Consider the following 143,847-nt stretch of genomic DNA (forward strand, 5'->3'; position numbering starts at 1 on the left):
TTCTTCTTCTTCTTCTCCTCCTCCTCCTCCTCCTCCTCCCAGAACCTCTTAATCCTTTCACTTTTAACCTTCCTTTCTTTCTCAGATATGAGCAATTTGGGTCTACATTTTGGTGGTTTTTCCTGGAATGTTTTGACGCTGTACATTCAGCTTCTAAATTATTTTCTGTTGTGAATCATATCCATTGTAAGTCCACTTTCTATTGCATCTTTTTTTACCTTTTTTACCCAGTTTGTCGAAGCTTTTAGTCCAGTGATGTACTTGAATATTTTCTTAGTTGGCCGTTCCTCATCCATTCTTCCTAGATGCCAATAGAATTTTAGCCTTCGCTTTCGCATGGTGACAGCGATTTTTTCGGTGTATTTGTAGAGATCATCGTTTTTCTATTCCTCCACTCCCCATCAGCATTTTTCTGTGGTCCTACAATTTTCCTTAAGATTCTCATCTCCTTTATTTTTCGAGATCTTGAAGCTCAACTTTTTTATTCATTGTCAGGCTCTCCGAAGTGTAGAGACCCTCTGGCTTTACCACTGTGCTGGTTTCGATTTCATTCTTCTATATAAGTAAAAATACTGCTAAGGCCAGCTTGGTGGGTCCTTGGCAAGCATAAAGGACGGATATCTCCTCTACGCTACTCCGGTATCGTTTCACGTCTTTTTTAGTATATTTTTCACTCGGTGAACTCGACACGATACTGCCAAATTATAACCGAAAATTCTAAAGGACATATTTCCATGTAAATTACTAATTCCCTTGTTCCTATTTTAAAGTTTTGTACCTCTAGAAACATCATCTCGAATAGTCTTTTTTTAAGAAACAATTGCATGATATATATTAAGCATTATTGCCAATTAGCCCAACTGTAGAAATTTAAGATATAGGGGCAATGTAACTGCTGTCAATTTTATTATTTTTCAGATCAAATGTGAGAAAAATACCACATAGATCAACTTAGAAATACTGTGATGCATCTGATACGAGTACAGAAATATGTATAAACGCAGCCTTTCTACCAGTCCATTTTGGGCAGCGACCAACAACCATTTTCTTCAGACCTATGCACTGCATAAACCAGAGCATCTCCAAATTTCAACAAGCTGCCGGGAGCTATCACCAAGTTGGAGAAGAGTGGCATGCCCCTGGTAGTCATTTAGGATTGTGGAAGAAGTCAGGGGAAGTTTTGCCTGAACCTCTGGGAAGGCAGCCGCTGTCACCGAAATAAAACCAGATGAAGTGACTTCACTGAAGTTTTGTCCAATCACGTCTTGTGATATTGAGAAATCTTTCTCTCAGTACAAAAACATTATGCATGAGAGAACACGATTGTTACCGGAAAACATTGAAACGTTGCTTGTAAATTCCTTTTATAGTAATTGAGTGTGTTATTAAATTATAAGTAATTTTTTCATGCCTATTTTGTTGCCTATTTTACACGTTAGTGCCTATGTAAATGCCTATTTTGGATAATTTAAGAGCCTATATGCCTGCCTATTTTAACTGTTTTTAGTGCCTATAATTCTCGTCTCTAGCTATAAGTCATAAGATAGGTGAAGTCTGCGGACACATTTGGTAAGGGCACTCTCTTCCATCTATTACAGTATTGAGAAGTTCCCAACTTAACTACTTCTTCTAGGTTTACTCGTACGGGCGATATTGTGGTGTCAATCATCTATAATGGACTCGGTCATTTTAAACTAAGTATGGGATTAGTTTATTTGTGCCTTTCCGTTGGATTTTCTGATGCTTTTCATAGTTTGCTACAGTCAGGCATCGTGTATTTATGTCTTACCATATCCATTACTGCGCTGTTGATGTGTATGGGGCTTAAAGAAGGGTGTTGTCCTTTCGATATGTATATTCCTGGGCCCTGGGAGTCTCAGGTATGAGATATGAGTTATGTTGTTACCGATAATCATTTGTATCCTTTTCTTGTTCTATACCCGTATCTCTTGTTTATAGGTTAAGTTTGGCGTATACCTTTAGTTCATGTGAGTTGGGTTACTTAACTCAAGGTAAGTTCATTTGTGAATTCTGAATGGTTCCTAGCACTCTAATCTGCATGAGTCAGAGTGAGGTAATGTTCTATTCTATTGAACACCTGTTGCGGCTGACGTCTTGTTAGGTTGTTTGGTCATTACATTTCGTTGCTCTGTATTAATGTAGACTGAATGAACACTTCTCCTATTTCAGCTCGTTATTGTGGTGTCGACTAAAAACCCTGAACATTTCAAGCTCTATGTTTTCTTATTTCCGTTGTGGGTGTGATGATGATGCTTGCTGTTTAAAGGGGCCTAACATCGAGGTCATCGGCCCCTAATGGTACGAAATGAAATGACAACAAAAAGTACAAAAAAATCCACTGACCAAAATAAATAAAAATGTCATGAAAAATGAATGGATGAACATGAACCCCCCCAAAAAAACCAAACAAAAGTGGATCCGTCTCAAAAACGGTAATACATAATAGTATTACTGTGGTGTTGCTCACATGGGTACGACCACTTATAAAGCACAGTCCTGAACCGATTATGCTTGATGTCTAAAGGAGTCCAAAAACCAGGTCTAAGGCCCCTCAGTATGGTACATGTCGCGAGTAATGTAGAACCTTGATATTGCTCAAGCTGCGGTAATAATCAAAGGCAGCGTAAACTCACGGTGTTCCAAACATTAAGGTACTATTCACAAGTATTGTACGTCGTGAAGGTAACGCAGACCTATGGTGTTTCTCACACAATGGCGCCACTCATAGCCAACGCAAACCGATGAGGTTCCTCACCTAGGTGTACTAATCACGGGCGCCGGCATTCCCGTGGTGTTCCTCACATAGTGGGTACTAATCACTGGCAACGCAGACCCACGGTGCTGCTCATATAGTGGTACAACTCACACGCAACGCCCAGACCCGTGGTGTTGCTCACATAGTAGGTACTATCACTGGCAACGCAGACCCACGGTGTCGCTCATATAGTGGTACAACTCACACGCAACGCCCAGACCCGTGGTGTTGCTCACATGGGTACGACTCACGGGTAATGGAAACCCACACTGAACCCCGCTTGAGTGCTACGAATCACAAAACTATTCAGTATCTAACAGAGTGGTACTACTCGCAAGTAAAAGCGACCCATGGTGTTCCGCGCGTGATGGTACTAATCAAAAGTAGTTTCATAGTTCTAATACAATCAGCCCTTGGTCGCCCCTTTTAGTGGACTCTCACGACAGGCAGGAGATACCGTGGGTGTATTATTCGTCTGCCTCCCCCACCCACAAGGGGTGTGTGTTTGGTCGGCGAGAGGTATTTTATTTCCCTCAAGTTCGCCGGCAAGCCGGTTAGGACCCACCTATCCGCCACCTGGGATGCGCCACGTGGGAGTATCACCTCTCCCCCCTGCTACGCCAGCGTAGTAGGTTCGTGGCGTTGTGGGTGTACAGCACAGTTTAGTAGTTGTATTACATCTTAGTTGGAAATGATGGACTGTTCTGATTTCATTTGGTCTAACTAAAACTTTCTTTTCAGGCATTATGTTGGTGCATGTTGATAGCTATAACATTTATTTCAGTTCGCTCGTTAGATGCCCAATGATCATGATGTAACTGCTTACCTGATTACTGTAGAGGGATCACATTTTATTGTGTTATAGCATTATTTGTATTGCAGTACTGTGACGGATAAGCACTCAAGAAAAAAAAAAGGAAATCACAACATAAAATCAACCACAGAGAAACAAGTATGAGCAACAAAAAATAGACTTGCCTTGGTCACAGCAACTGGAATAAAATGGAGGACGTGGAACAGGCCCGTTAAATAAAGGTAACAGTAGTGTCCACACTACACCTAACAAGTCATAGTTAGTCAGTAAAGCATTAAGTAAACAAGACCAATGGCTGATTAATGGAAAATATTTAATGAAATAAAAAGAAAAGTATACAACAATCTCCAAGATAGTAACCATAAGGAGGGAATGCAGATCATAATTATATCAGTAGTTTATTTAGAACCATCAAATTGTTTTTCAGTCGACTCATGAATTGATTAATAAATGGTTTGGGGGGTACCCGTGGAGCAGAAAGAGGTGAAAGCTGTGGGCTTGAATGGGTCTAACTACGATATCAGAAACTGAATTAAAACTTTAAATAACGTTATATTTCTTTCAGAATTTCAAACTTAACAAATTTTTCACTCAGTGAAATAATGAGGTTACATGTACAATGACAATTTCAAAAATTGGAAAATTCAAGATTCAGAACTTTAAAAATTCTGGGCTTCAAGCCCCTCGTTTATCAATTTACAATTTCACAGCGGTATTATTTAGGCAAAGGCAGAAATCACCCAATTCAAGAGCACTTTGCTCCAATAAATTTACAGTCTTCCTGAGGCACTCGTCAATATTACAGTAAACTAAAAAAGAGCTTATGTGCTCTCCAACATTCATCCAATTTTAACCGCCCGCTTAAGGCAACAATACACAAAACTTTATGATCACTGGCCTCTCAAGGCACAATTTACAAAATTTGTTTTACGCAGGGGTATCAATTACCCAACCTACTAGGCCTTTGTGGAAAAAGAACAGGTTAAATAAACGGCCCGAACACAAACTGAATGGAGTCGTACACTTTCGCTCCTAGATAATGAAGTATTAAAACCCTAACAGGGCTCTCGGCCCGATGATACCCCTGCATCATCCCAAGCTACTGAGGTGACTCGAATGAAAGTCAATTTAATACTTTACAGGACAGAAAAACAGTTACAAAATCATAGTCACCTCAAACCAAGTTGAAGGGGAACTCGAGACGGTAACGCACTCTATCTCTGATTTACAGTTTTAAGAACTTATGAAATTTTACATGAAAAGGAAGAAGTTTTACATAGAACGGTTACATAGTTAGAAACTCGGACCTTCCCCTCGGATACGTCGGCTGAGGTAGCTACAGAGAGATAAAACTGATGGCCATTACCTGGGCTGATGAACTGCCTGGCGAAGAATGCCTTAACACACACTCTTAGAAATTCGGCGATCAAATGACAAGATAGCCAGAAAATCCGCAGCTTATATACCCGAAGGGAAGGTTCGAGAGGATTCTGGACTAGTCCGGACACACTCTCTCAATAGTATTGGTCAATTCAAAAAGTTACACTTAAAACCAAAAAGAAGCCTGTGATAGGCTGAAAAATAATTACAGAATTTTCTCATTAGCCAGATTTAAAACTGGCGGAAATGCGAAAGAAGTGTTGCAAACTTTGAAATATATAAGTAAAACAAATGAAAGTTGATTTACGAGAGAAAACCCATGAATACAAAATTTATTTCAATAACAACTTCTTTTACCTTGCATTAGAGTGCATGACCATAGTTTTTGGTAGTGACATATATGGAAAACTGTCCAAACTTCTTGAAGTAAACAGTCAAAGAGCAAATAAATTCTGTCAGTTTAGGCAACTTCACAATAACACAATTACTTAATACTTCAGTAGTGACATCTTCTGATTAAAGTCCCAACTTTATGTAGTAGCAGTTTCACGTTTTGTTGGATAGATAGCGTTCATTAACGCGCTTCTTTCAAATGTGCGGAGTTGAGGTGTACCTTCCGGTACAATTATTATTAAACAAATCTGTAATAAATTGAAAACAATCATGATCTTGGTCAAATGTAACTTCAACTATTCTTAACCGCTGAAGTAAATAAGGCTTATTTGCTTAAGTAGGAAGGTTGAATATAATTCTCAACTCCTTGTCCCAAATTTGATGAAATTAATACTTAAGAGTGCAAAGAGTTAAGTGTACACCATCACACAAAATACAGATGAGAAGATCCAAATAGTCGATTAAATCATGAATAAAATGTAACCAAAATGAGCAGGAGATGCTACACATTCAAAAGCCACCTCAACAACCCACAGAAGAAACAAAAAGTAAGATAATGGGTTTGATAAACCAAACAAAAACCAAGAAACAATCAGACAAAGTACCTGAAATAGAAGGAGAACAAATGAGTAAGGATGTAACATTCAAACCTATTTTATGGCCTCAAATAATTATAAAATGGTCGAAAATACATAAAAATAATGTCCGATGATGTCAGAATACATCAGAAAGTTGACATCATTTAAATAGGCTAGGAATTCTATAAACCATAGGGTATATATGGAGTGTCTCTCTCAAAAGAGGCTCACAGAAATTCATTAGGTGAGCTAAAATACAGACAATAAGGTGGCATAGTCCAAAGAAAGGAAATAAGAAAATTCAAACAAAAGAAGAAGGCAGAGAGAAAGAAGTAAAGGAAAGAAAACAAAAATAAGAAGAATGAAACAACATCAACAGCAGGTAGGATAGAAAGGAAACAAGAACATACAGAGGAAGATAAGAACAACAGAAGAAAGAAAGAAAGAAAGAAAGAAAGAAAGAAAGAAAAGAAAGAAAGAAAGAAAGAAAGAAAGAAAGAAAGAAAGAAGAACAACCTAACAATCAAAGAACTAACCCAGCAGAACCCAGAAATAAAACAGAAACAAAGGCAATAATATGTATACATGAAAATAAAAGTTACACTGGAACAGGAAACAGGACACCATCCCAAGATCACAAAAACAGTTCATGAAATAACAATCACATGCAAGAAATAATATATTCACATCACCATCATAAATCCTCTCAAAGCTTGTTTCAAGAGACATCTCACTTCAGTAAGAATATGTTTTTTTCATTTCTCTACTTAGTTAAAATACAAAGAACATAGAGGAGATTAATTGAAAGAAAATAAGACAAATTAAATGAAGAATGGAATAAACTTACATGGATAATATGTTAATAAAATAAGAAATGGGCCAAATAAGATTAATAAATGACAAGCACAAACAACTGAAGTATTTCAAAATGGAACTGAACATATTATTTTGAAAACAGATACACAATTCAGGGTGAATTGGTTTGTGAATCAACTTAAGATTATAAATTACTCAACATAGCATTTCACAACGTTTACCATTAAAACTTATACAATGTCCCATTGCGAAGTACAATAATTAATATCTTTACAAGTTTAACTTTGTTAATGTGAGTATTTCTTCAGGTGTTAATACTATAGTAATCTGGAGTGTGAATTATCTTCCAGTAGAAATTGTACCGATGCACAATAGGTTCTGAGATGTAATTTTAATTGTATAAGTTATGCATAAGCCATCACACCAATGTAGCTTGTAAACAAACTCCATTACCGCCATTAAGTAATTTATGTATGATGAACTTGAAAATTAATTTGAAGGTACAAGAACTTCACAAGCCAGCAGAATTAGTCCAGGTGACACTGAAAATGAATACGGACTAGTGATACCCACTGTTCGTACGCCAAACTTCAATGAGATTGATTTGCGCTCACACATAGATCAGAAGTATACGCATATGGCCCAGTTCCATATTTACTTTGTTATCCATGTAGAAGATAAATATTTAAGCTAATCTCATATAGGACACATGACTAGGGTTACCAGACGTTACCAGGACATGTCCTTATTTTAAGCATCCGTCCTGGCGTCTGTATTTATTTTTTAATTATTTGCTGCTTGTCCGTATTTTCGTCTAATAATGTTAACATGAACTTTTTTCAACTGGAAACCCATTTTCGTAAACTTAGACTCACTTATTCCATAACATTTGACTTCAGCTGCAGCTTGAACTTTTTAAATTCCTGTAATCTTTGACTAGTATATTATCGCTGGTCGAAGTCGATAGTCGAATTTGGCGATAGCATACGGAAATGGAAGCCAAAGACAAATATTTTTCGTCCATATTGCTGCTTAGTTGTGCTACAGTCCTTGTGATCTACTCTACAATATCTGTTGTGATCTGTTGGTACGTTAAATGTATTATGGGGGAAAGAAAGTGTAAGTTCACTGTTAAATTGGAGAAAAGATATAAATCCTTCAAAAAGGGCCGCACCGACGAAGAAGCCATGTGTCTAGTATGTAAACCAGGAACATGCGTTTCTGTGGCTCATCGTGGAGCTATGGATTTAGAAAGTCGCATTACAACAGGCAAACAAAGCTAATGTTCCAAGTGCATCAACTTCAAGCAATGTGTTGACATTTTTCAAAAAGAACACATCACTGAACGAAAATGCGATTGCTGAAGAGGGAGTTCTTGTGTACCACAATGCTGTTCATCATGGGAGATACAAAACTATGGATTGTATGTCCAAGTTTCCATCTAAATTATTTGCTGATTCTGAAATAGGGAAAATATTCACTGTGCTCGTACAAAGTCCGAGGCCATTGTCAATAATGTACTTGGACCTCACTGTGTAGGAAGTGCCATTAAACAAGTCAAAGACATATCATACATTGGTGTTTGTACAGATGGCAGCAATCATTGGAATACAAAAATGCTTCCTGTGCTCATGCAGTATTTTGACTACAGGAATGGAGGGCTGCAAGCAAAGTGAAATGGTTGGTGTCAGTGAAATTTAACATGAAAGACTTCACTTGGCAGTTTTATGATGATTTAAAAGACAATAAGGAGTTGCTCAATAAAATAAGCAGCTCTGATAAGTACAATCAACATAAATAAGGCGTCAGTTAAATTCCTGCTTTTGAGACATCACTTGTGGCCAAGCAATATGAATAAGGTATGCTAAATAAATGGTTTTAACAAAAAACGTTAAGCAATTTTAATCCTGTCCTGATTTTGTCCTGCTTTTTGAACTCAAAAGTCCTGCTTTCGAGCCATTGTCATCTGGTAACCCTACACATGACCAGGCAGTTATTCTGGATTGATGTTGCATACACATACTCGCATGATGTTCTTTCCAACACTCATTTAATATAATAAGCAGCGACTTTCCATGGTGACTGAGACTCCAAGTGAACTAACCTAGCTACATACAATGCGAGGCAGCAGCTAGCGATACGGGCAAGTGCTGTACAACAAAACACCCGAATATAACCAATGAGTCCCGAAGTGAATAATAATTGGTATTTCACACTGCAGTGTTAAATATTGTGAACGGAATATTTTCTGCAGTGAATAATAATAAAAGTTACAGAAGCAGATGAATGCTAACAGAAATCTTGATGTACAAATGGAGTACAGTTCTAAAGTCAATTTTAACTACTTTATCTTTACTTCCGAGGGTTTATTTGTACTGGCGATACTGTGATGTCAATCATCTAAATTGAACTTGGACATTTTAAGCTAAGTATGGGATCAGTTTACTTGTGCCTTTCCTGGTGGATATTCTCATGCTTTATATGTTAGATTATGGGGTCTACCTGTTGGAGTAGATGGCTTACCCTAGCTTGCTATGGTCAGTCTTTGTGCATTTATGTCTTACTGTCTCTACTACTGTGCTGCTGATGTATATAGGGCTTAACATATGGTGTTGTCCTTCTAATGTGTACATTCCTGGGCCCTTAACATTTCATTGCATGAGGGATGAGTTAAGTTGTTACTGAGGATTATGTGTATCCTTTTCTCTGGCTACATCTCTTGGTTATACGTTAAGTTCAGTGAGGTAGGTTATGTAATTCATGGTAGGGTTTTTACTGAATTCTGAGTGGTTCCTAATACTCTAATTTGTAGGAGTCACAGTGAGGTTATGACCTGTTGTATTGAACACCTGGTGTGGCTGACGTCTTGTTGGGTTGTTTTGTCATTAAATGTCATTGCGCTGTATTAATGTAAACAGTATGCATACTGGAATAATTACCAGGTAATATTTCCGCTAGTTAAGGTCGTTATTGCCTTGTTTTGTATTTGTACTGTAATAGATCAGTTGTGTGCTCATGCATGAAAGACTCACTTAATTCTTCTGCTTTCCAGAATGGCCTCAAAGTGTAAGCCTCACATGATCTTGTGTCCGGTTATTTGTTGCGGACTGGAAAACCTAAAAATTCCAAGCTCCAATGTTGCTTGCTTGTTCTCATTTTGGATGTATGAAACAGATCAGAGATAGCTGAATTAAATGTTATTTGGAAATTTTGAATTGTTTTGGTTTTGTTTGTTTAATCGAAAACATTTTCATGCACTGTGAGTATACGTGTTGTTAATTGAAAATTTATTTTTGTTTACCCTACCGCCTGCTGGATGTCAATGAACATGTGACTATCTACCTGTTTTTCCCCGATTAGTGCAGAGTGATCGCATTATCTTGTGTTATGGCATTAATTTCTACTGTGATAGATCTGCTCGGTGTTTAGGCATGAACAACTCATTTAATTTTTCTGTTTTCCAGACTTACCTTTTAGAGCCTGCCTCACAGCATCTTGTGCCTCGTTCCTGTGTATGGCCCCACGAATTACTTATATGCTGTAATGTTATGATCAAAGACTATCATGTGACATCTTTACTGTTTCTGGAAAGGAATACAGTTAGTTATGCAAGGAGGATTTTCTCTTACTACCTATGCTTCTCTACTGGAACTGGTAGTGCTCTTCTCATGACGGGCTTCTGTATAGTGACTTCAGTATTTTCCCCAACATCCAGTCTGATGAAGTGTAAGAATGTAAGTGCTGTTGGCATTCATCATGAGTTATAGGCATATACACTCAAATTTTGAATATTGTAATTAGATTTAAACTTATTTTGATGTTATGCTTGTTGCAAACATCATCATAATCCTGATGAAGTTCGTGAAGTGTGCGACCGAGCTGGGGCTAAATAAGTTCTTTCTAATGAAATAAGTTTTCTGCCACATTGGAGGCTGGATATTGCGGTCCCTATACTACTTTGGAATTTCTGACACTTGTGTCATTATTAATTAATAATTATTACTTGGGTCGTAAAATAACTAACGATGGCAGAAGGAGGACATAAAACGAAGACTAGCACAAGCAAGGAAGAGCTTTCTTAAGAAAAGGAATTAGCTCACTTCAAACATTGATATAGGAATTAAAAAGATGTTTTTGAAGACTTTCGTGTGGAGTGTGGCATTGTATGGAAGTGAAACACGGACGATAACTAGCTCAGAAAGAAAGAGAATAGAAGCTTTTGAAAAGTGGTGTTACAGAAGAATGCTGAAGGTGAGATGGATAGCGAATCACGAATGAAGATGTACTGAATCGAATTTGTGAGGGGAGATCGATTTGGCTAAATTTGATGATAAGAAGAGATAGAATGATAGGAGACATCATAAGACACCCAGGAATTGTTCAACTGGTTTTTGAACAAAGTGTAGGTGGTAAGAATGGTAGGAGTAGGCCGAGGAATGAATAATCTGCAGATTAGAGCAGATGTAGGATGCAATATTTACATAGAAATGAAATGGTCAGCACAGGATAGAGTGGCATAGCATGCTGCATCAAACCAGTCTATTGACTGATGACTCAAACAACAACAACAACAACAACACCACCAATTGAATAATTAGCAATAGACGTGTAAATTTGAGGCAAATCAAACCTACACTATCACTGTAAAATTAATTGTGAACCTGGAAAATTTTATTCATTTTCAACCAATAAGTAGATCACTGTAAATTCCATCGAACTGTTTTATTCATTTATCTTAACTATGAGATCTTACATGTTTTTTGACACTACCCTCACTGGAAAACGTACGGCTGAACAGTGTACAATTTCGCGGCCAATCCCCACTGTGAATTTTCTTATGTTGCCTTAGATAATCCATACATCCAAACGACTTACGACAAATTTCACAGGAGTATGGCCTTTCTGCGGAGTGAGAGGACATGTGACTTCTTAGATGACCTTTATGAGTAAACGTCTTCTTGCATGTATCACATTCTAACTGAATACCAGAGTGCTTCAAAATATGGGCCGAAAGATCTTTTCTACTAGCGAACTTCATCTCACATAAGTTACAAGAAAGCAGTCGTTCCTCCGAGTGAACTAACAGATGCTGGATCAGTGAAAATCTTCGAGTATATGAATTATTGCATATCGCACATACAAAAGGCTTATCCGTACTGTGAGTAAGGCTATGTTTTACAAGATAAGATTCACGAGCGAATGAACGATTGCAGATATTACACTTATACGGCTTGTCAGAGGAGTGAATTAGTATGTGGGAGTTAAGGTCACCTCTCTGGTGAAACGCCTTACTGCAGACATCACATACGTACGGCTTTAGTCCGGAGTGAAGCAGCATGTGCGTATCTAATGTACATTTCCTGGGAAACATTTTACTGCATCTATGACAGGAAAACGGTTTCTCTTTAGAGTGAGAGATCATGTGTCTTCTGAGTTCACCTCGACTGCTGAATGAACTACTGCACTTACTACAGTGGTGTGGTTTTATACCAGAGTGATTAAACACATGTCTACTGAGATTACCGCTGGAGTTAAAGCCTTTATTGCAAATTTTACAGACGTAGGGTCTTTCACCTGAGTGAATTAACAAGTGGTCTCGATGATTATTTCCATGAGCGAATGTACGATTGCACACGGTACAACGGTGTGGCTTTTGCGGATCTTTAACCATCATTGCCAACTTTCCCAGACTGAAATATAAACAAAACTTGTTACAATTTCCGAGTAGGAAAACAAATTCAAATGGGGGAAGATATTCAATATCATTACCAATTCCTTATACAAACAGTAGCTAAACCACTTATAAGATAGTTGACTAGTGCTATTTCAGTTTAAAAGTTAGAAATGTAAACATTTTTCCCATTCGCAGCAGATTAATTCCCTAGGTGATTGAAGCACTGACCCGAGATCTTTGTTTTGAGTGTCGATGCTTATTAGCTGGAGTGAAGTTAAAATTTTTCACAGTGAAGGTAAATTCCGAATTAAATGTTGTCTAACATTCAGGATTTTTGTCTCTTATTCCTTTTCACCTCACATTGCCTTGTACTTATTTCAAAATCATAAATATTACATGAGTATTATATTCCCTGAATGTAGTAAGACGCCAATGTCTAATTCCCCATCTTCTTATAAAATATAATTACACTGTAAGTAATAATAAATCAGGCATTTCAGAGTAAGAGAATCTTCATGCAGCATTTGCAAATAGCCACTGAGATGAGTGCACAAAGGAGTGCAGTTAGTTAATACATTAAACATTATCTCATATTTAGGATTGCAATGTTTCCACTATCTGAGTGAAGACACATATGAATGTAATTTACAAGCTTTCCAGTCAGTCGAATACACATACAGGTATGTTACAGTGTAATATTTATGTTCAATTTGCATGTTTGACAGACTGGAAACAATTTCAGTTACATTTAACTGAGTCAACACCAGAAAGTGTGACTTCCTTCTTAAAAAAATGAAAACCCCCACAGGTATGGTCATAAATATCCAAACAGAAAATTTCTGCGCATTATGGTAGGTACTGTATGTTTATGAACAATTTCATAAATCCATATTGAATATGATAGTAGTTAGAAGGGCACAGATGGCCTGTGCAGTAACAATTATTCAGACATTTCCTCACTTCGATTCAACATGGTACTTTATTCACAACGAAGCCTCTGTGGCTCAGGCCTCTCACTATTGTGTCCCATGGTTCAAATCTCGGTTACTTCATGTAAGACTTCTATTGGACCAAGCAAGGCTAGGAAAGGTTTTTGTATGGATACTCTGGCTTTCCCCACCATTTTTCACTCCACTTCACTTCAATCCAATATAATTTCAACTTTCAAACAATGATCATTGCCCCAGAGGAGTGTGTCAGTCCTCGTTGGAGTACACAGTTCCTATCCTCGCCACTAGATGGGGCATCATCCATTTCATTACTGGTCCAGTTGAATCACTATAAACAAGCTGTGGATTTTCATTTACACTTTACTCGCAAAATGTACAGTGAATTGTTTATAAATTTTTTGGATGCATGAACATCCTAAGCCTGGCTTGGTAATGTGTCATCTTACTACTTTCTTTGATATCACGGACTTTTTGGTATGCACCTGATAAAATGTAAGACAGCTATAATAGCCCAATAACGTCTGTGTTTTATGAAAAAATAAACAGAATGCCCAAGTCTACAAGCAGTCAGTCTAAGAAGAATCATGTCATAAATTCCTCCATATGAAAGGGAAATTCTCTAAATGATGTGCAGGGAACTCATGGACATTCCAGATGCTGTAATTATATTAGTATGTAAAAGAAATTCCTTCCAGTCAGATTAGACATTTATAATTCAGTTGTTTACTAATATTTACAAAGAATAAAGATCGGAGAGTAATTTTTAAAAATATTTAAAATTTCCTTGTGATGCATGGGACTCTTGGATTCACTTTTAATGTGACTTTTAAAATGCTATGGAAATTATTCTCACAGCATGATTTTGTGCATTAAATTTAATTTTGATTACAGTGAATATCTCTGTTAATCTCAAGTAATTAGGCCATTAATGTTCTTTACTCCTCCTGTGGTACATGGGTCATTTGTAAAGTGAAACACAGGACACATTCATTCTTCCTTCACATATAATCTGGATGCATATTACTGAATTATTTGAAGCATTTAGTTGCAAATTTAAGAAGACATTTATGTGGAAGTACCTGGAGACTTCACTAGGGAGGGGTGTAGCTGATGGAAAAAGCATATAAGCTAAAATCCTTGTCTGGTCTCAGGTTATAAGTAAATCAATATCGGAACCAACCGTCCATGAGTCTGGACAACACCCCAATGTTATTAAGATGGCAGTGCATAAAAGCAACGTTCAGCTAGGAAATGAAGCAGACATCCCTAGAGAAATTATGAATAAGGAATATTCCTAGACCATGGAGTTTAAAGAAAAACCTATTATTTTCCTTCAACATACAGAAACTGGATGTTAAGTATTTAAGTTTATGATGGACAACAGGTTTTAAATCAGGTATTTCACAGTGCCTAAAGTACCTTAAAAGCTTTATTTTTATTCCTTAATTAATCATGTGCTTTTTACAGGTATGTCGTTTGTATATTTAACTTGTGTGCTCAACAGACTAGAAAGCTTTTAAGTTACATTTTACTTAGTCGAAACTTGAAAGTATGGCTTCCTTCGTAACAGAATATTAGAGACTAATTACATTTCCCTTAACAGTCCCTACTGCTTATATTCCAGATCACCACCACCATCTCAATCACTCCTAAAATTCCAGCTTTTGCCAAAAGAGCAATGGCATATCTCCTCTACAAAAAGACAGTTTATCACTTGAGTTACAAGTATTCAGGATCAGTTGTGCGCATGTCTTGAAGTGTGTAATATTGAAACTTTAATGACGAGAAGCTTTGTCAATTTTTAAGTAGCTAAATTAATTACCATATTACTTAGCAAGTATAACATACACTTTCTTTCAAATCTGATATATTAAAATTTCTCCAGTATCTTGCTCTTGACAAAAATTAATGTCATCTTTCTAAAAGAATAAAACTGCACAAAAATGGTATCGTTATTTAAAACATGTATTCTTTTCAGAAGTCTAGTGAAGAAAAGCAGCAAATAACACACAAGTGAGAAGCAAATATAGACAGGAATAATACAGTGAAGCACATGCAGATAGCACAGACTTCCGAAGTGAGTATGAAACTGATTTATATCTCACCATTACAGCAGCAAATTCTGCACAAAAACCATTTCAGAAATTTTCTGAAAAGGTCTTGTCACCAGTTGGTCTCACCACAGCATCACTTCGTCACTTACTTGGACACAGCCTACAAAGAAGTTATCTGCAGAAGTAAAGAACATTTTTATCAATGGATCTCTATTGATGAAACAACAGGCAGCCTTTGGCGTTTTGTAGCAACATGCTTATTGGCAATCTTAATTCCGACTTTGCATGCAGAACTTAATTATTCTACAGCAAGCTGTTCATTAAACTAACCAGGACACACTGGCTGACTGTGTGAATAGTGTGCTAAAGCTGAATGACACTAATGAAGAAAAAGCCCTGAAAGCTTGGAGGGATGCTGCATCATACATCGCCAATGGCTCGTACAGAGTAACATGACCACACAGTAGTCGGTAGAGAAGCAAGCATATTTCTGTTCGAAGACATCATTATTGCCGAGACTTTTGTCTGCTTATTGAGGTATCGTCATATGTCTCTTATGATAATATCATGGATCGTCAGCGAGTGTGATTCAGTAGAGGTTGAAGAAGTCTTTGAATTGGGGATTCCTTGGTTCATATGACTGTCTTATTCGGCATTAGTAAGACGCAGGAACTTCATCAGTAGAATGCTTTTATTATGGGAATGACAGAGCATTTGACTTTGGAACTATAAATATAAATAAGGGAGAGAGAACTATGACTTTGTTTTGAGTCAGGGCACAGTTAATTAGGGTTGGGCACTATGTCCCTGTTTCGGGACACTGTGCCGGTGCACCGTTATGTTCCGCTGTTCCGGAACACGGAGTGTCAATTGCTCCGAAACATTCTCAAGCGAGACCGAGATATTGACTTGCTATCCCGTCAGAAGCGCCCTTCCCCTTCGCCTACTAGCTGACTGTCGATACCGGCCGTGTGCACTTTGTTCTAGCGCCTGACACTCAGGAACCGTCATCGGCTAAGTTAGCGTGCTGGCCTTTGGTCACAGGGGTCCCGGGTTCGATTCCCGGCAGGGTCGGGAATTTTAACCATCATTGGTTAATTTCTCTGGCACGGGGGCTGGATGTATGTGTTGTCTTCATCATCATTTCATCCTCATCACGACGCGCAGGTCGCCTACGGGAGTCAAATCAAAAGACCTGCACCTGGCGAGCCGAACCCGTCCTGGGATCTCCCGGCACTAAAAGCCATACGCCATTTCATTTTTATCGGCTAAGTTTGTGCATGATCGCGTAGCAGGATATTTAGCCACCACACTCTCCCTCTGCTTGAGCTTTTCAGAACTTATGATTTTCACTTTCCTCGAGTTCAGAGTGTATTGTGAACAGAATTACAGGCTCAGTGATATAATTGAACGCTCACAATGCTATCGCTTGCCCAATTTGTAATCGGTTCTAATGCTACTAGGTACACATTCATTATTTCTAACACCTTAAAGAGAAACTAAGTCGCTAATATTATTCTGAAACACTTACATCTACATGACTTGTAAATATCACTTCTTCACCTGAATGTTTCGTCTTAAAATGACAATTCAAGTTTTCCTATAATTAAAGGATGTAGAACATTCTGACATACTGAGCCCACCAAGTTATTCACAACTATTAGAGAATTAAATAATACACTTCACTAGCTTAAGTGATGATTTCACTGAACATTCTGAAAGAAAGAAACTCAAGTCCAAGTTTTAACAAACTTCACCTCATTACCGCAAGCTGCAGTTAACTGATTGGAAGCATCTTTTCACGCGGGATCTTCGAGAATGCTTACACTATAAGAAAGAAAAGAAGTCTTGTGTATAATAAAATGAAGTACGGGTACAACATACTGGGCACACGAAGTTATACTTGGCTATTTTACAATTAAAGAATACACTAGTTTAATTGGTTTCACTTCGAGATTCGCAGTAATCAAAGGTAAGCGGGACCTGTGACGACACGATGCGTTCGGCACCATGAGTCAAGTAACAGCGGATATAGCCGATGACGGCTCATGAGTGTCAGGCGCTAGACGGAAGTGCAGTGTGCCCGTGCCGCCGCCAGTCCCGCCATGTGCTGCTCCTGTTGGAGTGTTCCGTGTTCTGTCATATCCTCTTTGTTCTGTGAGTTCCGTTGCAGCCTGCCACTGGCCTTCGGTAGTAAATCGGTACATGCGAATAACTTAATGTGTTCTGTTTTGTGTTCAACTGTTCTATAAATGTGTTTTCATTGAAGCCTAGGAATATACACCGTACAAAGGACGGTAAACTTTCCATGACGTCGCACCGGAGTCCTGTTTGGGACTTTTTTACTAGAATAAAACCCGACAGAGTGAAATACAATATATGTTTTTCTATTTTGTGTGCAAAGGGATCTTCAACCGGCACAATGTCCGACTCGTTGGCTGAATGGTCAGCGTACTGGCCTTCGGTTTAGAGGGTCCCGGGTTCGATTCCCGGCCGGGTCAGAGATTTTAACCTTCATTGGTTAATTCCAATGGCCCGGGGGCTGGGTGTTTGTGCTGTCCCCAACATCCTTGCAACTCACACACCACACATAACACTATCCTCCACCACAATAACACGCAGTTACCTACACATAGCCGCCCACTCGGCTAGAAATAGCCACACGAAATTAAATTAACCGGCACAATGACGAGACATTTCAGACTTAAACATCCCACAACAGTCATTTATCAAAGTAGTTTCTTATCGGTGCATCATGACTCAGAAGACGAAAAGGCAACAACTGAAGCTTCAAGTCCTGTGCCTGCCACATCTGTTCAAGTAACAACTGGACAAACCTATCTTCCTGTGTCGCTAATGCAAGCTGTTTCATCATCATCTACCACCAACACTACTACTGCTACTACTACAACAGGTACGTCCGATCATACACTCGAGTTAAGCACATTAAGCAGAGGGAAGGTACAAAGATTGAAACAAAATAGAATACAAGCCTATTCATCCAGGCCTATGTCAACAACTAAGAAAGAGAAACTTGAACAGTTGTTGAAATGGATTGCAAAAGATTTTTTACCTTTCAATATAGTTGAGGCTGAGGAGTTTCAGAAGTTTTTATCGATGTTGAATCCTAATCATAGTATCCCAAGCCGTAAAACACTTTCGAATAGTCTCTTGAATAAACTCTATGACACAACATTGCAAGATGTCAAGGCTAACATGTCAGAAAATGCTTCATATGTACCCTTACAACAAATGGGTGGATTTCATTGAAAAATGAAAACTATATAGCAGTTACCGCTCATTTCATATGTAAAAGTGATGGCACACTCTCTTAAAAGCTTCTGTCCTGCTCAAAGTTTGTAGGAAGACACACAGCAGACAACATTGCCGAAGAACTCAAGAAAGTGGTAATAGAATGGGATCTTCAGGACAAAATCGTGGCCTGCACAACAGATAATGCTTCAAATATGGTTAGTGCGGTTCAGAAGTGCAACTGGTGGCACGTTCCGTATTTAGCGCATAGTTTGAATCTAGTAGCACAATCAAGCCTGGAAGAAATAAGGCCAACGAGAGAGAAGGTAAAACGTATTGTCGAATTCTTTAAAAGGAGCCCACAATCCTTGGAGAAACTTCACAGCACTCAAAAACAGATGGGTTATCCTGTTCTGACTCTAAAGCAGGACTGTCCAACACGGCGGAACTCGACATACAAGATGATGAATAGAGTGATTCAGACCAAAGAACCACTACAAAGTACTCTTGCAATAATGAATAATAATTCTGTGGAAGTTTTAAACAATGAAGACTGGTACATAATTGAGAAATCAGTTGAAATTCTTTGGTGCTTCGATGAAATGACGAGGGAAGTCAGCAGTGAAAAGCACGTTATCCTTTCAAAAATTGGATTGATGAGTAGGAACCTTCGAACTCATTACCAACAGCTGCGAGAGGTGGAATATGACAGTTCGGCCATTTCTCGACTCCTTGGCAAGATATGTGAAGAACTGACAAGTAAAATTTGCAATAAGTACCACAATATAAATATAATGTGGGAAGCAACACTTTTAGATCCACGTATGGTTTTATGAAGGATGAAAGCAAACTTAAAGAAATAAAGGAAAAACTTATTAATGATGCCGCTACCGTTATTGGCACTGCACACCAACAGACAGCTGTTAACACATCAGGTGGAACACAAGAGCCCTCATAAAATGAGAGTCAGGCATATGGGTCTACAGTATCATTTCGTGCATACTATGGAAAAACTTTGATGCAGGCGTTGAAGAGCTCGTTCAAGCGCCAACTGTTAATCCAAAAACAGTAAGTATCATACAGATTGATAAGTATTTAAATATGCCTCTTCTGCATAGGTTAGAGAATCCTCTTCAATGGTGGAATGACAACAAAGATACCTTGCCAGCCCTCTACGACTTAATGAAGAAGAGACTTTGCATTATGGCGACATCAGTTCCCTGTGAACGAGTGTTCTCAAAGCAGGGACAGACCATCACAGAAAACCGTACACGTCTGAAAAGTGACAAAGTTTCTAAAATCATGTTCCTGAATGAAAATATGCCGTGAACATTTTCAGCACCATTTAAAGTGTTGTAGCCTATTGGAAGATTAACATTTGTCGGTAGTTTCACTTAATTTTTATTTTCGTGCTCTCCTTGTACAGCATATAGTGTTTTATTTTTATTTTCATATTCTCCTTGTATAGTATATACTGTTTAATTTGTATTTTAGTGTTCTGCTTTAATATCGTGTACGTAAATAGAGTACCGGTACTGACGAATATATATTTTGCTAGCGGCTTTACGTCGCACCGACATAGATAGGTCTTATGGCGACGATGGGACAGGGAAGGGCTAAGAGTGGGAAGGAAGCGGCCGTGGCCTTAATTAAGGTACAGCCTGGTATGAAAATGGGAAACCACGGAAAACCATTTTCAGGGCTGCCGACAGTGGGGTTCGAACCTACTATCTCCCGAATACTGGATACTGGCCGCACTTAAGCGACTGCAGCTATCGAGCTCGGTAAATATCTCTTTAATTGTGCGAGTATATGTTTAATTAGTGAAAATAACATTGTGACATTTGTAAACACATCTACTGCCAGTGTAATTATGACAGGTGTATTTCAGAATGAATGAAGACATTCTTATCCTAAAAACATTTTAGACATGATATTTCTGGGTGCATATTTCAGATTTTCGACTGGTTTTTCACGTGCCGTGAAGTTTTATCCTGGCCCTAATTACAATACCTGCCGATACATTCAACTGGTGGAAATATCCTTAGATTAGTTACTTTTAAACACTTGTACTGCCATTGTAACTGTGTTATCTGTATTTCGTATTGACCGAAAAAATCTTGACCTAAACGCAGCCTTTAAACGAGATTATTGTGCGCGAATTTCAGTGTTCCAACTATTCGTTCGCGTTTCGTGCAGCTTTATGCTGGCCATGTCCATTAGAAACTGCACACAGCACGTTCGATACACTGATACAGGCATAGTCCCGCTGGCCCGGAGCATGTAATGTTGCCTCTCAAAGTTCTCTCTACTGCGCAGTGCGTAGTTACAGCCCCGCGTCCGAAGTGCCCACTGCACACAGCCAAGGCCAACTAGTTTATCTAGTGCCGCCTTCGACACAGCACGTTCGTTACAGGCACATTCCAGCTGACGCGGAGCATGTCATGTTGTCTCTCTCTCTACTATGCAGTTGTTACAGTCCCGCGTCCCATGTTGCGGCACTCTGTACCGAAACGCTCCGCCTCCAAGCTCCTAATGTTGCGGAACAACTGAATGTTCCGGTCTGCCCAACCCTACAGTTAATGCATACAGTAGTAAGAGACCGATAATTAGCGAAGGGTAACCACTCAGGACTTGACTTAGCAGGTTTTAAGAGTGCAGAGATATGTAAGATTCGATAACTTTCACGAGAAGGCTGGGACATTACGAATATTGAGGTTATGTGGTGCATTCATTTAGAGTTGCTATGCAAATTTTCTAATTATTTGAAAGAGTGGAATGCAGAATGAGAAACTTGTTTGGGGAGATAAGAAGAAACTTGGTCAGTAGGTCAAGAGATCATGGAGCAGTAAACACTGAACGAAGTTGCTATGACAAACTGGTTATAACACTGCTGCGACGTTGAGGCAGTTCCACGAAATAACTGTGTAGCTAGGAATGACCACGAGGCCAAAGAAAGAAACCATCAGAACGAGAGTCGCAGATATGAAGCAGTGGCGCAGATCATCCTTCTTGTTTTGATACTATTGTAGTGACGTGCGGCACTCTATTTCATATTGTTTAACAATGTACGCACATTTAACATTAAGAAATTCATTCTTCGGGTTCCATATTGAATTAAGATTCAAAAGAAACAAAGAAAATGATAAGATCCACCTTTTCAATACTAAATATTAGGTGAAAATTTCTACATTTCTGTTAAATCATCACGTTTATGAACTTCAGTACTGGTTTTGACAAAACTATGTCATCAGCCTAGGACTAATTATACAAACACAATAAAATGCATTGATCGTGACTCTTATAGTAATATCTTAGTAGTAATTTAGGAAATATACATGTTAAAACTAAAATAATATTTACATATATATGCTGATAGTCATTAATATAATAGTGATTGTTTTACTAAAATTCTTCATCTGTAAAGTCCAAGATGAAGCCCTATTAGAATATTCTTTACATTCTGTTGTGTGTATATACTCGTGTGGAACAACTTATGACTAAGTGTTTGTTTACTTCTTTTAGCATGTCAAACATGGCTATAACGCCTCCTTAAAAATGAACCAGTCTATTAAACAGATAAAAATGCGAAGGATCAAAAGCTGATAATTATATTTTACTACAAATATTTAACATTAAGAAATTCATTCTTCGGGTTCCATATTGAATTAAGATTCAAAAGAAACAAAGAAAATGATAAGATCCACCTTTTCAATACTAAATTCTTTTTAAATATAATTACTAAGGTGTACACCTTATAAAAGATGACCACTATTATATTAATGACTATCATTTTATATATGTAAATATTAATTAGTTTTAACATGTATATTTCCTAAATTACTATTATGATATTACTTTACGAGTCACGATCAATGTATTTTATTGTCTTTGTATAATTTGTCCTAGGCTAAAGATGACAGAGTTTTGTCAAAACCGGTACCAAATTTCATAAACATGATGATCTAACAGAAATTTAGAAATTTACATGCAATATATAGTACTGAAAAGGTGGATCATATCATTTTCTTTGATTATTTTGAATGTACGCTTATGAAATCGCCCAGGGGACAGGATAATTTCCTAAAATTTTGTCTTCTTTAGATGCAAAATATTTTCTGATTAACTGCAAATACTGTAAAGTAAGCAATGGCCAGTGTGTGAGGTCATAAGGTGTATACGTTTTTTAAAAGCCAAGCAGGTTCATTTGATTATATTTAGTTACTCAAATTTGCTCTTTCCTATTTTTACTTTGTTTTCTTTTGGACATGCTTAGTTGTCTCGAGACTTAAAGTAAATATTATGGAAATAAATTCAAGTAATGTGAAAATATTAAAGTCAGTAAAATAAAGATGAAAAATCAGAGCGGCAGAACATGTTGTCAGATCTGGACAGATCTTGTTTTTTATGCCAGAACAGGGTCATTGAAATTTATGTAAATAGTTATGTTTGGAAGTGCATGTTTATTTTGTGCAGAACGTAGGCTCTGCAGACTAATAGTGTCTATGCCCAATTTCTGTGTAAATATGTGTTTTTGTAGAGTTGAGTTGTCAGTGATTTCATAATTTTGAATGAAGAATTATTTTGTAAATCAGATGGATCTCTATTTCAAACCCTCAAATAATGAATGTGTTAACTTGACTTCAAGTCATCATTTAAATATAATTATCTGGAAATGCTCAGTAATGTGAGAGTCGAGCCTCAGTAACATTCTCAATTTATTACATCACACTGAATTAATAGAGGGTAATTTTCAATCTTCAAGATTGAATTAAATCAAAGCAAATTTAACTGACCCCATTATGCAATTCTTGTACACGTAAGTATGATCTTCATGATACATTCAAAGATATTGCTGGGCAAGTAGGGGTTATCAATGATCATATAAAAACGAATTTTGGGGATGTGTGGATTATTTGATTCGATGATTATGGAGAATGATGATAATGGAGTCTTCAATTAGAAATGATGATGGTAATGACTTTACATCCCACTAACTAATCTTACTCTTTTGGAGACGCTGAGGTGACAAAATTTAGTCCTGCAGGAGACCTTTAAACAGCAGTAAATTAACCAACATGAGGCTTACATATTAGAGGACCTTCAAATACCACCGGACTGAGTCAGGATGAAACCTACCAAGTTGGGGTCAGAAGGCCAGCACCTCAACCGTCTGAGCCAGCATAATGAGCGCGTATATTTTGTGCCTTGGGTAGTAAATTAATTTGAGCCTGGACCTGGGCAGGCCAGTGTGTGTGGGGACTGGAATCCCAGGATTATTTAACTGCATAAGGAGCAATAATCGGTGTTGTTCAATCTGGCGAGGTGATACCAAGGAGAGTACAATGGTAGTTGATATTTCACCCACATTCCCAGATGCTGTTTAATACAATGATTCATTAGTGTGTTCTTTATGATTTTTATTCCTTCCAATTAAGTTATAATTGAGGTATAAGATGCCGTTACCAGCTTCATGACAGTTATTTCGGGAAACAACATTGAAATTGTGATTGAATTCAAGTCAACAGTACGTTTATTTTATTTAGAGAGTCATGTTCCTTATTTCAGGAAACAACCTTGACAGTATTTGAATATTAGTCAATTTCCTTTCATAGGAAGTTGAGATCTTTGTTGGTGTGTAAGTTGCATGTTTATGTGTCTGAAAAATTAGACAAGTGTGCATATTTTTCATGCTTATGTTTCACTGATGTGTATTTGATGTTTGTGGTTTCAGTCCACCAGTGATTTATATTTGTTTTATTATTATTAATTATTGCTTTTATTTACTATATTATATTATATTATTTATAGATAGTATTATATTTTGTTATATATATATATATATATATGACAACATAAAGCTCCAATCATACTGCCCTGTGAGACACCATCTTAATCATTACAAAATCAGTTAACATTTCCCCTAATGCAGTTCTTTCAGCTCTATTTCCTACGACCTTAGCCATCAGTTCAACCACATTTTTGTCTAACCAGTAGCCCCGATTTTTGTGAGTAATCTTCTATGATCCACAATGTCAATTATGTTTGTCATCATATTAAGCAGTTACTTTTTGCTCAATTCAATTTTTTAGTAAGTTGCTGCAATCTCTCCTTACTTCTGCAATCATTCCTCACACTATTTCTTTCTAATTTGCTCCTCCTTCTTAGTCTCGTTATTTCCCTGTTATAATATAATGGGTCTTTAATTTTCCTTGCCCTTTTTGAAGGTACTAACCTTTATCCATACTTGTCAACAATTGCTTGGAACACATCGCATAGGCTGCTTACACTTTCATTCTTAATTTCCATTGATCATAATTGCATTTTGAAACTTTCCCCATTCCTCTGTTATTAATCGTATCATATTGCCAAACAGTCCTACTTTTACAACCTCCCTTTCAATCATGTTTATTTTAAACTATGACAAAAACAGCTTCATGAAAACTTATACCATCTACCACTTCAGTTTCTCTAAAAGAGCTCATCTGGTTTCAGCAGCATTACATCTAGAATACCTTTCCCACTAGTTGGTTCCATTACTTTCTGAATAAACTGTAATTCCCATATTACCTTATTCACCATCTGTTGTTTATGTTTTCTGTCATTCACATTCCCTTCCCAGTTAATATTTTGTAAACTGAGATCACCATCATGATCTTCAAGAACCATACTTGCCAACATCAAATAAATGTTTGACATGCCTCACTCGATTGCCTACACATAACATCATACGATCACATTATGAACTGTATCAAAATCCATTATTGCTGTTAAGGTACTCTTTGTCTTTGGGCAATCTGCAGCTGTTGCAGGAAGACTGTATAATAATAATTACAGAACTATTTAAAATAATTTTACTTGAGACTGCCATGTCACCTTATAATGATAGAAAACTACTTACTTACTTTACCATACATGTTTTGGGAAAATCATTCAATCCCTTCATCAGTGATATCAGCTCAAAGAATAAAACAATATAACATTATCTCTTGCTTTCTTACAATTTAAAGAAGTACTGTGTTCTAATTCACCACACCAATGATGCATAGTTTGGATATCAAAGATATGTACTCCAACATTCCTATCGTGGACACTATGAAAATAGTAAGAAAGAATTTAATGCAACACAGCAAATTAAGTAAGGTGGAAATTGAAGAATTTTTAACATTACTAGAATTTACTTTGGAAAATAATTATTTTGTTTTTACATACGTACATTATCATTATAGACTGTTATGCTTTTCAGTGTTCAGTCTGCAAGCCTCTGAGAATTTACTAAATGTCGCCACAATCCTCGATTTGTAACTAGTGTTGTGGCCTCACTTAGTTCTATGCCTTTTTATCTTTAAATAGTTAGAAACCAAGTCTAACCATCGTCGTCTTGGTCTCCCTCTACTTCTCTTACCCTCCATAGCAGAGTCCATTATTCTCCTAGGTAACCTATCCTCCTCCATTCGCCTCTCATGACCCCACCACCGAAGCCGGTTTATGCGTACAGCTTCATCCATCGAGTTCATTCCTAAATTAGCCTTTATCTCCTCATTCCAAATTGCCTCCTGCCATTGTTCCCACCTGTTTGAACCAGCAATCATTCTTGCTACTTTCATGTCTGTTACTTCTAACTTATGAATAAGATATCCTGAGTCCACCCAGCTTTTGCTCCCGTAAAGCAGTTGGTCTGAAAACAGGCCGATGTAAAGAAAGTTTCGTCTGGGAGCTGACTTCCTTCTTACAGAATACTGATGAATGCGACTGCGAGCTCACTGCATTAGCTTTACTACACCTTGATTCAATCTCACTATATTACCATCCCGGGAGAACACACAACCTAAATACTTGAAATTATCGACCTGTTCTAGCTTTGTATCACCAATCTGACATTCAATTCTGTTGAATTTCTTACCTACTGACATCAATTTAGTTTTCGAGAGGCTAATTTTCATAGCATACTCATTGCACCTATTTTCAAGTTCCACGATATTAGACTGCAGGCTTTCAGCACAGTCTGCCATTAAGACCAAGTCATCAGCATAGGCAAAACTGCTTATTAAATTTCCACCTAACTGAATCACTCCCTGCCATTTTATACCTTTCAGCAGATGATCCATGTAAACTATGAACAGCAAAGGTGAAAGATTACAGCCTTGTCTAACCCCTGTAAGTACCCTGAACCAAGAACTCATTCTACCATCAATTCTCACTGAAGCCCAATTGACAACATAAATGCCTTTGATTGATTTTAATAATCTACCTTTAATTCCATAGTCCCACAGTATGGCGAACATCTTTTCCCTTGGTACCTTGTCGTATGCTTTCTCCAGATCAACGAAACACACACACAACTGCCTATTCCTCCCATAGCATTTTTCAATTACCTGGCGCATACTGAAAATCTGATCCTGACAGCCTCTCTGTGGTCTGAAACCACACTGGTTTTCATCCAACTTCCTCTCAACGACTGATCGCACCCTCCCTTCCAAGATGCCAGTGAATACTTTGCCTGGTATACTAATCAATTAGATACCTCGATAGTTGTTGCAATCTTTCCTGTTCACTTGCTTATAGATAGGTGCAATTACTGCTTTTGTCCAATCTGAAGGTACTTTACCAACACTCCACGCTAATTTTACTACTCTATGAAGCCATTTCATCCTTGCCTTCCCACTATACTTCATCATTTCAGGTCTAATTTCATCTATTCCTGCTGCCTTATGACAATGGAGTTTATTTACCATCCTTTCTACTTCTTCAAGCATAATTTCACCAACATGATTTTCCTCCTCCCCATGAGCTTCGCTGTTCGCAACACCACCAGGATGATTTCCTTTAACATTGAGAAGATGTTCAAAATATTCCCTCCAACTCTCCAGTGATTCTCTAGGATCTATTATGAGTTCACCTGAATTACTTTTTTTCCTCCCTTCCTGAGATTTTTTATTACTGTCCAGAAAGATTTCCCTGCTGTTTGACCTAGCCTTTCCAGGTTGTTACCAAAATCTTCCCATCACTTCTTTTTGGATTCAACAACTATTTGTTTCGCTCTGTTTCTTTCATCTATGTACAAATCCCTCTCTGCCTCTGCCCTTGTTTGGAGCCATTTCTGATAAGCCTTCTTTTTACGTTTACAAGCTGCTCTCACTTCATCATTCCACCATGATGTTCGCCTTTTCCCATCTTTACACACAGTTGTTCCTAGGCATTCCCTTGCTGTTTCTGCTACAGCATCCCTGTATGCCACCCATTCACTTTCTATATCCTAAACCTGCTTAATGTCTACTGATTGAAACTTCTCACTAATCATATCCATGTACTTCTGTCTAATTTCCTCGTCCTGGAGATTTTCTACCCTTATTCGTTTGCAGACAGATTTCACTTTCTCTACCCTAGGCCTAGAGATACTTAGTTCACTAAAGATCAGATAGTGGTCTGTATCATCAAAAAATCCCCAGAAAACTCGTACATTCCTAACAGATTTCTTGAATTCAAAGTCTGTTAAGATACAGTCTATTATGGATCTGGTACCCTAGCCTCCCATGTGTAGCAGTGAATAGCCTTATGCTTGAAGAATGTATTCGTAACAGCTAAACCCATACTAGCACAGAAGTCCAGCAAACGCTTCCCAATCCCATTAGCTTCCATATCTTTCCCATATTTACCAATCACCCTTTCGTATCCTTCAGTTCTATTCCCAACTCTTGCATTGAAATCGCACATTAGCACTATTCTATCCTTGCTCTTGAGCCTGACCACGATGTCACTCAATGCTTCATAAAACTTGTCAACTTCATCCTGATCTGCACCCTCACATGGTGAATACACGGACACAATTCTTGTCCTAATTTCTCCAACTGACAAATCTACCCACATCATTCGCTCGTTTACATGCCTAACAGAAACTATGTTGCGTGCAATGGTATTCCTAATATAGAGCCATACACCAGACTCTGCCCTTCCTTTTCTAACACCCGTCAAGTACACTTTATAATCTCCTATATCTTCCTTTTTATCTCCCCTTACCCGAATATCACTTACTCCTAGCACATCTAGATACATCCTCTTTGCTGACTCAGCCAGTTCTACCTTCTTCCTTCCATAAGCCCCATTAATATTGATAGCTCCCCATCGAATTCCATTTCATTCGCCAAGTTGTTTCCAAGGATTCCCTCGCCTGTCAAATAGGAGTGGGACTCCATTACTCCCATAGGTCCGAGGCTTGCTGAAAATGTTCTGAGCTCGGTGTATTCATGAAGAAGGAAGCTATCCTACTTGCACATAGTCCAAGTGAGGATCTCTCCTCTAACAGGTTATGGACCACCGGTGAATTGTATAGTCCTAGCCACCTGAGCACAAGGAGGGCCATGACTCAGAATATGTCCAAGATACCCACTCCCATTCCACAGCAACTGGTATCTCGACTCTCAGGACCACTTACTAGGCCACTCAGCCGTTGCCCATGGTTCACAAACTAGGACGTGAGTACAGTAACCCACAAACATGAACCATTTTGTTTTTTACAACAAAATTTACAAACAATCCAAAGGCCTTGCAATGGGTTCACCGGCTTCAGGTGTTTTAGCAATCATATTCACGGTTTACATGGAATATAATAAAATAATGGATAAAATAGATGGATTGTTTAAATGGTTAAGATACATCGATGATATATTTGTTATTATCGATGAACAAAAGAACCTGATGGTATATTAGAGTACCGGTATTTAAATACTTTGGATAAACATGTCCATTTTATGATGGAATCTGAAAATGATAGAACATTAAAATATTTAGATTTAACAATTACTAGAAATTCCAGTCACTTCAATTTTCAAATGTTCAGAAAAGCTACTCAAACAGCTACTGTTATCAGAAACGACTCCAATCATCCAGGTCAACATAAAAAGGCTACATTTTACAGTTTAATTAATAGAGCTATGAACATGTCTAGAAAGAATTAAAATATTGAGATAAACATAATCCACCAAATTGCTCGTAGCAATAGTATTCCAGAAAATTTATTAATAAAATGATAAATAAAATGTAAAATGAACCAAAAACAGGCACTCTCGTCATTTGTGGTTTGCCAGCTATGCCACGCCTTCTTCCTCATATCAACTAGTCAATCACACTCTACGTTCCACCATTTGTGCTTCTTTGTCCTGGTAACAGGCGCAAGCCCTTCTGCCTTGGTTATAAGACTCTTCTCCATTTGCTTCCAGATCTGACCTCCTAGGTCACTGGTTAACTTGCCCCAGTCCTCCTTGTTCTCCTTTATTTTTTCTGGATCATATCTCCTTTGTGCAAAGTTTTCCCTTTGAAAGTTACTCTTGGGAATGATCTTCAGTTTCACTTTAGACAAGCAGTGGTCCGAGTCGAGGTTGGCCCCTCTGAGAACCCTAACATTTTGGATTTCCTTATGAAATTTCCACTTTATCGCAACAGGATCTAACTGGAATTCTCCCAGGAGAGGGTTAGTTGATACCCACATCTTCTAAAGTCAGATTCATGGGCGAACTATCAGAACTTTTTGAGGTCAGAACAGGGGTCTGGCAAGGGGATGGTCTCTCCCCTCTGTTGTTCAACTGTACAATTGAAAAAGCTGTGAGGGAATGGAATGCAAGAACAAGAGGGGGAATAAGACTTGGAACAAAAAACAAAGGAATCATGATTAAGGGTTTGGCATTTGCTGACAACTTGGCGCTGCTCGCAGAAACATGGGAGGAAGCAAAAGAAGAAATCGCTGAATTACAAGAGCAGGCGGGGAAGATAGGACTTAAGATTTCTTTTGAAAAGATGAAGATCATGACGAATACTTGACATTCCCAAGTGGAGAAACCATAGGGCCCCTTCTAGTTGCCTCTTACGACAGGCAGGAGATACCGCAGGTGTATTCTACATGTGCGTCCCCCACCCACAGGGGGTAGTGTGTTTGGTCCACGAGAGGTTGCCAGCGTAGTAGGTTCATGGCACGAAAAAGAAAAGATTTTGAATCAAGTTTAAATGAGAGAAGTAGAGAAGATAACCCGTTATATTAACTAACATCTGATCATTTAAGGAACAAAAAGAAAAACTTGAAGATCTTAAATTTATATAGGTATTCTCATTCAGTTCAACAAAATTTTATGCAATGATCAGTTTCATAACATTTCATTATGTTCTTTATCCACTGTTGTGGTGAATTAGGACACAATACTTCTTTAAATTGTAACACACAAAAGATAGTATTCTATTGCTTTATTCTTTGAGCTGACATCACTGATGAAGGGAAAGGATGATTCTCCCTAAACATGGATGGTAAAATAAATAGTTTTCTAACATTATAATGTGTAGGGGCCTTATTTTTTGGTGAAATAAAAACGTTGATTTCGGTGTTAAAACTGACACTATTTCGGTAGGTATTTCATGAAATAAATTGTTATACTGATCGATGTTTCCTGCGAAATCTTCCTTGTAGTAGCGTATGGGGTAAATGTAACTAACTTTGTGATATGGGGTTTTAAAGTAAGCTCTTGTAATATATCATTGTTATTAAATCTTAGAAAAACCAAATATGCAAATTGTTATAGAAATAAATATATAAATCACTAAAAAACCAAACCCCATGGCACTAGAGCCCTTGAAGGGCCTTGGCCTACCAAGCGACCGCTGCCGAGCCCTAAGGCCTGCAGATTATGAGGTGTCGTGTGGTCAGCACGACGAATCCTCCTGGCCGTTATTCTTGGCTTTCTAGACCGGGGCCGCTATCTCACCGTCAGATAGCTCCTCAATTCTTTTTTTTTTCTAGTTGTTTTACGTCGCACTGACACAGATAGGTCTTATGGCGACGATGGGACAGGAAAGGGCTAGGAGTGGGAAGGAAGCGACAATGGCCTTAATTAAGGTACAGCCCCAGCATTTGCCTGGTGTGAAAATGGGAAACCACGGAAAACCATCTTCAGGGCTGCCAACAGTGGGGTTCGAACCTACTATCTCCCGAATACTGGATACTGGCCGCACTTAAGCGACTGCAGCTATCGAGCTCGGTGCTCCTCAATTCTAATCACTGTCCTGGCCGGGAATCGAACCCGGGACCTCCGGGTAAGAGGTAGGCACGCTACCCCTACACCAGGGGGCCGGCATATAAATCACTGATACTTCGAAATGAAGTTAGGTGATCTGCCCCGTGATATACATTTATACATAGCCTACATTTTTAGACGTTGAATTACTTGTCTCCAAAGTACAAACTAAGCATGGTTTCAACATCATCAGGATGCAGAGTTGTGTGACAGTCAGATTGTGTCTTTGTGTAAGCAGAGAAGCTCCTCTCGCTGACCACATTATACGTCGGAAACCATAAAGCTTGTGAACAATTGGATGTAAATTCACTGTGGTCTTTTATAAATCCTAAAACTTTGCTAACACTGTCTTCTTTCACTTCCTCAACCAGATGTGTTTTCATTGCATTTTTCAAAGTAATGTAGCTCTGGAAGATGTTCATGGATATGCTCTTTTTCCCCGGTCAGGGCTGAGTAGCTCAGATGGTTAAAGCGCTGGCTTTCTGACCCCAATTTGGCAGGTTCGATCCTGGCTCAGTCCGGTGGTATTTGAAGGAGTTCAAATACGTCAGCCTCGTGCCACTAGTTTACTGGCACGTAAAAGAACTCCTGCGGGACAACATTCCGGTATCTCGGCGTCTGCAGAAAACGTAAAAGTGGTTATTGGGACATAAAGACAATACCATTATTACTACTCAAACAGGCGATTTATTTACAATAGGCCTACCAATGCCATCATATTTTACAGCAAAGACAGTATTATTTATCTTTCCTTTAATATTCATTCTCTTCCTCATGCCAGGATTATCCTATTTTTCTAGAGGCATGTTGGCTTGCATGAATGCTTTTCTTGTATCCTATTACAAATTGCTCTCTATAATTTTTCAACACCTTTACGATATGTAAAGTACCGCCGATTGTTATTTGCCGCTTGGTATTATGTTCATTTGCTTCATTCTGATTCTCTGCACTGTATATCGTACGTTTCAACTTTACGAATATTACAGGTACACTATTGATACATTAGAATCTTTCTTGCAACGTCAAATACATAGAACCCCTCACTGTTGTATTCTTCGGCCCTCGAAAAACCTGTTGTGACTTCAGTTTTCGGCATTTTTTATACTTAAATGTTGGACAATTGCCGACAAAGGTTCGTAAGTAACAAACTCTCATTGCGCACTGCTGTATCTACGACCGGTCTTGTATTTTGTTATGACCACAACGCTATTTGCTGTAATCGATAACAGATATTGATTTTTATAGACTGTCTTAGAGATCGTGGAACTGAATCAAATACAGACTGAATACACATACTTTTGATACACATTGCATACCGCTTTGTGTGCATTTGTGTGGGGAATATACAGCGCTATCAAGCAAATAAGAAGGAAAGTACAATAGTCAAGTTCTCAGAAGCATTTAAACGTTTATTGGAGAGCTCTTCTGGTGCCATTTTGCATTTTTCGCTCCAAATGGTGTATATTTCGTGATTATTTGTGCAATTCGCGCAATAAATCAAATTTTGCGATATTTCGCGAGTTCATTTTGCTAAAATACGGTATTTTTAGTACCTGGGAAGTCATATATAGACAAGAAAGAAGATATCAAGAAAACTCGTGCATATCGTTATTACCAAAAAATACGGCCCCTAATAATGTGTATTGAGAAGGCAGACGCAAGTAAAACTATTTTAAATAGTTCTGACAAGTCAATACAGGACCAAACAACCATATTAACCTATTATGGTGTACCGGGAACACCGCTACGAGAGAAGTCCGAAGTATGTTTGTTGAACTTTGCGCGAGATGGAAGGTAGGCAGCCCGCCGAACACAGTGACGTACTCAGCGAGTGACGTGGCCGCCGTAAGCCAGCTATCCGCTACCATATATGGTAATGTTCCAGCTCATCCTCAAAAGTACATTTTGAGCTACTTTATCGCTATTTTGACACTGCCATCTTAAAAGCCTTTACAATGGACATCATCTGTTAAGATTTCAAGAAAATCCACTGAGTATTATAGAAGTTATAAGGGTCGATAGTACCCGAGTTCTAGACACTTCCATGCGAACGTGTATAAAAGGAGGACCACCCGACCTACGAATTCAGTGTCTGTCACTCCGCTGTCTCTGTGACACGGGTGGCAAGAGAAGTATTGTGTGTGTCGAACTTCTAGTTGACAGTCTGCGAAATCCAAGTATTTTGGTATTTTCTCTAAGTGTTGTATCGGGACTTTATCATATTCTTGAAGTGCCTGAATGGGACTTTATTTTCTGCGAGCATCGTATTGGAACTTTGTCATATTGACACATTGGGACTTTGTTTTTTTTCGTGTGTCGTGATTGGACTTTGATATTTTCTTAAAGTGCCATATAAGAACTCTGTTATTTTTCTGAAGCGTCTCATTGGAACTTAGTTATTTTCGCCAAGTGTCGCGATAAGACTTTATTATTTTCTTAAGGTGACATACTGGAACATTGTCATCGGAACTTTATTTTCTTCGAGTGTCGTGTTGGGACTTTAATATTTTGACAGCACGGAAGACTTTAATATTTCGACACGTTGGAACTTTATTTTCTTCGAGTGTCGTGTTGGGACTTTAATATTTTGGCACATTGGAACTTTGTTATTTATACACATTGGAACTTTGTTTTTTTGAAGTGCCACATAGGGACTTACTTATTCGACAAGGATTGAAAGGACTTTGAATTTTCACGAGTGTTATGTACCGCATTGAACTTACATTTCGAACTTATTCGAACTTGTATTTTTGAATCAATTTCTGGAACATTGAAACTTTCCGAGCGTGTAGGATGAACTTGTACCCTACCAACATAAACCTTCATGTGAACAATGTGACTTGTTTTCTCAAGTGCCTCATTGAATTTACGCCTTGTAAAGACTATGAAACTTAGGGGACATTCAACATTACGTTTAATTGTGAAATATAGCAATACTTTCCAAGTGCTGCACAGGGACTTATGTTTTGATTCTTAAAGACTGTGACAATTCAGGATACGCATATCGCATTCCGAGAAAGCCTAGAACTTGCCAGTATTTTGAGTGATCCATAATTTATGAAGTCAGACTTTTTCTTTCAAATATTATTTTCTTTAATCGCTATTCACTTCGCCTATTAATGGAACAGGACAGTTTCCGAGTGCTACTTATTCAGTTCATAGCCAACATGTTTTAAATCTTCAGAACTATGCATTTAGGACTGCAGTGACAGTAATCCTCTAGAACATTCTGACTTACAGTGAGCTTGCATTATGAACTTGTATTTCTACCAGTACTTGTTCTTCGAGTGATTATTCCAGAACGTTTTGATTTAATATCTAGAGTGCAGTAACCATAATTAAAAGGTCATATCTGTTCAGACAGTGCCTGATTGTGTGGAGTGCCGTGCAGGAAATTCAAGTGTGAATTACGTCTTGAATCGAACCCAGGAATGTGTGCCAATCTTCGAGACATTCCAGAATGTCGGGACATTCCAGAACGTCGAGACACTTCCAGAACCTCCAGACATTCCAGAACTCCTCATCCGAGCAGGTGTGGTCCCTGCCCAGTCGATGTCCAGCACCATCCCAGGACTTGGAGGTACCAACCAGCCACGACACTTCCACGCTGCTGTATGAAGGTGATATGAACTTGCTTTTGATGATCAATAAACTCAATTTAACAAAAGAATCTCTCAAATTAATAACTATACCTCTCTCTGTACCAGCTCCAATGATCAAGCTACTCCCTAGGTTAAGAATCATGATCGTTAATTTAATATCAAGCGCCTTAAAGATATGAACACATTTTTACGGGTACAATGGTTAAGTTAATCAACAGTTCCTTTCTGTGTCGTACCCCACACATCTGATTATCTTATCAAATAATTGTGCATCAGTGTCAGAGGCAGCCTTATCAGGCCTGTGTGCCTCATAAATATCAAGCTGTCTATTAAATTTAGAGATAAGTCTTGCACATAGAATTTTATGTTTCCCATCCTTAAATTTTTAATGTTACTACTAATGTTATTTGCTTTACGTCCCACTAACTACTTTTACTGTTTTCGGAAATGCGGAGGTGCCGGAATTTAGTCCTGCAGGAGTACTTTTACGTGACAGTATATCTACCGACACGTGGCTGACGGATTCGAGCACCTTAAAATACAACCAGACTGAGCCAGGATTGAACCTGCCAAGTTGGGGTCAGAAAGCCAGTGCCTCAACCGTCTGAGCCACCCAGCCCGGCCTTAAATTTTTTTTGTAGCTTACAAAGTCCTCTTTCTTTATGATCTTTATGGTCTTTATGATAATGACTCTAGTTTCATGAGAAAATGTCTGCACCCATAATATCACTTCTCAGCCAATATTCAATACCAATTAGAATATCTGGTAAATATACACATCAATTAAATTAGTTAATTCTATTATTTTCTAGTCCAAATTTACATGGCTTTACTAACATGACCCCCAACTCTATATACCTTCATAGCCACTCCCTAGTCCATACACTTTCCCTGAATGTCTCTCCTAAACAAACCCCCTAAATTATATGTACCTCTGTGATTCAAGTGAAACCCATCTGACCACTGATCCCTGTCTTCTACCAACCAATCACACTCCCAGTTTCCCATTCCATAGTAATATTTAAATTCCTCAATCCCTATTCAGTCAGTATCCTCCTACACAGTATCCCATTAATACAAATCCCTGCTTCCTTAAACTCCTTCCATGCTGCCATATCAGATCCCATACATGTATGTAATCCTGCTTGCCTTAATGATCACTAAATACATGTGCTACCATCTTATATTAGTTGTCCTTTACCAAATTATTATTCCTAACTTATATGTTATATAGGGCCGATTCTACCACCTACTAGTAAAGTAGCGCGTAACTTGCCCTCCATATAAAAGGATGTTTCCATTCGACCACTCCCAGGTAGCGCTATCGGCAGCATAAATCATAGTTACCCGGCGTGCAATTTATCGGGAACTTCGAGGGCTCGATAAGACTTTACCTATGTCTCAAGTATTATTACAATATTATAAGTCCACCTGTTCAATACAATACAATATGATCCACTATTTCATATGGTCAAATATTTTTTAATACATAATACATAAAAGTCAAAGGTACATGTTTCACCCTCCTTACGGGCATCATCAGCCTATATCAATCTTAAAAAATAATACATATACTTATAATTATAGGTTAAAATGTATATGTATGTATAAGTATATGTATTATTTTTAAGATTGATATAGGCTGATGACGCCCGTAAGGAGGGTGAAACATGTACCTTTGACTTTTATGTATTATGTATAAAAAAATATTTGACCATATGAAATAGTGGATCATATTGTATTGTATTGAACAGGTGGACTTATAATATTGTAATAATACTTGAGACATACGTCAACTTCAATACGGAACCAAAATGAGAATAGTTACTTGTAAGACTTTACCTGCCGGGCAAGTTTTGCGAGATGAACATTATTAGCTGTATTTCCGGTGGCATAGTATACTGAAAAAAACATTTTACTGTAACAGTGATTGATATTGTATTGCAGTATTTTGAACATTAATGTTTCTTTTGAGTTGCAACGGTCACACCAGCCTCTCACATGGGTAGCGTAGGGAACACACTTTATAAGTCAAGCTTTCACAAAGAAACTCTAAAAGGATATAAAATCAAAACCTATTTGGAAATAATTTCAAATGGGATTTTATTTTCTACTTTTTCAGTTTTCAGACATTATGTATAATTTAGTGTATGTATCCCAATTACCCCAAGTTTCCTCACAGCATAATGGCTAACGCACTCAATTCATAATATGAGGTTTGCGTGTTCGAGTCTTCATTGTTACAAATCTTTATTTTCATTATTAGCGTTGTATTAATCTGTATGCCTCTTTTCATAAGTTCTTTTGTTAATCATATATTTCACTGAAATTTTTAATCACAATATTATGTCTACTAGGAAAATGCTTTATATGTGTGCTACTTATAGAAAGTGATGTTATGATTAATATAGCACATAGGACTGTTGCTCAGGTAGCAGATTCCCTATCAGTTGTTTACACAGTCTTCTTGTAAATGATTTCGAAGAAACTGGAAACTATTCCATTTCTGAATTCCTCTTCCTATGAATGGATATTTACCCCTATTAGTTCTTTAGCAGTAACTTCCAACTTTATCTTCATAAAGTTAAACATTAGAATGAAATGCATTATCAATAAATGGAAGCATGAGGAACTAAACAAGGTCACAGAGCTAGTTGCAAATAGAGCATCATGGAAATACTTAATCAATTCACAGAAGCCTGTAGACAGAATGCTCAAATGCAATAAGTCCGTTCGGAAGATGTGGGTTTATATACGTATACGGAAGCGTGTAAAAAAGAGTTAAGAACAACGGCAGGGAACAAAAATAAATTTTAAAATGTAAATTAGAACGACGCTGAAAATCTGCGTACCTTCTATTACGGAGCGAGCGACTTGAACAATCTACTACGAGAATACTTTCCAAGAACGCTGCCTATACATGACAGGTTATAACTGGCATAAGAAAATGTAACCTCGAGATTTTAATCCCAATTAGGTATTGATTTTGAAGCTCATAGATTAAAATCACGAAAGCTTGACATAAATTGTTGTCCATAACTCCTAAGACTCCCCTTATTAGGCTTTTTGGTGATAATTGACAGATGCAAGCACAGGAAAATAAGACAATCGGAATGAGCTTCATACATCTGACGATAGATAGCACCACACTTGAAAGCGAGAAGTCGCCGAAAATCAGTCTAGCCAACTCCACATATCGGTGTCTAGCTCCGGGTAGCTACCTAGCGCTTGCGCGGAGGTGGTTGCATGCAAGGCAAAATACCAGCTGGTTTACACTCCCAGATAGTTTACCTCCCGGGCAGCTGCCAGCCACTTTACCAGCAGATGATAGAACCGGTCCATAGCTGTATAAGAAACTACTTAGACCTTAAGTTCAGCTGTTTAAATATCAGAAATTCCAAGAAACCTAATCATACAATGAAAGCCATCCCAACTAAATGATCCCATTTTCAGGAGAACAAGTATCAAACAGCCTTGTCACTGACTCATAGCATTGCATGACAGAAAGAAGTATCAACCAAAAGTTGGTGGGGAGAATCCACGTTAAGGTACAAATAAGGGGAACATTACTTTGAGTCTGGCATGAGAAAATATACAAGGTACTGCATTTGGCTAACTAAATTCACACAAAAATAATATTTGTCGTTCAGTTTGGGGACAATTCAATACAAATCCTTTTATACATGTTTTAAATGAAGTAAAAGTAACCCTTCATTAATTCATTCTGAAATAAATTTTTTTGTGTCTTGCATAGGTGGATAAAAGCGCAAAGAAATTTTTATTTTTAAAATTGTTTAAAGAATTATTTTTCCACTGAAAGTAAAAGAAGCATGTTTGTTACAACGGTTTTAAATATCATCTCTTGGTTTCACTTTCCAGAGAATTGCCCAGAAGCTAAGCCTACACAATTTTGTTTTGTGTAGTAGTCCATGATAAAACTACTCATCTAACTTGTCTCTCCTCCTAGGTCAGAATTATTTTGGGTCATATAACATTTCACTCAGTCAGATATTACCTACAACAATAACTGGGTAATACAAAATGTTGATACCCTAACATGATGATGATACAATTGTGCTGCCTGTATAACAGCAGTAACTATCATTTCATTGTACAGTCAGCCAAGTCCATCATCATATTTGGTTTAAATCACTTGAACATTGCTATTTTTACAAAATCCTTAGTTACGAGGGCGAGTCAATAAATAAGTCGCAAAACTGAATTGAGGCAAAAATAATCAAAGTAACTTTCTGACATTTATTTCACTTTTCCATCTCTTTACAAGTCCTTGAAAGCCAGCAGCAAAGAAGTCCTTTGGTTGCTGTCACAGCCAATGTGTAACCTCATAGATTATGGCATTATCTGTATCAAAATGACGGCCACCCAAATTATTTTTAGGGGCCCAAACAGATGAAAATCACTGGGGTCATTACGGATGAGTTGATCCATACCCTGCAATGTGGTTGCAGTTGACACCTCCGCAGGACGACCAGGACGCTCCCCACCTCTGATGCTTTTCCTTCTGGATCCAACTGAACACAGCTTTCTGTGAGAAACAGTTTTCACCATAGACAGGATGCACTTTGTGATGCACTTCTTCTGTGGACAGTCATGCAACACATAGCTGCCTCTGTGGATCAGCGGTAGAGTGTCGGCCTCCGGATCCCAAGATAGCGGGTTCAAACCCGGCAGAGGTAGTCGGATTTTTGAAGGGTGGAAAAAAGTCCATTCGACACTCCATGTCGTGCAATGTCGGCATGTAAAAGATCTCTGGTGACACATTTGGTGTTTACCCGACAAAATTCATTAAATCTCAGCCATAGACGCCCAAGAGAGTTTCAGTTTACTCGATCTGCCATCTAGTGGGGGCCTAGAGTAAAACGGAACGTCAAAATTGACGAGCAGACAGCCAGATGGCGTCAAATTGAAATGTCTGCACACGGTAGCTGAGGCCATACGATTATTATTATTATTATTATGCAACACATGTACCATCGTGCACTAACAGCCTCTGACTGACTGAGTGCCTGCAAGATGTCGTACGACAAGCACACATATGCTGCAATCTGCTGGCAAAACTTGTGTGCGTAATTTCAAGTGGTATAAGGCACACACATGTTTGCGACTTATTTATTGACTCACCCTCGTATAAGAAAAATTCCTTAATTCAAAAAGGTACAAAATTCAATTCATGAAGAACAAACCTATAATTGTAACAAAATTACCTCTGCTACCAATTTAACATTCACAATGAAAAGAAAACCCATCGCTACAGGTATTGTGAGGGAAGGAAACCACATACAACAAAATGTACTACTGCTATGAGTCTTGCCAACATAGAAATATTCACAGATAGAGCAGGGCACCACAGTCATCATGAAAGCACAAGTTCATTGAGTATGCAATGCTGTCAAACAACCTGTCAAGGAATATATCAATGGAAATCTAAGCAATGTACTCCTTCAAACAGTATCGCAGGTATTATGAAATTGAAGAAAAGACCCTTAAAACAACAGGTAAACTAATTACAACATCAGGGGAGACCAGTAAATGCTTGCAATAAGCAGAAATCTGGCATACAGGACAATATATATTTACACGTAATGGTGATATTTTCGTGTTGTGAGGATCATATTACCGCCACAGTACAAACTTTGCAGATCTATTGCAACAGCATATCTAAAGTGGAACCCCGTCACTTTCTGCAGTCATTCACGCATCACAGTTGTTTCTGAGAGAACATTATTTAGGTTTGTGTAAGCTGAAACAGTACAAAAGAAGGCAGACACACACAAAAAACACTACACTGTAACATGTACCCTTAGAGGCAACTGAAATATGAAACACTCATGCCAGGAAGAAGGGCTGAGGTGCTCTAACTATTGGATAATTTCGTTTGGTTGGAAGTATATACAGACCTGGATGACCCCATCAATGTATGAACATTCCTAGTAGCACAATGACACAATTTGTCTGGGCCCATATTGTAATGTTGCAAGAGTCTGTTCAGACCATAGTCAAGTGATCAGGTGAACTTTACAGATCAGATCAAAAATTAGATGTATGGCTTTTCAGGCATTTGCTCTATTAACCAGCATTTCATCTTAGGTCTGACACTACACTCATCAGAGTGGGATGTGTCAGACCCTACCCACTGATGCTGGGGTGTATGCACGTGAACTTATCAGAAGCCCATTACAAGAGGCACAGTCTGATAACTGCATACGGGAGATAAAACTCCACAATGGAATTATTGCCTCCCTAGCAATTTAGAATGGATCCGTGAGGATTTGGAATCAAGTCCAAGAAACCAGTAGAATGGAGAAATTGCCTAGCATCAGACAGTCATGAACAATAACAGACATTCAGAGGACATAACTTTTATTTCAGGACTTCAGAAACCCTGGAGATAAAGCAATAGAGCTGTTCACTGACACTTTGAAGGCTGTTACACCACAAACCATCCACACCATAATGTAAATCTGCATGCCAAATACATGTGGTGGTGGTGGTGGTGGTGGTGATTATTGTTTAAAGAGAAAGTACAACTAGGCAACCATCCTCTATAGAACACAAATCACAGAGAAAGAAATGGAAGGGATCTGACACTTCTAAACATGAAGGTCTCGGCCAAAGGAACACAAGGGCCACGAAGAGCGTGAAAATGAAAGACTCCCTACGCCTCCATAAATAATACCGTCGGGGTCGGAAAAGAACGAGAGTGGACAAAGGGAGGTCAAATACAACAGATGAAAGTGAGGAGCCTGGCACAAGTAAGTGGAAGCAATGCCCAGACTCACCTATGGGCCCCGTGGTCGCCAACCCATGCTCCAAAGTTCAGAGCCCCTGGGGCCTCAGGCCCCTTTTAGTCACCTCTTACGACACGCAGGGGATACTGTGGGTGCTATTCTACTGCCCCACCCACAGGAGGAAAATAAAAAGAGGATCATCCGTAACTACACCACCGGTACAAATAGGAGGGGATCATTTTCACAAATGAGTGTAGGATCCACTCACCCCTGTCAACCTGCATGCTAGGTGTATGTGTTGGTCATCCATAACTATACCACTGGTACATGTAGGAGAGGATCCTCTTAACAGATGAGTGTAGGATCACACTCAACCCTTTCAATTTGCTTGCTAAGGTGTATGTGGCAATCGTCCTTCACCGGTACATATAGGAGAGGATCCTCTTAATAGATGAGTGTAGGAACACGCTCACCCCTGTCAAACTGCACGCTAGGTGTATGTGGCAATTGTCCTACACCAGCACATATAAGGGAGGATCCTGTTAACAGACGAGTTAAGGATCTGCATGCTAGGTGTATGGGGCAATCGTCCTACACTGGTACTTGTAAGAGAGGATCTTCTTGACAGATGAGTGTAAGATCATGCTCAACCCCATCATGTATGGAAACAGCATCACCTTGTTCTGTGGGTCGAAAAGAGGGGAGGGTCCATTGTAATTGGGGCCATAATCACGTATGGCCACCAGAAGCCACTCATTAACGTTGAAGGTAGCAATAATAATAATAATAATCATAATAATAATAATAATAATAATAATTGTACAGCCTCAGCTACAGTATGCAAGCATTTTAATTTGACACCTCCTGGCTGCTTGCACATCAGTTTTGACGTTCCATTCTTCTCTAGGCTTACAAGATTACAGAGAAAACTGAATTTCCCTGCGCCAATGACAGCCTGCAAAAACTTGTGGAACATTTAGAGCAGTTTCACATTTCAGGCATACCAGGCCCACAAATGTTTCCTCCAGAAACACAGAATAGTTCCTTCCAATGCATGTACCACTGGCGAGCAGAGGATTAACAGTTCTTCTAAGGCTGGCACGATAAGTTTCATAAAGCAGTTTCTGCATGCCACTCTTCAATCTGGAAAATTGCAGATAAGCTCAACAGCAAACTACATTGCAATTTCTTTCCATTTATCCGTAAAGGTGAGGATATTGCGGGTTCCTATTCTGAGCTGTTTCTTCCTGTGTAATGTCAGTCTCTTCCTGCATCTCTGATGAGGTTTGGGTTGTTGGCTGTCATAAGTTCATGGGCTGCATGTTCAGCTGCCTTGCTAGACCTAATACTGTAGACAATTTTCTATTGGTGTAATCTCCCTTAGCTTTTGGCAGCCCATGCCATTCCTGGAAGGGAGCAGCATTTTGTATCATTTCCTACATAAAATCTACACCAAGCCTCCTAAGGGATAACTCCTCTGCCCTTAGTCGATGGTTCTTCCTTAGTTTGTCAGGTTTGGTACTGGCTGCCCAACCCTCAGCCAGGAGGTCGCAGGTAATACCATTTAGTGTCACATACAGTAGCAGAGAGATCCTGAACTGACCTTGATACCTTGTCAATACTATAGTACTATAGTACATTGCAGTGGCGTATCCTGAGGGCTACCAAGGCTATCGATGAAGCCCAAACCTCAAAATTTGTGAATGATAGAAAGATAAGCACATTATTATGTAAACATCTGATGCATTGTTCCATTTATAAAACTTGAAGGCAAAGGGAAAAATCATTGCTCATATTTCTGAGTGTAAGCCATCAGAGACTGACATTGCAGCCCAGGCACTACGTCCCTCTCCCCTCAAACCTCCTCATGCGGCTTGCTGGTGAATGTCCAATGTGTGCGGGGAACGGGGTGATAAGTGTGCTAGGCTTCGGCCCTTCAGTTCGCCACTGCTAATCAGGGAGAGAGAGCAATCATGCGTTCCTTATCATATATACTGTACTTTCTCAGCTCATATTTCTGTCTCAATTATATACATAATAGAGTGCTGGTATTTCACTCCCATGTGCTTCTAAATCCTTGTAGAAGGATATTGCAGGCTACTGTTATATGAGTAATATAGTTTTCTTTTTATAGGTTGTTCTGCTGAAATGAAATGCAATCTTTCACATTTAGTGTTCTCTTTGGTTGGTTGGAATCGAACCTGTGATCATGGATCAGACACCACCACAGACCTCTCAGTGAACGATGAGCACGGCTGCTGGTAATGCTGTAAAATTGAAATTTAATAATAATAATAATAATAATAATAATAATAATAATAATAATGTATGACTTGGTGGTGACCTAATGAGGATGAAATGAATGGCGAAGATGTGATAAACGCCAGACCCATGGTGTAGCGGTAGCAGGCCTGTCTCTTACTTGGAGCCCCCGGGTTCGATTCCCAGCCAGGTCAGGGATTTTTACCTGGTCCTGTAGGCTGGTTCGAGGTCCACTCAGCCAATGTGATTAGAATTGAGGAGCTATCTGACAGTGAGATAGCGGCCCCTGTCTAGAAAGCCAAGACTAATGGCTGAGAGGATTCGTCGTGCTGACCGCTTGACACCTCGTAACCTGCAGGCCTTCGGACTGAGCAGCGGTCGCTCGATAGGCCAACGCCCTTCAAGGGCTGTAGTGCCATTGGGGGGGGGGATAAACACCCACTTCCCACGCTAGGGGAAGTAAGAGTATGAGGGGGTTGAGAACTGAAACGGGCTCATCGGACCAAAGGCAAGCTTTCTATCCATATAGCCACAAAGCTGGATTTTAATTTGCCAAACCTTAGGCTACCATCTCCGCTGATCAGATGTTGAGTTTCGTCAGTAGCAGAGGCTAGGGCAGCAGCTTGTGAAACAGCCTTGACGACACAGCAGTCTTCTTCGTCTGCTAATGGCCGCAGATCAAAATGCTTACGGCTTGCCATTCACTAAACAAACTATCGAGAGGCGGTAACCTAAGTCCAGTGGTAGCCCACATCATGTGTCAAGGTTTACTGCATGTATTCACAATTTGATATGTATACAAACAGCCAGATCGTGTAACACATGGGTAAATCACAGCAGACTAGATCAGCCGTTCGGAGGAAGTTTGAAACAGAAGGAACTGAAATGAAAGTTCAAATTGTTCGTTTTTTTTTAGTGCCATTATTAGAATTTTAAGAAGAAAGTCATGTAACTTTTTGGTTTTTATGTAATTATAAATATTTTATGTAGATGAGAAGACTTATATTTTAATTATAACTCATAAAGTGTGTTGTAGGGAGGTTAGGTGTCAAGACCGCAAACTGTCTGGTGGAAAGTTTGGTTGCTGATGAAGAGAGTATGTGAGGTTATCAAAATATGTAGAGCATATTATTAATAAAGATCAAATAACTTTTTAGAGTACTGACAATGCGGACATAGTTCAGTGGTGTAGGCCTATTAGATATAAGTCAATATGGATCAAACCAAACCATAATGTTGTCAAATGGATGCTCTGATTTGTAGTAACGAAGTTGGATTAGGGTTGGAGCAATTCCCGGTGTCCGCAATTGCTGGTTGTTCAAGGTATGATTCTACAGTTGGGTCTCTGATAGTATCTATCCTCGTATAAAGGTTAATGACTATCATGTTGACACGCTTTACGCTGCCTGTTTTTGAGATACCATGGACTTCTTCGTGAACAAGGAATCCGTTAATCTCTTATAATGACAGCAATGGCAGGTCTTACTTTATGGTGCCTCAATTAGAGTACGGAATATTTCACCATACGAGCAAGAACCCAAAACATGTAGAACAGTTTCATACGCCGAGTGGGACGTGCAAGATACAGTTCTAACAGCACTCATCTTAATGGCTTAAGAGAACACCGGGAATGAAATGCTCATCCAAAATTATGGATTAAGAGGATTCTAATGAACTCAATTATACACTAAATAAGAAAACTATACACGTTAATGGATGATGCAGAACACCGGTTCAAATCGTTCCTTATATTTTCCGTTAATGATGTACAAACACGGGGAAACTTGCTGTACTGATCAACGCTATCTCTGCTGTTAGTTATGACAGTTTGAAGTAATTAAATCATTTTCAATATATTCTAAAATTGAACAAAATGGAACCAGTAGATCAAGTGAAAATGGCTTCCTCTGTGCGCTACTAGTGGTACATAACACTCAAAACTGATAATACATTGGAGGAAATAGTTGGGACATTTCAGATGATGCTAAATGATGCAGTGACAGTGAAAGAATGAAGACATTTTTGTATTTGCTAACAGGTACAGTGATACAAACCCCGTTTTGAAATCTCAGACATATTTGGACACATATCTTATAAAATTATATCCAGAAACAGATTTGACCTGTTCTTAAAGAACTGAACATTTCACTTAGTCTTAAATTTAAATTAAAAGTAATAAACTGACAAAAATAGCTATTTACAGAGATCAAGCTGCACCCTGAGGATGTTGAGGATCATGATGATGATGATCATCATCAAATATGGTATCAGACACCACGCAGATGCTATCTGGCTGCCTGCTTCTCAATTAAAATGTTATACGATGGCCCGTACTTGTAGACATGCTATCGGATAATGCCATGTTAAGAAAATAAGGTGAAACTCTCTACATTTTGGAGATAGAAAGGAAAGTGTTACCAGTAGGACTATTAGGCTGATAAAGCAAGCATGAGGGAGTTTTTAAAAGTAATTCTTATTGGTGGAAAAGGGTAAATAAAAATGTAAACAGACTCTGGGATGGAATGTGAAAATAGGTTTGTACCTTTAAATGTGGTAAGGAATGGTAAAGACCCACTATATTTTAACAAAGAAATAAGGACAGTAAGAAGAACATGCAGATTGGAAAGAAATAAAGTTAGAAATGGCTTTGGAAGTAAAGAGAAAATGAAGGAACTTACTACAAAATTCAACCTAGAAAAGAAGTCAGCTAAGGATAACATGGTGGCAAGCATAATTGGCTGTCATACAAATTTAAGTGAAAAATGGAAGGGTATGTATAGGAACTTTATGGCAGAAACAGATTCCAAGAAGGACATTCCAGGAATAATTAATAAACAATGGAAATGTGTGTGTGAGGAGCTTTAAGAGGTAGAAGTATTCAGTCAGCAGTATCCAAAGATTGTTGGTTACAAGGATAAAGTTTATATAGAGGAGGTGACTAATAGTACGGAAGTATTAACATTTACTTACAATAACAACAAAATTCACAATAAGATAAAAAAGTTGATAACTAGAAAAACAGCTGGAATTAAAAAGATTTCTGGGGATATACTAAAGACAATGGGTTGGGATACAGTACAATATCTGAAGTACTTATTTGATTATTGTTTGCATGAAGGAGTTATACCAAATGAATAGAGAGCTCCTATAGTAGCCAATGTATATAAAGGAAACGGTGATAGACATAAAGCTGAATATTACAGGCCAGTCAGGTTTGACATGCATTGCATGTAAGCTTTGGGAAACCATTCTTTCTCAAATTGGACATGTTTGCAAAATTAATAATTAGTTCGACAGAAGGCAGTTTGCGTTTAGGAGAGGTTATTCCACTGAAGCTCAACTTGTAGGATTCCACCAAGATATAAAATATATCTTGGATGCAGGAAGTCGAATGGACTGTATCACGACTGACCTGTCTAAAGCATTTGCTAGGGTGGATCATGGGAGACTACTGACAAAAATACGTGCAATTGGACTAGACAAAAGAGTGACTGAACGGGTGGCTATATTTCTAGAAAAGAGATCTCAGGGAATTAGAGTAGGAGAAGCTTTATCTGGCCCTATAATAACTAAGATGGGAATTTCTCAAAGCAGTATTATTGGACTGTTATATTTTCTGACATATATAAATGATACGATTAAGAAGTGGAATCAGGGATAAGGTTTTTGCAGATGATGTTAGTTACAAGATTGCGAGCAACTGCAAAATGACCTCAATAATGTTGTGAGATGGACAGCAGGGAATGGTTCGATGATGGACGGTTGTGAGGTTGTGAGTTTCACAAATAGGAAAAGTCCTCTCAGTTTTAATTACTGCATTGATGGGATGAATGTTCCTTATGGGGATCACTGTAAGTACCTAGGTGTTAATATAAGGAAAGATTTTCATTGGGGTAATCACATAAATGGGATTGTATATAAAGGGTACAGATCTCTGGACATGGTTATGAGGGTGTTTAGGGGTTGTAGTAAGGATGTAAAGGAGGGGCATATAAGTGTCTGGTAAGACCACAAATAGAGTACGGTTCCAGTGTACCTAGGTGTTAATATCAGGAAAGATCTTCATTGGGGTAATCACATAAATGGGATTGTAAATAAAGGGTACAGATCTTTTGCACATGGTTTATTTGATTACCAGGATTACTTGATTTAAGAACAGGAAAAAATCCAAAGAAAAGCAGTTTGATTTGTTCTGGGTGATTTCTGTCAAAAGAATAGCTTTACAGAAATATTGCAAAGTTTGAGCTGGGAGGACTTGGGAGAAAGGAAACGAGCTGCTTGACTAAGTGGTATGTTGCAAGCTGTCAGTAGAAAGATGATGTAGAATGACATTAGTAGATGAATAGATTTGGGTGGTGTCCTTAAAAGTAGGAAAGATCACAATATGAACATAAAGTTGGAATTCAAGAGGACAAATTGAGGAAAATTTTATTTTATAGAGACGGGAGTTAGGGATTGGAATAACTTACCAAGGTAGATGTTCAATTAATTTCCAGTTTCTTTGAAATCATGTAAAAAAGGCTAGGAAAGCAACAGATAAGGAATCTGCCACCTGGGTGACTGGCCTAAATGCAGATGAATAGTGATTGATTGGTTGACTGATTGAGACTTCTACACAAAGTTGTCTGCACGACATAAGGTCTTTCAGCTTGTTTCCTTGGCACGTCATAAAGCCGAAAGCCCACATCATGTCTACATGTTCCCTTTTGCTCTTCACTTACTACATGCTAAAGTGACTTGAATCCATCTTCTGCTGGGTTTTAACAAGCGGTGACTCACATGGTGAGCGCAGTGCTCACCTTTGTAGTATATTGCTTGTTGGTGGAATATTAAAACACCTGTACTTTAAAAGTCCTATACCTCTCAAACAGACTATTAGGACAAAGATATATAATTTATTTCTGTACCGGAGGTACACCCGCTCCATGCATTTAAAATAAGTCACGTTTAAAAGGCCATCTAAAATATGATCAGTGAAACTCATTTCAGAAGAGTGTGGATGTTAATCTCCAGAGGTCTCCACAGTCAAACTAGGGCCTCCATCTGGTGAGAAGATGGACTGTCAATTTTCAAGAGAAAATTTGTAATCATTAGTTGGTAAAACTGAATTGTTCGTAGATTGTGTTTGGTGTTCTAAAGTTATCAGCACTTCTATCTCCTCCTGCTGGCTTCAAATTGAAGCCAATAGGGAATTTTGTACATTTATTTAATCAACCAATCAGGAAATTTTGATGTGTATTTGATTATCCAATGGTAATTGTGGGTGGGTTCAGGGTTTTGGCCCAGAGAATTCCAGAATATTCGTCTCCGCTATAAAAGCTGGAACATTTTGGGCCATGTTCTCTTTCGATCGCTCCAGTCCAGCAGTAGAATGTGTTCATGCCTCGCCCATCTCCGGAAGGCCCTTCAGCTCGAGGTAATGGCAGACATGTTGTAATCTAACTTGAGGGGAAGGTTTCAGAATCCTTCCTTAATGTAACTCTGTCTAGGTTCAGGGTACTTACAGGGGTTAGGCAAGGCTGCAATCTTTCACCTTTGCTGTTCGCAGATTTCATGGATCATCTGCTGAAAGGTATAAAATGGCAGGGAGTAAGCAGTTTGGCCTATGCTGACGACTTGGTCTTAATGGCAGATTGTGCCGAAAGCCTGCAGTCTGATATCTTGGAACTTGAAAACAGGTGCAATGAGTATGGTATGAAAATTAGCCTCTCTAAGACAAAATTGATGTCAGTAGGTAAGAAATTCAACAGAATTGAATGTCAGATTGGTGATACAAAGCTAGAACAGGTCGATAATTCCAAGTATTTAGGTTGTTTGTTCTCCCAGGATGGTAATATAGCAAGTGAGATTGAATCAAGGTGTAGTAAAGCTAATGCGTTCAACAGTATTCTGTAAGAAGGAAGTCAGCTCCCAGACGAAACTATCGTTACATCGGTCTGTTTTCAGACCAACTTTGCTTTACGAGAGCGAAAGCTGGTGGACTCAGGATATCTTATTTATAGGTTAGAAGTAACAGACATGAAAGTAGCAAGAATGATTGCTGGTTCAAACAGGTGGGAACAATGGCAGGAGGGTACTCGGAATGAGGAGATAAAGGCTAATTTAGGAATGAACTCGATGGATGAAGCTGTACGCATAAACCGGCTTCAGTGGTGGGGTCATGTGAGGCGAATGAAGGAGAATAGGTTACCTAGGAGAATAATGGACTCTGCTGTAGAGGGTAAGAGAAGTAGAGGGAGACCAAGATGACGATGGTTAGATTTAAAGATAAGAGGTATAGAACTAAATGAGGCCACAACACTAGTTGCAAATCAAGGATTGTGGCGAAGTTTAGTGCAGGCTGAATGCTGAAAGGCATAACAGTCTATAATGATAATGTATGTATATATAGTCAAACTTAGGGAATAAAGAGTGTGTACCCTCATTGACTATGACTATCTTTTCTCTCCATCCAGTCACTTCCGTAAGGTCAGGCCATGAGCCCACAGAGGGTTTTAATGATGTTCTGGTGCAAGTGTTCGCCTCCAAACATTTTGTTAATCTTTTCTTTTTTCACTGAGGCCATGTAGAATGGGTACTTATTACCCCTGTTAAAGTTAACTAATATTATTCAATTTCCTATGTAAAATTGACTGTTGAGCAAATAACACATTGAATACTGTTTGTGATTTGTAAAAGTGTAGATCGTGCCTTTAACACATCGGTGACGGGTCCCGAGAAATCTTGGTTTTATTCACCACATTGTTTTCGGTCTTCCTGTGACATCTCTTGACCATATATTGAACTATTTCGGACTTTCACATTGAGTAGAAAAAATCGTAGATGTATATCTGCCATTTTCCTTTTATTCATGGCCTCTTTTATTCTTTGATTTAGTTTCGAAACGTCGACTTTCTTTCTGCCGGTTCAGTCAATGACCCACGGAATACGGTGTTAGCCGACGACGATATTTTAGAAGAATTATACGCTGATGATTGTTCAAATGGATATAGTGATAATGAATTAGTGGAAACTGAATATAAAAGTGATAGTGGAAGTGATATTTAAGCCTCTACACGCCGTAATTTACCTAGTGTGCTTATTTATTCAAGTGACTCTGACGTCGACAGCGATGTAAACATTAATGATGTGTTAGGAATTGACGCTGAAGATGGTTTTGTAAAGGCAGATCCACTACTACTAGGGGCATTGGAGAGTACTCATACCAACTTTAAAGATAAAATCTTGACTGGTTTAATATTTATGTACATTTTTATGTGCACCCTAGTGTGCTTAATAGGAAAATGTCCGGTCCACAGGGTATGTGACAAGCTCAAGCATCCGGTCAGCAATGTGTTAAGAGGCCTGGATCTTGTAAATTTTGAAGAATAGTCTTTCACAGAGTAATTGTGTGGAGCAATGATGATCCTTCTAATGAAGTAAATTTTGAAAGCTCAGTCTCTTTGAGGATTAGTGAACAGAGCAATGGTGCTCTTGTAAAACTGTAACTTGGGAGCTTCAAGCTCATTTCTTAAATCGTAGTTGTTCTAGTCCTTTCTAATATTGTTTTTAAAATCACAAGCTAATGTTTGTACTGTTATTTGTTATTGCTTAGCAAAATTTAATATCTGGAAAGAAAAAAGAAAAAAAGGGAAGAAACAAAATTCCACATTTTAAATTTTTAATTTAAAATTTGATCTTTTCTCTATCCACCCATTCGTGCCCGCTATGCTCCACAGTATTCCCATAACAATTTCCATTATCTTTGACAATCAAGACGTAACTCAGGGTTCAAACTGATATTGTACAGCGTGTAGTGTTAATCCACCCTATAAAAATCACACTACCTCAGGCAGGTTTGCACCAGTGATCTTGGAATCCACTGACTGACATTCTACCACTGATCTACAGAGAGAGCTAATGAACAGGGTTAGGGCTGTACAATCTAATTAAGCTACTTACTTGCTTTCTACTTTGACACATGGGACTAGTTGATCAACTGCTCTTTCTTCTACTTTTATTTCATGCTTGATGTCTGCAGTAGGCTATAAACAAGAATATTAATTTAAGAAAAGTAAATAGGTAACATGAAATTAATATATTAACAGGAAATAGCCAATAAAGTAAAAAACACAATTCCACAATAGAAACACCATTATCTTCCAATGTGTAAAAATTGTCACAACCCCCTTTCCTTACTCCATACACATTACCAAACAGGAGAGATAACACAGAGTAAAATGCAAATGAGAGTTTGTGATAACACAAGGCAATAAAGGTCTGATAAATCGTCAATCCGAGCAAACAAGAAACTGTTCGAAGTTGGACTCCTTCTGTCTTAGGTAATATACAAATCCAACTAACCTAACCTCATTTCCGGCAAAGGAAAGGAGATAAGGCTTAAACATGAGTTTTTAAATCAAAGGTTCTAATGAAAGATAAATAAATTCATAACAAAAGAACACAGATCATAAATTCTTTTGGAGAGTACTCGCAAATGATTGCGTGTGAAGGATGTCAATATATCACCTTCCCAGCGACCTTCATGAGATAATAGAATTTGCGTACTTCAGTGCCAGGGAGAAAACTATTCGCACAACATCCCGTTTACCTCGGAGATGATATATTTCAATATTAATAACTTATTTAAAAATTATATATAATGCACCACAGACAAGGTACAGACCCTGAGGAGAAAAAGCTCCTCAATGATGACTTAAGGCAAAGAAGAAAAATAAAATAGGACAAAACTGCGTCACATGTAAACGGGTGTCATGTGAAAGGATAAAACGTAAGGAATCACGCAAAAAATGAAATGGCTATCTGCAAAAGAGCCCAAAGTAAAAGGATAAAGTTACCACTATGCTACACATTGGCAGGACATAAATGGGATGTAAAGATGGGTCAGTACTGGTAGAATAAAGACTCCATCCAGAGTAAATAAAAACTAAAGGTGAAATAAATCTTTTTTTATTCATTGTGTACCAAAATATGATCCATTCCACTCAACCGCACAACAAACATCCAAAATTGGGCATCTTACAAATTCAAAGTGCCATGTAGAAATGCACGAAATGGCAAAGTGAATTGGTATAATAATCATGGGAAAGTACCATAGATTGGACCAAATTACTACAAGAATAGATATGTACAAAATCATGATCTATATAACCAGCACAACGTCTCAAGAAAACAGCTTTGATGATAAATGCCACGTAGGCATTTCCAAGCAGACTTAGAGACATTAAGACAGGCCAAGCATAAAACATCAATGAAATCCCCGACAAGATATCCAAAATACCAAGTATGTATAAACGGAGTTGTCAATCACACCAACAAAATTGGAATAGACCGTATTGTGCCACAACACTGAAGTGATACATACAAATAAGGTGGAAATAAAGGTAAAAAACACACACAGGTTGAGAGACATCGAAAATAAGCAAAACCCAAGCAAAGGGTGAAATAATATGGCAACACCTTCAAAGAATAACATTCGGGCAAACGGTAACCAAACTGCGACTGACATGGCAGGGAAAAATGCACAGAATAAATAATCGAGGTAAATTGGACATAGTCACAAACTTATCGAGTAAAGATACGAAATTATAGATTCTGCACGACTCTCTAGCATAATATTTTCTGAATCTATTATAAATATTATAATATAGTAAGAAGGCATGCATTGTGTTTCTGGACTCCATTTTACTTTTCTCCAAAGTTCAAAGAAGAAATCACTAAGGGACTTAGAATGAAGGTGGTAGAAAAGCCAAAGGTACGAGAGAGAACACTATTGTCATCTTGTGACAATATGATATAAGTGTACGACTACCAGAATAGAAAGACAGTAAAGGATTTCATAACATTAATTAAACATACGTGAAACTGAAGGTAAATACAGACAGAGTAGCAGGAACCTCTCAAGATAGAAGAATGAAAAGGGAGAAACATGTGCCATAATTATATTGAGAGATAAAAACATGAAAAGGAACACATCACACGATAAGATAACAAGGAAGAGTGATCAATAGAAAAGGAAGAACATGAGAGGACAATTTCCACACCTCTGTTCTGTTCCTCCCATTCTCTTTACTTCCCGTCACTGTGTTCATGTATTTCCTTCCATTACTCGAGTCCCCAAGGAGGATTCTTATTGGTGAGTAGGTGTAAGCTGGTTCTCATCCCAATGAAACATTCCATATCAAGTTCAGTTTAGAAATGGTCAATCATTTGAATGTATCTTGCAAATCATTATCACCTATTTACCTTGTCCAGCTGCCACTGGGTGCAGATGTCTATGGTACCTTTCCATTTTCCTGCATCCAACCACCATTGTTTGTCCTTAGCTGTGTTCCAATCCAGGTTTCCTCAAACTATACTATTCTTAGTTTTTTTTTTAACCATCTTAGACAAAGTCTCCCTGTAACTTTTGTTTCATTTCAGTCTCCATCATGCACTTTGGAATCCTTACCTCCTCCATCCTCTTAATATGTTCAAACCTTATAAGTTTATCCTCCTCATTTCTTACCTTGCCCTTTCTTGTCTTCCTAAAATACCTAAAAATTTCATTTCAGCAGCTAAGATTTTATTCTTGTGTCTTTTTGTCAGTGTTCAGGCCTTCACTGCATGTAGCAGCATAGGGCTGTTGTATATCTTACGACTTTGCTGGTAGTTCCATCTTCCACATCAGGATTCTCAAACTCTGGTAGAATGCATTTCCTTTTTGAATCCCTTTACTAATCTCCATGTCCAGCCCTGCCTCAGTTTGCTTTCCACAGACCTGAAACTCTCCATGATTTCCACGTCCCTTTAAATTTATAATTCTTTTGCCTTCACTCTACCTCTTATCAACAGCATTGCCTTACTCCTTTCCACAATGATTTTCATTCCATCTTCTTCTTCTTTTCCTACCGCTTTTCCCACACCTGTGGGGTTGCGGGTGCAAACTGTGTCGCACATGTGGATTTGGCCCTATTTTATGGCCAAATGCCTTTCCTGATGCCAACCATATATGGAGGGATGTAATCAGTATTGCATGTTTCTATGGTGGTTGGTAGTGTAATGTGAATATGAAGAGGAGAGTGTTGGGACAGACACAAACACCCAGTCCCCAAGCCAGAAGAATTTATCAGAAGTGATTACAATCCCTGACCCAGCAGGGAATCGAACCCGGGAACCCGTGAAGCGAAGGCCAGTATGCTGACCATTCAGCTAATGAGTTGGACAATGATTTTCATTCCATAATTTTCAATAATCTCACTTAATATGTCGAGTTACACTTGTGCTTCCTGTCTGTCTCCAAATACCTTCAGGCTCCCTGTCACCGTATTTTCACTTTGTCTTCTTAACAATTTCGTCCATAAACATTATGATTAAGAGATTTGACAGAACACTTCCTTGTAGTAGTCCAGTTTCATTACAAAAGCACTCTGTTCTCACCACATGTGTCTGGATACTGCTGGAACAATTTTTCTACATTGCTTGCACACATTCTATCAGTTCTTTTCCAAATCCTTTCCATAACCTTACTTTCCATACCTTTGCTCTGATTACAATATCATGGGGCTTTTCCAAATCAAGGAATGTCATCAGCATATTTCCAACATATTCTCATTGATTTTCCATTAACTGCTTCAAACTGAAGATGGAGTCTAGTGTTGATCTTCTACTCCAAAAACCATATACATTGCTGTTCCTGTAATTGTCCATTCACCTTTCTTCTCATTCTCTTTTTTAGTACCAACTCAAATATTTTTGCTACTTGATATATGGTTGTGACACGTCAATAACTAACTTCTTGTTCCCCTTGTTACATTTAGGTGTTGCTACTCCTTTACTCCAGTTGTTTGAAACCAATTTTTCTTTCCCAATTCATCTCAATAATCAATAGTCACTGTAGGCCAACAGGTCAATTGCTTTTATAATTTTTGCTAACATTTCATCTAAATAGCGTATACAGCCACTGTTGACCAACAAGTCCTCATTTCCAAGGACATTTAATACAAATAGACTATACAGCCACTATAGACCAACAGGTCCTCATTCCCAACGACATTTCATATAAATAGCCTATATAGCCACTACAGACCAACAGATCCTCATTCCCACAGACATTTCATATTAATAGTCTATAGGCTATAGCCACTATAGACCAACAGATCCTCATTCCCAACGACATTTCATATAAATAGCCTATATAGCCACTATAGACCAACAGATCCTCATTCCAACAGACATTTCATATTAAGAGTTTATATAACCACTATAGACCAACAGATTCTCATTCCCACAGACATTTCATATTAATAGCCTATACAGCCAGTATAGACCAATAGATCCTCATTCCCACAGATATTTCACATTAATAGTCTATAGGCTATAGCCACTATAGACCAACAGATCCTCATTTCCACAGAAATTTCATATTAATAGCCTATATAGCCACTATAGACCAACAGATCCTCATTCCCACAGACATTTCATATTAATAGTCTGTATAGCCACTATAGACCAACAGATCCTCATTCCCACAGACATTTCATATTAATAGTCTATAGGCTATAGCCAATATAGACCAACATATCATCATTTCCACAGACATTTCGTATTAATAATCTATATAGCCACTATAGACCAACAGATCCACATTCCCACAGACATTTCATATTAATAGTCTATAGGCTATAGCCAATATAGACCAACATATCATCATTTCCACAGACATTTCATATTAATAGTCTATATAGCCACTATAGACCAACAGATCCTCATTCCCACAGACATTTCATATTAATAGTCTATAGGCTATAGCCACTATAGACCAACAGGTCCTCAAATCCCACAGACATTTCATATTAATAGTTTATATAGCCACCACAGAGCAACAGATCCTCTTTCCCACAGACATTTCACATTAATAATCTATATAGCCACTATAGACCAACAGATTCTTATTCCCACAGACATTTCATATTAATAGTCTATAGAGCCACTATAGACCAACAGATCCTCATTCCCACAGACATTTCATATAAATAGTCTATATAGCCACTATAGACCAACAGATTCTCATTCCCACAGACATTTCATATTAATAGTCTATATAGCCACTATAGACCAACAAATCCTCATTCCCACAGACATTTCATATTAATAGCATATATAGCCACTATAGACCAACAGATCCTCATTCCCACAGACATTTCATATTAATAGCATATGTAGCCACTATAGACCAACCTGCTTTCTGTAGACCCTTTTGTCTCTCTTCCTTGTTACATGTCCACACAGAATCCTTTCGTCATTATCCAGATCTTCATTCCCACAGACATTTCACATTAATAACCTATATAGCCAGTACAGACCAACAGATTCTCATTCCCACAGACATTTCATATTAATAGTCTATAGCTACTATAGACCAACAGATCCTCATTCCCACAGATATTTCATATTAATAGTCTATATAGCCACTAAAGACCAACAGATCCTCATTACCACAGACATTTCATATTAATAGCATATGTAGCCACTACAGACCAACAGATTCTCATTCCCACAGACATTTCACATTAATAACCTATATAGCCACTATAGACCAACAGGTCCTCATTCCCACAGACATTTCACATTAATAGCATATGTAGCCACTATAGACCAACCTGCTTTCTATAGACCCTTTCGTCTCTCTTCCTTGTTACAAGTCCACACAGAATCCTTTCATCACTATCCACATTCCGTTTCAGCTTTCTGGCTTTTCTCCACTTACTACATTGATATTCCTTCTTCTCATTTCCTGATCCTTTCTTCTCCTTCCAGTTTATCTCAGTTTCACAATTAGCATGCTTTCTTATTTTTCCTTTACAATCTAATTTAAATATCAGGTCTCTTTATCTTTCACTCTATCAACAATTCTGCCACAGGCTCCCACTGCATGGCCTACAAATTCCTTCTTGAACATGTCCCATTCGACTTCCACACCCTCCAGCTCAATTCTGGATATGTGTTGTTTCAGTTCATTTTGGAATTCTTCTTTCACTTCCATCTATATACTAAGAGTTTACTAAAATGAGCTCTGTGAAGTCCGTTCACCTGTTTTACTGGATTGATTTGCTTTATTCTCTCTGGAATGATGCTGGTGAATCAACAGGCATTGAGAGGTCTCTAACTTGAGTCAGCTTTTAGTCATCCTAAAAGAAATCACTGATTGACCACTCTAAGAACAGCAGTTCAATGCTTACCCTAGCCAGCAATACGTTCTGTACTTAGCAGGTTGCATACAGTTAAGGAGCAATATCTTCATGTAAAGGAACTGGTGAAGCTAAACAATTACAGTAGAACCTCGATAATTCAAAACTGGTTAATTCAAAATCCCGCCTAATTCGAAGAAGCTCTCGTTCCCGGAAACATGAGATACAGTTTTGCATGTTATTTAAATTTTTTAATTCGAAATATGGATAATTCGTAATTCGAAGTACAATGTCGTCCCCATTACCAAAATTCAGACTTTTAATTTGAAACTGTCTTTACATTTTAAAACAATAGTATGTTACAGAGTAATTTCAACTTGAAATTTACCCGCTCCTCGTCATAATAGAATGCGCATTCCAGAACGTGGAGGGGTAGATTTCCGCACTTACACTAACTTCGGTGGGTCTACAGTGCGCTTCATGATTGCTAAGTTGAATGAAATCGGAATTCTTTTGTATTCAACCTTTTAAGGAAAGCCGTAATATCACGCGACAGGTAATGCGCGGAAAAACAGAATCCGCGAACACTGGCGATGCCGAGAGTTGACGTAAAACGTGGCTCCTAGAATACTGTAAGCACCATACAATATTGTCATTGCCGGTGAAACTGCATTGCTTTATTTTAATGCGAACCCAAACGGTCTTATGGTTTTAAAGGAGAACGTGCCAGCCGGGGAATCGTACAAGGGTGGGGAATGGGAGTCATAGCACTGCGTTGCAGTGCACATGGGAACGAGAAACTTTATCCCCTCGTCATAGGAAAGTTCGATAAGTCACAATGTTTTAAGAGCGTCGGGCACTTTCCAAGCCAGTACAAAGTATCTAAAAATGCAAACAGTACAGAAATCCAAAAAATAATGCATTTGCACAGGGGAACCGGCATAATTTATCCTCGTCTTTGAATTGTGTGATTTTTTTTTCTTTCGTTGCGTGAGGTTATGTTTGTCAGTGATTTATCCAAGTGCATTATTTGAACATTGTAAATGCACCTTGTTGGATACATTTCGGAATGTTTTTTCCATGGCATTTGAAAGGTTTAAACTGTGAATCGAGGTGATGGCATGTATTAATGGGTCTTATAATACTTTGTGACGCGGCAAGTGTTTACATTTCTGAAGTACGAGAGAAGTGCTGTGGTGGAAAATCGTACAAGGATAGAGTCATAGGAAAGTTCGATATTAAGGGTGTCGGGTACTTTCTGTGTAAATATAAGGCATCTAAAATGCATACAGTATAGTGATTCAATTAATAAAGCACTTGCACATGGCAGCAAGCATAGATTTCTTCTCGTCTTTGAATCGTGCTTTTTTTTTTTCTTTCTTTCGTTGTGTGAGGTTATGTTCGCCAGTGAGATATCAGAGTGCATTATTTGAATACTGTCAATGCACCTTCTTGGATACATTTTGTAAACAGTTCTTTTTTCATGACATTTGAAAGGTATAAACTGTGAATCAAGGTTAACTGCATGCAGTAACGGGCCTTAGAATATTTTGTACCGCGGCAAGGGTTGGTACTTTTGAATTGCGAATTGGCGGTTAATTCGAAATCACGTAATTCAAAGTCCGATTTTTGAGTCCCAAAGACTTCGAATTAATGAGGTTTTAGTGTAAAAATGATGGCGACTATAAGCAATCAGGCACTTTAAACTAAACTTGGTACACATATTACTTGATAATATCTGGAGAGAAATGCTGTGGGAATGAGACACAGCTGGAGTAGTGTGGGAATGACATGTAAAAATAACTGAAAACAATCCATATTAGTGTTGAGTCCACAGTTTTCAGGGTGTTGAAATAAACAGTGACATTCTGGATGACAGGTCTGAGTTCAGCCACTATCTCTATGGGAGGTGAGAAGGGGTGAAAAAGAAAATGTCCTAAATGACCAAGGTATGTTCCACTGGCCCTGCGGTGTAGGGATAGCATGCCTGCCTCCAATCTGGAGTCCCTGGGTTTGATGGGACAGTACAATATGAGTCAATCAGCAAGCTGTTACGGTGTACGGTGGTGGTGTTATTCATTCCAACATGGTTCAGAGACAACATCTGGACGACTTCACGAGGGGAAGAATCATCGGGATATCAGAAGAAGGATGAAGGGTGAGGAGTGAAGCTGAGGAGTTTGGTAATGCTCACAGCATTGCTTCACGTGCATGGAGAGTGTTCCGAAGCACAGCCAGTGCTGCCCACAGTAGAAGAGGGTGTTGACCACAGTCAACTACAGCAGCAGATGGCCGCTACATTGTGCAACAGGCTAGAAGAGACTCACTTCAAACAGCAGGTGCAATTGCAGCCATATTTTTTTTTTTTTTTTTTTTTTTTTTTTTGCTAGGGGCTTTACGTCGCACCGACACAGATAGGTCTTATGGCGACGATGGGATAGGAAAGGCCTAGGAGTTGGAAGGAAGCGGATGTGGCCTTAATTAAGGTACAGCCCCAGCATTTGCCTGGTGTGAAAATGGGAAACCACGGAAAACCATCTTCAGGGCTGCCGATAGTGGGATTCGAACCTACTATCTCCCGGATGCAAGCTCACAGCCGCGCGCCTCTACACGCACGGCCAACTTGCCCGGTGCAACCATATTTAACAGGACTGCAAGGAACCGAATTTCGCAACCCACAGAGGCACGGCGACCACATGGGGGGATGGTCTGTTTGCCCGATGACCATTACGTTGTGTTCTGTTGACGCCCGCACATCAGCGGCACCGTTTGCAATGGTGCCAAGACATCAGGTGCACACCGACAAAGAGTGGGTTTGCGTGCACTCCTTAGATGAGAACAGATTCAATCAAAGTAGTGATTGTAGATGTACCCTAACTTGGCAAGAGGTGTAAATATGTAATGCACCCAGGAATATTGCTGAACATGATCATTTTGGTGATCCAAGTCTTATTGTGTGAGCAGGTATAATGTTGCATGGGCATACCGACATCCAAATCTTTAAACGGGGTATACTGACCAGTCAACGTTATTATGACAGTGTACTCCTGCCCTACGTGACTCTTTTCAGGGGAGCATCTCGCTCTGACTTCAGTTTTGTGGATGACAATGCACAACCGCATTGAACAGCACAGGTGGAGGAGCTCTTGGAACGAGAGGATATTCAGCCAATGAACTGGTCTGACCATTGCCCCGACTTAAATCCCATCCAGCAGGTGTGGGACATGTTGGGCAGACATATAGCAACATGCCCACATGCACCAATGACCAACCAGCAGTTGTCAACCGCGCCAGTTGAGGAATGGAATGCCCTACCAAAAAAAACTGCTTATCAATTTTGTGGCCAGCATGAAACACATTGCAGAGCATGTATCCCTGTCCGTGGTGATCACACACCCGTTTAAGAAACATGTACCTTCTTTTGTGATGCCCAGGGGACCATCATGAGCCACAGTGACTTAAGTGTAATTTACTGTCTCTCTACAAATGTCATTTCTGTTCATCTCATTGCATATGCCTTTCAGCTACCTACTGTAGCGGTTCTACCTATGTTTCGTTGAGCTATGTTACTTGGCAGTGAAAGTTACTTTAGTCCATAAGTTTTGCACAACAGTATTATTAATTAGCATATGGCAAGGACATTATATACATAATACAAAATATGTACACAATATCAAGAAACATTGATTCACTTCAGGTATTAGTGTTATCTGTTATCATATCTGAATGTCCAACTTCTGAATCCACTGTAGTGCTTCTGCTGTTGATGATAGGAAGTTTTCCAATCTACCTAGATAAGCCCATAGTTGACACTCGCTTAAAATGTGGGGAATGGTCTGGTGACCCACATTGTGGAGATGGTACAGACTTCCACTTGTAGAGAGAATTCCTGCACCTTCCACAACCTGTCCTGATCCTGTTCAGCCTGGACCAAGTTGCACAGCAGTGTATGTACAATACTGAGCTTTTAGCAACTCTTGAAATATATCAGACCTGCAAAGTAACAGGTCAGAATTTTAGGAGTTTATTTTAAATGTCAAGTTGTCATTGTTACTAGCTTTATGGTTTTTCAAAATACCAAGATGCCAGAATTTTGTCCAACAAGAGGCCTCTGACTTGCTAGTAAATCTACTGATATGAGGCTGGTATATCTGAGCACCACCAGGATGATCAGGGACTGAATGTGCCAAATTGAAATCAGAATTTATTCCCCCTACTACCTGAACTACAAAGACTGGCACTTTTCCTGTCAAACTACTTAACTACTCAGAGGATTACAAAGGACAGTGCTGAACACAGCAACAGAACCAAGAAGGATGAAGAGAGCCCATTTCTTCTTCAAAATCTTACCAGTGTGTTCAGCATTCAGACATATATATAATAAAAGATGCAGAAATTCCACATTTCCACCATTAATGTAATCATATAAATAATTTTATGTCAATTTGAGAAGTAGAGTTATGTAACCAGGCAAACTCTAATGGCTAAATTCTAATCGATATAAAATTATCTGGAATGATACTTACAAGTGAAGTATTTCCTGTTTCATCAAGGCCGATTGGTTCCTCTTTGACAGTTACTTGCAATTCCATTCCACAAAGCATATGTAAGACTTAGTTCTAGATGGAGCAGGGGACGTAAATTCATTCCACTGAAACATGATCCAGAAACACATTATTTTTAATAGTTCTGTTTGGGTCATCAGTGAATGCTGTAGGCTCAGATGACTGTTGATATTGTGCTCATAGCAAGAGGACACCCAGGTCTGCATGAAAACTGGATCCCATGGATGTACACTTTCATTGGGTAACTTCCCATATCCATTAGCTGGGATTGATTTGCAACCCCATAGTAAAGAGCCAGCGATTTTGCCGCTTACTTCATGCTCAATACACCTGGGTATAAAGTCTCTTCACATCACCATATCATGTACTACACTATACTCTAATCTGAACTTATTTTTGTGCAGTTGAAGCCGGGCACCCACCTCAAGAAACGAAAACAGGATTGGAAGAGGAAAAATCTTTCACACTCCAGAAAATATACCTTAACTCCTTACCATAGGAATGCTATCAGAGAAGACTGCCATTGTATGAATAAGATCAGGAAGGCCATTTGAGCTGTATCGTGTCAAAAATTACCCTCAGATGGTGGGCCATATCAGTATTTCTGCCAAAAGGGACCAAATTCTGGTGCTCATACCAACAAGCCATAGTGGAAGGGAAGGTTCAGGCTTTCAAACACCAGCATAACACAACCCTTGCACTGCAGATACACCCACCCTGTGCATTTAAAATAAGCACCCTTTAGAAGGCTATTTATAACAAACTCTGGTGGAAGAAATATGACAGTTTTTTTGACAGAGGTCTCTAATGCAGAAAATTAAGGTTTTTAAGGGTCCTCCTATTCAATACAATAATATTTTATTGTGAGTCAATCACATGTCATAAGGGTACTAGTTTCAGCATCATCAGCCCTAGATGTAAATTGAACAATTCCATATACATACCTAAAGGAACCTAAAACACATTTTAAAACGCATGATAAAACACATCACTAGCAACTACAATGATGCATGAAATGAGTTAAAATTATGGTACAACTGAAATGCTGCGGTATAAAATTCATAAAATTTTGACAATTCCGTTGCAAAGTTATTATGTAATGTCCAACCTGTGTAATCTATAGTATTTTTATGTTGTCTTTATGAGTTGGCACTTGTTCACTTGAAATAGGTGGTTCCAAAGAAGTTGAATTGGTCATATGAAGATCGTAGTATGACTTGAGATTGAGATTCCCGCTTCAATTTGAAACCTGAGAAAGAAAACAGAAAGCCAAATTAGGCAGGGAAGATGGTAGAAGCATTGTACGGAAATGACTAGAACCATTAAATGCTAACGATTAACTCACCTTGAGCAGCATGTTGAACATATATGTTGGACTGCCATAAGGAGCCAGAAAATGTGTGTAGTGGCTGTGGTGGGTAGTGGGAAGAGGCAAGGAAGCAAGGTGTAGGATGGAGGCGGAGCACCTGCGGGGGAATATGGCGGGGCGGAAGAGTGGGGTAGTGGGGGTAATTGATGGGAATCTGTATTATGGATGACTTAGAAGATCGAGTTGTTTTTCGATAGTTTGATGTTTTTAAGCGAGTTGATTAAAAGATCAAAAAGAATATTGGGTTTCTCATAGATTTCATTTAAGTTGTAATTTGGGTTGAAATACTGATCACAATTAATGTAACAACCTGTGATAATATTCATGATGAGTCCCTTATTTGCTGTTTCAAAAATTTCCATGTCTTGTTCGATGTCGGTGAATTTATGATTAGTGTCATGCATATGGCAGAGTATTTGTTGTACCTCATTGCGTTGAACTGTCCTGAATATTTAATCATAAAGCTACGTCCTGTTTGACCCGTGTACGAGCTGCTGCATTCATTATATTTGAGTCTGTATGTTCCAGATTTGGAGTAAATGTTGGGAGTATTAATTGATGCAGAGTTGTGTAAAATTTCAGAGTTTTTGTTGTTAGTTCTGAATAAAATTCATACATTGTGTTTCCAAAATTTTTTTGTGATTTTATGGATGTTGTTATTAGTAAAAGTAGATGAAATAGGTGCTTTTGATTTTTCTTTTATGAGAGTGGACTTGGGCTGGTGCCTGTATTTGTTGATTTTTGTTCTATGAATGGTCTGTTGTACCCACTGAACTTGGCAATTGCCCTTATGGTATTAAGTTCATTATTAAGGTCTTTCTTTGTCATGGGTATCGAGAAAGCCTGTTAGACCATACTATTATATGCTGCATGTTTACGTATTAAGGGATGTTCCACGTCACCCGTAATATAAATTCAGTAACTCCATATTCATCGTACCGTAGCCCATCTGAACTTATGTAAAACTACACCACTGTTACATTCGAACCCTGAGATCATGCTAGCTGGAGAATTAATATACCGATTTAGTGGATGCAGTAAGGGGTATAATATATACATTTTAAATATAAATAAATATGTATGTATGGTCATCAGCCCAACGGCTTGTTCGATCCTCAACAGCTCTGCCATCAGCTGTCATAAATGGCCCAGGCATCACTGAAGAAGTGTACTAGGGAAATAAGGAGTGAGGTATTTCCCGTTGCTTTCCTCATCGAGCCAGAAGTTGCTATTACATATCAGTCTGCCAAGCCCACTGAAATGTATGCACCAACTGATCCTATGAGCAACAGTTTCGCACCATTCATAGGAGGGACCCGTAGGTACATATGCATATTCCTCTAGTAATAATAATAATAATAATAATAATCATATGTCCTCAGCTACCATGTGCAGACATTTCCATTTGATGCCATCTGGCTGTCTGCTCGTCAATTTCGATGTTCCGTTTTACTCTAGGCCCACTAGATGGCAGACCGAGTAAACCGAAACTCTCTTGGGCGTCTATGGCTGAGATTTAATGAATTTTGTTGGGTAAACACCAAATGTGTCACCAGAGATCTTTTACATGCCGACATCGTAGGACATGGAGTGTCGAATGGACTTATTTCCGCCCTTCAAAAATCCGGCTACCTCTGCCGGGTTTGGGATCCAGAGGCTGACACTCTACCACTGATCCACAGAGGCAGCTATTCCTCTAGTAATAATGGTATTTACTAATTTACTACTAATTTTACTGTTGAATTGTGTGAAAGCAAGTGATATCCTCCATTTAGGACAAAAATTAGAATTAGGCGAGTTGGATGTGCGGTTAGAGGCGCGGAGCAGCGAGTTTGCATCTGGGAGATAGCAGGTTCGAATCAAACTGTCAGCAGGAATGAAGATGGTTTTCCATCGTTTCTCATTTTCACACCAGGCAAATGCTGGGGCTGTACCTTAATTAGGGCCATGGCCACTTCCAACTCCTAGGCCTTTCCTATTCCATCATCGTGCTAAGACCTATCTGTGTCCATGCAACGTAAAGCCACTAGCAAAAAAAAAAAAAAATTACAATGAAACTTCATGCATAGGACAAAATTACAATTAAAATTCATGGATATGATTTGTCCATATAACAGTTAAAATACCAAGAGCAATTCATTCACATTTTCTGTCCATACTTGGCCCAGTGATAGCAAGTAACCTGGGAGTTGACTTGCCCATTTTGAGCTCCATCAGTTCAAGCAGGCATCGAATACATGAACTTCGATATTTATTAATGCTGTAATTTTTTCCTTAAAGTACGCCTCCTGAGAGAACCTTTTGTAATTCCAGGATGATATATCGCCTATGTTACCCGGAGTTATTTTATCTTTCAAATTGTGAAACTGGTCCTGTGGTTTCTGAGGCTACCTGTTACATATAATCAATCAATCAATCAATCAATCAATCAATCTCCATTTACAGCAGTTGTCCAGGTGTCAGATTTCCTATCTGCTATTTTTGTAGCCTTTTCTTATGTGATTGCAAAGAAATTCGAAATTTATTGAACATCTCCCTTTTAAGTTTCTCCAATCCCTAACTGCCCTTCCTATGAATGAATATATGATCCCAATTTAGCCTCTTGTAGTCCAATTTTATCTTCATATTGTGATCTTTCCTACTTTTAAAGACACCACTTAAACTTACTTGTCACGCCATCTCTCGACTGACAGTTCAGAACATATAATTTGCTTGAAACCAAGCAAAACATGTCCCTTCTAATGTAGTGTTGTAGCAATATGAATTTCTAACAACACAAAATCAATTGTATTGCAAAGGTGGAAAAGAGAGATAAAAAATACAAATTTGTATGCAAATTATAGCAAATTTCAATATGGGTCTAAACATGAGATTAGTTACATGTAAAGCTTGGAACATACCACTTACTGCAAGAAATTAGCTTCATTTCCCGTATCAGATCTCATTTACACTAAATCAATAAAAGTAAATATCCACCTATTTGATACCGGTACTTATATTTTCTTCAAGCAAATTAGTGCTGTTTTGTTCCTTGGGAACATCTCCTGCTATGATACAATGCATAGGTGAAATTACAAAGCATATTTTTCTTCTCAAGAAACATCATAAAAAGTAATTTGTTATGCTTAAAAACTACATGAATTAAAAAAAAAAAAAATTGAAAATAATTTAAATTGGTGACAAGGGTTCAATGGGGCAATGAGAGGGGAAGGGAAATGGATCTACTTTGTTCTAACATATTTTAAAACAATGTCTATTCACTTGAACAGATGTTAAAATTTTTGGTTTCCAACACTTTTGCTCACTGTGATGTGTATGTTTCTTAACTGTTTATTATTTAAAAAGTTTATAAAAAATACTTCTTTTTGTCAATTGTCTGTTTTTATTATGAAACCGCTACCTTCAGCTGCTCTTTTCCAAGCTGGCCGTTGTCATTTATTTTAACAGTCCCAATATATATGCAGTAATGAATCTGTTCGGAAAATATAATCGTAATATTGTATACTCAACTCGTAATAATACTCATCGAAATTTTTTTGACTACCATAGCATTAATTCCATAGGTAAGGACAATCATTCAGATTCAGGAGTGTACAAATTAAACTGTCACCAATGCGAAAATCTTACGTAGGACTGGACGAAGTTTTATGGTAAAGTATCTTGAGCACCTTAATGCTGAGAGTCACAGAAAATTTCCTCTATGGGCCAACTTACAACTTCACTACTATACAGCAAGATCTGACAATTTTATGTAAAACAAATAAAGGAAGTCTACTAAACACACTAGAAAGTATATATGTTTATTTACATCCATACGGTAATCAGAATAAAAACCTTAATGATATAATTGGTACTAAGAAGCCTTTATACAAAGGAATATAAGCACATGTTGTTATTATTGTTATTGATGCTTTCACAGCTCGTACTTATACACATGATGCTGTATACGCTTTTGGGCTTATGCCATGTCAGCCAAAAGCCTATACAGCATCATGTCAATATAAGCACATCTTGAAGTATTAGGCATAAAAAATAACAAAGACTATAAAAGAATGAAATTGATCGAACCTCCGTCCTGCCGAATATCTATTCCCCCTACCCCCACTTCTGAAGCCATTGAAACCGTGACAGTAAGCGACATGCCTCCTCCCCACTCCACAGCCTTGCCTCCCCCAAAGGATGAGCAAACTTCAGAACGTACGCATCGTTATTTCACAAGACATAAAGCTGCATGAGTTGCTGCTAGACCCCTCCAAGGCCACAGTATCTTGTCGTAATAACAAGGTAAGATACCATTCTTTTAAATACTAGGTTCTCTTGTGCAGATTTTAATACACACTAATACAAAAGCAACCCCCCATTTTATTTCATTGCAGATTTTGGGAAGTTCTTTTCATAATAACAACAATAAGACAGCAATCAGCTTCAGGGATCCCACATTAAACAGAGTCCACGACACTCATTTTTATAAAACAAATAAAGATGACAACATTCACCTTGAAAAAGAGAAAACAGTTTTGTAAAAAAATGGAACATCGACAAGCAAGTTTTTTTAAAAAATCTTATTAAATAACAAACCAGTAGGAAATATACACATCACAGTGAACAGAAGTGCTGGAAACCAAACAAGTTTTTAACATCAGTTCAAGTGAATAGAATTTGTTTTAAAATAGGTTAGAACAAAATAGATCCATTTCCCTTCCCATTTCATTGCTCCACTCAAACCTCCTTACAGACTTTAATTATTTTCATCTTCTCTTAAAATTCATATAGTTTTTAAGCATAACAAGGTACTTTTAATGATGTTTCTTAAGATGCTAAAATATGCTTTGTTATTTCACCTATACACTCTAACATAGCTCAATTTGTTCCCAACAAATGAAACATAACTAACTTGGTTAAAACAAATGTAAGCATCAAAAAGGTGGATATTCACTTTAATGGATTTAACACACCACTTAGTTGAGCAGCTCGTCTTCTTTCTGCCAAGTCATCCCAGCTATAACTTTGCAACATTTCTGTAACACTAGTATTTTACAAGTTACAAATCTCACATTATGGTCCACATTGAAATGTACTTACAGTCAAAGAAGAATACTAGATTATAAATTCCACCTATTCAATATATAAGAGATTTTTATTTAAATTTAAGAAATAGATCTTAACATATTAGATACAGGGACATGTTTTGCCCATAATGAGGGCACCATCAGCCTAAAAATATCATACCTGAAAGAATTAAAAATCAGGATCTTGAGTGTTCTTATTCATAGATTTTAATGAAAGTCTAAAATATAAATAAGAGAATACTGTTGTAGGTACAAATGTCTAAAAATAAGACCAGCAAGTTAAAGACAGTATTTATAAGTACTCTTATGACAAAGTCATATAATCAATCCTTATTATAGATTTGTTACGAATGTCCTGTTTTTGAAATGTGGTAGCAAGTACTGAGTTAACAGTGCAAAATAAATATGTAAATTGCTGTGCTGAAATGAAATCTGGTAAATATGGTGCCTTAATCTGGAGAAAGGACCTTATATTAGCTTAATATTTAAGATAAAAGTCACTCTTAGTGGTTGGTAAATTAAAATCCAAAGTTGTTTGTCTGTTGAAGTTGTTAATCTTATGTAAAAAACTAAGACAGCAAACTTCTTAAAGCACTTAGGAGCAAGGACTAGTACTCGTCAGAATCATAGCTATATTTGTAATAGCTGGTAGAAGTGGTTATAGCTTCTTATATTAAAAGTCGAAAGGAAAATGTGCAAGGTTGAGTAGAGCTTGTGATGTTATATCTGAAACAAGAGGAGAGTGAAATGTTAAGAAATAAAATTAAAGGAGAAGGAGGGAACGAAGAAAAATTGATGGGTGTGAAATTACTTACCCCTTCGACAGCAGTGATGTTAAGTTGGTTAAAGATGTGGCAAGTTGAAGAAAATATGTTGTGTGTAATTTCATTTATCTTCTCAACTGTTGTAATGTTAATTAGTTGCCATGGTAGCATTTGAATGACTGATATTTGTGCTTCTAGTGTTATATCAATGTGAGATTGGTGGGGGCAGGGTGTGGAGGTGGGGGTGGATGAGGAGGGATTTGTGTTTCCTAAAGTGGGACGGGTCTTGGAAGACGATATTATGTTATTATGTTTATGGTTCAGTGATTGTAACAATTTTGGTGAAATCTTGTATAATGGGTTTTTGACTTCAATAATATCATTAAGGTTTAAATTTTTGTTGTAATATTGGTCTAAAAATATACAGATGTTTTCCAATTTGTTCATTAATTTCCCTTTACCTACTTTTTTAATAATAGTGAGGTTTGATCAATAGTAATGAAATGATGACCTGCTTCTTTCATGTGAGAGCTCATAGCTGAGAATTTGTTGTGTTTGGAGGTATTGTAATGTTGTATGTATCTAGTGTGAAAGCTGCGGCCGAGACACCACATTGGGTGAAAGTGAGTCTGTAAATGCCCGAACCTGAGTAAATGTTATTGTTGCTGGAATCCTACAAGTTGACCTTCAGTGGAATAACCTTACATAAACTCGAACTGCCTTCTATCGAACCAAAACATGTCTAATATAATCAGAAAAAATGCTTTCCCAAAGCAGTAGTATAAAGATTGCCCGACGCTTCTTCAAGTTCTGTTTGTACTAAACAAGAAACTCACCTGATTTCGCAAGTACGGTACTATGTACGATGTTAAGTTCTTTGTTGAGATCTAGAAGAAAGTTACTTGAAGGAAATCGAAGAGAAATGCACAATCTGCGAAATTAAACGGGGAAAGCGATTATGACATATATAATTCTCATCATACAAAACATTTGAATTTGAACATTAAACAACAACCCAACCTTTTCGAAAGCAAACCAAAAATAGTGAATCGCTCTTCTCACTACAAATTAAATCTCACAAAGAAAATGTTTTCGTTTTCAAGTATTTTCTCAATTTTATTCAATCACAAATTACTTTCCAGAAAAGATCATAATTTTACCTATCGCAGCCCAGCACTCACTTCATTCAGCTGCGCGCGGAACGACTGTGGTTTGTTTACACGCGCCGGAAGGATGTCAAGTGAGTAGCGTATACGAGTCCAACACTCGGCCACCTGGATTCCTCGCTGCACACCCTCTTCTTCTCTTCTTCTTAGGATTTTCTTGGGCGCTGCTGAAACACAACACTTATTGTCACAAATCTTCAAGAGAAACAGACTGAGCTTTACTTATGATGGACAGAGTTGTTCAACACTTGTAGAAACACTACCGTATGGTTACAGGTCGAGAACGTGACGTCATCATAGGTTACAGCAAAGTGATTGGGTTACCGTTACAACCTTACTACAGCGCTTAAATACTCTCGTAACCATGTGAAGAGATCTGTAAACTTTCTTCACAAACTCATTAAAATTACCCCAATGAAGATCATTACTTATATTAACACCAAAGTAATTAAATAATGTCTTGGCAGGAGGAAGTAAGAACTTCACAAGAGACAATATTATGAGTATGTGTAAATATGTAGCTAAGTTTGTATTTCTTACTATATTTCACCCTTTAAAATACCCCATTTGCAAAATAAATGTTCCGATTCTGATTCTTACAGTGTAACCCACGAGGTGCTTTCACTCCATCAACAGAGCAATAAAACTGAGAAGACTTTACACCTCGGTGAAACTTACAACCTGAACCTTCATCCCATTTACCATCATACCTTGTCCGCTATTCCATCTCACAACACTGTCCAGGTCCCTCTGCAGTAATTCTCAATCTTGTAACTCATTTACTACTCCATACAGTATAACATTATAATTTTGTGTTTGATCATAGTCGCACTGATTACTCCGTATTTAATTTTCCAGTTTGACCCAGTGAGTTAACATTATTTGTCGAGAAGAATGAGATTTATTTAGATTTAATTTTCCTAGTTATTATGTGGGTCATCCGTCACAATCTTCTGAATGACAGCCTACGCAATCCAAATGCTGTCTTCTCTGCAATTCACGGTTGCAGATGGTGGAAGTAGGTATTTTTCAAAAGAACTTTCGTGGTCGGTTGTCTAACACAATTTTGAAGGTGAATTATAGAAGGCCGCTCATTACGTACAGCCTATCACTCCACCCAAAGGAGCTCCTCCACCCGAAGCCGCTTGCCCCCTTGGGGATAGTATTTATGGTGGTGATTATTGTTTTAAGAAGAAGTGCTACCATCTTCTATATAACACTAATCAGAGAGAAAAATGGAAGGGATCCGACACTTCAAAAATGAAGGTATTAGCCAAAGGAAGACAAGGGCCACGAAGTGTGTGAAAATGAAAGTTTCTCTAGTGTTCGAGTGCTCCAATACCGTCGGGGTCGAAAATGAACAAGAGTTGACCAAGCCAGGTCGGATAGGATAGATACGATAGATGGTACAAGTAAGTGAAGCAATGTCAGGACTCAGATACATGCCCCGTGGCCACCAACCCACGCTCCAAAGTTGAGAGCCCTGAGGACCCTTTTAGTTGCCTCTTGCGACAGGCAGGGGATACCGTGAGTGTTATTCTACCGCTCCCACCCACAGCGGTCTAAGGTCATTGACCCATGACGTCATGACCACGTGACCCTGACGTCATGGCCACGTGTATTGTTTACTACATAGGGGCGCGGAATTTTCAACGAGTGAACGTCGCTAATCTCACTGCTAGCATCTTAACAGGGCCTAACCTCACTGCTATCTTAACCTTATAGCGGCCGCGGAATTTAACAGCTGCCATCTTGACAGGTTCTAACCACGTGCACTTGTTTATGGCGCAGAATTTTGAACGTGGCCAACCTCACTGTTGCCATCTTGACAGGTCCTAACTACGTGCACTTGTTGAACAAGTGAACGCGGCTAACCTCACTGCTACCACCTTGACAGGTCCTAACCTCACTGTGGGCATCATAATCACGTGGGAAGCGGAATTTTAAAAATAAGTGACAGCTGTTAAGATGACAGCTGCTATCTTGACAGGTCCTAACCACGTGCACTTGTTTGGCGTGTTCTGCATAGCAGGTGAGAACCACCTTATACCTTATAGCCACTATCTTGTTCCAAGTTCAACTCTAAGTCTTAAGAGGTTAAGACGTGGTCAGTGTAACGTTAACCCTGCAGCCCTGGGTATAGTCTTATAGCCGACTTCTTGTCCCGGGGACCCTAGCACTAGGAAGTTGCACAGGGCCGCTATCTTGCGCATTACTCCCTAGGCCGCGAAAATAGAAAATACCCTTTTTAATAGCCAGGATCGAATCTGCTAAGTTGTTGACAGATAACGTCGAGGTAACGGAATTTTATCCCGCAGCCCCACTAGGTAACAATTTCAACCCCGGTGGAACATTTTTTTATGTGATTAATTTTATAATTCCTCTTTCTAATGTATGTATGTTAGAGACACGCCGAACGAGAAGTAGAATAAAGCCCCATCTAACAGCAGAGATGAGAATTGTGCCAGCTCCCGTTCTAGCGACGATCAGATAGGAGATAAAAAGAAGCGACCGTGTTCTTAATTAAGGTATAGCCCCCAGCATTTGCACAAAGGAAACTAAAGAAAACTAAACTTTTGGGCTGCTGAGAGTAGGATACTAACTTACTGTCTCCCGGATGCAAGATTACGTGTTTCTCTCCGATTATTGTTGTATAGAGGATAGTTGCCTATGATGTATGATGCAAATCATGTGTTATTTCAATGTAAAATTTTGAAATACACGATTCCCACCACTCTGGGTTCGATTCCCGGCTAGGCCTAGGGATTTTTACCTTGATCTGTAGGGTAATTCGAGGTCTACACAACGTACATCGTGCTAACTCATCAAATGGTGGTGGTGATGGTGGTGGTGGTGATTCTTGTTTCCGGAGTACCGGAGGAAAACCTGTCCCTCCTACGCTTTGATCACTACAAATCTCACATAGAGTAACCGGGATTTGAATCATGGAACCCAGAGGTAAGAAGCCGGTGCGCTGCCACCTGAGCTATAAGATAATGTTGTACCGGGCAGGTTGGCCGTGCGGTTACGGCCGCGCAGCTGTGAGCTTGCGTCCGGGAGATGGTGGGTTCTCTTGTTCAGTTTTACGATCAAAAGGCACTTGATGAACATTATTTGTGACTTTTTGTATAGTGCTCACACACTAGACGCGCACGTTTAATTCATGGCTCTTATCAGAACAAGAACGTTGACTATCTAACTACAGATTAAATTTCTACACCGAGAGTTAGTGGGTTCAAAAAACGGATTTACTATAGGCTAATCCACAACAGAGTTCATGATTGTTGGCTCTGCATAGCAGGTGAGAACCACCTAGGGAGCGAGGTACTGAATATTCTCTCTAGTTGTATTCCGTGCGGTTAGGGATAGCCGCTATCTTGTCCCCGGGCCCCTAGCACTAGGAATTTACACACGGCGGCTATCCTGCACATTACTCCCAAGGCCAGCAAAGTATAAAAATTATTATTATGAATATGTTCCAAAGTTCTGAGTTTCTAACCCCTGCTTTATTCATTTAATTTCGTTTTATAGTGTAGTCAATAGAGAAAAGGCGTACATGTGATTGTGTAACCCCTAGAATTTGCCTGCAGTGAACATGTCACACCATAGAAAGCCGTAAAGCACCGCCGAGACGGTTGCTTTAGAACACATCGTATCTCCTCGCTACTAGATGGGGGCTTCATACAATCACAGTCGAATAACTGAAGAACAGGCTGCAGTTCGGTATTCGCTGTGAACACGATAATGGAAATGTTAAGTTTAACGTAGCTTACAAACATTATCTTAAACATGTACATTCAAGAGACATAACATTGCCATTCACTAACGCAAGTAGCAGGACAATGTGCATGCATATAAACGCTGACTCGACTTCCTGTTTCCGCTGCAGAAGAAGACTTTGGTGAACGTCCAGGTCTCAGCACAACACAACGCAACAGACCAAACACAAGATTTCGTTATTTTTTTTTACGTAAGATGAGGAACATTGTTTCCTGGCATAGAAGGGAATATTCATTTCTGAAGGTTTGCTTTGATATTGCTATTCGTGTTTTTGTTTCAGTGTGATACTGAAGGGTTTCTGTTATGGCATGGCCTAGGTATTTGAACTGTGCTACTTGTTGTACATGCTCACCGCTGATCACCACGGGATGTGGACGTGGGTTCCTACTTTTGATTTATTAATATTCATTTCCATACCAAATTTCTTAGCCTTTTAGTTCAAATTTAACAACATTTTGGATAATGTTGTTGAAGTATCCACAAGTATAGGACGATCATCGGCAAATTTGATGGTCTGTATTAGTCTCCCTTCTATTTTCACCCTAAGCTTGGTTTTTCTTAGAGATTCATTCATGATTTTCTCATCAAACACATTAACCAGAAATGGTGAAAGCAGACAGCCTTGTCTTACTCATTCCAATATCTGTACAGGGGCTGTTATTTCGTTGCGTTGCGAAACCTGATAACTGCATTCTGATGTTTGTATAACAACTGGTTCATGCAATGTGGGCAATCAATATCAACGAGAAGTAGAAACAATATTTTCCATGCCACTTTATCAGACGCTTTCTCGTAATCAATGAAGTATACATACAAATTCCTTCCACAGCCCAACAATCTTTCTCCCATACAGCGTAGTGCAACTATAGCATCACATGTAGACAAATCTCTGCGGAAACCAAACTTAGTGTCGCCAAGGTTCTTCTCAATGTAAGTCCCCATTCTGCATTTTGTGATATGGAGGAGTACCCTAGATGTGTGAGTGGCTGAGCTTATCGTCCTATAGTCATTAGAATTAGCAGGAGATGTTTTCTTTCGAATAAGCTTGATGATTGAAGATTAAAAGTCCTCTGGCCATTCGGCTTGTTCGTAAACTTTGGCAGTTAATTCAAAATCTATTCCTTTGTCATTTCGCCACTGTTCTTAATAAGCTTCGCAGGAATCTTACCAATCCCTGGACATTTTCCGTCACGTAGCTGTTTAAGGGAAACTTCAAATTCTTGCCCAGCTTGATCATCCTCTTCCAGTGTTCTGTCAAGTGCTACTGGCGTCCAAGAAAGTGGAACATTTGCGGTGTACAGATCCTTCACAAATATTCTCTACAACTCTTCATTTTTGTTTACTGCCAGAAACACTACACCATTTTTATCCTTCATCAACATTGTGCAAAATCCTTTTTGTTTCCTTCACGTTTTCGTTATTTGTTGGTAAATTAAATTTGATTTGCCTTCTTGTTCAAGATGTTCAATTTCTTGGTACTTCAAGTTCCACCACTCTCCTTTCAGTTTGCTAGGTACACGATCTGTCAATATCATTTTCCAGCGTTCGATATTTCTTTCTGCCTCCCTCTGAAGGATCATTCTTGTGTTTCCTCCTTCCATCTATTTTATGAAGTACCGTACCTCATTAGTAATCCAAGGCCTACGACTAATCCTTTTAACTGATCCCATGAATTCGCCTGAAGCGTTTTCTATCGCAACCTTGAACCTTGTCAACAATTGGTTTCATCACTTGGGTGAGAGTTTGCACTTAATATTTCCTTATTAGTGGCCATTTTATATTCCAATGAGAGACGATTTCTAACAAAACATCGTGGACTTTCATAACACTGCGATAAAGAGTTATTTTCTGTATTCATTTGAGAACGAAAAGAATAATTACTCCATGGTATGCAAAATTCATATAAATCTATTGGTTTCTTCAGCAAAAGATCTCCTTCAAATTGTAAATCTTATTCCTAAGTACACTCCTAGAAATTCACCTTCCTCAACATATTCCCCACCAAGTTTCCGATTGTTCACCTTACAAACCTCCTTCCCTAAGCCTGTAAACTGAAACATCAGATAGCTACTATACAACCTACGAAGAAGTGCGTGTATGCTATACACATCAGTAGAACTTGGGATGACAAAAACTGAGGTGCAATGATATATCAGTTACATCAATTAACTTGAAACATTCACACATCCTGGCGATGTTGTCAAATCTATTACTTGAATACAGTTAGTTCTCTGTGTGCTGACCACACAAAATATAACAACATTCTCTCTAAAACGGGAAGTAGAGTATCTAGAAGAATTCTGGACCAGCTTTGCGAGAGAAGAATTCTGGACCAGCGGCAGCCACTGCGCATGCCCGTGCGCTTCACTCCCTGAAGGGGCCTCTCACTTGCCAAGGCGTGTGTGGAATGTTAACTACACATACTGCAAGGTCTTAATGTGAGAGGTAATTAATTCTTGAAAGGTGTGGGGGGCAAGGTGCTGTGACTGGATTTTGCTGGAGTAGCTTTCACTGGCTAAGGGGGTCAACCACATGTAGAATGAGGACAACACACTCAGAGGTCTTTATGTAAGAGGTAATTAATTTTCTTGAAAGGTTACTCTTGTGGCCAAGGTACAGTAACTATGTGGCAACTGGATTTGCTTTAATAGGTCACTTGCTGGTGAAAGCTGAACAGGATGTTAGTTTATGTAAAAAAAAATGATCCCTCACTCCTCTCTTACTAGAGGGGTGAGGGGGAAACACTAAGGAGTGCTACAGTGCAGCTGTTACTAGGCAAGATCCGCTTTCTAACTTGTTGAAGGTTATCTCTGTCACGAACAGGATGTTTATTGTAGGTTGTAATTTTGAGTGAAGGTGAACTAGTGACAAGTCCAGCCTACTGGTGAGGAGTGAAGGTGGTGGCAGGGAGTATTTAAGGAGCAGAGCACAACATGAAAACTATCATCTAGTTGGAAGAGTTCTCTACTACTACTTTTCTTTCCTCTTCAGTAAGTGTAAGTTTATTTAGTTTGTTAATTTTAAAAAGATATAGCAGTTTCAACAAAATGGATATGTTAATGAAATTAAACAAAATTGCCAAGGCACCACAATTTCATAATAGAAAGTTAAGTGAGTTGCAACTTAACCATCCATTTAAGGTTAAAGCGCTGAGAGCGGTAGAAACAAGATTTGGGAGGAAAATAATCGTTGATATAGAAGGGGAAGATGAGGAGACTGTGAGTGTTTTCCTGCTGGCGCAATTCTCAAAACTTACAGCAGAAGAAATAGAAGAAATAAATTCTTTAAAAAACAACTTGAAAATGATGTACAGAGGCATGGAGAAGGGCTACCATCAAGTGTGCTTCCTACAGTAGAATGTCATCAGTTACGACATCTATTTTAACTAAGTAAGTATGCAGAGAGTATTTTCGTTCTTAATGTAATTTTTTTTCGCCATATTCGCATAATTGTTTTGTTAATTGAAAATAGTATGTGGTGTTTCTTTTCAGGTCCGAGGTGGTAATATGATGAAGTGGAAGAAAGTTGAGATTAAACCAGGAACTGAACATCAAGCATATCCAAGCATACAGAGTCGTCGTCTGCAAGTACATCGAGAGGAGGATGTGGTCGCTACTTCACAGCCTGTTGAAGATGAAGCGGGACAACTGAGCGCACAACAAGAACAAGAAGTGAGTGCTAATTGTATTGAACTATGGAACAGAGGGGGTTCTCTTTTTAATTATACAGTATATGTGACGAACCTGAGTAAAGCTTATGAAAGCCAGCAGGAAGTGACAGCTGCTGTAGTGCGATTTCTTTTGAGTGAACTTTCAAGTAATGAACATTTTCTACTATTTCTTGGCTATAATACATTCGAAGAAATTTATAAAATTGAATTTTCCTTTTCGTCACAAGATTCAAATAACATATCCTATTACCGTAATACATTGCTAGGGAAGCTTCAGGAGGAGTTTCCTAGCGAAGCTGTACACTGTTCACGCGATGCAGAAGGTAGTGACCTAGCTCGATGGTTATACTGTGTAATGACGGATTGTACATTCTTGATAAGTCGTTGCTACAGCAACTGCTGGACTTGTCTTGAGATTGCTGAAAAATTTAGCACCAAATCGTAATTTTTTTTGTAGTCATGGAGTTTCCTTCGAGCAAACGTAGGAAACTAGACATTAATTTACAGACAGATGAAGATGCGGGTAGAATGCAAACTCATTTTGATAGAGCGTTTGAACGTATTCGCGCGTTTATGAGGGAGGTAAATGGATCAATACTAATTTCATATCGGTTCGAACCTAGCGACGAGCGAGAAGAAGCTCAGTTCAAGCTGATTGAAAATCTTAACGATCTAGAGGAAATGCGTAATCAGATGTTAGAAATTTATTTTCACGCTCGCGCTGTTAATGGACTAACTTTTCAGATAGAAGATTTGTCTGCTTTCCAGTGTAAACAAATCGAGGAAGCTTTTCGGCGCAGAGTGTACACACTAGCGGTGGTAAATGTTAACAATGATTTCTTACTCCCCGAAGAGTTCCTAGATAAATCTTACGTGTGGTTTAATAAATACGTGAAGGAAGCACTCAAGACACAAGCATTAAAAGTAAATACCGTTCTCTGCACACAACATGTCCTTCACGATAAAATCGATAACAATTATTTTCATTCAAGGAACGCTGAAATTACTGAAGGTACTAATTTAAGAGAATGGTTCAACGAACATGTAACGAGACCGATTCTGAAAAAATTATCAGAGTTCGAGGCTCGTGATTCGGGATGGTCTCTGCTACGAATTCGCGAATTGCGGATAAACATTAATAAAAATGTAGGTTTTCACGTGGGCAAGTCGCCAACTAGTCTAACGTTGCCTACAGCAATTCGAAACAAGAAAGCAGTTATTAATCTGCGGAACACACGAGATGCTTGCTTTGCGTGGAGTGTAGTTGCTGGCTTAGTTCCAGCTAAACATCATGTAGATCGCATTTCTTCTTATCCACATTATAATGCAATTTTAAATTTAAAAGACATACCAATGCCGATGGAAATGAGATACATGAGAAAATTTGAAGATCAAAACGAAATCTCCGTGAATGTATTCGGAGCGCAGTATGACGAGAACAACTGGGTGTGCATAGGACGGAATGATGACAAAAAAGAGTTTACTCTTGTACCTTTGTACATTTCACATAAAACGTGTGAAAAGATCGTAGATCTTCTAATGCTTCAGATTGGCGACAGTGAGAAGTATCACTTTTGTTTGATTAAGAATCTTCCACGTCTTGTGCGCTCATCTCTTACGAAGAACCATAATAGAATTTATATTTGCAGACGGTGTTTGTCTTACTTTTCTAATAAGGAAAAATTAGCTTTGCATACTAATAACTGTATACAATTTCCGGTGGGCAAAAGTATAATGCCTTCGGATAGCGAACGGCTAGTGTACTTTACCGAGTATAAGGTTAAAGAGCCAGTGCCTTTTATTGTGTATGCTGACACAGAATGCATACTGAAACCTGTGTCTACTTGTTTTCCAAGTGATGACACCTCACATTCAACTCCAATTCACGAACATGTGCCATACAGCGTAGCATATTATTTACACTTTAGTTTTGACAGAGATTTGTACTCTTTCAAACTCTATCGAGGTAGTGATTGTGTAAAATGGTTCGTAGATGAGATGTATAACTTGGTGGACACGCTTGCGCCCTATTATTTTGATACGAAACCAATGTTAGCATTAACTGTTGAGCAAGAAAATGAATTTCTTTCGTCTACATTATGTAACATATGTGAGAAGGAAATTGCAGATAATGAAATTAAAGTTCGCGATCATTGTCATTTAACGGGTGTTTACAGGGGATCAGCACATCAATTGTGTAACTTACAGTATCGTAAAATTTCTATCTTGCCGGTAGCATTCCATAATTTGACAGCCTATGATGGTCATTTCATAATTAGAGAACTGCATAGGAAGGGAGGGGATGTTGTGACAAATCTCAGAACGAACATTAAACTATTAGCAGTGAACATGGAACGATACAAAGGATTTTCAAACTTTATACGTTATAACCAAAGACAGTGTGTTGAACTAAGATTTATAGACACTTACAACTTTATACCTTTTTCGCTGGACAAAATGTCGCTATTACTTAGTGACGAGTCAAAGCTTGTAACGAGACGGTACTTCACCGATGATTTACAGTTTAAACTCGCTTCTCGGAAAGGGATATTTCCATACGAATATGTTACTAGTATGGAGGTGTTAGACGACACTAGTTTACCGTCAAGGAGTTCATTCTTTAGCTCTTTAAAGGGTGAAACTGTTTCGGAAGAAAACTACGCGTTTGCTCAGCTTATTTGGAATAAGTTTAACTGTAAATCGTTGGGTGAATATTCTGATCTTTACTTGAAAATCGATACTTTACTCTTGGCCGATGTATTTGAAAACTTTAGATTGAGTGGAAAAGAGACATATGGTATTGATGCCGCTCATTTCTACACGGTACCGTCTATGGCATGGAGTGCTATGAAGAAAATAACAGCTGTCCAGCTAGAATTACTTCAGGATATCGACATGCTGCAGTTTTTCGAACGCTCCATACGCGGTGGTAATGTGCAATGCGTTACGCGGCATGCAGTAGCAAATAACAAGTACATGTTAACATACGATGAGTCTAAACCGGAATCATACATAATGTACTTTGACGTGAACAATTTGTATGGATTCGCTATGCAACAGTTTCTTCCAACGGGCGGCTTTCAATGGGTCGAAAACGTTGAGAATTTAGACATTATGAATGTAGGAGATGAAGCAGATGTTGGGTTTATGGTAGAAGTTGATTTAATCTACCCGCCAGAACTTCATGATAAACATGCCGATTATTCATTGTGTCCTGAAAAATCTACGAAACTAATGAGCACTCTTTACAACAAGGAACGGTATGTTCTTCATTATAGGCTATTAAAACAGTGTGTAGAATTAGGTATGAAAGTAGCTCACATTTACAGAGCGATTCAGTTTAATCAGAGCGCATGGTTAAAATGCTACATTGATTTGAACACAGAGAAACGAAAGTTAGCAAAAAATGAGTTCGAGAAAAGTTTCTATAAATTAATGAATAACGCAATTTTTGGTCGTTCATTAATGAACGTAAGGAAGCTGCGCGACGTCAGATGGGTCACACAGTGGAAGGGACGTTATGGTGCAGGTACGTTGATCTCAAGAGCAAACTTCAAACGTCGTATTATAGTAGACGAACAGTGTATGGTTATCGAAATGAAGAAACTTCAAATTCATCACAATCAACCGGTTTACCTCGGTGCTACAATTTTAGATTTGTCAAAAATGAAAATGAACGATTTTCACTACAACGTTATTTTGAGAAACACAGAATCAAACTCACAACTACTCTACACTGACACCGACAGTTTGATATACAATTTTTCATTTGATATATATGAGTTTATGAAGGAAAATTCAGTTTTGTTTGATACAGGAAATTATGATGAAAATAATTCTTTCCAAATTGAAAGAAAAAATTCAGGTGAAATAGGTTTGATGAAGGATGAAAACGGTGGAAGTATTGTTGAAGAATTTGTAGGTTTGCGACCAAAGATGTATGCTATTAAGTTGTGTGAAAAAGAGAAACCTACATGTAAAGCTAAGGGTGTCAAAAACTGTTGTCGATCACCTTACAATTGATCAGTATAGACGTTGTCTGTATGAAGGTGAACAAGTGACCAAACTACAAGTGTGCATTACTTCCAATTCTCATTCTGTGTTCACGGTTCGTCAATACAAACTAGCACTCACAGCTAATGATGACAAAAGGTACATCACAGATAACAAAATTAATACATTACCATTTGGACATTACAGTATTGCAGAGAAAAGAAGTATAACTAATGTATAGCTATCTTGCAAAGTAGGTTTGCTTTTTTTGTGAACACCTCCTCCACTTTGTCATCAGTTTACCCCTCTGTATGTAAAATAATGTAATTTTCTCTGAAGGTGAATATTAAGTAATAAGAGGAGAAGCTCCTATGATTACTTTAATCATTTTTATTTTAGAGAAACTTTTGTTTCATTCTGTAATTAATTAATGAAAAAATGTAAGCTTATAGAATTTCAAACTAGATAAACATTTCACTCGCTGTTTCTTTTATTCAATGTATTGTACTGTATTTATACTTTTAAAGTACATTGCATACTATTATATTTATTTAATTATGAAAAAAAAGGAATCTTATAGAATTTCACTCGCTGTTTAAGTACATTGTATACTATTGTACTAACTAGTATTGTACTGTAAGTTAATTTTCTATCATTTATATATTAAAGTGCATTGTAAACCTTTATTTAATCTTTTTTCTTTTTCGAAAAAAATAAAAACTCTACACTAGATGATCAAAAAGTTGATTTTCTTTCAAACTATCCTGCGCAGCCTCTCCTTTTATTCCTTGTACTCTTAACTAAAGTAGGAGTAGGAGAATGAAAAAAAAGAGAACATATTTCTTTTTTACAATCAAGTTTATTGAATAGGAAACTAAAAAGGATTTTCAAAATATAAACTTTTGATTGAATTTGTAACTGCAACCACGAGGAGAGATCTGCAGAGACTGAATCTTCGACCGCCACCAGAGGAGAGTCCTGCAGAGGGGGGAAAAAGAAACAAAAATTAGTTGATAGCAGCATAAAACAGAAAAAGCAAGCAAGAAAAAAAAGGAAACTAATTTTTTTCTTTACCTTAATAATTGATGAATTAGTAAGTAATATCAAGCTCAGACGTTGTTGTTGTTGTTGTTGTTGATGGCACTATGAGGAGACACCTGCAGAGGAGAAAAATAAATAAATTAGTTAGAAGCAGAATAAAACCCAAAAAACAAGCAAGGAAAAAAGGATGGTATTATATCTATTTTTTCACCTTAATAATTGATGTATTAGTAGCTGATATCAAGCTCGGACGATGTTGTTGTTGTTAGCTCCTGAATCCTGATGAGCCTGGTGTAAGTTCGCCTTCAGATGATCTGGTAGATACTGCCAGAGCGCACTTAACTGATGTTGTTCGTAAATAGATAATATGTTTTCAGGGAAGAAAGCCCACTCAAATTTATTGAATCTGCTCACACCTTCTTTCTTAAATTTGTTTATCACTGAACACACTATTCTCATCACACCATCTGACGATTTTAGCCAACTATGAACTGCGTGAACGTTGAACATAGCACAGCTGCCTGAATGTCTTGCAACATGTAGTAAATGGCGCGGACAGTCAACAGGGAAACACTCGTTACGCATTGTTCTTAAATCAGGTACACCTTCTATAGTGTTCAAGTCAATTATGCATGTACGAGGATACTCTCGCAGTGCTAATAGACGTAACTCATTAACACAGTTGCACACAACCAGATATTGGTATTGTTGTTCACTGAGAAGATTGAAAAACGACGTAAGCGTGAAATCTAAATTAGGTACACTCATACCTAATAGAGCAGTAGATAACACATTTGTAGACGAATCTATATTACAACAGGCTATCTCGTAACCTCCAGTAGGTAACCTCTGAATGTCAACTATCACTCCTCTGGGTTTTGCACTCATGGTGTGCTTGATATCGAAGAACTGAAGCAGAGAATCTTCACTCTCTCGTTTATATACACTATTAGCAAGGAAAAAAAGGAAGAAAAACTCGCGCAAGATTATTGGAAGAAAAATACTTCATTCGTTAGTGGTTTATAATTTATTATGCGATCATGAATAATAATGCAATGCAGAGTAGTGTTGGCTGGAATAGGTTCGTTTGTTTCAATTTCAACGCGAACATCTACAGAGGAAGATTTTATCGATTCAACCTGTTCCATGCAATTAACAACAACAATAGGACAATGCGAGTGAAATTCACTTCGTGATATGTTCGGTTCGGAACGATTATCATCAAGCTGATAGTACGCATTACGAAACTTGATGAACATATCATACAATTCACTGTAGTCGCCATTGTTAAAATTAGCTACAGCCTTTTCATAGGGATAAAAGTTTGAATTTAAGAATACGCCAACGGATCGAATATTACAGTGATCGAACAGAGAAGAAGAAGCATTAATTTTCTTACGATCGGTTTGGAAAGCGAGCATAAAAACTCTCGGTTTTTCTATTTGTGACGTAGTCATAACAGTCCAATTAATTTTCGTTGAATTTGGAATAGTAGGTAACTCGTGATAACTCCACGATCGAAATGCTACAGGAATAGAAGGATTTTTTGGATTAACTTTATGCGTTTAACTTCTTCCTCGTCGGACAGTATTAGAGTTGGTAGCTTTATATACATTTTTCGTACTTTGACCTTAGCTGTATCTTCCGCGTTGGCTGAAAACAGTGCACATTTGTCATCTCTAGAACGAATAAAGATAAATTCAAGTTTACAGTTTATGAATGGTTTCCTGTAGTCTTCAAATAATCCGCAAAGAAGACTCAGTGGGATAATTGCGTGGAACAGCTTTGTAGTTGCGTGGGCAATATTAGCTTCGTTTGGTGGTGTAGAAATTGATGGAAAATAGCCTGCATTTTGCAGCGCTAACATTTCATTTTTAGAATAAGAGGCGAAAGTTTTTATAGCACTAGTCGTGCCTACACGTCGTGTTCTTTCAATCTCTTTCCCATTCAATTCAATACGCATTTCATCGAAGAGATTTGCTGCAAAGTTTTGATCGGGAACGGCTGTAGCTGAAGGTGTATTATCTGCGCTTGATCTAACTATTTCACCTTCGATGTGAACATCAGCTTCAGAGGGTAAAAAGATATGTTCTTGGTTGTGTACAGGAACTCGAATTTCATCGTTGTTTTCATATTTCGTGCCAGCATATGGATGATAGCTCCTTACTTCCCGCCTAGCAACTCTGTTGTCAAATATAACTTTGTCCGTTACGTTGAACATATTTCTCCTTGATGTTAGCGTGATTGTACACAAAAAGAGACTAAAGTAGTTTTTGGTAGAGAATTGGAATTTATATGCTTTATCCTGTGGCAGTCAGTAGCATTGTAAAGTGATTTCACACGAAAAGAGAGTGATGTTACCTTGATTACGCACACGAAAAGAGAGTAAAGTAGTTTCTGTAGGAGAAATAGAACTTATAGTAGTCGGTAGCCTAGCGATTGTAAAAAGTCTTTATTGTTTGTGGTTAATTTTTTCTTGTCGCGTACACGATGAGATTGTTTTTTAGCTTTACTCTATATTTTACTACTCTAGCTGCTTCCTCTTTTAATCCTCGGTTTTTTGACTGGTTGTTGTAAATTACTACCATGATGTTGTTGTTCAACTGTTCCTTACTCGAATGATAGTACATAAGTGTACGCTTTATGTTATATATGATTACTATATTTTTACTGGACGAATAATTAACTCTACTGTTACATCCTCATTTTGTAAGTCGATTGGGTTTTCGAACTGATCTTCGAGTACGACGGATATATGTTGAATAACACTAGTGTTTACCGGTAAGAAGCTTATAGTTGACGGTTGAATTACGATAGGATAGCCTGCTGGAACAAGCGGCTTAAAATTGTATAACGAATGTGTTTGTTTACCGTTGAGGTAGGAACCGGAACCTAACACGAGATTACAACATACACGAATCGAGTTCACGTTATTTATTTTAATAATCTCTCCTGAAATATGTAATTTATTAGCATCATATTTTCAACGTGAAAATCCTAACAAATCAGCAATTGAATCGGAAACATCAAAGTCTACGTCTAGGTTGGAGGATATTTTACAGCGAAGATAGGTCTTTTCGTAAGTAATACTAATAAGTTTACTATCTCCATCTAGAGGGTCATTCTCCTCTTCGAGAATAGGAAAGTTGTTAATTATTGCTTCTTGAACTAGAGCTCCTATTTCCGAAAAAGTGTAACTACCTTCCGGTAATGTGAGTACAGTTGTTTTGTCTCCCTTCATTTTAATACCAATCTGGTTATTTGTGCTATTAACGATTACGTTACCTATTTCATTCAGCTGTGATTCATGGTTAGCATATTTCTCATATACATTTAACAGATAACCTAAGCTAGTAGCAACACTGTTCGGTACATTGAAATCAATTTCAAACGGAGAATGCATAGTAGGTTTGTTGTTAATAGTCGAGATAAAAAAACTAAGTTTTGGAGTGTACTCCCGCAGAAATAGTTTCACATTTTTAATAGTTAGCAAACTTTCTATTTTTGCAACAAGATCTTCGAATTCATAAATGCCTTCTGCTACACTCAAAAGAATTTTTTTACCATTCAAATATATAGCAAACTTATTATTTTTACTAGTGACATTTCGAATACTATTAGATGTAAATAGTGCGGCAAGACCTATTTCATAGAAAGAAGCTCTATTCAAATAAATCGGAGTTTCTAATACTACATCAATCTTCGAGCCTCTACCCTCGAGTGTAATCCGTCTTTCATACGGCATCGTGCACACTGAACACAAATACTAAGGTCTTGCTTTATTTATACAGTATAAAAATAGTAAACACAGATGACCACAAATTGATGAATTAAAAGTTTGATAAGAATGAAAATTATATCGAATGTAACAGTTTCTTAAATATTCTAATACCTCTTTAGGGGGACGTAAATTACCAAAACTATCGAAGTAGTAGACATACGCACCTCGTTTACTGAACGCAACCCAGTGCGAACCAGATTTACTTATCGGATCTAAATTCAAAATACAACTCTCATTTTTACGAGAAATTTTCGGTAACGTATCTCGCATAAACACACCTCTGAAGTAGGGAATTTTTAAACGATATGCATAACGATATAGATCTATGTTAGTTAATGCTCTATTCGGCAGACCTTCCATTATCTTTTGTATGCTGGAGGATTAAAGTAAATGCCCTTTCCTTTGTTTCGAGTAGAATGCCCTTTCCCACGCATCGCTTCTAGCATTCGATTGTGGCGCTTCATTTCTTTTAATTCTTCCTGTGCGGCTTTCGCCTTGTTTACAGCCGATGCTATGCCCGCAGCTCCACTTGCTAGACCGCCCAAGCCCGACAAGGCTGCAAATATCGGAAGGAGTGGAAGAAAACCACCTTTCTTTTTTTTACAGCATGTTGTCTTTTTTTGGTTTTACTCGTTCTCTTCGATGTTTTGATTTTCTTCTTCGTCTACCGCCACCTACTTTAGTTTTCGCTTTCATAATACCCGTAACTGCTAGTGCAGCTGCTCTTTCTCCTAATGATGCGTCCTGAGAGTTTACACGAGACCAAGCCTTAGAGGCTAAGATTTCATCTGCTTCTTTCCTTCTGTTCTGGTCTTTGTATGTAGCGTAAGCGATATCGTGTTCTTTACATGCCTTATCTAATAGATTTATTCCTTGATCACCACGCTTAAGTCGTTTTTCTAACTTTGTCCCAGGTCCACAGAATTCATAACCTGGTATGTGCAATTCTACTGGTAAATTATCTATAGCTTTATTAAGAACTTTGCCTATTATTCCTCCTTTCCCTACTCGTTTACATGGAGCTGCTACAACGTTGCGTCTTCGACGCAGCATACTCAAATAAGAGCTCCTGCTATCAAGTGTGTTGTTATATACGAATTACATTTTTACACGATGTGCAACTGTTGAGTACTAAAAATGTAAGTTTATTTTTTTTCTTTTTTTTCTGAAAGGTAGAAAGATATATATAAGAGAGAAATTTTTCTGCTCTCCTCATTTTACAGCGACATGGCGTACATTCCTCGTCCGTTAAATTTAAAATCTGAGGTAGATCGGATAAGGACTTTCGCTAGATGGCGTGTACCGTGGATAGACCCCTTAAGTTTAGCTAAAGCTGGATTTTACTTCACGGGATACCTAGACGCAGTTAAATGTATTTTTGCGGAATCGAATTATTTTCGTGGGATAAAGATGATGATCCGTTAACAGAACATAGAAAATGGTCGCCTTCTTGTCGGTATATGAGAGGTTGTGAAGTTGGCAACATAGTATTAGATCACTATAACAGGACAGCTCTTCCAGCACTTCTTAATACTACGTGTAGTGTGATGCACGAACCATTTTGGAACTAGATAAGTAAAACAGAAGATAAGAAAGTTCGTGTTTATTTAGTAATCAACAATAACTTTGAGAAAAAAGAAATCCACTGGGCACTCGATCGTTGAAAATTATTATCATCAAAAGAAAGTGATGGTGAAGACAATAAAACAATCGATATCTTTACCTGTTGCAAATCTGAACGACACAAAACGTTCAGTATGAAAGAAAAATAAACATAGTAAACTGTTGCCGGACACAATACGCGGTCTCATATGCGGACCATCGAATGCAGGGAAGACTAATGTAATGATTAATTTGTTATTGTAACCGAACGGGTTACGTTTTGAGAATGTGTATGTTTACTCAAAATCATTGTCGCAGAAGAAATATATTGAGCTAGAGAAGCTTTTAAAATCTATTAAAGAAATAAAATGTGAGTTTTACTCTGATCGTGAGCAAGTAATACCGCCAGAAAAAGCTCAAAGAAATTCCGTTTTTATTTTTGACGATGTAGCAAGCGACAAACAGCAGCACATGAAAGACTACTTTAGTAGAGGTCGACACCATATCGTGGATGTTTTTACTTATGTCAGACCTATTCCTGCATTCCCAAACAACTTATTAGAGACAACGCTAATTTCATTATTCTGTTTAAACAAGATGCAAGAAATCTTCGGCATGTCTACGACGATCACGTGAACACCGATATGAGTTACAACCAGTTCACTGATTTATGTTATCGTTGTTGGTCACAGTCGAAATTCAGCTTTCTCGTTATCGATAAGGATAGCGAAATAAGCAAAGGTCGATATCGAAATGGATTCGATATATTTTATGTGATATAAATACGAGAGTGTATACATTAACGAACTCATTTTCGAATTGTTGAGTAGAGAAAGAACATCACGATGGCATCAAACAACAGAACCAGTAACGTGTATGTAACGCGACCATCATCACGTCATGATATTGCTACTAAATCATATGTAGATGAAGAAATGATGGTTAATACAAATTACGTAACATAAACATCTGACGGAAACTTAAGTATTCATGGTAAACGTTTAAAGAACGTCGGCAATCCTATAAACATGGAGGATGCTTGTAATAAAAATTATGTGTTAAAAACCGTTAAGGACAGTATTAATAAAGAAGAAATACAACGTGACATTTTAGATCTTAAAAATGAAATACATGACATATGTGAACTAGAAGAGGATGCAGTTGATTTTAAGAACAAAAGGCTGAAAGGAATAGCTCCAGCGAAGAATGGAAACGAAGCAGTTTCGCTTGACACAATGCGTACGCACACTAACCATGTGCAGAGAAATTTAGAGAAACGAGTTAACGACGTTTCTGCACGCATAGAATATGTTGATTCTCTTTTACGTGATATTGTGGATGATCACCTTCCTGTAACTGACAATATCCTCAACATGAACAACAAGAGAATATCGGGTGTGGCAGATCCTGAAGAGGAACAAGATGCAATTTCGCTTTTATTTTTAGAAAAGCATACAAAAGGTAGACTACTACAACTGAATGACGATGGATCGATAGATATGCAAAATAAACGAGTAACAAACATCGGCAAACCTATTCATTCGACGGATGCGATTAATAAAGCATACCTGGAAAAACATTCAGCAGCGCGTGAAGAACTCGAAAAACTGAAGAATGAAATAAGCAATCAACAGAAACTAAACGTTGATGGGGGTGGTACTTTGAGTATGGAAAATAAGCGAATTACTAACGTACATAATCCGTTAAATGAGAAAGATGTTGCAAATAAAGTCTTTGTAGAACAGTATGCAGCTGCGCGGAGAGAAGTTGACGAGTTAAAACTTGTCATATCTAAACTTCAGAAAAATTCTCTACCAGTAGAATCTAACGGAGAATTAAATATGAAGAACAAACGAATTACAAATGTTGATTCACCTATCCACGAGCAAGATGTTGTTAACAAACAATATTTAGAAACGTTTGCTACTGCAAAAGAAGAGTTTGAAGTGATGAAAAAGGAACTGCACAAAAAACCAAGAAAAGCTCTTTTTCAAATTAACAGTCTACCGTCAAATCAGTCACCAATATATATGCTACAAAACTGTCGCCTTATGTATAAGCTTCCCTACACGGGTACACTTACACCGTTAACAGTTTCACGTGGTTCTCTGGTATATGCGATGATTAATCACGTGAACAATCCAATCGAATTGCTGTAAAGGAAGGTGATGAAATTCAATTCCGCCTAAAAGATCCAGAACAATGGAATACTAACGATCTTCCGCTCCACATACTCTTTGAATATACTATATATGAGTAAAACAATAGACGTTACACTTCAGTTTAAAAAATGCAGGCGAACATAGTGGAAAAAAGTCGTGTAAAGGATAAACTAGCAAAATTAAGAAAAGATGTAAAAAAAAATATAACTCTCTTAAAGCAGATATGGCTTTAAAGCAACTAAAGTTAGAAGAAACATTTAAACCAATAACTGCACTATTAAATAAACTACAGCAGCTTACAGTTAACTCGAATAGATTAAATGCAAAGAAAAATCGAAAATTAAATAGTTATATAAGTGATGATGAAGAAGAAGAATCAGAAGAAGAAGAAGAAGAAACTCTGGACAGAAAGGTTACAACTCTCCTGCAAAATTATCTTAACCCACAATTGAGACACAAAGTTGATAGAATATTCGGGGTTCGAGTAGTTCATGGAGAACACTATTTAGGGAGTAAAAAAGTACTGTTTCGCGATAACAATCTTATAATTGACAATTTTAACTATCCTTTAACTGAAGGTCTCCTTGAATTAATATTTCAGAAAGATCCGGACACACAGTTGTATGATGATAAGGATCTGTCAGCTTACAGTCATATATTAAATTACACTAACGTGCACAGGAAACAGTATGACGCAGGCAAGCCAATGAGAGGCACGAAATCTCTCAAATTTCAAAAAATTATCAAGCCATTAGTAGAAGATGCAAAAGTGAAAAAAGGAAGGAGCACACCAAAATTTGTAAGTGTACACAAATACAAACGTACAGGAAGAGGATCAAAAGTAGCCAAGTGGAAAAATGAACAAAGAAAGAAGATCGAATTAGTTCACTGGAATGATCCAAACAGTCTAGTGGAGAGACTGAAAAAGTTAATAGCATCTAGAAGTGCTGGTCATTCGTCACACGAAAACGAAATCTTGTCAATCGAAGAAGAACTTCGAAAGTCGAGGTACATCGAATAAATGAACACTGCGCGGTGGGACTAACTTCCGTTCGCAAATATATTTAAAGCGGTTAGATTCTCAAAGGATATTTCAGTAATCTATGAAATTGGATGTGAAGACAGAAGAAGCAACTGGCAACAACTGGCTATAGATCGACTGCGATTCAAGAAACGAATAGACGACACAGAACGAATTCTTTTACCTATACTTTATGAACAATATCAGAGAAGAAATAGCGAAAGAACTCCACGCTCCAGTGCGAAAGAATTTTGAAAGACGGAGCGTTATTACCCTCGGAAGAGATGATTTACATCAAGCGGATCTTGTTGATATGTCTCTGTTTTCGAAAGTTAATAGTGGATATAAATACATGTTAACTGTTATTGATGTTTATTCAAAGTATGCCTGGGCAGTTCCACTTAAAACAAAAACAGGAAACGAAGTAGTGGAGAATATGGAACGCATCTATTCAAAATGTAAACGCTATCCAAAACATCTGCAAACTGACAGGGGAAAAGAATTTTATAATAAGATTTTTCAACAGTGGATTACAATAAGAAAAATTAAGCACTATTCGACAGGGAGCAGCTTGAAGGCAAGCGTAGTTGAACGCTTCAATCGAACACTGAAGCAGTGGATGTGGAGGAAATTCTCGGCGTGCGGATCATACCACTGGCTTCGCATGCTACCAAAACTATTAGATGAATATAATAATCGAAAACATCGTACGATTGGTATGAAACCTATAGACGTCACAAACAATCTACAACAACTTGCTACTGTGTACAAATTACGGGAAATGAAGAAAAAGAAGTCACCTTATCCACCAAAATTTAAAGTAGGTGACACAGTACGAATAAGTAAAATTAAGCGATATTTTACAAAGGGCTATACCCCTAATTGGAGTAATGAATTATTTACTGTAAGAAAAGTAAAAGAAACATCACCGAGAACTTACTTGCTTCACGATTATCAAAATAAACCAATATTTGGTGCGTTCTATGAACAAGAACTGCAGAAGACAAAACATCCTAAAATATACCTCATTGATAAAATTTTAAAAAGAAAGAACGACAAAGTTTTCGTATCGTGGCTAGGATTCGACGCCACGCATAATTCATGGATTCCGAAGGAATATGTATTCTAAAAAAATCAATAGTAAGTACGCTAGTATAATATATTTTTAATTTTTTACTCTAATGTCTGATAGATTTACCATCTTATAGTGTCCTCTCTCTATTGTTGCAGACTTCCCTTGCTCAAGAAACTGTGCTGTTTGTTTTGTTGATGGCAACGTTGGACATTACCTCAAGCAAGAAGATATTTCCACCTCAACTCTGCATAATTAATTCGAAACATTTGTGTAACATGTATCTTAATAAATTATATTAAACAAAATTTAACTAAAGATAACCTCTTGTAATTTTTTAATATTAAATTAAACTCCATCCTTTTTCCTACTCCTTTACGTATCTGTGTTAGTGCGACGTAAAAACATATCTTTAATTAGTTTATCTTCCTAAGAGCAGAAAAGAAAGCAAGATAAATAAAATATATTTTTGCACTCACCTATAACAGTTCAAATAAATTAAATTCTCCTCCTCCTCCAGGCTCACTTCTTATTCTTCTCCTATATAGAAAGAAAACGTTAATGTAAAATTAAAATCTTTCGCAATCCGACAATAGACGAAGTCTTGAAATTTAAAAAAAAGTTAAAACTCACCAAAAATATCGCCATCACTTCCGTGATCGTCCATTAGCTCTCTTAGTTCAGCTAACATGGCGTTGCAGGAAAAGAAACTAAATTTGTGAATAAATAATATATGGAAGTTCGGGCTTTCGCGTCGTAACAAAATACGTGTATGCAGCCTAACGAGAAGCCGAAACTCTTCGTTAGTCATATGACGTATTCTGTTTACAATCGCTCTTTCAAATGAGCCCTGTACTTCCACTATATTATTTATCTCACACATTTCCATTAATCTAACTATTTCCCGCAGCGCTAGAAGCTTTTCAAAGAGAGTTTCTTGGACGGACGGCATTTCGAAGGCAGTTTGAAACTGTAACGTACCTACAGCAAGCGATCGCAGTATATATACCCGTTCTAACGGTGGTATGTAATTTGTAAAAACAACTAGTTTCAAAAAACCTGCCTGGATACAACATCTGCTAGTAAGCTGCGTAGCGACCCAGACTTCAGTTTACGCATCCTTTTTTGTAGCCTTGATGAAACCGTGGTCAAAGCACGACCATGACCAGCAATGACCGCGAAAGAAGTAAGGCGTTAACCGGTTTATGCGAAAGCTGCTTGCAGAAAACATCCGGGATAGATATACACTACAAAGGAATGTTCTGCTTTAAACATATGTCTACAAAATAATAATTTTACACACAATAAAGTCGCGTCTGGTAATATAATGTGAGATTATCTTACACCTAGCATTAAAATTTTTATATAAAGCAAGTGAATTCGCTCACATCTAGAAGAGTACAAGTTCGATCCTCCTCGTTGGCAATCATAAAATTATTCTCTCTAGTTCGCTATTTTCACACTAGGCAACTGCTAAGAGAAGTGTACTTTAAAGCTAACTGGAGTATACACCATGTCAGTGTGACGTAACGTAAACTGTAGCACACTATTTAAAAAAGTGTGTGAATAAATATTAAGGTATTGTCTTTGTTGGCAACAGTGTGTGCGTGTCATCAGTCATGGAGCGACAAGTAAAGAATGAGTTTGGTGAGAAGAGGAACCGTAACATCCAGTGTAAATGTGAACTTTGTACACCAAGTATTAAACCTGATCCTTTACGTACAATATATTTCTCACTAGTAAGTGAGGCTATTACATCATACTATACACATGGCAGTTTACTTCGAATGCCACAACATCTAATTCGCTATTTACCATCTGGGTTTCTCTCAACATATGCCGCTAAAGATTTAGATGAAGCATGGGAGAAACTACCCTACTATGTAAAAGCAAAACTGGAAATAGCAGTCTGCAGCCCATGTGTCAGACATTATTGCTACAGAGGGCAGGACGAAGTTGATGGTTTTGACGGACCGAATCCAATGATTAAAGACTGTGAGGGATGCAAGAAAGAATTTAATCATGTATTTTGAACTAACAGGTAAATAAAACAGTGTGATGTTCACTTATTATTCGAGTTGCTTGAATAATTCATCCTAACCTATATATGCATACACATATTTTTTTTGTTTTTACACCATCCAAATGCTATAACCTTGAATCCTTTACCAGATTTTATTTTTTCTATCCTCAAATCACCAACCTGTGTAGGTGTGACAAATTATAGCTTTCCCTCACACACTGTCTCAATTCAGAGGTTGATTAAGAAATAATTCGTAATATTTTATTTAAAAAGAAACCATGCTTTACAGTTTTTCAACCAATATTTCGGCTACGTGGCAGCACGTTCTTTTGTTTTGTTAAAACACTGGCGTGTTTGATGTCTTTGTTCACTGAAGTTCTTTGCTGTTGTTCTTTGCGGTGAATTCACGCGCCCCTAACTGATTCATTAGACGATTTATTATTTCATCTTCCGTGCTAAACATATATATTCGATATAATTTTTGATGAGATAGCACATCATGTGTTAGCCTAACTAATTTATTAGTTCAGAGATCATAATGCATATTTTTTGTGTTAGCCACCTTGGACAAAGATAATAAGAAATCACAGACATGACACTCTCATGTATAGGCTGTTTGACCTCGATGAGTATAAACAGTTGCCGACGTATCCAACAAAAATGGCGAGATGTTTTTGTTTTATTCCGTATGTAAAAACTCATACTATCGCGTTCGTAACAACGGAATGTCTTAATCAACCTCTGATTTCAGACTTTATCCGAGTTTTTTTTAAATTTGTTTTTACCTAGTACAATGATATTTCATAGATGACATTTATTGATGTAAGGTTAGTAAACAATGCGTGTATCTATCGTCAAGAATTACAGCTAGATGTGCATCCTGTCGAAATAATATTTAAAGGTAAGTAGTCAAGAAAAATATTTTTATTATTTAATTAAACTAAGCACTTTTGTGTTGTCCTTCACTCATCACCAGTTGGTTAGAGTTGTTAGTCGCTAACCTTCAAGTAAGCGGGAGGAGGGGAGCGATTCTTTTTTACAAAAAAAATTCTCATATCCTGTTCACCTTTCGCCACCAAGTAACCTTGTGAAGCAAATCCAGTTGCTGCAATTATTTAACATGTAGCTGTCTCACCTTGAACAGTGAGAGGAACTCCAGCAAATAACTTTTAGAAGCAAATCTACTCACAGAACCTTGCCTTTCAAGAAATATTTACCTCTTACATAAAGACCTCTGGGAAGTGTAGTTAACATTTCCTACATGCACCCTAACAAGTAAAAAGAACTCTGCAAAAAAAATATATAAATTTAGTACCATATCTAACATGATGATTTTTGTCAAAATGTCTTTCCTGTCACCAACATAAACATTTCAAGAGGTAATCACATAGGCAAGTAGGGTAGAATATTTTTTTTTTGCTAATTGAACAAAGCAGTTAATTACACTCAATAGAGGATCTTTTTTTTTAAATCTCTACTAGAAGAGTAAGGTTAATAGTGAACTTGTTTTGCTCTTACAATACCTTTCAGTAAAAAGATACTCAATTACGCACCAAAACAAGTGATGTTACCTATCACGCCCACGCATAGCAGTAGTAAGCCACCGCAAGGAGCGACATTCCACACTTGTGTGTAGCCTTGACAGCGAGAGGCGCCCCCCGCACGTGCCTTGGCAAGTGAGAGGCCCCTTCAGGGAGTGAAGCGCACGGGCATGCGCAGTGGCTGCCGCTGGTCCAGAATTCTTCTCTCGCAAAGCTGGTCCAGAATTCTTCTAGATACTCTACTACGGGATGTTCCTGGATGTCTTCTCATTTACTTACTTAATTACATACTGTCATTATTATGAAGTCATCAGCCTACGACACTTCTTAGTAACTTCTCTACTAATTTAACTTTAAAGTTTGTCAGTCAGACTGTAATATACCTGCAATAAACACACTATTGAGCAATGAATGACATGTTTCCTTGTACAAAAACATCCTCAGATTCTATCCGACCACTTTAAATCATGCTCATTTTAGCAAGAAAATTCGGCCATTAATACAATTTAGAATCGTTAAAACCGTATGATAAAATCAAAATTAAACAAGGTAAATTACACTGTAGCTAACGGCAAGATGTGGACAGTGGAAGGAACCTTGAGAGATGGTAGATCGAAGAAATGTTGTGGCCGAAACTTCAAACAAAGAATAATTTAGTTAATATCTAATTACAGTAAATACTCATTTAATATACAATCATCTAAAAAGGTAATAATGAACACTACCGCTAACATAAAACCAAAAAGTATTTTAAAAAATCCTGATGTAATCAAGTTGCAGTCTTAAAATCTTGCATGTAGTAATCTTCATGTAAAATACTTTCAATGTGAAGTGACCGCCTTCACCAAAGAAATAAAATACAGGCCATAGGAAAACATGTTAAAATGAATCAGATTTACTGAGGTCAAGCTTAATGAAAAATAAATTTACGTCACAAAACTGTTAGAAAAGGCTATGGATGTAAAAGCTCTTTACACCACCGTAAATTACAATTGATTTTTGATAAAAAAAATCGACTCCTGTGGCAAATTAAAACCTGAAATGAAATAAAATTAAGTTACATAAGGAAATTTAAGATTTGCTTTACCCAAGAGAAGTTAGAGCTCACGGACAACACGTCCGCTCTACATAATACACTAGAGGTAGCATTGGCGCTGCTGTCGCGTGTAAAGTTGAACGAGTGCGCTGTTTGGCAAAAACTGGATTGTTTGACACTGTCACTACTGGAGCTACCCGATAAATTGACGTATATACTACTCTGAAGGAAAATGCCAGTCTCCTGTGCAGCTTATGGCTGCGTAGATAGGTTCATAAATGGCAATAGTGTATCATTTAACAGGTATTTTCCTTGAAATTCATTTCCGTGCATATAAAATAATACTTTGCGTGACACTTATTGTCATGTGATTCGGCCTGCTTGGGCTGACTTTGCAACTGATTCCCCTGTCGGTGTGAATGAGATTCTTTGGATCTCACCTTGAAGACTGAAATTAATGTTTTACGAAATGTAAGAGATGACATTTTCCTCTGATGGCCATGCCTTTGAAAGCGAATATCCAGAAAAATCACGAGCATGATACCGAGAGATTGGCTGCAGACTTTAGGGCACGTAGCTGTCAGCTTGCATTCAGGAGATAATGGGTTTGAATCTCACTGTCGGCAGTCCTGAAGATGGCTTCCAATTTTTACACCAGGCCACAGTCGTTTTATTCCCACTCCTAGCCCTTTCCTGTCCCATAATCATCGTTAGACCTATGTGTGTCTGTGCGACGTAAAGCGGATTGGTACAAAAAATAAATAAGAAAAGATGTGCATGATATCCTGGAATTGTGTGTACTTATAGTAGGCCTATTAACAGCTATATACAGTTTGTTGCTTTCCCTTCGTACATTACGTATACCAGTCCCCATTCATACATTACCAGATTTTACAATTTAGAGACTAGATGTGCAACACCGTGTGAACATCTGAGTCCGTTACCTTCGTCAATATTATTATTCCTTTGAATGTCATATAGGACCATATACAAGTATAATAAATTATTGACCGAGCGAGTTGGCCGTGCAGCTGTAAGTTGCTTTCGGGAAATAGTGGGTTCAAACTCCACTGTCGGCAGCCCGGAATATGGTTTTCCGTGGTTTCCCATTTTCACACTGGGCAAATGCTGGGGCTGTAACTTAATTAAGCCCACGGGCGCTTCCTTCCCACTGCTAGTCCTTTCCTATCCAATCATCGTCATAAGCCAATCTGTGTCGGTGCGATGTAAAGCAAATTGTAAAAAATATTGTATTTTTTCAGTTCTCTTCAATCATATATTTTACCACACTCCCTTTCCGTTAACGCAAGTCATTTTACAAGTTAAAATCTTAAAGCAAATCATACATTTGAAGGAAAACTAAATAAAACTCCATAATAGGGTGTAACTACAAACGAGTGCTATATTTCCACGTTTATAAAGCAACGACAATAATAATAATAATAATAATAATAATAATAATAATAATAATAATAATAATAATAATAATTGTTACCGTGTTTTTTGCGGTAGTTAGAGGTGAAAGAAGGTGCGGGTGTGAACGGGTCTCAAGCTACGAAATTAGAGTTCATGTAAAATTAACAAGGTTATATTTTCTTTTCAAAATAAAGAAATAACAAGCATGGCAGGTACAGAGTAGCAAGGCAACAAAATTGTAGTTACAATATTTACCGGATTTGGGCTTCGCGCCCCGACTTCACAATTCTTGGGCAATCAGCCCAACCTTACTCCAAAATAAGTTTTAACAGAGGGGCAGAAAACCCCATTCATGCTCAGGAGCACTTGCTCCAAATTACACAGAAAAGCCTCCCCGAGGCATACAACACTCAATTTTCGAGAAAGAGCCACTCGCTCTCAACATTAAGCCTATTAAAGGCCATACCAAACTCCACCTTCAAGTTGTCCTCTAAGGACATAGATACAGGGGTAAAATACCCAACCTACTGAGGTCTATTAAGTAAGAAAAAAGGTTAATTACATGACCTCTAAAATAACCACTTGAGAGGAGGCGACCTGCACTCCTAATACATTTGTTTAAAACCTACTTGGCACTAGGCCATTAATGCAGGGGCTAATCCCATACTAAAGTGATGACTTTAGAAAGGAACAATTTACCTTACGTTAAAGAAGAATAGGTTGAGAAAAAAATAAGTTCACCTCAAAACAATATGAGTGGGAGCTCGAGAGGGTTAAGCACTCTCTATCCCGATATGCAGTTTAAAGATAGAATAGATACCAAGGGTCTTTACATTTTAAGGAAGGTTACATTATGGAAAAACTTCGGACCCGCCCCGAGAGTTAAACTGCTGAGCTAGCAAAGAAAGAAGTTATTAATCGGCCATTACCTTGTTGTTGACCGCTGCCGAAGAAAGAGGCGCTTCCCGCCCCCTGCTATGTACTTTACACACTAAAAGATGGAACAGAAGTGGCGCAGAGACCCAAAAATCAGCAGTTTATATACTCTCGCGGAAAGTTCGAGGCGTTTTTGGAATGAGAACACCCTCCCACCAAAACTTTATTGGTTAGGGATAAGCAGCATATTCAAGTTGGGGGAAGATACCTCAGATTGGTCAGAAATTAATTAAAGAAATTGGCTAAATACAAAACAAGGGGAAAGAGAGGGGTATACAGCCAACTTAAACAATAACAGAAAAAAAAATTAACAAGAAACAAACTTTTGAAATAAAAATTTCTCCAAAAAACAGTTCTTTCACATCGCACTAGGGTGCACCATTGTAGTTTTTCAGTAGTGTCCTCTAGAAGAGAAAGTTCACACTTCTTACTACCGGTAAAACAAAAATACATCAAAAGTGGCACAGTTCAAAAACTCCAAACTTTCCAAGTAGTGACATCTTCTGAGAAACTTGAAAATTAATACCGTCGATAAAGTTCAGACTTCCTCCAGCAGAGGAGTTTCAACTGGCGCACATTTTAAATTAGCGGCGTGGAGGTGTACCGCCCGGTACAATAATAATAATAATAATAATAGCTTTACGTCCCACTAAGTACTTACATGGTTTTCGGAGACGATGACGTGTCGGAACTTTTTCCCCACAGGAGTTCTTTCATGCGCCGCTAAATCTATCTACAAGAGGCTGCATATTTGAGCACTTTCAAGTATCACCGGACTGATTTAGACTCGAACCTGCCAACTTGTGCTCAGAAAGCTAGGGTCTAAACCGGCGATGATAATATTTTGTCTACTTTATCCCAGAATCTCGCCAACGTTTTTAGGCCAAAAAACTAGCTCATCCGCATTGTACGAGAGAAGACATTTTCGGTCGTTGGGCAGAATTGTACCAAATTCCTGGACATTTACACACAAAAATAGCGAAATATACGTGCCGTCCTTCTAAACGTATGTTGTTAGGAACTTAATATGAACAGTAAATTTATTTTCTGTTACTTAACTGCACCAGAACACCGTCCTCTTTTATCACGCATTTAGTCCTGTATTCATGCTTTTTGAGCTTTATTTTTTACTGGAGAGAAGCATCGCAAGTATACTGTAGTATCTGAGGATATTTACATGTAACAATTTTAAACCTTTGCTATATCCACATAGTTTTAAAATTCCCCTATTTCCACTGATGAGTACAGCGTAGTGAGCTTTTTGCCAAACAGTTGCTCCGCTCGCTACAGTGATCCTCTCGTAGTCGGTGGCGCCAATGCTACCTCTAGTGTAACTCTATGATGCCGAAGATAGAATTCAAACACCCTCGACGTGCTTCCCGAAGGTAGCTCGCGCTAGATGGTGCAACCGGAAGCGGCTCCGCAAAATTAATGGCCAATGAGCGCACAGGAGTTTTCTTTCAATTAATTTAAACCAATGAAAATTTAATGTTTAATTGGACGCGTGTTAGGAAATATCTCGAAGCTTATATCTTGTGCAAGTCCCACGTGCGGTACACAGTATCCCACAAATTTCGAATGTGGAATGTCATACAATTTTAAGTAATCCAAAGTTTAGGCCAAATATATAAACTCTTAGAGCACTCGTCACATCCCCCCAATTAAAATTCAGCCAGGGCTCAATAAAAATATTTTATATTTTGGTGAGGAAGGAGCACACGACACAACACTGACATCTTGATGCCGTTCCCAACTGGAACGTCCATTATGCATCGAACTATTCCATCTTGACCAGTGGTTTTGCTGACATCGGTGTAGGTCTGTTGACACCGACCGCATGCCGACCCCACCTGCACCGCCTTACAGTCCCACCGTGACAATCTGTTAACTTTCAGCCCAGCTCACCCATCTAGTGAACTGACTGGAAACTGAGACAGTGATGTATCGCCCAGCAAGCTGGAACATAACACACGACCATCAGAAGAAAGTCTCCACATAAGAACAGCACCCAGAAAGGTTTAGAAGGTGAAGAAGCAATGTTATGAATGAGGTTTGAAGAGGTGTCACGTGATACATTTTCTAACTGTAGTGTTCTTCCTAAAAGCTTAAAATTTATAGAATTTAAAGTAACTAGTTTTTAAAATTTATTGATTTCTAGCTCCAAAGAGCTACCACGCACTTCTTTCAGTGAGAATTTCATAAATCTCTGAGGTAAGCAAAATTTATGAAAGAATACGAACCCAAATTTTAGAAAAATTCAAGAGTTTACCCGTTGACCCATATTACAATTAAAGTGAACCTACGTTTTAAAAATAACAATAGCAAACTTTACATAACCTAAAATTTAAATAAAGAAATTCATTTACCAAGAAACATATGCCAATGGGGAAATTGTAAAAATATATTATTATACCTTTACACACAATTTACTTCCAAGCAATTTGATCCCCCTGAGGGTGGGGGCGGTAGAACAACACCCACGGTATCTCCTGCCTGTCGTAAGAGGCGACTAAAAGGGGCCTCAGGGGCTCTGAACTTTGGAGCGTGGGTTGGCGACCATGGGGCCCTCAGCTGAGTCCTGGCATTGATTCCACTTACTTGTGCCAGGTTCCTCACTTTCATCTATCCTATCCGATCTCCCTTGGTCAACTCTTGTTCTTTTCCTACACCGACGCTATTAGGTTTGCGAGGGCTAGGGAGTCTTTCGTTTTCACGCCCTTCGTGGCCCTTGTCTTTCTTTGACCGATACGTTCATTTTTCGAAGTGTCGGATCCCTTCCATTTTTCCCTCTGATTAGTGTTATATAGAGGATGGTTGCTTAGTTGTACTTCCTCTTAAAACAATAATCACCACCACCACCACCAAACAATTTGAGCACAGCAGGTATGACAGGTCAACACAAAAAATCAAATATCCTCCAGGTAAATAAAATTATACAAACTAGACCTTCGTTACTAACTGAAGTACTGCACACGTTAAAACTTAACTATTTTAGAGCAAATTTATATACTAGACCATATCCTCATTAAACATTCACCATTAACTCGAAGTTACCAACCTAATGTGCATTCTTCATTTTCAAAAAAGGAAAACAAATGAGAAGTTCAATTTTAAATGTTGTAAGCGAATCAAAACTTTATCTTGCAACGTTGCTCGCATGACCCTTCGAAGGACAAGTCACAGAATAGAGGTTAGTGAGTCACTGTCCGCTTCGTCATGCAATCATGCATATTACATACGCAATTTGGTAGGTACTGATAAAAGCCACATTACGTAGCACGTGTTATCACACCAAACAAGAAAATGCAATTTAAGCCTGAATACTGAATATAAGATCACATTAAATTAACAGTGGAGAGGCGTATCCATATGAAAGTAAAAATAGTACAAGAGTGTACATATCAAAATCCGACTCACTTCATACCAGGAAATATAAGATCACAGCATAAAACACCAAGAACACCATGCCTAGCTATCCTCTAACGAATAACAATACAAGGACACAATAAATTTACACGAATACTCTAGTGAGATGGCCTCAAATAAAGAGGTACCGACAGAAGGAAAAGGCAAAACATAATCTTCAATACTACCTGACTTCATCACGTTATATGAGACTACCCTAGGACCAGTAGAGAAGTCCCAGGAGGGCGATAAACCCTTAGCACCTTAAGTCCTAAGTCTCAATTCACTTGCCTTCCCAAGACACCCAGGAAAAATACAAATGCAATCACCATATTTACAAAAATATTGATGGACAGACATGACAGGGCTCGGTACCGAATTAAAAATTCCTTACCTGCCCTACAAGACCCCATAATCTAGCAAACAGAGTAAATTAATTTAGAAGACAGAGCATTTCATAAACTGACGAAAATAAACACCGTGAAAATTATAATATAGGCAGAGTAATTAAGAATTATTAATTAAAGATCGTTTACTGAACCGTAACACCTGCAAATTTACCACAAAATTTTACGATGAATTTAGAATAACTATGAAGAGCAATTCTTAATGACCTGCGACGTAAATGAAATAAACAACTCAGGGTAAAGAAAGTAAAGTTTTGAATAAAACCCTCCTAACACATAATTAACAATAATAGTTAACATCTAACCATATAATACCGAGTAAAAAGATTGCAAAAGAATCTCATATTAGATGAACTTCAATGAGCGTAGGTTCGCGACCATAACCCGTCAAGCGGCGTCAGCATTACCTGGTGAGCTTCATTTCACCCCATGACACTGTCCAAGTCCTACCAAATATAGGAATGCACGGGATAAAGTACAATACAAACGACAAAGAAATGGAAAACTGCACGATTGAATACCTCAACAGATGATCTAGGAAATGTTTCGTTCAGATTAAGAGACTCCATAATCTCCCATCTGTTTTAACAATTTAGCCAATGACTAGGAACACTCTAAGTACTCCCATACTTACTCAGAAAGAACCAAGGTACAGTAGAAGACCGAAATGCAATACAATGCATGTAATGTTACAAGGAATTTAGACATAACTCTGAGCCAAAACGCGACGTTACAGAAAATGAACACATACCGGTAGGAACAGTAATGCACTGCAGCAACAAGATCAAATAAAGCTAGAATTAACAACTAGCTACCTTATAAACCTAAAAATGATTACTACTATAATTAAACTTGTTATATACTGTACAAAAGAAAGCAGCTGATTATTAAACATGAAAGTGGAAATTACGGTTAATTACTTAATGAAGAAAATAATTTAGAGATTATACAATTTTCACTTAAAACAGTTAATGTTTACTCGCTTATGTTAGCAATGGAAGGAAACTATGTATAAAGCTAATTGTTCATTCAACTCGGTTATTAATCTTCAGTGGGGTAGTTCATTCATACGGTCGATGCGAATTCTTGAGCATTCGGATGTTTTAATTATTATATCGCTCCGAGGTGTCCATTCGTTTTTGAGCCCAAACCGCTGGCTTGTAGAATTCACAACCAAAAGTCTAGCGGATGTCAGGCCCTCTTCGTACCTTTAAGTTTTATTTTATTGTTGTACATTTCCTGCTTTGCCCTGTACGATGTAAATTTCACGATAATCGGTCACGGCTTGCCACCCTGGCTGCAGTCTATATCGCTGGAATTCACACTTACGCCTATGTCTCTGAAAATACTAACCGCCAGGTCATCAGTACTTTCATCTGCTCTCTCACTGACACCAACAATTCTGACATTGTTTCTGCGGCTATATTGTTCCAGAGAATTGCATTTTACATTTAGATCGTGTTGAACTGCAATTACTTTTCCAGTTCTTTTAGCACAAGTTGAGTCCCCCGCTCAATTACTTATCGGAGCTTGCAGAGTCCGTCAGTATCTTTACTACTGTCTCCTCAATGCTTGCTTCGCCCCATCACTCATGTATTGAGCACAAGGAACACTACTAAAGGTCACGTTTTTCTAGTACACATGCAGAGTCGTTAAAACCAAGGAGCTAACGTTATGCGTGTGCCAGATCTGTTACTTGATCAGTGAGTATTGGTCATTTCTAGGGTCATGAAACGTGTCAAGTTTTTCAACATGCTTGTTTTAAAGTTCAATTTAAGGCAAATATTAAGTACCTGTCTTGTTTTTCTGTTATTTTCACTTTTTTGCACCATGGATTTGTCACTGAAATGTATCTAGTTAGGATGTTGAAAATTACAGGTGGTATTACAGAGCCCCGCTGAGTTACGTCGTGCTGCCCACATGTTCTCAGTAGCACAGTCTGCGTGCTGTCTCACCTCAGGTAAGACAGATGAGAGGAAGCTCCAGTTTTAGGAACTGCATAGCCTACAGAACTGTGACAATGAGTGTCTGACAAACTTTGGTCGTGTGAGCTTCCACAAGCCACGTTAGTAATATTGATACAAATCTCTCTCTCTCTCTCTCTCTCTCTCTCTCCCTCCCTCTCATCATTAATCTCTAGGCTATATTTCTTTTCCTTTCTTCAAAATATCTTTCTGTAGATTCACAGGTTTAAAAACATCTGGGTAAAAAGTCTGTTAAATGTTCAGCATAAATAAGTTTGATTTTATATTTGAATTGGATTAAATTAATATGACTACGGTAACTTTGATATTTCCTAATCAACAGTCATACATTTCTTGAGTATTATTTGAGAGCTATTTAATGTAACTGCCATCTTGATTTTATATAACAAGGTCCCTGCATCAGATTACGTGACATTTGAATGTGCTCATAACAGCATGGACAGTTCGGAGGGGTGTTTGGTTTGCTATAAACTGTGAGAAAACATTCTCATTGGACAGCTAAGTAAAATACGCTTCAGGCGAAGTCTACTGCAGTCATCCATCTAGCAAAATAACAAATGTCATCTTCTCTAATTAGAGACTTGTAACTTTTAGATAAATAACATATTTGTCTCCTGAGTGCAAAGTAGTTGCAAAACATAAAATGAAAACCCATGATCATTTCACTCTAGAAGCAAGTAATATGCTCAAGCAAGAATTTCCAACTGTTAAAATAAGCCATCAATGTTGGCACTATATTTAGGCATAGTATATAATATGCATGACAGGGAGTAAAGTGGTTTGCCATTGAGTCAAAAGTGCAGTCACAATCTGACTGACCCTATAAGCAACACTGTTCATAACAATGAATTACACTAGTTGTACTTAACACCAGCCATACATTACCAGCTTCTGTTCTGCCAGAGCCGTAATTAAGACTGAAGCTTCAGTGAAAGTTACATTTTGTTCTGGCCTGTGCTAAGAGATGGATGCAGTAACAGGATCAGGAAAAAGCAACAAGCATATGTAACAGATATTAAAACTATATTCCATTTGATGTATTCCAAAAGTCTGTAGTTCCATGGTGTCTTTAACTGACTATCGATAACGCATTCTGTATGACTTCCAAATAATGCCCATCCCATTTACTTCTTTGTGTACAATATCGGAAAATCCTTAAGTGGCCAATCATGAAGTGGTTTATTCTAATCTTGACATTGTGTTTTCAGCATTCTGTATATAATTTGTACAACACTTTCCGTCTTCAAACGAAGAATGTTTACTTACAGCTTCCCACACTAACCACCAATTATTTGTTCCCTTTCTGAGTTGATTGGTCAGTAGTTTACTCCATTGGATTTCTTTTCCTTATAAACTATTTTACACCTTAAATTGTTAAGCATATATACATGCATACCCCCACCCCCACCACCACCACCACCACGTTTTCCTTCTCTGTCACATCTTTCGAGCAAATAATCTATTTAAATCAAGCAGTGAACTAAGAAGAGGTTGCTTCAACCATGTTTCTAAGAACAGAACGGCATACAGATCACATGGGGAAAATCTTTCATTATAAAGTGTTGAGGAATACGTATAACATATATTACTGAAATGGATATTCTTGCTGTACATATTTTCATAAAAACCTTGCCAATGACACTGCCAGACCTTGAGCAATAAAGTAACTCCGCAACTGTAGCCTATTGTTCCTGTTTCAACCTGAAACCCGGGCAAAAGTAAGTAGCTCGAGCTTACACCACTCCCCTACTTCTTAGAGAGGTTGTGTTTCCGATAGGTAGCCAATAGGACAATATACACTTAAGGAGTGTACAAACTGACAAATTTGTTCAGTCATAATTTAGCCCTGGTAGAGGAAGGTTCCACTAATAACGCAATAAATCAGGACAAACCGCGCCTCGTCTCGCCTTTCTTAAGAAAGGGACAGTCTCTCATAAACCTCTCAGCCGATTTTCCTTCTCTCTTCTTCGCTGCACCGACTTCTCTCTTACTCCGTAGAACAGACCTCCCATCTGGATTTTAGATGAACTCGCTGCCGTTACCGCTGCCAAACCCGCTATTGGCACCAGTCTGCAATGTGTAAGCTTGTACATGGTAACGAACAGTCGAGGTCGAGCATCTAGAAATGAAACGTGCGGTAAGAAGTAAGAGTTTAATTACTAACTTCTCTAAAACTGGTGATGATAATATACAGTCACTAGCAGTCACACGCAAGTTCAATCAGTGACACATGAAGATGATGTGCAGGAAAAATCCAATAAAAAACCTAAATGTGATGAAGTGTTACATAAGGTGCCTGCGGGATGTCCTTTACACAGCGAGCACAATGTCGAATGCAGCAATGAAGATAATCCAGGATCATCAATGCTGGTGGCAACCGAGAAGTTTTCAACGTCGAGCCTGGTTGTTGTTTACTACCAATGAGAAAGATGTGTAGTGTTTGTGTCAAACATTCGCAACACTTCATCTACTGATTTACCTTGGTCAAAACACTGTGTAATGAGGAAAAATAAGAAGAAGAATCATGACGCTGTTTATAAACACGAAAATAGCGTAATTCTTTCTCACTGTGTGCAGCAGGATGAAATGAGTAAGAAACAGGTTCTATAAGCGTGTGCAGCGAGAGTTCGTTATTTGTTTATAAAAAGTCGAAAGGAGAAGTTAGATACAACTGTTAAAGTGTTAAGGTCAGTTTATGTAGCAGCGAAAAGAGAGTGGAGTTTCCGCGATCATCCGGAGCTTGTAAATCTAAACATCGCAAATGGCTTACACATGGGGACACATCTTAATACAGACAAGACTGCGGCGGCAATGACCAATTTTATTGCGGAACAATTACGTTAAAAATTAGTGAATTTTATCAAAGTGACTGACTGTTTTTCAATGTCTGTGGACGACTCTACGGATAGGTATTCTGAAAAACATTTGATTTTGTACATTACGTACGTTGACGAACAGAATGACGCTTGCTGATGTTAAGTCGCTGGAAGAGAAAATTGTCCAAGCCTCTTCAGAAGATGATATAGATGTAGAAATTCTCAAAAATAAAGTTGTGGGGATTGGTTGGGACGGAGCTGCAGTGTTTACTGGCCGAAATGAAGGTGTTGCTGCTAGAATCAGGAGGAACATATCTCCGCACTTGATCAGCGTGCATTGTATGGCCCATAGAATGGACCTTGTTTCAGAACAAGCTTTTCGTGTTGTGAATGCTGTTCATAATTTTGAATGCGTACTACATGAACTTAGCGGACCTTCTGCAGCTGCTGAACTGCGACAGGTGTGTCAGGGTTCTTGAAAGTAAAAGAAGTCTTCCAAGTTCGTTGGATTTCTAGTGAGAAGGATTGCTTATTGGCAGTTTTCAAAGACTCCCCTTGCATCATGGGAATACCTAATCCGTGAATCTGAAAGCCGTGAAGTATTGAGTAAAGATGGTTGTAAATTTGCAGGGCTGTACGGAAAGATGTCGCAGGGAAAAAATATTATATTGCTTGGTTTTCTGTTAGATGTATCGTGTGTACTGTCCCTTCCAATGACAACAATGCAAAAGGAATCGGTTTCGTATGGTGAAATCGAAAACAAGCTTAATTCTACAATGCAGACCCTTAAAGAAATGCCCGTGAAAGACCATGTTTATTTGACTCTCTCCAAGGAAAAATACCTAGCATATTGCAGATGCGATTCTGAGGAGGATGAAAAGAGAGAGTTTGACATAGTAATAGGACAAGTAATTCAAGGTTTAGTAGATGAAGTAGAATGAAGTTTTCCTCCAAGTGACGTACTAAAGTGCAAGATGGCGGCTGAGCGGGAAGCTGTTTTTGGTGGTCTCTAGCATAGGTGCTAGGTAACTCAGATGGCAGCACAGTGCAGATGTTGCTATAATGGGAGTAGTATAATTGGACAGTTCGGCGGCCGCCTCCGCCTCAGGGCTCCCAGGGGCCCCTCCGCCTCCCGCGGGAAATTTGAATTTTGGCGCGAGATTTGAATTTGTAAACAAAGCCACGTGCTTTTTGACAGCTGTCATCGACAACATTGCAACGCTAACCTCACTGCTGCCATCTTAACGGGCCTAAACCTCAGTGGTACCAACTTAACCTAACTTGCGCGAGATTTGAATCGGTAAACAAAACCACTCGTTTTTTGACAGCCACGTGCTTTTTGACAGACAACAACGCATCGCTAACCTCAGTACTGCCATCTTGACGGGCCTAAATCGCAGTAGTACCAACTTAACCTAACTAGCGCGAGATTTGAATCGGTAAACAAATCCACGTGCTTTTTGACAGCCACGTGCTTTTTGACAGACAACAACGTATCGCTAACCTCAGTGCTGCCATCTTGACGGGCCTAAACCTTAGTGCTGCCAACTTAACCTAACTAGCACGAGATTTGAATCGGTAAACAAAGCCACGTGCAGCTGTCATCCGTCATCTTTAATCAAGAGTGCACCGTGCTGCCCTCTTTGGTTAGCTGTCATCCGCCATCTTTAATCTACAGAGCACCGTTCTGCCCTCTTTAGTTGAAATGTGGTGGCGGCAAATGCTACATTCTCTTGTTTGGAAACAAACCCATGGGCTTTTTTGACAGCTATCATCCGCCATCATTAATCTAGAGAGCACCGTGCTGCCCTTTGAAATGTGGTGGCGGCACATTCTACGTGTTCTTGTTTGGAAACAAACCCATGCGCTTTTTGACAGCTATCATCCGCTATCTTTAATTCAGAGAGCACCGTGCTGCCCTGTTTAGCTACTTACCTTTGAAATATGGTGGCGGCAAATTCAACGTGCTCTTGTTTGGAAACAAACCTATGTGCTTTTTTGACAGCTATCATCCGCCATCTTTAATCCAGAGAGCACCGTGCTGCCCTCTTTAGCTACTTACCTTTGAAATATGGTGGCGGCAAATTCCACGTGCTCTTGTTTGGAAACAAACCTATGTATTTTTCTGACAGCTCTCAATCGCCATCTTTAATCCAGAGAGAACAGTGCTGCACTCTTTAGTTGAAATGTGGTGGCAGCAAATTCCACGTGCTCTTGTTTGGAAACAAATCATCAACGTGCTTTTTTGACAGCTGTCATCCGCCATCTTTAATCAACAGAGCACCGTGCTGCACTCTTTAGTTGAAATGTGGTGGCGGCAAATTCTACGTGATCTTGTTTGGAAACAAATTCTACGTGCTCTTCAGCTGTCATCCACCATCTTTAATCCAGAGCGCACCGTGCTGCCCTCTTTGTGGTGGCGGATAATTTGAAAAATTATTTTTGACAAGCACCCATCTTTAATCAACAGAGCATCGTGCTGCCCTCTTTAGCTACTTACCTTTGAGGCGGTTAATTTGAAAAAAATTCTATTTGACAAGCAGCCATCTTTAATGAACAGAGCGTCGTGCTGCTATCTTGCGGGTAATTTTTACGTCACAGCTGTCATCCACCATCTTGCATTGCCAACCTTAGTGCTGCCCTCTTTAGCTACTTACCTTTGAGGCGGACTATTTGAAAAAATCTATTTGACAAGCTGTCATCCGCCATCTTACATCGCAAACCTCAGTGCTGTACTCTTTAGTTGAAATGTGGTAGCGGATAATATGAAAACATTCTTTTTTGACAAGCAGCCATCTTTTAACTACAGAACACCGTGCTGCTATCTTTATCGTAGTAGCGAGCAATTTAAAATCTAGATGCTTTTATTCTAACAGCTGTCATCCGCCATCTTTAATCTAGAGAGCACCGTGCTGCCCTCTTTGTAGTGCTAGGAAATTCCACGTGCTTTACAAACCCACGTGCTTTTTGGACAGCTGTCATCCGCCATCTTTAATCAAGAGAGCGCAATGCCGCACTCTATGTGGCGGCGGATAATTTGAAAAATTCTTTTTGACAAACAGCCATCTTTATTCAACACAGTTACCGCTATCTTACATGCTGCACTCTTTAGTTGAAATGTGGTGGCGGTAAATTCGAACAAGTTTAATCATACATCGGGGGGAGCTAGAGTAAGCACGTGCTGCAGTGATGACGTCATCATGCATGTTTAGACTTGTCCGTTTTCTTAAGAGTAAGTCGGTGTAAAGGAATGTGGTGGCGGTAAATTCGAACAAGTTTAAACATGCTTCGGGAAAGCTAGAGTAAGCACGTGCTGCAGTGATGACGTCATTGTGCATGTTTAGACCTCATCGTTTTCTTAAGAGTAAGTCGGTGTAAAGCAATGCAATAAGTACAACCTTTTTGAATGCGATCAAATATTTTTTTACAAATGTACTACAACAGTGTTCGTTTTTGCTGCTAACAAGGTTGGTATGCTTCCTAACAACGTATGCTTCTGAAATGCCTCCTGCAACATTCAAATTAAACAAAACATTTAGAAATATATTATACTAAGTATGTCATGCTTTACAGAGAAGATCATATACTTCTTACCTTGTTGTAGTTGGCCCCTGGGTGTGCAAGATGGCGGCTGAGTGGGAAGCTGTTTTTGGTGGTCTCTAGCATAAGTGCTAGGTAACTCAGATGGCAGCACAGTGCAGATGTTGCCATGATAGCTAACGGTTAAAAAGGAAAACGGTGACTAATACTTGATAAAAATGTGTTACAGAGCGCGCTTCTGTTACAAGAGGTGTATGTAACGAATAAGTTACCGAGAGACAGTGTTTGAGAAGATATTTTGAGTGGTAGATGTGATTGTGAAAGCGGCTACAAGTCTAAATAAAATATGGCGAGAACATTGATTGTAGATGTACAAGGGTTTAAGGTGAGTGGGAACATGTTTTTACTGAAGGAAGTTGCTGTTATAGATTGTACAAGGCTGTGGTGGCCAAGTATAAGCGGCGTTCCTTTTGAACCACCCTATCCACTACATGTGCAGTCTGAAGAAGATAGAAAAAACGGCATGGCTAAGAAAACATTTAGGATGGAAATGGGAAGACGGAGATATTCCCTATAAGGTTGTGTCTGTGATTATGAAGGCCTATTTTGTTGGTGCTCATGTAATATTAGTGAAAAGTGGTGAGAAAAAGGAATGGCTACATTCTTATATACCGGCATCGTGTCTGCTGGTTGATTTACATGATGTCCTTCGCTACAAACGCTTAGTCATGGCAGTGACGGTAATAAAAAACGGTCTTTACTACATTTATGGAAGTTATCTGATTGGCTGTGTTACAATGCATGCCGGGAAGTAAGTGAAGCGGTTAAGAGACGGTGCGGGAGCGCAGAACAATGTATTGAGGAGGAACGTGTTGTTGTGTAAAGACAAGTCTTTGTTTGTGTGATGAAAAAGAATTATGTGTACTGCATGTTTGTCTGATGGTTTCGACAGCATAGAGGTTAGTGACTCCCCGTCAGGAAGTCGTAAAATTTAAGAAACGAGATTTCCACTTCCGGAGGTGCATATGGCCCTGAGGTTCACTCAGCCTACACCAAAAAAGAGTACCAGGTTAATTCCTTGAGGCAAAGGTGGCCAGGCGTAGAGCTAACCACTCTACCCCATCACGTGCCGAAGTTAGCAATGGTGGAAAACTTTACCTTCCACTCCTCCCAAGGCCTTCATGGCCTGTACGGAGGTGACTTTGCTTTGCTAGAGGTCAGTGATACTGAGAAAGCTAGCGTGAAAGAAAAAGAAAAATTGTTTACCAAAAGCATTTCTTGTGTACGTAGCTGCTAATGCAGTAAAGGACATTTGGGACCGAGCACCGCACGAGTGGAAAGAATATCGCATACTTTCGGAACTACAACCCTGCACTCAACACCATCATGAAGTAACATCGGTAAAGCAGCCTTCTGTGAGACAGTGTCGTACTTGCCAGCTTATTAAACTTTACCACAGGGGTAATAAAAGCGAGTGTAAAGGCTCTGTAGCATCATACCATGACTGCGAAGCTAAACAGGACTGCAAGGCGACGTGCAGCGAGGAGGAATTTTGCTGGTCGTGGAATCATTAATACAGTGATTGACAGGCTTCCTATTGAACTACATTGCCAAACTATCAGTACTGTGGGCCTGGTACAAAGCTCGACCTCCGAATGGCACGAGGTGATCCAGGTATTAATGCTTTAGACGTAGCCTGAAAAGAGCACGATTTAGCTTATCGTGCAAGTAAACGGGACAACAACCCAGAACTGCATCGTCTTGCCGACCAACAACTGTTGAGAAAAGCACTAAAACGTGTGGCATCGAAGGACGCCTCTGCTTTGGAAAAACTGCGGCTTTAGTGGTAGCGGGTGCAATGAAGGGAAAGCTGATGCTAGGAGCTGGAATAAAACATGGACGTAAAAAGGGAAAAAGCCATAGACTTACCTGATGATGTGTTTATAATTCTTTTGTACTAACTTGATAACATTGTAAAAAGTAAAAATAAAAATTGAGTTGCGATAAATGTTTGTGTTTTTTATTTTGAAACTAGTTTAACTCAGGTAGGATCGCTGGGAAATAGATTAGGAAGGGAAAATGTAAAGTAGAAAACGTAAACAGAGTATAGATAGTTATCATGTATTTAAGTATGTAGATTTTAGTGTACAGTATGTATAAAAATTTCACAAAAATAATAAGTATCATTTCATATATACTTATGTTTACATGCTAGGAAAATAGAAATAGCCATAAAAATGTTCAAAGCTTGTGACTGTTAGAAGCTACTGGTTGTAACCCCATGGTAAACTAGTGAGACCGTCAGCGGACCACTGTCGTTTATCATCCAACATACTAAGAGAATATTTTACTTGTTCTACAAGAACCACTTCATGAGAACGGGAAAGTATTCGCATCTGAATATGCTGAGTAGCTGTACTTTATGTAAAACATCGAGGTAGTCATCAACGCGTAATGCTTTTACTACGTTTGTCTGCACACCTTTTGCTTTAGCCGTTTCATTATGCTGTTCTGTTCGATAAGCATACATTTCTGGTGCCAAGTCTACGAACTCAATCATAATATCAACACCACATTCATCTTTCATGAGACCCGTGACTTTTTTGTTGAGAGGTTGAATCGGATAAACATTATCTGATGGATAGGAAGATGTATCAAATTGGTTTGCGTGCTGGCGCATGACGTCATACATGTTGCAGTTAGAAATGAAATGGATAAAAGAATCTGTATCCATGTAGAGCAAGGAAATGTTTCCAAAGTGTGCTTTAGAAAAACCGTAGTGAAAGTCATACATGACTAGTTTGGAAAAATCAAGAATAGTCATGTCTAAGTAGATGGGTTTATTGTACAGGATTTCTACCTTGCTCATCTCTACAGTCACAAGATTATTTGCAATAACGCGTAGAGATTTAAAACTTGGCTTTGAAATGTACTTCCGAATTCCCCATCCACCTTCCCATGTGTTAAGCAAATGTATGTTTCTATGTTATGGCACATTTTCCATAGATATACCATAGATACAATTCTTCATGAGTTTAAAGAAATGAGTTTCAAAATTGCTAGGAACACCTTGTCGGTTGTAGGTGTTTAAATCCATGTAAGGTTTTAGCCAAGGACGCTGCCTGAATGCTACTATGCGGTGGATTTTAAGTAACAACAAACCGTACATGAGACATTGCACGAGATTCTGAATGTGTAACGCATACCGTTCTTTCGGATATAGTGTTCCTAAAATTTACTATGTTTTGATGTTGATGAAGGAGGAACTTTTAACTCAACACAAAACGATAAGTCAGCATGAGCATCATGAAGGGTATTGGATAGTCCAGATCTACTTCCAGAATATAAACCTGTTCATGATCACTAGCTGCTTAATGGACATCAAAGTGCGCTACGTCTTTTTCTGACAGCCAACGAAAATCTTAGGGGAGAGACTGACTCATAGCATGGCCATATGAATTATTCACATCATAGTAGGCAAGAAAAGAAACGGATTTTTTAGGATCATAACTCTCAATGTAGACGTTATTAGCTTTAGCATGCCTTTGCTTGAGTGAAACAAAACCTCCTCTTACACCCTATTCAAAAAACGAAGGCATGTCTACATCAGGGAGGAGATCTAATTCAACTCTAGTCATCCGTAACATAGCATCCCACGATAATGCTTGAATTGTAAAGTAATGGGCAGGATCGAGATGGTAGATAGATAAACACATGTTCCGAAATTTTTCGAAAACATCGGTGAGTAAGAGGACATCTGTTTTCAGATATAAATCTGTATAGGCACCCAGTGACTTTATGTCAAACATTTCGCACACGCGACTGGCATGCTGGTAATCCTTGTTTGATACTGTAGTGTGATTCAAAATAGAAAATAATTTCGACTGATCATGTAACTTGGTGTTTTCTAAAACTTCCCAGTTATTAACAAAGTCATAGGGGAAAACGTCTCTTCGGATACATAACTGAAACTGCTCCGGATTAGGAAAATTCTGCTTTAAGTAGATGAGGACATCAGCATGGAGACTGTTTACAAGTGTATCGAGTGAAGAGGCCATAAACTTGTAAGAATCTAGGAAGCGAATGCATATTTTTCCTATCCAATACGAGAAGGAAATAAACCGTTCATGGTTTTGTGGTAGAAGAGAGAATTTGCTCTTATCCAAGTTAGCAAACTCTTGAACAATAAAGTGATTGTCATAGCCTGAAAGGTTACGGAAGAAACAGGGGATGAAGTTGGGTGCACGAAACTGCAAGTTACACACCTGATGGGCTGCTCCTAGGTAACGTCCTGAGAAATAACAGTGATTTCTTACTTTAACACCTGTAGGCATAAAAGGTTTTTCACAAATGTGACAGATGGTAGCAGGTCGAAGTTATGCAAATGAACATCGGTAAACACCATAGGTGTTGGTGTGTGTGTAAATAGGTTTCAATATGCCGTGCTAATGTTTCAAGCTCACTGAGTAGTCATGCTCTGCAATTAGGTCCACGAAAATTTCGAAAATAGGATTTCTTACTATCAAAAGAACAAACAACGTGATAGGCAACATCAGTATACGAACAAGATGGATTTACTGCACATCGCTGGATTGGAACAGTAAAGCATTCGAAATTCGCATAGACGACAAATGGAACGGGAATTTGGTTGTGAATGTTCACAAACTTCATAGTTGACTTTTCACCTTCCGGAAGAACAAGTTTTACCGCGGGGTGAGTAGCACAATTATCAATGCGTTTGTCTGTCTGCTCATAGAGTTTAAACATCGATCACATACAAACTGCAGAAAGTTGTGAACCTACAAGTCTTGAAAGGTTAGTTATTAAACAATAGTGGTTCACGTCGTTGTTCGAGAGGTATAACAGGTGAATATGATAACGCTTCTGTTGTTTTGTTGCATACAAGGGGCCTACAACAGTATTGCTTTTAATCCTGTAAACCATAAAAGAAAACTCTGGATTGTTTTTCTCGAAGGGAGAAATATCTGCCAGTTTCATAGGAAAAGTTACACCGACAAAATTCAGTGTTTCTAGTAACCGGTTTAAGGTGACGTCATACTGTTTTGGACGGTTCTTATTTATACGCACCGGTTGCAAAAAGGCAGCTATACACCACAGAAAGCAAAACATCTCTGTGTTTTGAATATTTACTACTGAACCACGCATGCTGATGTTAGCATGTAAAGGAATATAATTTGATCCTGAATTGAGTGGATCATACCTACAAATGTTGATAGATAAGAAATTGATGTGTCAAGGGCAAGTGCACTCGGCCCCTCTTGAAAGTTATTAAATTTAGTAAGCAGTGCTTCTAGGATATACAGGCAATACATTCATAGATATTATCAGAACGATAAAGTGCAGCCATTTTGGTATTCAGGTAAAAAGTATCACGTACTTCAACATTCTCTTTGTAATACACAAAGGTACAAGCTAATTCACCATTTACTTCTAACGCTGTGTGGTGGCATAAGTATTCATTAATTTTGGAAAAAACACTGGGTAACATGAAGTTAAAAGTATCCTTGGATCTAATAGGCTAGTTGGATTCGTAATACGGCCACTACACACGTGTGTGTTGAAACAGGTGCGAATAGCCTCCCAGGTAGGTGTTGACATAGTTGGCTATACTTTTAACTTAAGATATATACTAAAAATTACAGTTCTATGTATAGGTATAAAAACTATTTTTGTGTGAGGAATAACCAAGCCTGTAAAATATATGCTGAACAGATGTTTATAAAAACAAATGAAGTATTGTTAATAACAACTTAAATAAGTATAATGTTAGGAGCAAACATAATGCTTAATGTAACAACAATTTATGTTTTACACAAAAAGAAAAATGAACACCAGACTAAGTGTCTACAGAGCAACTTTAACTATCACGAAAATTAGGTTCTGTTTAAGAAATATCGAAGACTGTAAACATAAAAACAACATATGCTTATGTAAAAACAAATAAAGAGCGTGCTCAGCGTGACAACAGTTTCATGTCTTACACAAAAAGAAAGTTTTACATAATATTTGATTAAGATTAACTGTCTATACACCAACTTTAGCTAATAACATTTTCTGTAAGTCGAACCAAGTAGGCTCCGTTCTGAATACCTAAGTATGAAGATTATTAAGCAGCAACACACACTGCCAGTCACTAACATTGTTTCCTTCTCTTCCCTCAATCGAGTACCAAAGGTCGTCACGGTCCACTCTTTCCATCTACTATTCGCTGCATTATTGCAGGTCGCTCAGGATGTGGAAAAACTAATCTTTTATTAACGCTAATTACCTCTCTAAATGGGGTGCGGTCTCAGAACATTTACATTTTTGCCAACCTTTGTTTATATTTCTCCAGAGTGTAATGGAGGACCTTTCTCATGTTAACATTGGTTATTCTCCATTTCACACTCATGAAGAGGTAACTTCTCCAGACTCTGTTCAACCCGATTCTCTGATGATTTTTGACGATGTTGCTACAGAACAGCAAGCTATTATTCAAGCCTATTTTAGCATGGGACGACATAAGTACGTAGATTGTTTTTATTTATGTCAAACGTATTCTCGTATACCCAAGCAGTTGACTCGTAACAGTGCCAACATGATCGTTCTCTTGCGTCACGTGTACGGTGATCATTCGAGAGGAGAATTATAGGCACTAAAAACAATTAAAATAGGCAGGCATATAGGCTCTTAAATTAGCCAAAATAGGCATGTAAATAGGCACTAACGTGTAAAATAGGCATGAAAAAATTACTTAATTTAATAACACACTCAATTACTATAAAAGGAAGCAACTTTTCAATGTCTCCCGGTGAAGTCTTGTTCTGCCATGCAGGATGATTTTGTACTGAGGGAAAGATCTCTCAATATCACATGAAGTGATCGGACAAAACTTCAGTGAAGTCACTTCATCTGGTTTTAGTTCAATTGTTTCGTCTACCTCACTTCATAGCACCCTGGCTACTTTAACCATCACTTTCCATCCTGGATTCCGCTGCAGGACCCTATCGAACTTCTTGCTGACAGCGGCTAACTTCCCAGAGGTTCGGTCTAAACTTCCCCCACTTCTTCCACAATCCTAAATGACATGCCACTATTCTCCAACTCGGTTATTGCTGCCGGCAGCTTGTTGAAGTTTCTTCCTCCTGTGGGTTGGCGGGGGGTGGGGTTAAAATAACACCCACGGCATCCCCTGTCTGTCATAATAGGCGACTAAAAGGGCCCCAGTGGCTCTAAACTTGGGAGCGTCGGTTGGTGACCACGGGGCTCTTAGCTGAGTCTTGGTATTGCTTTCACTTACTTGTGCCAGGCTCCTCCCTTTCATCTATCCCATCCGACCTTCCTTGGTCAACACTTGTTGTTTTCCGACCCGACAGTATTAGAGCACTCGAGGCCCTTCGTGGCACTTGTCTTCCTTTGGTCGATACCTTCATTTTTGGAAGTGTCGGATTCCTTCCAATCTCTCTCTCTCTCTCTGACTAGTGTTATAGAGGATGGTTGTCTGTTTGTACTTCCTTTTAAAACAATAATCACCACCACCACTGTTGAAGTTTGAAGATGCTCCACTTTATGCAGGGTTATATTAGATTCCACCATTGCAGTGCGTAAGTCTGGTCGCTGTTCATAGTTGATATAGCTTTCTGTACTTGTGTGAGATGCATTGCAATATTTCTATGCTGATCTACCTCTATAGTTTTTTTCACATTTGATCTGAAAAAATTATAAAATTTACTTAATTTACGATTTTCCTATATCTCAAATTTCTACGGTTGGGCTAATTGACAATAATGCTAAGTATATATCATGCATTTGTTTCATAAAAACAAGGCTTTCTTTCTATTTGCTTTATATCGCACCGACACAGATAGGTCTTATGGCGACAATGGGATAGAAAGGCCTAGGAATGGGAAGGAAGCGGCTGTGGCCTGAATTAAGGTACAGACCCAGTACTTGCCTGGTGTGAAAATATGAAACCACGGAAAACCATCTTCAGGGCTGCCGACAGTGGGGTTCGAACCCGCTATCTCCCGGATACAAGCTCACAACCGCGCGCCCCCAACCGCACGGCCAACTCGCCCAGTAAAAATAGACTATTAGAGATTACTTTTCCAGAAGTACAAAACTTTAAAGTAGGAACAAGGGAATTAGTAATTAACATGGAAATATGTCCTCAAAGATTTTTCAGTTATAATTTTGCAGTATCGTGCCCAGTTCACCGGGTGAAAAAAATAATAAAAATGACGTGAAACGATACCTGAGTAGCGTAGAGGAGATATCCTTCCTTTAAGCTTGCCAGGGACCCACCAAGCTGCCCCTAGCAGTATTCTTACTTATATAGAAGAATTAAAATGAGGCACTATAAATCTCAGATTTGTGAACATTTTGTTGCTATTCGCCGCCTTTGGTCAGCCAGGTCAGCTGTCATGAAGACTATTTTCCGTTTCCTGAAATAGATCCTGCATCATGTGTGCCCACAAGGCTGCCACCCTCGTTGAAAATTAGAAAACCGCATAATTTGAAATTGTCGTGGCAGGCGCCCATAACCTTACTTTTTTTTGTCACAATTTAGCGAGACGGATGCTAGAGGTTTGTTGGCCGCTTTGCGGCCCTAACCTGGGAGCTTAGGCCCCACAAACACTCTTTGCAGGCGTCCAACACAACGGTTACTAACCGGACCTCACCAATCCAGACCAACGGTCCTTTCACTGGCCTGGTCTTGGCAGCCTTGTAAAACACTCTGTGACATCGTCTTAGCCGCGCCAGATTGGATCTGCAACCTATGTTTCGCGAAGGCTTAGCGGAAGCGTAATAGAGTTCACTAGAGCGTACACATAGCGCTGTGAAAGTTACCGTTTTTAAAAACTGCATTTCAGTTGTAAATCTCTCTTTTCACAGGAAATGAATTACAGTTAAAAATACCAACTTTTAATTTTCATCCACTCTGTGAATAGAGACCACCGGCTAACTGCTTCTTCAGTAATTAAATGTTTGTTTATATTTTAGCGATGTAAATGATTGAAATTTCACGACTAATACAGCATTGCGACAAAACCACTTGCCACAATACATAAATTAATAGGCCTATAACTGCTACAATGAAATGCGATCGTAGTTGTCAAGCACAGAAAAGATAAAAGGAACAAACGAACTTACTACCTTATAGCAAACTTGGCAGAAGACTACCCTTCCATCCGTAGTGAAATTGGGATCCCCTGTGATCCACTGCTTCAGCCAGTAGGACTTCGACGATTTTTCTTTAGCCATTTCGCAGACACACTTATTTTTCTTCTTCTCCACAATAAATTACAACACGTTCTGAAGATAACGCGTACGCGTACAACAGTTCGCATCGTGAGGGAGGTATATGGAATATGGGTTGTGCAACATAGTTTGGCGTTGATTGGTTCTCGCATATGTCTTAGGAGGTTGGAGGGGTTGAAGGCTTCAAGGTCAAATTGTTCCTTGTTTCTCCTGATGGAAATTTCCCAAGAACTATTTCTGGTGACTTCCAAGAATTCCCATTTTTGTTCGCGGGGTAAATAGATGTTAAGAAAGGGCCGATGACCTTCGATGTTAGGCCCCTTAAAACAACAAGCATCATCATCAGATGATAAGAAATGAGGAGATAATTCTGTCGAGCCCACCAGCTACAATATAACGCACTGGAAGAATAGCGGCTTCTTTAACATACAGTCAAAAGGCACCAAATAGGCACAAACATCTGAAATAGGCATTTATAGGCACAATAAAACCAAGGAAATCTAGCTAAAAAGACCCTAAAACGGATTTATACCTCAAAAGCCTACGTTTCTGAACACAGGAATAAAATAGGCAAATAGGAAAATTCCCGTCTCTAGTGATCATGTAATGACTTTAAACGTCCTAGTGCCAAGTGTTGGTCATCACGGCGACATGGCTTTTTAGTTATCGATAAAGAGAGCGGTATTAAACGTGGACGCTACCGCACAGGTTTTGATCACTTTATACGTATTTAAGGCTTAAAGAACACACTTACTCGGTGACCATGGAAAGAGCTAGCATGCAGGTAACACAACAAATTATACGTGCACAAAACAACATCCGGCGTAAATTTAAAGAGTTGAAGCGTATCCAAAGAGACACAGATTTCTTTTTTAAAAACACAACTTGGTGCACCACTGCAAGAGCTTCTTCAATCTACATCATCGTGTAAGCCCACTACAAGTTCGGTTACTACACAAACATCCTACGTTAAAACTATGCAGGATAAAGAAGAACAATAAGAAGAAGACGAGGAGGATGAAGTCTTTACACCACCAAAACAGGTAAGCGAGTTCAGTTTCCGACTGCAGAAGTTATTGCAGAAACACATACTACGTCAAAACAACGACAAGATACACGACTAAAACAGGTAAAGCAGGTAGAGTTTTTGCCAATAGATGTTGTTGCAGAAACACCTACACAACAACAACAGCCCTCTTTGTCCGAGGTCTTGTCTACACCAGTTAAAGCAATTCCTTAATTCCTTAAAAGTACCTACGGTCCACTTACCGCTCCCTGCTTAGAGAAGCTCTTTACACGGAAAACTGACACTACTTGTGGCATTCGTTACGAAAAAGATCTTTTTCGCATAGGTAATGCAGACATTAAAATTGATGATCACAGTCTAGTCTTAAAATATCACTTACAAACCTACCAAGGGTCTCCTCGACCTCCTGTTTTCACGAATACCTGACCTGGAGAACATATCTAATGCAGATCTTCAGAAATATAGATCTTTTCTTATTGCTACAGAAGCCTTCCGGCGTAATTACGAGCCTTCAGAAGCTGTAAATGACCGGGCGAGTTGGCCGTGCGCGTAGAGGCGCGCGGCTGTGAGCTTGCATCCGGGAGATAGTAGGTTCGAATCCCACTATCGGCAGCCCTGAAGATGGTTTTCCGTGGTTTCCCATTTTCACACCAGGCAAATGCTGGGGCTGTACCTTAATTAAGGCCACGGCCGCTTCCTTGCAACTCCTAGGCCTTTCCTATCCCATCGTCGCCATAAGACCTATCTGTGTCGGTGCGACGTAAAGCCCCTAGCAAAAAAAGAAAGCTGTAAATGCTAATAAGAGCTTCAAGTATTGTGAAATTATTTCTAAGCTGTTTCCTACACGTCACGTATCAGCACGTGGTTACCATGTTGCTTACAAGCCTCTGTTACCCTATGTAGATGTAACGTATTGGAATGATCCTAACGAACTTGTAAGCCGTCTGCCTCACAACACGCTGGTCATACACAACATGAAGCAGAGATTCTAGAAATAGAAGAAGAATTGCGTCATGCAGGTATTATCGTGTAATGGCTCCTCAAAGCAAGATACCTTCACGCGTGAAAATAGCGATTGCCCACGAATTGCATAAACCTGCTCGGCGCACTTGCCTTCGTAGACGAGAAATTACACGTGGGAAAGATGAACTCTGGCAAGCGGATCTTGTTGAAATGATTCCTTACGCTGGCAGTAACAATGGCTACACCGTTATTGATGTGTATTCTAAGTATGCCTTTGCTGAACCAGTTCGTTCAAAGACTGCCTCTCTAGTAACAGAGAGTATTGTCCAGCAGGCAGAGCGTCATCCCCGTCTTCTTCAAACAGATCAAGGTAAGGAGTTCTACAACCAGGTGTTTTCTTTCTATCTCAGAACGCTTGGCATTCATCATTATTCTACCTACAGTAATCTTAACGCATTTCTCGCAAAATAGGTATGAGTTGGGCTGGATTCCGAAAACTAAGATTCATCCTCACCAACAAGGATGTTCCAGTTAACCTAAAGACCAAGGTTTATATTACGTGCGTGCTGCCAGTTACTGCTTACGGTCTGGAAACGATGACTATGAGGAAGGGAAGTGCTCGCAAGCCTCAGCGAACACAACGAGCCATGGAGCGACAGATGCTAGGGATCAGCCTTAGGGATAAGATCCGTTCAGAGGCCATCAGGAGAGGAACTAATGTAACAGACATCCTAGAGAGAGTAGCAAGACTAAAATGGCAATGGGTAGCACACGTAGCTCGACAAGACTACAACAGGTGGACCTCTAGGATTGTTCACTGGAGACGATGGGGACACAAGGGAGGCACTGGAAGACCTCAAAAGAGATGGCTCGACGACATAACACTGTTGGCTGGAACACGCTGGTTCCAAGTGGCTCAAGACCGAAGACGATGGAAGCACATGGAAGAGGCCTATACAGACTAGAAAAGAAGAAGAAGAAGAATCTTAAAGAAAGTGTAGTAGAACGCTTTAATCGCACACTCAAAACACTCATGTGGCGAGAATTTACAGCTCGAGGCTCTTATCTGTGGATTGAAATTCTACCTCAACTTGTTTCTACTTACAATGGTACACTTCGTCGCACTATCGGCACAAAACCTCGTCTTGTTATCAAGAATACACCACGCTTAGATGCTATTCATGACGTGATTAAAACAGCCGATCCACAACGTCATCGCTTTCAAAAAAAGTTGAATTTGTCCGCATCAGCAAACACAAGTCTGTCTTCGCTAAAGGATACACACCGAAATGGAGTACCGAAATTTTTTAGATCAACAAGGTTAAGCTTACCTATCCAGTGACTTATTTACTCCGTGATCTTTCAGGACAGCCTATCGAGGGAGGATTCTACGCCGAAGAGCTACAAAAAACCAAGTGTCCTAACCATTATTTAGTGGAGCGAGTTCTTCGCCGCAGTGGTGATAAACTTTACGTTAAATGGCTTGGTTTCAATAATATCTTCAATTCTTGAATCAATGCAGAAGATGTTGTGTAGCTTAAACGTTTCGACTAAGAAATAGTCTATCTATATAGCGTGTTGTCTCTATAACTTCCACATCAGTCGAAACATGGACCATTTTGGCCGAACACAACGCGCTAGAAAAAGAGCGATGCCATCTCAGCATGTAGATGATCCACGTCAATACACTCTATGTTGATACGGGGGCTATACAGCGCACAACAGACGGACATTATGACTTCAAGAAGAAACGATTAACGAACATACAAGACCCAGTAAACCCTTCTGATGTCACTTCTAAAAAATATGTGTTTTTATCTTTTAAGACGAATAAAAGGAGAGCCTGACGCACAAAATAAACGAATCATGAACGTAGCTGATCCTATAAATCCTCAAGATGCATGAACAAAAGCATATCTAGTATCAAATGCCGTAGTAACAACAAAAGACAATAACTATGACGCACAGGATCGTCGAGTAATACGATTAGCTCCTCCAACAAACGACACGGATGCAGCTAGAAAGGACGATGTAGATAAAAGAGTGAACAGTTTACAGCGTTTAATGCCAAACCTAACTGAAAAAGGATATTCAGCACACGGCAACCGGTTAGTACAAGTTGCCGATTCTGTAAATGAAAAAGACGACTGCACAAAACGCTGGCTTGCTTTAGAATTAAGTAAACTTGGAACTATTCAATATGGGATGGTTTATATGAACAAGCTGAGACTGACAGATGCAGCTGATGCAAAAAATCCTTTTGATGTTGTTACTAAACAATACTTAAGACAACACGCTTGCTTTATACAAGGAAAAAGGATGTGTTAGCGATTCTGACCATGTTGAATTTAGACCAAAGAAGGTAATGTAAGAGTATGAGTATTAAAAACATGTTCAATTAAATTCTTTAGAGAGAGTTTGGCTGTAATAACATAGATAAACCAATAATATAAATATACAACACTCAGTTGTTTATTGTGTTGACGAGAGGCGTTGTGTGCAGGATGGTAAGAAAGGTTATCCTGACATTGTAAAGAAGAAAACGAAGGCAGTAGGATGGCAAGCAGCTATAAAAGCAGCACGGCAGGCTTTTCGAGGAGAAAAAGATCGTCAGATAGCCATTATTAAGGCACTGCGAACAGCAAAAGCACGAGTTAGTCCTACAAGTAAAGTGTTGTTTCGCAAGCGTGCGCGGATTATTCCACTACCAAAACGTGGTGGATTTTTATCTGCATTATTTGCTGGGCTAGCTGCCCTTGGCTCCCTCCTTGGTGGAGCTAGTGCTGTAGCAAGAACGGTTAAAGCAGTAGAAGAGGCAAAGCAGCAGTTGAGAGAGAGTGAACGGCATAATAAAACTATGGAGGCAATTGCATTGCGTGGTAAAGGAGTACACATGAAGCTGGTGCCATACGGAAAAGGACTGTGTATATACATGACACAAAAAAACGCGTACTAAATGCACTGCCACGGCGAGCCCTGACGCATGAACAAGTGACTAAGTATGCCAAACAACTTGGAATTCGTGACTCCCGCGGTGTGTTTATGCGAAATCAGCTACCAGCACATCCACGTTACAACGAGAGTGCCGTCATCAGCTTAGATGACAGTCACGGTCCAGGAACGAATTACGTTGCTTACGTCATACGTGGTCAACATGTATGGTATTTCGATAGTTGCGGAAACTTATCCCCTCCAGGAGAGCTCGTACGCTATTTCGGAAGCAGTGCAGTTACTGTTTACAATAAAAACCGTGTACAAAAGTTTCGTACACACACGTGTGGTCGATTATGTTTAAAGTTCCTATATGAGACCAAGTGCATCAGTGTTCACGTGATGTGCAACGTTGCAAGAACGTTTACTATACACGGGCAAGGACCTGAAACCACCGTCTACTTCAACCCGCCGATTGAAATTGGACATCGACCTTACACTCTTGGACTAGTATCGTTTGAAGGTTATAATAAAATCTGTAACGTGCGAGGAGGATCAAACAAATTCTATTATGATGAATACGTGCTAGCCTTGCCGCAGGGTACGTATTCAGTAGATGATATTTACGAATATATTGAAAACAAATTAATTCAACAGTTTAGTCTTGAGGGCTTTCTTACAAAAAAATACAAGTCCTCCCTTACAGCAAGCAACGCAACTCATAAGTATATTATCGAATCACCATTTAAAATCGATTTTAAAACACAACCTGACTCGATTGGACCGTTGCTCGAATGTTCTCCAAGAGAACTAGCACCGAACGTACGTCACGAGTCTGACCACCTTACAACATTCTTAGAAGATCATCACGTGACTATCACCTGTAATATTATTACAGAGGTGTAGAGCAATCAACAACCTTCGCACGCCCTGCACGACTTTATTGTTGAGAAAGAAGGTGGCTCTAGAATACGTGACAAACCATCAGCAGCGCTCTATCACCCTGTAACTGTGACACGCATCAGTGACATTACTCTTCGGCTTGTCAGTAAGAGCAATCAGCTTGTTCATATAGACCCTCACACACACGTCATGTATAAACTTCATCTCAAGCCAACATGAAACGCATTTACAGGTCTCGATACAAAATAAAGAGTTTACCAAAGACACGTCTCACTTGTTCACAACGACTCATGAGGTTAACACGTGGTCATCAACAGGTGTTAAAAGATCTAGGTTACACCTTACAGCACCATGGAAAACATTCCAGACATCGTGAGCTGAACGGAAACGCAAGAAGGCGTAGTAAGAAGTGAGCTTCATTCCTATCAACCCTTTACGTTTGGATTGAACAACAACGATGAAATTCGCACGCTCATTCGTCAATAAGATGTGTACAACCTACCGCACGACAGTTACATTTACATTGAAGGACAGATAGTAAAAAGTGATGGAACTAGTGGAAGCACCTCAACCCTAAACAATAATGCACTTGCTTTCCTCTTTCCGGAGGCCCGCCTTGAAATTAACGGGGTAGAGGTAGACAGTACAAGAAATGTGGGTATTTCCAGTGCTATAAAACAGTATCCATCGTACGGAAGTGAAGAAAGTAAACCATTACACGCGGCAGGATGGTCTCCGGGAGCTACTAATGAGTGGAAGGTTAATACAGACGGAACTTTTACCGGAATGTTACGATTAAAACACATTCTCGGATTTGCTGAAGATCATAAGCGTATTATACTCAATGCAAACCAAGAGCTCATTCTTGTTCGCGATCGCACTGATTACAATGTGCTCAAAGCAGCATCAACACCTATCGATTCAAAAATTATCCTAAAACGTACTCTATGGCGAGTGCCCCATGTTGCCTTATCCGACAGAGCAAAACTACGTATTCTCAAGATAGTAGAGACTGACATGGCAATACCGATTCTCTTCCGAAGCTGGGAACTGCACGAGTATCCGTTACTACAACCTACAGATAAACATAGTTGGTCTGTAAAAACATATCGCTTCACAGAAAGACCTCTTTACATCCCGTTCGGTTTTTAAACCAATCGTCAATTTGTACACAGTGCTGATGCTTCACTATTTGATCATTGTCAATTACGAAACTTTCGGCTCTATCTGTATGGAATTATCTATGCTTACGAAAACATGGAACTAACTTTAAAAAAAAAGGAAATTTGGACCCCTATACGCCATGTTCTGCAATTTTTAGTTTTCGTATTATCAGAAAGAAAATCATCCTTTGTTTTCTCCAGAGGAGTTTAAAAACAAAGCGCCTTTGGTTGTCATAGACTGTTCCTACTTACAAGAAGCCATGGAGGAGTCACCTGTCGACATTCGTCTTGAATTTGAAACAGCTGAAAACATTCCTGCAAACACAACAGCCTACTGCCTTATTATTCACGAAACTGCAATAACCTATATCCTGTATCGGCTGTATATACATAGATATACACCATGCAGAAATCAGTCCTTAAAGGGACTGCACCGATTGTATGGCCATGGAAGAAGAAAGTCAAAGTCTACCTACCGACCCGTCTTCCACATGTAAGTGTGAGGCCAGCGTCTTTCGACAAGCAAACAACACATTAGTGTGTGAGGCTATAAATGCCTATAATAAACATCAGTTTTTATGGTATACGCTAAAGCATGTAATACCCTATCTACCGTCTAGTTTCGTAGCAAAGAATGCCTCTAAGGAGGTAGAATATTCATGGAACCTGCTACCACTTCACCTTAAAATGGCACCAGAAGTTGCCGCTTGCCGGTACTGTAATCGACATTACAATTGGAGAGGTAAAGACAGTTCTAACGGACCAAACCCTATAATTAAAGATTGTTCAGAATGTACTTTTCGGTAATGTAATCTATTCCTGTTGTGTATACCTATAGTTATTGTTCATTGAATGATCTACAAGGTTTAATGTTTTGTTATACTCCTACTATAAGCTGTTTACCATTTTAAACGTCTCGCATCTTTTATTTTCTCTTAAATTTAGGAATTACCTTATTTTAGCAAACATGTCGCTTCCACTCTCTCTGCCAACTCAGTACTATTTCCTAATATTCAGCATGTTATCTTGCGTCAAGGGCACAAACAATGTCCTAGCATTACTATTCAGAACAATGTAGAAAAGTAAACACAGCAGGTAGTAATCTAAGTATTGTTTGGCATTAGTCATTTACTTTTCCTGTACGTGACAGCAGGTGATAAGAAAATTGAGTTGGTGTCTATTATTGCTTCTCTCACATTAGCACAATAGCCGAGCAGTTATCAGACCTTTGAATAAGCAGGGAAAGCAGATAAAGAGTAACCTTAGTTGCACACTGCACTAACTCAGTAATAATAGGTAGGCCTACTGAAGAATACACTTCCATTGTTCTTCCACTACAACAGATTATAAAATAGAATGAAATATAATACAATATTCCTTTACAATAATTTCCACACATTCAAAGAGAAAAAGTACCTATCCGTGTATAAAACGGGTAGGTCACCGCCAACACACCACTATCATAGTGGACACGACGTAGGAAGAGCATCCGAGCGTAAAACTAGTACCTCTCTAACACGTAGGAAGGGCATTCACGCGTAAAACTAGTACTAGTGTCACAACGCCTGCCGTGTAGGCCACCGCCAACCAACCAGATCCATTGCGAAATCTAAGAAAAAGCAAAGTGCGAAGGGCATCCAGGCGTACAACTAGTACTCGTCTCACCAACGCCTGCCGGGTAGGCCACCGCTAACGCACACACATCCATAGCGGAACTAAGAAAAAACAAAGTGGGAATGGGATCCAGGCGTAAAACCTGTACTCGTTTCACCAACTCCTGCCGGGTAGGCCACTGCCAACACACCACTATCATGGCGGACACGACGTAGGAAGGCTATCCGGGCGTAAAACTAGTACTCGTCTAATACGTAGAGAAGTGCATCCAGGCGTAAAACTAGTACTCGTCCCACCAATGCCTGCCGGGTAGGCCACCGTCAACGCACTAACATCTGCGTGGGAAACGACCGCCAACACCCAAGAGAATGACCTTGAATTTCATTTCGAACCCCCAATCTCCCACTACTACTATCCTACAACGTATTCTATGGCGAGTGCCCCATGTTACCTTATCCGACAGAGCAAAATTCTCAAGATGGTAGAGACTGACATGGCAATACCGATTCGCTTCCGAAGCCGGGAACTGCACGAGTATCCGGTACTACCAACTACAGATAAACATAGTTGGTCTGTAAAAACATCTCGCTTCACAGAAAGACCTCTTTACATCCTGTTCGGTTTTCAAACCAATCGTAAATTTGTACACAGAGCTGATGCTTCACAATTTGATCATTGTCAATTAAGAAACCTTCGGCTCTATCTGAATGGAATTATCTATCCTTTCGGAAACATGGAACTAAATTTTGAGAAAACAAATTTGGACCCCTATACGCCATGTTCTGCAATTTTCAGTTTTCGTATTATGAGAAAGAAAATCATCCTTTGTTTTCTCTAGAGGAGTTTAAAAACAAAGCGCCTTTGGTTGTCATAGACTGTTCCTACTTAGAAGAAGCCATGAAGGAGTCACCAGTCGACATTCGTCTTGACTTTCAAACAGCTGAAAACATTCCTGCAAACACAACAGCCTACTGCCTTATTAATCACGAAACTACAATAAGCTATTATCATCTACGGGCTGTAAATACATAGGTATACACCATGCAGAAATCAGTCCTTAAAGAGACATGAACTGCACCGATTGTATGGCCATGGAAGGAGACATTCAAAGTCTACCTACCGACTCGTCTTCCACATGTAAGTGTGAGGCCTGCGTCTTTCAACAAGCAAACAACACATTAGTGTGTGTGAGACTATAAATGCCTATAATAAACATAAGTTTTATGGTATATGCCAAAGCATTATTAATACGCCATCTAACATCTAGTTTTGTATCAAAATATGCCTCTAAGGATCTAGAATAATCATGGAACCTGCTACCACTTCACCTTAAAATGGTACCAGAAGTTGCCGCTTGCCGGTACTGTAATCGACTTTAGAATTGGAGAGGTAAAGACAGTTCTAACGGACCAAACCCTATAATTAAAGGTTGTTCAGAATGTACTTTTCGGTAAAGTAATCTATTCCTGTTGTGTATACCTATAGTTATTGTTCACTGAATGATCTACAAGGTTTAATATTTTGTTATACTCCTACTATAAGCTGCTTACCATTTTAAACGTGTCGCATCTTTTATTTTCTGTTATATTTAGGAATTACCTTATTTTAGCAAACATGTCGCTTCCACTCTCTCTGCCAACTCAGTACTATTTCCTAATATTCAGCATGTTATCTTGCGTCAAGGGCACAAACAATGTCCTAGCATTACTATACAAAACAATGTAGAAAAGTAAACACAGCAGGTAGTAATCTAAGTATTGTTTGGCATTATTAATTTACTTTTCCTGTTCGTGACAGCAGGTGATAAGGAAATTGAGTTTGTGTCTTTTATTGTTTCTCTCACATTAGCACAACAGCAGACCTTTGAATAACCAGGAAAAGCAGATAAGGAATAACCTTAGTTGCACACTGCACTAACTCAGTAATAATAGGTAGGCCTACTGAAGAATACACTTCCAATGTTCTTCCACTACAACAGATTATAAAATAGAATGAAATATAATACAATATTCCTTTACAATAATCTCCACACATTCAAAGAGAAAAAAATACCTTCCGTGTGTAAAACGAGTAGGTCACTGCCAACACACCACTATCGTAGTGGACACGTCGTAGGAAGAGCATCCGAGCGTAAAACTAGTACCTGTCTATCACGTACTCGTCTCACCAACGCCTGCCGGGTAGGCTACCGTCAACGCACTAGCATCTGTGCGGGAAACGACAGCCAACGCATGAGAGAATGACCTTGAATTTGATTTCCGACCCCCAATCTCCCACTAAGATAGGCTCTAAAACCCTAAATGATATGGTTCATTTGAAAGGATTAATACGCAAAATTCGTTCAGTGCGTATGTCAACCGCCGCTTGTGAACGAGGTTCCAGCGTTGCTCACAGCATCAAAACAACCGAAGAAAATCGCTTGCTGGTAAACACTTTGCAGCCTCCGATGACTATTAAACTCAATGTACCTCCTTTGGGATTGTGGGATGCAGTTACCGTCGCTGATAAATGGGTCACCTCTGGGCATCACTTGGCAGGTCACCTCTACTCATTGAAGAACAGCACCGAGGAGAAATACAACCTCATAATTTTTCTTTGAGGTGAATTTCGTTTTATTATCTTTCTTATCCTGTAATAATTTCCTCTTCTTTAAAATGGCCTGTATTTTTATTTTAAATACTTTAAATGACTTAATATTCTCCAAGATACCTCCATGACGTCGGCCTCCCACCATTGCTCCGGTGGTTGAAACACACCACTCCATGAGAGATTAGTGCTGGACAAAGCGGAGCAGGAACAAATCTCTCATCCCGGAAACACTTTCCACAATTTATTTATTTTTCATTCATTAATCATTGTCCAGAGGAGTGCAATAGGCCTCACCAGCTGCCTCAGCGTCAGTTCCGCGCTTCATTCATTCATTCGTTCGCTTTTTCTTTTTTTCACTTATGATTTTCCAAATTAGTGCACTGGTAGTCAGCAGGATTTATTTCAGAAAAAAATCTTCTCGGGGCATTTTACGTACGTTGGGTATGTGGTACAAAGGTAGGACAAATATTGTGGACTATACAATATTCAGTACACTCTATGTTTATAAATTTATCTTTTATTTAGTTTATTAAGTTAAATTGTGTTTACAGTTCTACTCCCTTTGTTGCTACAGGATTTCATGGTCACAATGTGTACAACGATCCAGCATCTGTTGCAGATAAACTATTGCTCAGCATTGCAACTCATAAGGTCTGCCACCAGCCATGTTCAAGGGTGGCAGGAATGGAGAGAGAGAGAGGTGGTGGTGGTGATTATTGTTTTAAGAGGAAGTACAACTTGGCAACCATCTTCTATATAACACTAATCAGAGGGGAAAAAAAGGAAGGGATCCGATATTTCGAAAAATGAAGATATCGGCCAAAAGAAGACAAGGGCCACGAAGGGCGTGAATATGAAAGACTCCCTAGCCCTCGCAAACCTAATAGCGTCGGGGTCGGAAAAGAACAAGAGTTGACCAAGAGAGGTCGGATAGGATAGATGAAAGTGAGGAGCCTGGCACAAGTAAGTGGAAGCAATGCCAGGACTCAGCTGAGGGCCCCGTGGTCGCCAACCCACGCTCCAAAGTTCAGAGCCCCTAGGGCGCCTTGCAGTCGCCTCTTACGACAGGCAGGGGATACCGTGGGTGTTATTCTACCTCCCCTACCCACAGGAGGAAGGAGAGAGAGAGAGAGAGAGAGAGGAGTGCTTAGACTTCCGAAATTCACATGACTTTTTCCATCGAATACGTGTAGGGATTCAGTGAAACTGCACCAATTTCGAAGTGCCTACTTGTTACTAGTATTTTTATTGAACTGTGTACTGACTAACGGAAAAATGTAATTGCCGACCATCTTCAGTCCTGAGCCTGTTGATGCATTCAATGCGTTATATTTTGCTCAAATAATGTTTAAAAATTCACCATAGAAAATTAGTGTGTTTCTCTAAGTTGTTTTATTCGTTTTATTCCTACCATTATTACTTTTTCCTTAAATCATTTTTTTATTGTAAGTAGACAAAACCACATGTAGAGCATATGCTGCATACGGACTGAGGAGGCTACAAGGAACAACTTTGCAATAATTATCATAACAACAGCATTCAAGTAAAAAAGATCTAAAATGTACATTTTCCTGTGAGAGGGGGAATTTACTTAGAGAGAATTTAATCTCCTGAAATAAACACCAGTATTTAAGCCCTATGATCCTTCTCCCCCACACCGTTTTCCTGATTTCGCACTCTGGATGAGGCAAAAGATCAGAGTAACTTCAATAAATCTAGAAACTATTTTACCCAAAATCGACAAGGAAAAGTAATATCTATCACCAAAGAATGCAAATATCTAGGGATAACACTTGAGCCGTCTGCAAAATGCTTCACTAAGCATTCGATAGAGAAAGCGACACAAGCTTCATCAGATCACTACAGCAATGGCGCTCTTCAAATCGAAAATACTTACATATGGTACCGAAATTATATCGACACACCTGAATGAAAAGAACTTAGCAAATCTGGAAACAGTTAAAGCAACATACATTAAAAGAGCAATCGGAGGGGCAAAAACAATAAGATCCAGATTAGTCTACCTTTTCTCGTGGGAAACTTTCCTCATAGAGGATCTAAAGACAACGTACCCCCCCCCCCCCCCCGCCCAACACTTGCTAAGAACACTAACTAGGAAAAGAGAAGAAGCACCCACGAAATTCTATGGAACTGGGGCCATGATCGATCGTACATGGACAGACGAGGCACGTGTTTACAAAACTTGCAGTCCATGGATTCCACCATGCCATTTGCGAAAACGCAACATACCACGAACCGTCAAACTTATGCAAGTATACATTATGTGGACAGTTGTGTGAACGATATCACTTAGAATTATGCAACAAGAGGACTAGATAAATCAGAGGCTATGAGACCAATGGCGCAAGTGTTATAACACTTTCAGTGATGTATGGCTATTTAGCTGCAAAAATCTTTTATTTATTTTACACAACTGAAAACGTGCACTATTTGTTATGACCTTGCAGCAAACTGAACTGAAAAAAGTGACTAAAGCACTATAATTAACCTGCGCTGGAATTCAAAATTAGAGGGAACAGATAGACTCACATTTCCTGACATATAAATTATAATATATAAGTAATAATAATAATAACAACGTAAACGTTTCCACCTTTTCAATACTAAAATATATTCACAAAATAATAAATTACACGGTACTAGTTTCGACCCATCTAGAGTAATTTATAATTTTGTGAATATATTTTAGTATTGAAAAGGTGGAAACGTTTACGTTGTTATTATTATTACTTATATATTATTCTCAGTTCAATACGGACCAAAAACATGAAATTCATAACCATTAATATAAATTATAGACAGCCCGGAATATTATCGTTGGTAATGCGTTTTCTACTACTTAACACGATACGAAGTATGTGGCGCGATTCACGAAGATAATACATTTTCTGTACGGACTCACAACTGAACTTAAAGTGAAAACAACATTGAGCATCATGTTTTATTATTTAGTTTTAGAGGACAATTGAAAAGTATTATCGCCCTGCTGAACCGTTGTAAGTACCTACATTTGGGGGCTATGACGTGTGTGTGATCGACTAAATATTAAACACAGATTGTTTTTTGTTACCTTTCTTTTACTACTTCTAGAGTTATCCTATATTTTGCAAACTCTAAATTCTTCTTTGCTTGTACAGCAGCCAAGACTTGGGTAAATTAAAGGTACGGTAAACCGGTATGACTGATATCACATTCTGTTTCAAATAGTTATTAACGCGCACGAAATTGGATCATCTCGAGCATCATTGATGATTATGGGCAACCATATTTTATTATCACTAATGAGAAGGAAAATGAAAGAGGGCTGAAAATTATTCGAAGAATGAAGGTATCAGCCAAAGAATGCGAAGTTCCACGAAGAGCGTGAAAATGAAAGAGTCGCGGTCGGAAGACATCAAGAGTCGACCAAGGGAGGTAGGACAGGACTTGGGTAAGGGAACTGTGGTCGCCAAACTGAGAGCACCTGGTTCGCCTCTTACGAGAATACCGGCCCCACAATTAGATTATTTCTGTGGCTGTGACTAACACGAGCGTTGTTTCTGTTTCTCTTGGAAACCTTAGCTGATTTCTCTCCACCTTGTGAGTGGTCACCACTCTTGTATATTTAGAGCTTTCGCTGACGTCCTCATCAGTCGTCCGTAAGGCTTTCAGAAAACTTCGGAAATATCCGTTGGTAAATTATTCCAATCCCTCATTCATCTCCTTCCTATTTCTCCCTCTAGAATTCCTACTTTATCCTCAGCTTACGATTTCTGAAACGTAAGACGGAAGTGAGCGGAAAATGGCATGTTTCCTCCATCCAGACAGAGGACCCTAGCTTCCTGAAGTCAAAGGTGTATGTCTGGGAATGGCACGACAAGAACTGCACACGTAACACAAGATCATTTAAACTGACTCAACGACTACTGTACTTTACATTACGTTTGCGTAAAACACTGCTCCAGTCAGATATCCACACTTATAATTCCTTAAACCATACACGTCGTACTGCCTCGTTCTTATCTTCATCGCCTGCCTGTCGAATAGTACCATGTGGCTTGTGCCTGACAACCAATTTTCTTCCACTTGTATTACACTTTCCTGTCCGACCTCCCTTGGTCTACCTTTGCTATTTTCCGACTTGGACGATATACTTCCAAGGCTCCTGGAGTTATTCATTTTCATACCTTCTTTCCTCTTCCTTTTTATTTGTTTTTGTGAATACCTTCAAGCAGTAGTCGTGATTTTCTCAGTCCATCTGAGCGCAGGTATTTCTTACAGGTCAGGTTTATCCATATCCTCTCTTGGAAGAATCTACCTTATATGACCCGTCTTTGGATGGTAAGGCTGCTGTCACACAATTTGGTTTGTGTCAATAGGAATGATAGCGCACGCAATATCTGAACAGTCAAAGTTTACGTGTAATATTTCACAGCTTATCACGTACAAACGTTCGTCGCATTTCACAACAGAGAGCAACATTCAACTCTTCTCGCAGTTCTAAGACAGATCCTCCTTCACAGTTTACAACTAGCCAGCAAAGGCACATTCTTCCTCAGGATGTCAGAGGGATATAAGAGGTAAACAATTTCAAACGGACTTGTAAAAAATATCCCTGCAAGAAGAATACTTTTTAAAAAAGCAATAAATTGTTCTCACTCTGGTTCTTCTACTGTGACTACTCCTAGACTTGAAAAATGTAAACTTCACTCTCAGCATTACGTCGTTCTGATCAATGTATTCATCTATTATGGAATTGTTTTCTTCTCTGTGGAAGTGTTAATAATCAATCGACTGTAGGATCAACATCATCCTCAATTAGGGTCATTGTTATTATTGCGGCCCAGAGCCGCAGTCTCGGTTAATGAACTGCTAATCACAAATTCCTTGTGAGCATTAACGTTTAGCCCACTGAATGCGCTCGCTTGCATTTCGTTCCGCATTTTTTTGCGTGGTTAAGACCAAGTGAGGTGAAGTTGTCGCCACCATGTTGTGGTAGGATGGAAATGGCGAGCCGTGTTTAGAAATTTTTAATGCACGCGCATCAAATATTTTGTGATATATCAGTGGCGGCTGGTTGTATCTGAAGCTGTTTGTTGCACCAACATTTTCAGTACCATATTTTTATAGCTTACAGAAACAACAAGAAACTGAACTATCGTTTAGTAATGAACTAAATTCCTACTGAAATTGAAATTGCAAGCCAGGAAATAAGAGGCTAATTATACACTGTAACTACACTTACTCTTAATAATAATGTTATTGCATTCACATCCCACTAACGACATTTTACGGTTTTCGGAAACGCCGAGGTACCGGAATTTCGTCCCGTAGGAGTTCTTTTACATGCCATTAAATCTACTGACACGAGGCACCTTCAAATACCCCCGGACTGGGTCAGGATCACACCTGCCTAGTTGGGGTCAACCGTGTGAGCCACTCAGCCTGGCACAGTTACTTTTGCCTCACTTGATTTAAAAATTTGCCGTCCTGTTTTTCATTGAAGCAGGATGTTTGGAATATTGTGGGTGGTGTGGTATGGCGTGGGAAAAAATTACCCAGCAGGTTGGCCGCGCGGTTATGTTCGTGTAGCTGTGAGCTGCCATTCGGGTTTTCTGCAGTTTCCCATTTTCACACCAGGAAAATTCCGTGACTGTTCCTTAATTAAAGCTTCCATCCAACTTCTAGCCCTTTCCTATCCTATCGTCACCGTATGACCTATCTGCGTCGGTGCGACGTAAAGCAAAATTTGTTAATTTAAAAAAAATGGAAATGAAATTACCTTTGCGAGAGGAGAGAAAGTAGAGTGGCGCAATCTAACGGGGATATTTGGAACTGTTTCTCGGTAGGGGACTTGCTAGTCTCGTGCAACTCCCTGCTCTTGTTGGTAAACAAAGCCACGTGCGTTTTTGACAGCTGTCTTCTTGATGGACCCTAACATCACTTTGAAGGACAATAGAGCATCGCTAACCTCACTGCTGCCATCCTTACGGCACTAGACCTCAAGGCTGCCACCTTAAGCATGTCATAGCGCGGAATTCAAAATCCAACAACAGAACATCGCTAACCTCACTGCTGCTATCCTGACGGGCTTAAACCTTACTGTTGCTACCTTAGTTATACGCTTTTGTGTTAGTTTACTGTTAATCGCTAAGCTGTTTGCATCATCGAAGTAGAGAGTAACAAGTGTCTAGCAGATTCAAAGAAGAATATGTTAGCAGAAGATAAAAGTCCATCATGGAAAACCTATTTCTAGGTATATTTGCATAGAGTGAGGAAAAGCATTTTCCCGAAGCTATCACAAGACGTCATGAGATATCATGTAGGACAATTTTTCAATGCAAACATTGTAGAAGAGAGTTCAAGAACGCATACAACGCTAAACGTCACGAAGCCGCGTGTAATGTAGCTTCATCGAGAACAAAATACAAAGAGCTCAACCGTATTCAAGCGAACACTGATATATTTTTAAAAAGTACACCTCTGCGAGAGATTTTTAATTCTCCCTTGTTGTCTAGGCCTGCTAAAAGTTCTGTTACTAAACAAAAACTTCAAGATAAAGAGAGAGAAGGTCATGATTATGACAATAAGGAAAATGATGTTGATCAAAACAGTTGTAAAGGAAAAGTAGAAAAAGAAGAAGGAAATCTTACTGTTTCATTGCTATTACAGCTTGATGACTTTACTTCATTTCCTAAGCCTACTACACGTTCTGTCGCAGTGCAAACATCTCAAGAAGAGATGCAAGGTAAAGAAGAAGAAAATTTCAACGCTTCATTGCTATCGAAACAAGTTAAGTTTGTACATAGAAACGCTACTGCTGAAGCACGTATTACATCAAACCAAGTCCCTACACATCAACTGTCTGTATATAGTCTCAAACTTCACAACAAGCCTCTGTTACCCTATGTAGAAATAAGATACTGTAAAGACGCCAACGTACTCGTAAAACGTTTACAACTGCTAAGAGCCTATCACGATGCTGGTTACACACAGTATAAAGCAGATATTTTTGAAATAGAGCATGAATTACGTCGTGTAGGTATTATTAAGTAATAGCTCTCCCTCGACAGTACAACAGCTTAAACACCTCCCTACAATCTCAGCGCTTACCCTCACCTAAGTTATCCTTCAGTAGTATATAGTCGATCGAGTAGCTATAATCGTATAGATTATTTTTCAACATTCTCCCTTCCTTAGGGTGTTAACTCCGCCTCTAGTTGTAGAGCCGGTCTCAAGCCCGGATAAAGAGAGGAGAGGCACACTAGCCCATTAGCCCTTTAGCCCTTTAGCCCTTTAGCCCTTTAGCCCTTTTGCCCATTAGCCCTTTAGCCCATTAGCCCTTTAGCCTATTAGCCCTTTAGCCTTACAAAGAATGTGCGGTAATTTAATCTTCTTAGAACGAAGGTATCCCCTGACATGTTCTGAACACATGTTGTATCGAGAACGGTGTTCTATTTTAGTCTTGATCACTTATTTAGTGTTCTGAACACTTCAATCAATGTTCCGATCACATGATGAAGTTAACGACATCGAGTGCAGTGTTCGATTCTAGTCTTGTTATATTTCAATTACTTCTTTTGTGATTTACAAGTCTAAACATGCATAATAATGTTATCGCTGCACACTCTTGCCTTCGTGATGCAGGTTTAAACTTGTTCGATAGAGCTATGCCTTGACGTAAGAGGAGGCCTTAACAGCTTATGTATAACCGCTATTAAGATAGTTGCTGTCGAAAAAAAGCACGTAGAATTTTTCAAATTACCCGCCACCGCATTTCAAAGTTATGAGGTTTAGTGCTGTAAAGATAACTGCACGATGCTCTGTTGATTAAAGATGAGAGCTGTAAAAAGTATCACGTAGAATTTTACGAACAAGAGCACGTGGAATTTCAAATTGCCCTCTACCGTATGCAGAACAGCAGCCGCCATCTTTCGGAGTAGCCTCTAAGCTAGCTTTCTTCATCAGAGCAGCCACTATCTTATGCGAGCACCCCTAGGCCGTATCATAAGGAGCTGTGTATTGTCATCGTCTTGTCGCTGCTACCTTGGGCAAGCACCCCTAGGGAGTCTCATAAGAGCAGCAGCCATCTTGCGCAAGCGCTCTTAAGCCGTCTCATAAAAAGCTATGTATAGTCGCCATCTTGTAGAATTAGATATCCGTCAATGCCAAAGGACCTAAGTAGGAACCGAACCGTTTATCTCATCATTAAACTACTTTTTTCTTATGCTATCATGTTCCTGATACCGCGAACCTACGTAATAGGACGAAAAATGTTGTCCGTTTTGCTCTACGATGCACCGTTTTCGAGATATTTAACATTTTGCATTTAAGCCCCAAATTTAATTAATCGAACTAGCACGGCACGTTAGCCTTTAAGCTAGCTTTCTTGATAAGAGCAGCAACCATCTTGCGCAAACACCCTTAAGGCTTCTCATAAGGGGTCTGTATAGCAGCCATCTTGTGTCAGCCATCTTGCGCAAGCATCCTTAGGGCGTCTCACGCCATCTTGTGCAAGGACCCTTAAGCCGTCTCATAAGAGCAGTCACCATCTTGCGCAAGCATCCCTAGGGTGTCTCATAAGGAGTCATATATAGCCGCCATCTTGCTCAAGCACCCCAAGGGAGTCTCATAAGAACCTATGTATAACAGCCATCTTGCGTAAGCACCCTTAAGGAGTCATGTATAGCCGCGATCTTGTGCAATTAGCGTCGAGAGAAGGCTGCTGTAGAATTTTTTAAATTATCCGCCACCATATTTCAAAGGTATGTACCTAAAACGTGCAGCACTGAGGTTTGTGATGTAAGATGGCGTATGACAGCTGACGGATTTTTAAAAAAATTGCCCGCAAGATAGCAGCACGGTGCTCTGTTGATTAAAGATGGCGGATGCAGCTGTTAAAAACCACGTGGATTTGTTTCCAAACAAGAGAATGTGGAATTTTTTAAATTGCCGCCACCACATTTCAAAGGTATGTAGCTAAAGAGTGCAGCACGGTGCTCTCTTGATTAAAGATGGTGGATGACAGCTGTCATAAAAGCACGTGAGTTTGTTACCAAACAAGAACACGTGGAATTTTTCAAATTGCCGCCACCACAATTCAAAGGTATATAGCTAAAGAGTGCAGCACGGTGCTCTGTTGATTAAAGATGGCGGATGACAGCTGTCAAAAAAGCACGTGGCGTTGTTTCCAAACAAGTGCACGTGGAATTTTCCGCCACCACATTTCAAAGCTAATTAGCTAAAGAGTGCAGCACTGAGGTTAGCGATGCAAGATGGCTGATGGCAGCTGTCAAAAAAGCACGTGGATTTGTTTCTAAACAAGAGCACTTAGAATTTTTCAAATTGTCGCCACCACATTTCAAAGGTAAGTAGCTAAAGAGTGCAGCACTGTGCTCTCTTGATTAAAGATGGCGGATGACAGCTAACGGAACTTTTCAAATTGCCCGCTACTACGTACTTAAGGTAGTAGCCATAAAGAGGGCAGCGCGATGTTCTGTTGATTAAAGATGGTGGATGACAGCTGACGAAATTGCTCGCTACTACGATAAAGATAGGAGCACGGTGCTCTGTTGATTAAAGATGACTGATGACAGCTGTCAAAAAAGCACGTGGATTTCTTTACCGATTCAAGTCTCGCGCTAGTAAGTTTAAGTCGGCACACTTTATCGTCGGATCAAGATGCATTGCAAGCTATTCGAGCTCAAAGCGCTACAGCAAAGCGGTGTAAATACATAATAATCAGTGTGTTACCCGCCACTCCTTCACTCTCCTCACAACACGACGGTTCACTCCAGGCTTCCATAATCTGTGTGCACCGGTTACTGTACTAATTGTTAATTTGTGTCTTCATTTCTTTAACTTTAGTGGAGTTTGTCCGTCTTTCTGCCACCCGTGAGTCACACACACATATTTTTCCTTCCTTTTCCGTTTTTACTTACATTAGTTTTCATCTTAATCTCCATGTTTCGTTTTTCTGAGTCAGGCTTTCATTGTTTTTATTTAATGTATCATATTCGTCCCGACCGTCTTTGTTCATTCCGATATCACAACACGCAGACCTACGTTCAAGCCGTCATTGTTAGAGAAGTCAAAGACTCCGCGAAACGTGAAGTATTTTACTTTTATTCCCGAAAGATATTCTTGTCCGGTACAAACGTCACTTTAATGTAACTGGTAACATCTCGCCTTCCTGTAATGATTATATTGTATTTGTTTTTTATGTACTGTGAGTTTAAACTTAATTCATTTTGAGTGCTACGGTTACCTCCGTAATGTAATGCTTGTGTTAATAATAATAATAATAATAATAATAATAATAATAATAATAATAATAATAATAATAGTAATAATAATAATAATAATAATAATAATAACAATTCAGCCTTTGATCCTCCTCACAGCCAAACACGTCGCCCGTAGTTGTCAAATCGAACGACATATTCCAGACCATTCTGGTCATACACCATTAAAATTACGCTTTCCATTTAACGTAACTGTTTAAAGAAAGGCACTCTGACAGAACATAAGGACTGACTGGACAGAGGTACTAAATGAAAATCTTGTGCTGTCATTGGTTCTTAGGAAGCAACTTATGCATCGAAGCTTAAAACAATTACGTGAAAGGTGTTTCTTGACGTGGTTATCATTTATTTGTCCCCGAAAAAATGTTGCGAGGATTAGTGACAAACATTTCAGTATCATAAAACCTCC

General features: G+C 38.8%; 1 long non-coding RNA gene across 2 annotated transcripts; it reads right to left on the reverse strand.

The window, feature by feature from the left end:
* Window positions 1-11,473: 11,473 nt before the first annotated feature.
* On the reverse strand, window positions 11,474-71,483 carry LOC136884255 (uncharacterized). Of its 2 annotated transcripts, XR_010861326.2 has the most exons (6): window positions 71,311-71,483; window positions 71,127-71,221; window positions 63,050-63,174; window positions 52,297-52,379; window positions 15,487-15,610; window positions 11,474-12,447 (listed from the first exon to the last, which is right to left on the reverse strand). It is a non-coding gene; the product is annotated as an uncharacterized lncRNA (long non-coding RNA). The 2 variants fall into 2 exon arrangements; XR_010861327.2 differs by lacking the exons at window positions 71,127-71,221; window positions 71,311-71,483 and adding an exon at window positions 64,197-64,333.
* Between the last annotated feature and the right edge of the window lie 72,364 nt (window positions 71,484-143,847).

The sequence above is a fragment of the Anabrus simplex genome, chromosome 12 (genome assembly GCF_040414725.1).
Source record: "Anabrus simplex isolate iqAnaSimp1 chromosome 12, ASM4041472v1, whole genome shotgun sequence".
Classification (NCBI taxonomy): Eukaryota; Metazoa; Arthropoda; class Insecta; order Orthoptera; family Tettigoniidae; genus Anabrus; species Anabrus simplex.